General features: G+C 34.7%; 1 protein-coding gene across 2 annotated transcripts; it reads right to left on the reverse strand.

Moving 5' to 3' along the window:
* Positions 1-16,067: 16,067 nt before the first annotated feature.
* brinp3a.1 (bone morphogenetic protein/retinoic acid inducible neural-specific 3a, tandem duplicate 1) lies at positions 16,068-80,456 on the reverse strand. Of its 2 annotated transcripts, none has more exons than XM_056460131.1 (8): positions 79,965-80,456; positions 78,414-78,685; positions 59,162-59,349; positions 55,459-55,643; positions 39,444-39,549; positions 38,647-38,883; positions 30,991-31,213; positions 16,068-17,936 (listed from the first exon to the last, which is right to left on the reverse strand). In XM_056460131.1, exons 2-8 carry the CDS (start codon positions 78,641-78,643, stop codon positions 16,820-16,822), a joined length of 2,286 nt encoding a protein of 761 aa, XP_056316106.1. In that variant the 5' UTR covers positions 78,644-78,685; positions 79,965-80,456; the 3' UTR covers positions 16,068-16,819. The 2 variants fall into 2 exon arrangements, with proteins under 2 accessions (XP_056316106.1, XP_056316105.1); XM_056460130.1 differs by having other exon boundaries at positions 78,414-78,688.
* Between the last annotated feature and the right edge of the window lie 63,723 nt (positions 80,457-144,179).

Genomic DNA, 144,179 nt, shown 5'->3' on the forward strand with positions numbered 1-144,179 from the left:
CGGAGAGAAGATTTTTTTCAACACGTTTCTAACCATAATAGTTTTAATAACTTATTATCTCATTATCACTATCAATATCTAAACTTGTTTGATCTTTGCCGTGATGACAGTCAATAATTTTACTAGATTTTTTTCAAGACACTTCTATAGAACCTAAAGTGACATTTAAACGCTTAACTAAATTAATTAGGTTAACCTAGGCGGGTTAGGCAAGTTATTGTATAATGATGGTTTGTTCTGTAGACAATTGAAAAAAATATATACCTTAAAGGGGCCAATCATTTTGACCTTAAAATGTTTTTTTTTTAATGAAAAACTGATTTTATTCTATATTTATGCCAAAATAAAACAAATAAGACTTTTTACAGAAGAAAAAATATTATCTGACATACTGTGAAAAATTTTCTTGCTCTGTTAAACATCATTTGGGAAATATTTAAAAAAATATATATAATTCTGACTTCAACTGTATAAGTGAACACATTTTTTTAATTTTTGAACACAACTTTTTAATTCATCAAGTTGCACTTTGGATTAAAAGGGATAATTTTATCAGAGAGACAAAAAATACAAATATGAAAATCTAGTGTTCTTTAAATTAATTAAATTAATCAGGTATTTGGCGTATAGTATATAAACAAATGACCTTGTTACATGTATCAACAATATTATTTTACAACTTATTTAACTGCTAGGTTTTTTTTACTTAATTTTCTATCTCTTTCTCTCTTCTTTCTTTTGTTAAAGGTATGACTCAATAATGATCAAATATAAACTCTCCCTGCAGTCCAATGTTGATCCAAATAATAGTGCTAGCCGACAATGATCCGCCATGTTTGCATTGCAAAATCAATGTACCTGCATCTGAAATCTAAGCTTAACGGCAAGAAAGAAAAAAAAAAATCAGGCATTCCACCTTAAACATTTTTCAGCTCCAAAGCCACAAATCCATTATTCCCCAGCAGAAGATGCCACAAACACACACCAACGTCTATTAATAAAGAGCCAGAAGGCGAGCGCTCTTTTAAATGCGCATTGCTCCAAAAAAGACAATGTGTTCCCCACAGGCTTGATGCTCCCTCAGGTGGGCTCTCCGTGGTCTCGGGTGTTTGTTATTATGCCATATTATTAGAAAGAGCATCACAGTGTTAAAACGTGGTATATGTGCCATAATGAACTATTCCCCAACTTCCCTCACATTAATCCACCTGCTCTGTCACGGCGCCACCGGTCCCTTCCCTCATTAGTGCTGGCAGGTATCAGAATGCAAATAATGAGCAACTGCCCGCCAGTCAAACTACATATATATATATGAGAGAGAAAGAAGGGGATTGGGAGTCCTGGAAGTGCCAGGAGTGAAAAGCAATCATAAATGAGAAAATGCCCAAGAGAGCACTCCTACATGCACTAACTGCAGGGGAGAACAGTGACAAGCCACGCACCTTCATTTTCAGTCCAAACGATGCCAGTTTTCCTTTCAGCGCAATCTGCCAATCAGTAGATATAAGGTCATTTGTTTTGTTGATGATTGGAATGAGATTGGAACAGAAGGTTTGAGTCAATGACATTTGACTTTCATCCTTATTCTATTTCATTCTGTTTACTGTATGGTGAGACTTTTATTTTAAATACTTTTTTAATGTAGTTTTGTTTGTTTTTTTGTGTTATTTAAACATTTTATTTTACTTTAAAATAAAATCAATGCAATTTAAAATAAAATAAATACATATAATAAAATAAAATGTCACCATACAGTAAAGTAAATTAAATTAAATAAAATACCAAATGCCAAATTCTTGAATATATATATATATATTGAATATATATTCTTACATTTAAATTATGTTAACCAGCAACATTTTATATATATCTTTTTATATATATATATAAGTTTTTTGTGTTTTTACTGTATTTGTAATTTTTTTTTTGTAATTTACTCTTAGTCATTTAACAACACTTTTGTCTAAAGCGACAATTACGAACCTTTTATTGAGGAAGTTCCATATATATATATATATATATATATATATATATATATATATATATATATATATATATATATATATATGAAAAATATCACACGAGTAGAAGTGCTTTATATCAGCACTTGAGAGAGATGTGCGTTGGCTCGAGGCCACAGGCCGAGCACTTTAGTGTCCCACCAGTGACGAAATACAGCTGTATTGCACTGCTACGATATATGGTATTGCATTTATACAACAGTATGATGGCATTAAATGCTTTTGAACGAGGAACTACTTTCTTCCGCCATTCATTTACATCTGCAGCTGACCATCAGAACAGCAGAAATCATTGCTTAAAAATACATCACTTTAGAGTTAGTACTTATGATTCTCTAGCGTAATATCTAAAGTGATGACAAAACAGGTGATTTTGCTCACATTTTAAGATTATAAGGCTGAACGGCATGCAGTCTACAGGGATTTCCCAGCATTTCTTTGTTGCAATCGGGAGATCACTCTAAATAACCCTGAAAAAGCCAAAGCAAAGCAAACACTAGAAGATTACTATAGTTTAAATACAGCACTACAACATACAAAAGAGAGAGAGATATGGATTTCGAACATCATTTACCTGTTTTATAATGATTTTATCAGCTGTAGTTTTGACATGCAAAAAGAAAACGCTGAGTTTTTCTCCCCTAAGGACTTGTTATGCAGTCTCTGTCACCATTTTGTGGCACAACCGTATTTGCTCTGCTCAGTCTGACAGGCTGATGGCTGCTGATTCGCTGAATCTCCGAAATTATAAATACTTAAATTAGGCATTATCCTTTTAAATAAACTGCGTAGTTGCAATCTAAAAAACTGCATTCTTGCTCAAAAAAGCCTTAGAAAAACATTACAGTATGTTGTCCAACAGCTGCAATATTTGTCAAACTGTAGTGAGTTTATTGATCTGCTGTCAATCTATGTGGGCGTAGTAATACAGAAGAGTGAAGAGGCTGTAAGAGTGCTGTTATTGCAAAATATAACACGACTATCAGATTTGAGAAAAAAAATGTTGTATATATATACATATATATATATATATATATATATATATATATATATATATATATATATATATATATATATTTATATTTAATGGATCTATGGATAAGGGTAATCCATGTACTTGAAGATGTTCCTTATATGTTGCTTATAGTTCCTTTAAAAACAAACAAACAACAAAAACAAAAACATCTTTTTTTTCTCAGCGTAATGTGCCATTTAGAGGAAATAATGCCACTCTTGTTGATTATCATAATAAGATGGGGGCGGGGTTGGTGGTGGGGGGTTGTTTCAACAACATCTCACATTCATCCTAATTCCCTTTCTATTTGTTTACTTTATTGTGAAATAGTTTTTGTTCTGTTTTTTTCTGTTTTATTAAAAAAAAAAAAAAAAAAAACTAAAAACTAAACAAATGAAATCTCACCATGCAGTAAAAAAATCTCATAAAATACCATAAAATTTAAATGCTAATGAAAGAGGTTTTCCATAACTGAATTTTTACTCTGTTTATGATAAAAATGTATGCATATTGGTGATTTCTTTCAAAAGTGTAACGTGCCAATCAGAGGATATGCGGCTCTTGTTAATTATCATAATGAGATTGCAACAAATGTTTGTCAACAATGTTTGACCTTCATCCTAATTCCCTTTCTATTTGTTTATTGTATGGTGAGATTGTTTGTTTTATTTTGTTTTATACAAAACACAAAACAATACAAATAAAGCTTCACCACACAGTAAACAAAATAAAATAAAACACAAACTTTTTGAAACATGTTTTAGGACTAATCATTTTAGAAATATAGTTTTTGAACGAAGGCTGCTTTCTTATTTGTGGCACGGTGGCTCAGTGGTTAGCACTAATACCTCACAGCAAGAAGGTCACTGGTTCGAGTCCCGCCTGGGTCAGATGGCATTTCTGTGTGGAGTTTGCATGTTCTCCTCGTATTAGCATGGGTTCTTTTAGGTGCTCCGGTTTCCCCCACAGTCCAAAGACATGTGTATAGGTGAACTGAATAAACTAAATTGGCCATAGTGTATGTGTGTGAATGCGTGTGTATGGATGTTTCCCAGTACTGGGTTGCAGCTGGAAGGGCATCCGCTGTGTAAAACATATGCTGGATAAGGTGGTGGTTATTCTGCTGTAGCGACGCCTGATGAATAAAGGGACTAAGTCGAAGGAAAATGAATGAATGATTGCTATCTTCTTTCAAAAACATTTAGTAAAATACGACAACATTCCTCTCAATGCAGTGTGCCAGCGGTTACAATGTCACTGTTGAGGATATTGGAATTAGATGAGCACAAATGACTGGATTTGAGGTTTATCAATAGCCTTCTTTAGAATTTCCTCTTATTTTGTTTACTGTACGGTGAGACAATGACATGCAGTACACACAATTATTTTTCCACCCTGTTGATTTCATCTGACACTTTCTCTCAGGAGGGAAAAAAGGCAATTTCCAGTATTTTTGAGGAAGCCATTGAGTGTCTCAGTTGTATGATTGTGCGTGATATCACTGTAATTTTCGCAAGTGGTATGTAAAGCTCAGCTGAAACTGTATATGCATTATAAACTTGTGGTTTTTGACAAACTTAGTGCAATGATGCTTTAAAGCAAATTACAAAGCACATCATAATGCCCTTTTTCCTTCAAATGACAGTTTTTGGCTCAGAAGGATGACTATTAAACTGCCATATAAAGGTTGCAAAGTGCAGAGTGCTGCTTTGAAGTGAATTAGATACTTGTGTATTTTCTAATTATTATTGCCTTCAGAATGAGCCACGCAACGCATAAGCTTTATTATTGCAGTACACATAAACCTTAAAGCCACAAAGTTAAATATGGCTCAGGAACGCGACTGGTTACAAATGAGGTGTGAGTGTAATTCCTTGCGCTCTTAAAAAGTTAATGGGGATTGTGCTCTTTAATTGCCTTCTCCTCACACCGTACAGAAATCTGACAGCAAAGCGAGAGTTGAGCTAATTACGTCCATAACACTTTTTTATTTTTAAATTCAGGTTTGTTACCTGTATATTTCATAGAAAGGTTGCTTACTTCTGCATCTGGAAAAACAAAATCAAACTGAATTTCGGTGTGATTAGGTTTATGAACAGGGCCTAAAATGAACATTCAACTAACATCAAAAGGTATTAGGTAAATAATTACACCAGTGTTTTCAGTACGTGAACAACATAAACCTAATTCTGTAACTGCTTGTTGCTTGTAATGTGCATCTGAAAGTGTAACGTACCAAATAATGATGTTAATGTTGTCTTGAATGATCCACCAACAATAAATAATAATAATAATAATAATAATAATAATAATAATAATAATAATAATAATAATAATAATAATAATAATAATATTATTATTATTATTATTATTATTATTATTATTATTATTATTATTATTATTATTATTATAATTATTATTATTATACTATATTTATTAGGTAACTATAGTAGTTACAGAAGTAAATAAATTATATTTATTATATTATATAATAAATTAGCTTTAAATGTATGTTTATAACATATAAAAAGTCAATAATGATAATAATAATAATAATAATAATAATAATAATAATAATAATAATAATAATAATAATAATAATAATAATAATAAATACCAGATGTATTTGCTAATTATAATAAATAAAGAAAATATATTTGTATTGGCTATAAATATTTTTAAATTATATAATAACATTTTTAAAATCATTCTATTTATTTGTTTATTTTAATTAATAATAATAATAATAATAATTACCATATTTCTAGTAAATGAATAAATAAATATTTACATTAGCTTTAAATGTATATTCATAAAATATAAAATATTTCAACCAATCATATAATAATAATAATAATAATAATAATAATAATAATAATAATAATAATAATAATAATATTAATAATAATAATAATAATTTTTTTTCTAATTGTGATAAATATATAAATAAACAAGTACATAAATAAATAAATAAATAAATAAATAAATAAATAAATAAATAAATAAATAAATAAATAAATATTTACATTCACTTTTTAATATATATTTGTAAAATATAAAATATATTAACCAATCATATGATAATAATAATAATAGCAAACCCTCTATATTCATTGCTATTCTATGTCACAAATACAGTATAGATCCACATTCACAGATCACTAAAGCAAGTTAAACAGCATATAGTAGACCATTATTTTTAGCCTCATTTGTTTTGTTTTACATTAATTAGTTCCAGTACAGAACCTAATAATCAGGAGATATTTATGGATATATATTACTGATATTGGAGGCCACCAGATCAATAACTCTTAACTTGCGACAAGGCTGAGCGATTTCCTCCAAAGCCTATATAAGCAGCATTAGCCACATCTCAATGCCCTGTTTCCAGTTCATTAAATATGCTGAAGCGCTTTCAGCACTGGGCCAAATCCCTGTCTTTCTTGATCCAAATGGAGCTGATGAGCTTTGATTGAAACTTGGATAATTCCTGCGAGACGCGCATTTATTTTTGGCGTGTAAAATCATTACTTTTTATGAGGCCCTTTCCTCAATTACATACTCTCCGTGTTAATATAACTTTCAAACAGAATTACTTCTTTATGCGCTCAGATGCTTGTAGTCCATTAATTTAGTTTTATTGCCACTAAATTAGTTTCACTTACACCCCTCAGGCAGCAAAATGTAATGTTCATAAATATCATTTACGCCCATAAACATTTGCACTACAAATGTGCAGCTCACACAAATGTCAATTACCTGCCAGGGCACTCTATTTCATATACTGTAAAATGAATGCACTTTAGACCAATTCAAGTTAGGGGTGGGAGTTATTTTCGTTAGAACTGACCCAACACTGCTAGGGCACCTTGTGCTAGATGAGATCAAATTACACAGAAAATCATTTTTTTATATATATTTTATTATTTTTTTGTGTTAGAGTGTCACCTTCACCTAAAAAATGTTCCTACGCTACTGCACTTTCATATTACCTTTTAGTGCAACCATTAGGTTTATATGGGAGCACATATTCGTTTTGGATCGGCTGGGGTTCAGGAAGGTGATGGTGTCACTTTGGGAGTTTTTCTTGATTGTGCTTGTGTGATCAACTATGAAGAGCACTGAATGAGCTTGCAAAAATTGCTCTTCTGGGGAACATTGAGTTTTCAATAGGACGAGTAAAAACAAACAGTATAAACAGTTCACGGATTGTAGAGTTTTGTGGCATAGATGTGATAGGAACCATATAATCAGAGCTTGACATTGAAATTCTTTTTTTTTTTTTTTGCTCACCAGCCACTTGCCTCGTGGTTTTCCAAAGCTACTTGACATTTTAACTGGCTGAATTTGTGTTGTAGTGTACGTAAATACGTAAATAATAAATAAATAAAATAATAAAGAATAATAAAAATAAATAAATAAGTACAGGTACATATTGGAACTTTAAAGGTATAATTTTGTACTCTTAAAGTTGCCATGAAACAGAAGTTAACATTGTCCTTTTTTCACGTACATGTGTTTGAAACAGTCCTAAAATGAGAAGAAATTAAGGGTGGTGCATGATTTCGTCTTTTGGGAAACAAACGGGTTATTGGACGATGGGTGTTGCTAATAAACTAAAAGAAAGTTGACGAACTAATGAAGGCAGAGAAGAAAAGAGATTATGGTCTAAAAGATTATGGGCCCTATCATACACCCGGCGCAATGCGGCGCAAGGTGTGACGCAATTGTTGTTTGCTAATTTCAGCTTGGCGCAAGAGTCATTTTGACATTTTGCACCACGCTGTTTAAATAGCAAATGTATTTGCGCTCATATGTGCGCCCATAGGCGTTCTGGTCTAAAAAAGGAGGCGTGTTAAGGCGCATTGCTGGAGCGTTGCTATTTTGAGAAACTTAAATAGTCTGTTCAATAGACAAGATCAAAGCTGGTCTGTAGTCCAGCGCATATGGGGCATATCATGTGTATTTGGATATAACGCAGTTGTTTGAACACACTTCGTTATTATTGTTCATTTATTCGTTTGCTGGAAATTAGAACTGAATTTAGAAATAGTTTTGAAACAAATCTTTGCGCTTAATAAACGAAAATAATTATTTATAGGCTAATAGATATCTGTGCGTACAAGAAGTTTCCCTATCCACGAGAGTGAAAGCGAAAGTAAATAATGAGGAGGCTCATCTCTCATTCTCACGCTGTAGATGCGCTGTTTAACTGTTTTATTACTAGTGAAGCGCTCAGTTTTTCCACTTACAAAGTCCACCATGTAAATAGCAAATGCACCATGGCACGACGCAACTGACTCTTGAAGGGAATGGGAGGTGAGACTCTAATTTGGTTTATTCTCAAAACACATCTATAACTCATTAAGAGATTAAGCTCAACCCTGTTAGACCATGCGCCACAGCGCAAAGAGGATTTTTCCCTCCTTAAAATAGCAAAAGTGGATTCTGACACGCCCTTAATGCGTTTGTACCCTGCGCTTTGCACTTTGCGCATGGATCGTCAAAATAGAGCCCTATGAGGGCAAATTAATTTTTACAAAATAATGAAGTGTACAGATACATCATTTATAACAAGCACTACTGTTTACAGTTGAAGTCAGACTTATTAAATACAATTAAGTCAACTCAATATGTTGATATATACCGTTTAGTGGACCTTTTGAAAAGGTGCCACCCTAGTGGCAGGGTGGCACCCATTCAGAATGTTCAGAATAAGAGAAAATATCCAGTAAGGTAGAGTTCATATGGGTGAAAAATATTTTGTTGATGGTCAGAGGAAAATATGCAGTGTGGTTGCTGACCGTGTCCATTCCTTCATGCCCACATCCTGCAGAATAGCGAGCAATGTCACAAAGCTCAGATCATCTCAAACTGGCTTCTTGAACATGACAATTAGTTGACTATACTCGAATAGCCTCAACAGTCACCAGATCTAAACCCAGCAAAGCACTTTCTAGGCATTGATATATACCGTTTAGGTTTAAATGTGGACCTTTTGAAAAGGTGCCACCCTGGTGGCAGGGTTTGTACCTGTATTTCCGAGAGTATATGTGTGTTTGAATCTTAATTTCTGACAGTGATCATTGTTCTATTGAAAGGGCAGCTTTTCTTACATGGTAATTGTGAATTTTACACCAGTTTGCATTAGAAATGAAGTAGCAAGTCTGACCCTTTGTTCTGACCCCTTTTTAAATGTGCTCATGCAACCAGCTCTAATAAAACGTAATAATAGTGGCATTAGTAAAAGTTGCAAATAACAACTATAAAACACACAAGGAAGAAGACTTTGAAAGTGCAGTTCACTACAAAATAAATGTCATTCCGGACTAGTTTGACTTTCTGCCTTGGAACACAAAAGATAAAATCACAGAATGTCAGAATGTCTTTGCATTTTTATTTAAAGTAAATGAGAACTAGAACTGTCAAACTCCAAAATGGCAAAAAACCTCCCTAAAAGTATCATAAATCGACCCATGACTCATGTACTTTAAAGTATAACTTTGAATGAGGAACAAACCAAAATTTGAGTCGTTATTCATAGATAATCTTCCACCCTGGTGGGCTGTTCACTACTGTGATCGGATCATTGAGCTTTAGTTCCCATTCACTGTAATTGCACCAGAGCATTATTCAGACTTTCGTCTATTGTGCTATATAGTTCATACAAGTTTTCAATGACATGAGGTGATTAAATGGTGACAGAATTGTCATCTGTGGGTGAACTAATCTTTCAAGAACCAATTAAATAACAGATTTGGGAGCCATTGCTTTTATGAAAGTCATACCAGGCAATCAAGAACGCCATTGATCGGATTCCCATTGAAATTAATTAAAGCTGTAGAGAAGTAAAACACACACATCACACATCTTTTTAATGAGAGCCAATCATTGCAGTACACTTGAGTATTTATGCTGGAAACAGCAGTTATGATGAAAAAATCCAGTGATTTGCTGGAAGTCAGACACTTAGTCTACAATGTGCCATATATTGTGAGTTAGAAATACATTTAGCAACTCTTTGTTGGTTCAAATATCTAATGGGTCAATGGCAGCAATTGAATGCATTTATGCAAGTATATGAGGTCAAGACAGTCTACTAAAATTCAAACCAAGCATCCAAATGGGGAAGTAATGTGATTTAAGTGTATATTCACACCTGTCAGATCTGCTTCAAAAGAGGCTCTAGTACAATTTGTTAACAAGATGCAAAGTATTTTGTTTACCTTTAAAGGGCTGTGGGAAAAATATACCGGTATATACCAAACCATTCAGGTTTATTAAATATTAACTTTGCAAATATTAGCAACATTAAATTTGCCATGGGTAATTTCCTAACTAGTTAGGTAATCTTTATAAAAAAACTAGAAAATGTTGCTTTAAATCATATTAACTAATGCAGTATCATTTGAAACATTTAATAACTTATTACAGTAAAAACATAAATCCCATTTATAACATAATGGAGTTTGATGCAAAAAAACACTAGTCGAGCTGCTCCTGCCTTTACCTTGATTTGCTTGCAGATATCCTATGCATTGTCCTCTATCTGTCAAGTGACAGCATTTACATTTAAAAGTCTGATTTATTTACAACATTTAATTAAATCATTTAATTTCAGTTGGCTATTTTTATAGCTCAGCAATAAAACAAATAAACAAAAGGTTAGGTTAATTTCGAAATGTTGGTCTCTGTCAGAGGAATTCATCCCAACCACCTTCCCATCATGCTCCCTTTCTTTTCAGATGGGATGGCGGGTCAAATCAAAGGTTATCATTTGCCAACTTTGGCCCGCGGGCTCTACTTTTGGCATCTCTGCTCTAGAATCTGTCCCTAAATTTCATCTCAAACTACCCATCAGATTATTTATTATATTCTCTTAAATTGTAGAATTTTAGCTGTTTTGCACATGTGCCTTTACATTGCTTGTGTCTTCCTGTGCCAGGAACTTTACAAATGGTTATATGATGTAGTTACTGCAGTTTATTCAGCCTTTCTGCATAATGATGAATAAGCCACACACAATGCTGTAACTTAATAATAAACATGATTTAACGTCCACAAACTGGATGTTGTATCTTGTTGTGTGAATGAAGCTTCCTCGTTTAGTTCTGTACTGACAGGTACTAAATTCCTGTGGTGTTGAATTACATAGCGATTTTACTGTCTTTTATTTATTAAAAACATGCACTGTTTTTAAAATGTTTATAATTGTAAAACTTCTTCGAGATACAGCTGTATCAAAAAAAGTTAGAACAGATATTTTAATCCCAGTTTCTTTGCAAACCCTGTTTTGTGGATATGCACCTGTCAGTCAATATCAGTGGGCAGGAATAACCGGACTGCTTTGTCACATGCGGTTGGCCTCATAACCTAGCTGTAGTTAGTTTTGATACAAATGCATATACATATATATATATATATATATATATATGGAGAGAGAGAGAGAGAGAGAGAGTTGAAGTCAGAATTATTAGCCCAAATGAGTATTTCCCAAATGATGAAATTGCTTAACAGAACAAGGAAATTTTCACAGTATGTCTGATAATATTTTTTCTTCTGGAGAAAAAGTCTTACTTCCTTTATTTTGACTAGAGTAAAAGCAGTTTTAATTTTTTTAAAAGCCATTAAAATGTCAAAATTATTAGCCCCATTAAGCTCAGATCCCTCAACTGGGTATGGTGAAGATGTGGTCAATGGTGGGTAATTCCTTGGGTAATTCCTGTATTTAAACCCTGATGGTGTCAATGGTGGATCTCTCTCTTCCTTTGTTAATGCTCTTCTCGCTCACATCAGAATTGGTCTCCAACTATTTTTGGCTACATTCAATATATAATATAAAATTTCTTTTGTAGCCTGAATTACCTTATATGCTTGGATAATTCATACTTCAGATTGTTTTGCCATTTTGTTTATTGTTTGTTTCAGGTAAGGGATTGTTCCTCCATCACGGTTTGTTATTTTTTTAATTTAGAGAGGAAAGCAGTGGCTCAGAAGACTCAACAGTGATATTATTTACATGGGGGAGATATAGGTATGATCAGGTGTAGTCGGGGTTGTTTTGTTCCTTAGCTGCTCTACCAGTTTACTGTTATGTACTTTGTTTGTTAATTATTCATTCCTTAAATCATTTTCTTTTCGGCTTAGTCTCTTTATTAATCTGGGGTTGCCACAGCGGAATGAACTGTCAACTTATCCAGCACATGTTTTACGTAGTGGATGCCCTTCCAGTCGCAACCCATCACTGGGAAACATCCATTGGCTTACAAATTAGCTTACCCAATTCACCTTTACCACATGTCTTTGAACTTGTGGGGGAAACCGGAGCACCCGGAGGAAACCCATGCAAACACGGGGAGAACATGCAAACCCCGCCAACTGACCCAGTCGAGGCTCGAACCAGCGACCTTCTTGCTGTGAGCAACATGCTGCCCACTGCGCCAACGCGTCGCCTGTTTGTTAATTAGTTTTCCTTTTTTTGTTTCATGTGTTTGTGCTATTTTGATTTACACACTTGAAAAAAAAACTGTCAAACTGTCTGTACGCATGACTTTGTGAGCCAGTTTTGCCTTTTAGACAATTTTAGGATATAAGAAAATATGCTTTGCAGAGTTTCACTGTTCTGCATTTGTCTGAGGTAACTAGTATTGTATACCGTAATAACTGAAATATTTATAATACATATTTCACAACTACATTGCTCTCTATTTGTACTTGTCTACATTTGATATAAAGAATTTGTGCAAGCCACAGATGCAATATGTGAACGGTCCCTCAGAGCTATAGCAAGAGTTCAGCAGTGGTGGTTCAACTGGGTTTTTTTTTCACACACATTCATCTCTAAGGTTTACAGAGAATGTTCAGAATAAGAGGAAAATATCCAGTAAGCTGCGGTTTCTATGGGTGAAAATATCTTGTTGATGCCAGAGGTCAGAGGAAAATAGGCAGTGTGGTTGCTGACCATGTCCATTTCTTCATGCCCACATAGCTACTTTCTGCAGAATAATGAGCAATGTCACAAAGCTCAGATCACCTCAAACTGGCTTCTTGAACATGACAATCAGTTGACAAAACTTAAATAGCCTCAACAGTCACCAGATCTAAACCCAACCAAGCACCTTTGGGATGTGCTGAAACAGAAACAAATTTGCTTTCACGTCTGTATGGACCAAAATTTCTGGAGAATATTTCAAGAATCTTGTTAATATTTTTCATTAACCCTCATGTACTGTTGGTGATGTTTTCATCCACTCTGGTGTAATTTTGAGGCTTAATTTGGCTAAAAATTCTCTCTGTTTCAGCAAATGGAATGCTTTTTGGTGACAAATCTTATTTTGACACATATTTTGGGAAAATACTTAAGTAATTATTATTTTTTTAAACTTGACAATACAATCTGGGCAAATTTACAACCCTTTCGTTATGTTAGTGACTGTTATACCCATTGACTTCCAGTATAACAACATTTTTTGATTGCAAAGCCAGTCCACCATATAATCATCCATTCTTTATTGATGGTTGTTTTCTTTGTCAGGATATTCAATTTAATTAAATTTTACGGTTGATAATCAGTTAATGTGCCAAAAAAAAAAAAAAGTTTCTGGCTTTTATAGAGTATAGTGTGTGTCTGTCCGTTTGTGTCTGAGAGAGATGAGCGAGAGAATGTGTAAGAGCATAAGATAGACGTTTGCACACTTACCTTGATATGTTTGAGAAAATAAAAAATAAGAACTTCAGCTCTCAGAACATTTAAACAAACTATTGTATTTATGCACACTATAATTAGCTGTTTTACTCCATACAACTCCATTTAAAAGGCAGAAACCTTTTTTGCACAGGTTTATCTAAAGGGTTAATGGTGCCAACTGATCATCAACAGTAACCATGACAAAACTGACCTCTTCTCAACAAGGAAAACCACCAACATTCAAGATTTCATGATTATATGGTGTCAAGGCTTTGCAATAAAAAAGTCATTATAATGGATGTTAATGAGGCAAAAACAGCCACTGAAAGATCGTCAATTTCAACAATACTCAAGGATTAAGATGATTGAAGACAGTTATGAAGTCAAAAGTAGGTCCAAAGGCCCAACCTAGTAAATCAATAATATGAAATAAATAATAAAGTGTCCAGTGTATATATCAGATTGCAGACTTTCAGATTGATAGTGCGTAATTTAATGTAACATGTCTGTTATGCATTTGTTTTCTTTTCTTAATACTTTGTAAAATAGAATTTCGGTATTTGGCTTTGTAGAAATATCATTGTGGAACTGGCTGTGTAGAAAACAAAGTCTTTCCAATGGGTCTGATGTGCAGTATGTTCTATTTGTTTATCACCAATATTAAGTCATCATATCTGAAAACTTTATCCCTGGTAATTGCTTCCCCTAATGCCTCATTAGTCTGCCCCTTCTGCCGCCCCTTTAAATGGATGTTTTTGCTGGGCCCTTTCTTCAGACATATTACAGATGACCAATCAATAACTCATTTAACTTTTGCTTATCTGTTAGAGTGAAAAAGTTGTCTGACTTTTCTCTTTTGTGGCAGTTTCCCTATGTGTTCCCTAATGATGCAGCTTACTTTATCTCAAGGTTATCCTGAAGAATGTTGAGGAACTAGTCATTAGTTGCTTATGCCAAAAACCACTCTTACATAGCGTCTTTTTTTTCTCACATGCAAGTTGTCAAAGCTTTTCTGGTAGATGAATTGGCTCGCTCAAGGAATCATTGCTCAGAGGCTTGCCTGGCAGCTTTTTAAAAGCACACTGAATAGGTTCATCTGATGAAATGTAGGGAGTATACGTTAACTGTAATTTAATATACAGTAACATACTTATATATGTTAAATTATAGTGAAATTATATTCATATTAAGAAATAAATATTTTTTTTTTTACAATTAAATTCATTTTAAACCTACATATGGTCGATAATTAATACAGATAGTACATATACTGTAATTTCTCTATTTCTGCAATTAAAATTTGTTTCCATTCTACCAAATTGTATTTAAAGGGCATCTATTTTACCCCCTTTTCAAGATTTACGCTAAGTGTTTTCTGTTTCCAGAATGTGTCTGTAAAGGTTCAGCTCAAAACACCCATCAGATTATTTATTATACATTTCAGAACATTGGAATTTTCTGCTCTGAACACATTGTAGATGTTTTTGTTGCCTGTGTCTCTCCGCCTCGTCTGCGTCAGATAAATAGCATAGTGACAGACATGAAGGAAGCAGATCTCTTGTAACGTTTGTGAGAAATACTACAGTAAGAACTTTCCCAATGATTTGTTTGATGTTTTTGTTGAGGAGTTATTTCAAGCCTTTTTGCAATGATGAGTCACACACAGTGTCGTTACAAAGTTCACGCACAAACACACACAACATTGCACTGTTTTTGCACTGCAAATGTGACTCGATACACATTAATATACGCTGCTGTACAGATTATCAAAATAAACCTGATTTAACGTCCACAAACCGGGATTTAAGCATCTTCTTTTATCATTTTACTGCCATGCAGCTGTGGTGATAAAGACAGTAAAATGTCTGTAATTCATTTTAAATATGCACTGTTTTAAAAACTGTAAACTGTAAAATTCATACTTGATCACATTTGATGATGATTGATGATCACAGCGAGCTGAACAGATCTTTTAATCCCAGTTGCTTTGTGCGCTCCCTGTCTTGTTGATATGATTATACACGTAACTATGGAGACCGTGTTTATACGCAGCTGTCAATCAATTCGGTGGGCGGGGAAACCACACTCCTACGTCACATTGTGGTGGGCCTCAAAACGGGAGGGATTTAAATCCTATTTTAACATCAGGAATTAAAAAAAAGAGAGATTTATTGTCTTTATACCACCCCAATATGACTATGGACACACTATAGCTACATACAGTTCTGTCCAAACAGCTTACAAAAGATGATTTTCATTATAGGTGCCCTTTAAAACAGCAAATGGAGCCTCTAAATATAATGTTAGGAGTTGTGTGCAATTCAAGCAATGTGAGATATTTACAGACGGCACATAAAAATGACCTTTATTTAGAGTATTAACAAATTCATGTTCTATACATTGTATGGACATTACCTTTGTAACTTCTCACAAATAATAGATTTTATAAAAATAAATGTACATGAAACGGCATATATTAAGTACCTTGCTTATGATGTGTGATATTTTTTAAAACAGATTTCCTCCTACATTCATATTCCAACAAATACCGTAAAAATAGTTTTAAGCATCAACTTCTATTGTTGATTAGGATACTGATATTTTTGAGAGTTACAGTGTTGACAGACAGCATAAAAAAAGAAAGAAAGAAAAAAAAATCTGCCCAGACACAGTAGGAACACCTGATTACACTAACAAGGCTTGGCTCATAATGCGTTTACGGCCTCAATTAAAAGAGGTGAAAATAAAAAAACACTTTAAAAATTAGGAGACTGTTTCCGGACAAGTCCTACTGCACCCGTTGTTTATCAAGTCTGGGGGCCGACGCTAAATTCTGCAGTGTGCCATGAAACTGAAATGAGGTCATCACACTATTGTAAATCATCTCCGCAGTTAAGAAAAGAAAAGGCAAAGGTTTGGCCATTCTTCTGAACTGGCCCATTACATCAGTAGTTCAAACAAACACCAGAACTGTGGCATCACCATCAACACTGTATCCCAGCATGTGTCCGATGTGTTTTTTCCGAAAGTATACCAGGTCATTTAACTACAGTTACTGAAATAGCTACAAATATTCTGCTACCTCGCAGTGCCTTATTAGCTACATAGTTTGGTAGTTTCATACTCCATTGAGTTGGGCTGCTTGGCGCTAAAGGCCTGAAGAGCAGTTTGGATTCGAACCACATCAGTGGTAGAGAGTTTGAGACGGTGGCGCAATAAGCAGGCAAACAGATCCAGAGGTTGTTGACCTGGCGGAGAGAGACGGTTGACCCGGTCTCGGATCTCCAGCAGCTGGAGCAAGGCTGAGTCCTGCGAGCCCTGCGTGTACGGATAGTCCAGCTGCAGGATCAAGTCCTGGATGGCGTCTGGATCAAAGTGCATACTGTATCCAAACACCTGCATACTGTTGATTTTCATGTAGCCTAGATTGCGGGATGAGTCCATGTATTCCAGTGGCTCAAAGTGGACAGTGCCATTCCCCTGAGGGGATGCTGTTTTGACACGGCTCCTCAGGTAAATGTGGACAGTCTCAAAAAAGGTCTTCCACTTGTTTCCCAGAGTCAGGGTCCAGTTATAACAGTCAAGCGGGATGTCTAACTTGGTCCTTTCCCAGTCAGGGTAATTGTTCTGGTCAATGGGCATGATCCAGCTCTCAGAATGACTCCCTCCAAATGGGTTGATGTAGACGGACAGCATTGGTTCCAGGGTGCTGTTTTTAGTAAGGCAAATCTGCAGGGAGATCCCTAGGAGCATGTGGACGTGGCTGGACTTGAACTTGTTGCTCTTCAGCGTCAGCAGCATCCTCTTTCTCCAGCTGGGATCGAACCAGTTGTTGAGTCTGACGTCATTGCTTATGAACATGGCGTGAATGCTGATCCGCCCGTCCATCTTTTGCAGCAGGTAGCGGAGTTCCAGATCCTGGAGGTCTGTCTCGAAACCAATGTAGTTGTCAGTAGAATCTGGTATGGTATTCCGACATGTTCCTTGGCTCAGCATGTATCCGGGATTGCAGCTGGCACAGCGTGAGCGGTTCTCGTAGGAGCATGAGGCGCAGTGAGGGCCGTCACCCACCGAGCATGGGATGACACCTTGGCAGGATGGGTGCTCATAATGACAGGAGCAGGTCCGTGTTTCCTCCATGTAGGACCCGATCTGATTGTTCTCGCTGCAGTACATGATGGAAAGGATGTACCTCAGCCAGTAGCTCAGAGGCCTATTGTAAAGGAATGAATATGATAAGTTATTTTGTATTTTATTATAGGAAGAGTTCCAATGCAAAAGTCTCTAAGTGCCATTTGAAATTTTCCTCTAAAATGAGCATTTAGCTCAGGCTTTATAGCTAGGATTTCAATTTTATGACAAAGAATAGGTTATTTTCATTGCTCTTAAAGTGAAATAACTGAACATGAACGTAATACTTATTTTAGAAGAAAATTTCAGACAGCACTTAAAGGTTTTTGCATCTGAACTCTACATATATTAAATAAACAGAGCTTAAAGGAGCTGCTGCACAGTGGACAAGATGTAGAGCACAATGCCACACCATTTCTTTAATGTTCTAGCTTTAAAATAGAAGACAATTTCCCACTGTTGGGTCAGAGCTAACAAGGGGCCGGACAAGGCCAACAGCCTCAGACCATGAGCAATGAGGGCATAAGTAAGCAGTGTTTCCATTTGTGGGATGGTGCAACTTTAAAAACACACTTCCATGATAAATCATTGTAAAACAGCAATTTCAGTAGCAAGATGAAACCAAAGTAGATCAACAGAGGGATCTCACAGACTTAAAACCAGAGTTATTAATGCTATGCAAGTTAACTTTACAATGTAATATATAATGGAGAACTTCAGCATTAACAGATGTTTGATTAAATATGGAACCAATTAAGTGTATGATTAAAATATTATGACTTTGTTCAATTTCTTAGAATAGTCTCTGCCATAGGTATAAGAACAAAATTTTAAAAAATGGCCCTTGGCCATAAGAAAGCCCAGACAAGGCCTGGTCATCCTCTGAAAGTGACACAAAATGCAATTGGCCCCGGCATGTAATACCATGCTTGCATTTGTCCAACAGTAGAAACATGGCTTTGGTTTCTAGTGCATCACATCACCAACACCAGTTAACCTCTGTTTACAATGCCATGATTTACAATTTCTGTTCACCATTTAAAATCCTTTATAGTTTTAATGATATTTAATTATCATTAAATATAGATCTATGTTTTATTCTTATTTAAACAACAAACTCAAAACACACAATTAGTCAAAATAAAAATGATGTCATATTTGGTAAGTGAATTGTCTGTTTTGTACAGCATTTTTGAATTGAAAATGGCATGATGTGGCATGAATTGCACTAAATAATGATTTGCATGGTATAGGTCAGGGGTGTCCAAACTTGGTCCTGGAGGGCCGGTATCCAGCAGATTTTAGCTCCAACTTGCCTCAACTCACCTGCACGAATGTTTATAGAAAGCCTAGAAAGAGCTTGATTAGCTAGCCCAGGTGTGTCTGATTGGGGTTGGAACTACATTTTGCATGACACCGGCCCTCCAGGACTGAGTTTGGACACCCTGGTATAGGTATATATTAAGTATTTATTCATGTATAAACAGTGCTTAACAAATGCAATAAAACTTGGGGGTGGGGGGGGGGGGGGGGGGGGGGTGGGGGGGGGGGCTGGGCTGGGGGGGGGGCATGGGCTTGAGCAGCACACCTATTTCTGAATCCTAAAGTTTATTTAAAAAAATGTGCAATACACTGTACTTTTATTATTATTACTGTACTTTTTAAAAAATACCACAATAATTGATTCCTTCAGGGATATAGTTAGTTTGTGTGTGTGTGTGTGTGTGTGTGTGTGTGTGTGTGTGTGTGTGTGTGTGTGTGTGTGTGTGTGTGTGTGTGTGTTGAGCGTGGCTGATCATAAGCAAAGTCTTTTTGGCTTCACATACCAAGTAAAATGCCCCAAGCAAGAAATGTAAGTATTTTACTCTTAGAAAAGCACATAGGGTATTTTATCTTCATAATAGATGACTTAACCCAAGTAGAAAATTCGTGAAGATCAATACTTAAAAATAATAACACTAGTCACCAAATTATTTCCAAATAATTTCATCTATTTTACGAGCATGAAAAATGCCATCCTGCAAAAATTTCCATAACATGCATATTCAGACACTGTAATGATTCTCTCTGCTGCCACTGGCAAATGAACTCAGTGGAGTGGATCAGCACGATCTGTCACATGGAGTCAAACTGTAAACATCAGCTAAAAACTGACTTGTTTCCCATTTTCAATTTCACTTTTTTTCCCCCAACACAATAACAGAGTAATATCTCATCCAATATGATTTAAAATAGCAAGTGACGTGTCTACCCATGCACCGCATTTGTCAAATATTTGAATGTCATTTTCAAGACAAATTAAAGTCACTGTTGAACAGTCTCGACTGAAATTATCAAATCATAATCAAACTGAATAGACTGATGTTTCTTCATATTTGTTGAGTTTAAGATTAGACACTGCAGGCAGAAACACTATATTTGTGTGAATTTAGCAATTTGGAGATTTCCCTGCAGGCACTGGACATCAACATGACGTCATATTGACGTTGTACCCTAACATACCCCAATGTCATAGGGACGTTGGATTTTGTTTGGAAATAAAAATCAGGTTCACTCAGAACCCAACCTCAGGTCGACATCAATGAGTAATGTTAAACCTAAAATCAACCTAAAATCAACCAAATACCAACGTATAATCATGTTACAACTTGACATTGTGTGGACGTTACCACTATGACATCTATCAGACATTGTATTTTGGTCACTTTCCAACACAACCTAAACTCAACCAAATATCAATGTAATTTGACATTGGCTAGGTATTGAATTTTGGTCACCTGACGTCATGACCTAAATCTAACCTAATGTTAACGTCTTATGATGTTGTGTGCCTGCTGGGTTGTTTTTATTTTTCTAAAAACAAGTTTTGTTTCTCCTTCAGTGAGCCATAAATTTACACTTCCACATATAATTTGAAAATGGCTCAATTTGACTGATTATATTCAGCATTTTTTACAAAAATTATGCAAATTTAGTAGCATTTTCTGAATAATGGAAGGCTAAAAAGAGATTAATAAATCCCCCCAAAAATTAAAACAATAATTCTGACCTTGACTTTATCCACTGATAAGACATTTTTGTGCAAGACCTGTATGCAAATTTAACTAAACGATGCCTCATTTGCATATTTAAACACAATATTGTAGAAAACTCGTTAAACCAAATATTTGTGCTATTTTCTTAATGTGAAAAATCAACTGGCAATAACTCAAGTTATTTTATTTTTTTACTTTACTCACCCGCAGTATCTTAATTTTAAATATAGTGTCTTAATTTTAAATAAGTCATAAAATAAGTAATAAATAATAAGTAAAATTATTAATAATAATAAATAAAATAAAATTAGATAAAATAAATGTTTTATCTGTTTTATATACATTAATAAAAAAATGTTAATTTTCCTCTGAAACTAGCTTATATTAACGATTAGCAATTCCATATTTCCAAAACGTTCATACCATATGCAAACCTTTCTTTTCATAGTGTAAAAATCTATTTCAGCGATTACTCAGATCCTTTATTATGCTATCCAGAGAGATAGCCGAAGATTTCCACCGCCATGCAATTTCCACTTGCGCAGGGAAAAACAGTTTACCCTGGATTAAAACATAAGTGATGGCAACAGAATGTATAAATATTCATGGCACCAGGCTGCCTGAGAGACAGTCAGTATGCAGGTGGTTGGCGATGGAGGAAATCTCAGCAGCCTGTCAGCATATTTCACTGACGGCGAAACGGAAATTCACACCAGAGACAAAACATGCTCATGCACATTTATTCCAGCAGAAAACAATTTCTTGCAAATTTCCATATTTTTAGACTGTTTAAAAAAAATGCATCTGATGGAAGAACAACAATAGCTTAAAGAGGCATTTTTCTCCTTATAAACATTATGCCTATAAAGGAGAATGCACTTGTCCAGTTGCAGAAGGTTAATGTAATTCATTTGATTTGTTTTTGTTTTTAGCATTTTCTATTTACACTGCAAGTGAACAAGGCAAAAAAATGATAAATCGTTATTAAGATACTTCCCCAGTTGATTGATTACTTTAAGCATGGCAAACATTTCTTAAATTACAAGTTACTAAAATGTCATTAAATATGCAAATTAGACATTTCATTAACTATGCAATATTTTGCATAAATTTCTTGCACAAAAATCAATCTAAAACTTGGAAGTCATGTTCAAATTTATTTTCTCTCGTTTTTTCTTATCTTTTAGCATATAAAGTCAAAGTCAAGTCATTACAAGTTACTGAAATGTCATTAAATATGCAAATTAGGTATAATTTAATTAAATGTGCAATGTTTTGCATAAAATCCTTCTACAAAAATCAGTCTGAACATTGGATGAAGTCAGGTCCAAAATTCTTGTTTCTCTCTTCTTTGCTTTGACATATTAAAGTCAAAAGTTTATTAATGCAGAAAGAATTCTTAAAATACTGCAAAAGCGAGAACATAAATGAAATTTCAGAATATGTTGTGTATAATCAGGCAAATTATTTATGAACTTATGCCTTCAGAATATGAAATGAATAAAACTGAAAACTGTTGTGTACGTGCATCTGAAGTAGAAATATAATAATAATAATAATAATAATAATAATAATAATAATAATAATAATAATAATAATAATAATAATAATAATAATAATAATAAAATATATTTTTGTGTTTTGAATTGTATTTTGAGATATTTTCTTTACATTGGACTAATTAAACACTATAAAAAGCTTCAAAAAGTCGAAAAATTAAATAATACAGTAAAAATAATAATGTTTCTCACACGCTGTATTTATAATAATAATAATAATAATAATAATATTAATGTTATTATTATAAATAAAAATAATAATAAAAATGTATTTTTGTATTTTATATTGTATTTTGGGATATTTTCTTTACATTGGACTAATTAAACACTATAAAAAGATTCAAAATGTCCAAAAATATATTAAAATAAAAAAAATAACGTTTCTCACATGGTGTATTAATAATAATAATAATAATAATAATAATAATAATAATAATAATAATAAAACGTATTTTGTATTGTATTTTGGGATATTTTCTTTAAATTGGACTAATTAAACACTATAAAAAGCTTCAAAAGTCAAAAAAATATAATAAAGGCAAAACAATAATGTTTCTCACATGGTGTATTAATAATAATAATAATAATAATAATAATAATAATAATAATAATAATAATACGTATTTTGTATTGTATTTAGGGATATTTTCTTCACATTGGACTAATTAAACACTATAAAAAGCTTCAAAAAGTCAAAAAATATAATAAAGTCAAAACAATAATGTTTCTCACATGCTGTATTTATAATAATAATAATAATAATAATAATAATAATAATAATAATAATAATAATAATAATTAATAATTAATAATAATAATAAAATGTATTATTGTCTTTTGGGAAGTTTTCGTTACACTGGACTAATTAAACACTTTATAAAAAGCTTTAAAAAGTCTCAAAACTAATAGGTGCATGAAAAAAAATGTACCTCATCTTAATGCCTTTGTTTTTGTCTTGTTTTTTTAGAAGCCAGATTTTCTATAAAGGCTATAATACGACATGATATGCGAACAAGCATAAGGCGTAACAAACATTCAACTATATACAGTTTGGGAATGCTTTTTATGAACAAATGTGTCAAGCTGTTGATAAATTCTACTTGACAAAAGGAATGAAAAACGTCATTTAAAGAAAGCGCGGAAATCAAATAAATCAAGTGTGAATGATGAAATGACAGAGAAAACAAAACAGTAAATCAGGGACTCAAAAGGAGTCTAATAAAATGTCTGTTCTATTTGTCTGCCTGTTTTTTTTCTTTCTCTTTTGCCTGAAACTTGAATCATATATTATCAAAGCAGAAGGAAGCTCTTGAAGATTGATCAAGGCAGATTGCAGAAACATTTCAAGCACATGCTGTTATTGTTCTCATGCCCTACAGTAGACTCCTCGGTCCTGAGATGATGAGCATTTTGGGAAGTATTATTGTATTGTACATTTGGACTTGAGACATGATGGAATTCTCAGATAGATCTGTTTTCAGAAGTGCTGTAAGAGAAAGTGCAGAACTTCCTCAGTGTTTACTTTGGATTTTTAATTAACAGGTTTATAAGATAAAATAATGTTGAAGTAAGCATCATTCAATGTTGCTAAATATCCTAATTAATCATGTAAATTAGTTTCTAAGGCATCTCACATTATTAGGGCTTTATATGTTCAATAAAATGGTAAAATATAAAAATTCCAAGCATCTGCATATTGGACAAATGTTATGTCTTAAAAAAACAAACAAATATTATTTGTTTTATTTTTGCATAACAGTAATATTGACTAACACAACATTAGATTTAATAATTGAATTTTTGTAATTTAATAATAATAATAACAACAACAATAATAATAATAATAATAATAATAATAATAATAATAATAATAATAATAATAATAATAATAATAATAATAATAATAATGCAAGAGTTATAAGATAAAATATATTTTTTAATATAAATAATTAAATAAATAATTATTAAAATAAATAATAAAATAAAATAATTAATTGCAGCCACAAAAAGTATCAAAATACTGTACTTTGTATTTTGAAAATACTACAAATACCTTTACAAGGGATCATGACATTTCTTCCCAAACCATCATTCAATAGGCATGTTTTATCAGTCCCTTTACCATTAAACTGACTCTCTCTTTCATTTTAGCATTCATCATGTACAAATTTCATACAGAAAGTCCTGTCTTGAAGATGATCTCTTTAATCACTGTAAAAACCATCTAATGCAGATAATGAGTTGGAATATAGTGCTAAATCTCTTCATTGTGTTTCTATCCATTGCGTGGCCAGTGAAATCTCTTAACAGTTTTATATTTTAAAAGGGTAATATATGAAGAGCTTATTTTATTTATATTTTTATTCAATAAATGTAGGTTTTTTTGCAATTGAAATCTTCAATACTTAATGTAAAATAATGATTTCTTAAAACTATTAAAATCTCCAGTTTTAGTCATTTCCATGAATCATATTTTTGAAATTGTACTCTTCAATGCATATTGAACATAAAGCATGATATCTCTAAAAAAATAGAGTTATCTCTTTTTGCAAATAAACTCTTCATATAGTTCCTGCTGCTGCCATGTTACGAGAGTCTGGAGTTTTTGACCAGTCTGTATAGACTGGAGTATTATTAAATATTTGTGTCTCATCTACTGTAGTGTGCCATTTTGTCATCTTTTCATTAATTGTAAACAGCATTTACAGATCAGCTACTGACATTTGAAACAGCCAATGACGTACTGTAGGAATTGCCACTGTAGGACTTATTTGTATGTTGTTTGTCTAATTGTCTTGGCATCTATATCAGCAATCCAAAACTATACTTTGTACAGTATACTCATTCTCTTAAGATTTTTCAGTTCTTCTTTTCAGTTGTTTAGTTAGTGAACACCAGTACACAGTCTCTAGGCGTTTTATATTTCAGAACATCTTCTGCATTTCCAACTGCAGCACTGAGACTGAGAATGATTATGTGCTGAAGACTCCATATCCTGTTCTTAAGGACTAATATTTTATTTCATCTCATTTCTTGAGTAAAGATGGTGATGCCAAATACATTATACTTCCATTATATATTACTGGTCTTAGCATTGTGCAGTATACTATTTTCAATGATTGTTGACTTTGTTGCTATTTATCTGTAATTTCTTTATATATGTCACATTAATTTCCATCCATGCTCATAGCATTGACCATCTTCTTAATCAATTTTCTGTTCTGATCTCAAGCTTTCATGATGTCATCATTTAGACTTCTTACAAAGTATTTTACAGTATTTTAAAAATACAAAAGTACAAGACACTAAAGTATTTTGATACAAAATATTAACCCCATTTTTATGAACCCCATCAAATACAAATTACAAAACACTATTTCGTATTTGAAATTAGGGTTGCATGGTTTACCGGTACTATGGTAGTATCGTGATACTATGGCTCCAAAATACGATGCCACTGTAGTTTGTAAACGGTAGTATCATCATTAACGGTCTATCTACAATACATAATGTTGCATGTGGAATTAAAATGCTCACACGTTTGTGTAACAATAGACCATTTTATTTGAATAGTCTGTGGAACCCTTTAAGGTTGCAAAACTATGTAGAATTCAGGCCTTTTATGGTAGCCTATTATCTGATTTTTCAGTTCGAACGCACATCTGAATTTCTGAATTCAGTTCCTGTCAATATGATTTAGCAGCTACAACAACCGCAACAATCTCTTAAAAAGACGACTCACAAAGTACATTTTTGAATACCTGATAGGACAAAAAAAAAAAAAGAAAGAAAAAAACAATAGATTGAAAAACCCAAAAGAGCAACAGGAAGCATTGAACATTTTTTTGACCATTTCATGTAGCCTAATTTTGTTGAAAAAAATATTCTTTTTGTAACGAATTTCGTTGGGTATAATTTGTATCTTTATTTTAATATATTTTTTGTTGGTCAGTATTTCTGACAATTGTCTTTATTTCATAGATTTGAGTTATGAATTACAGTATCGCAATACTACTTGGTATCACGATACTTCAGCTGGTATAGTATTGTAACGTGAATTAATGTTATCGCGACAACCCTATTTAAAATACAGTACGTATTTGAAATACATGTATCATAAATACTGCCCATCCCTGCCTGTAATGACAAATTATTCATGCGTATTTAATGCAGATACAGTATATAGTCAAGAAATAAGCCAGGAACTCAAAAGCAGTCTAATAAATGCCATTTTTATTTTGTCGGCATTAATTTTTCTAGTGGCAACTAAAATCTGCCATTTCATGTTTTTACAGCAATAATAACATTACTTTCATTTATTTATTTATTTATTATATTATTCTATTTTATTTATTTATTATTTTATTTATTTACTTTTTATTTATGTTTGTTTTATATTTTGTTGTATTGTGTTATTTATAAACTGCATAACAGCTGCCATATAGTATTCTGAGAAAACATCACACAAATGTTCCAATAAATATTAGATGTTTGGAAGCAAGACACATTTCTACAGCTGACAGTCCTTTCCAAGCAATAAAGTATATCACTTTCATTGGCATCTGTATGTCACAGCATCTGCAACATCTGCACTGCCAGATCCCCCTGCGAGCTTAAGTGATAATGTGAGTATAACCGAATATAGCATGTCTCTGAGAAGTCAATATGAATATTAATGAAGCAGGAACTTTCAACTGTGAAGCTGATCATCGCTTTAGGCTCTGCTTTCACCTCATCTGACTTGAGTAGTTTCCACTTGACTTGCCAGTCTGCGTGGTTTGCATAATTCTCATTTTTGACCCTCTACCATCTTTGAACACTCGCTTTCAGCCCTCGGTAGTGAACTTTTTCCTTACCAAAGGCACTGCATTATCATTCTAGTGCAGAGCCCATAAATTACCTGTTTCTCGTGTCTTCCATTAAAACACAACCTGCACTTTAGCCTATAGATGGGAAGATAAAACCTATTCATCCACTAACTCTTGAAATGATTAGATGGGACAGTCTCTATCATTTCAGAGAGCCTGGGCCATCAGCCAAGATAGTGGACTTAACACAATTATGCTTGCCACAATTGCCCTCAGATGTGGACGGAGTAGTGTGTTAAAGGCATTTCTTAATTAATTAGTTCGGAAGACATGCATTTTAAGTCGGCTGTTAGTTCATCCATTTGGAAACAGATCAAGTGTGGAGATTAAGCGCAAGCATGCGACGTTGTTAGAAATACTGGTGTTATAGCAGAATTTGGAGATGCTATTCTGTGATTGTCAAAAGAAAAATTATGTACACTGTAAAAAAATTCAACTTGAAAAAAGTTTCAATTGTTTTTATTTATTTATTTTTTTTGTTGGTTTGGCAAAAATCTGTACAAATGTCTGTACAACTACATTTAACACGTTTACTTAGCCTAAATCTAAATTTGCTTCTTTAAGTTAAAAAGATTAGTTTTGTGAGCAAAACTTTGCAAGTTCACCCAAAAAAGCTTCTGCCAACTTGTTAGTTTAAGTTGAGTTAATCTCAGATCTCCTCACTTGAAAAAATAAAGGTTGCAACCCTAACAACAATGACAAAAATAATAGAAACACCAATATTAATAGTAATTATTATTAATATTAATATTATTAATATATTATTAATAGGCATTATTATTAACAACAACACCAACAACAACAAAATACTATTGCAATAATGCTAACGTAATTTGTTTTAGTTTGCTCTACATTAAAAAATGCTTAGCGCATGTGCACTGTTAATTTCTATTTGTTTTGTATATATATGGAGGTTTTTTCCTAACAAAATAAAACTCAAAATTCAAAAGCCTAAAAAAATCAAATAACAAATCGAACTTTTAAAACAACTACCCAAATGATAAATCAAACGCTCAAACGATCAAACAATGAATCAAAATGCATTCTCAAATGAGAAATCAAATGTATTTGATATTTAATTTTCATGACCAACTGTAATAATTAAATGACAAATCAAATGCTCAAACTATCATTCAAAAGGAGGAACCAGTTCTGGTCCTGTTTACACACACACAGCTGGAAGCTTATGATGGATTGATTACTAGGACTATAAAGACACTTCATTTACACAGATTCTTTGCTGAGTTTTTTTTCCAGTCTTTTGTGAAGCATTACAAGTGGTTTTCCCTGTTCCTCCTGCCATGTTTTGATCCTTGTCTTGCTTACCGTTATTGTTGTTTTACATCCTGTGCTGTTTCTAAGGGTGCTTTCACACCTAGACTTTCGTTTCGGAATCTGGCGCGTTTCTCCAGTTTTCGCAGTTCGTTTGGCAAATGTGAATCCAGCAATCGCGCTCAGATCCACGCCAAGACAATCGGTCCGAGATCGCCTGAATGAGGTAGTCTTGGCTCGATTGAAACGAACTCTGGAGCGGATCGATTGCAGTTAGAAAGCAGTACGATCCGAACCAGTATATATCACAGTGTATTATGGATATGTAATAGGCTTATATGGCTATATGAAGAGAGAATTATGAGTAGGTTGGGATGTCATTCCTACTAGTAAAGGTGGTTTTCATGTCAAATACTAATATGAAAGTATGTTAACTAATAATGAGAGTTATTTATCCGTTAGGAAAAATTGACCGAACAGCAGTCTGGCTTTATCTGTTTTTTTTCTCTATATAATATAAAGCCTATAATGCATAAGCCAACTGCTATGTATGAGAAAATATTACTTCTGATTTATATTTGGTGACGATGTCTGTGGGTGTCACCATTCAAAATGAAAGTGCAGCTTTTCGCTTATAATGTCTTAATACTCATCGGTAGGGCCAGACGAAATCTGCGGACATTTTTTGCTATTTCTGCGCAGGAATGATTTTGGGAGTATCATAACTAAAACCTTAATATATGGAATAAAAAGTAATACCTTTTTAACTTGTATTTAATGTTTACAATGCAAATCCAATTAGATCCACTTTATTTGGTAAAGAAAGCAAGTTTCTCATATAATATTTCTACTAAAAGACAGAAAATATTACTTTACAAACTATATTGTAAATAAATCATATAAATATATTTTTATTAGTCAATAATATTACTGAAATTAATGTAAAAAATAATTTATTTAATTAATTGTGAATTTACACGCATTTACAAAAGTAAATAAACGTAATCAATGATGGGCTAAAAATCTGCGGAATTCTGCGCACGTTTGGGCCTACTCATCGGCATAAATTAAAATAAGGACGCATGACAGCTGAGCGGGACTCTGCAAAATAGACTGTGAATCTCTGACTAAAGTGACGAGAGTTTACTTGCACGTGGCTTGTTTTAGCTATTTTGGTCCATTTAGAAACTTTGCCGTGTGAAAGCGAACCGCACCAAGAACAAAGTGCAACATTATAACAATTTGAATCCCTGTTTCGGAAGAAAAGAATCAATCCACAGGTGTGAAAGCACCCTAGTTCTGTGTCCCATAAATGTTTTGTTAACATTTGTCTCTGTTTTAGTTTTGTTTTGTTTTTTCATTGAACTATGTTTGTTTGTTCTGATAATGTATTATTTCTTAGTACCAATTTCCAAGAGTTTTTTTGTTCAGTCAACTTCAGACATTTTAGGTCAGTGCAACTGATGTTTTCAAAAGTTGAGTAAACAAGAAAAAGGCATTATAGTTCTGCAGACAAAAAAAAAAATGTTCAGTTGGCACAACTTAAAAAGTTTTGTTACAGAGTACTTCACCTCTCCAGAAAACTAATAATCTTATGTTAACCCAACTGAAGGTTTTTTGTATTACTGACAAATATTTTTAGGTCAGTGCAGCTTATGTTTTCAAAAGTTGACTGAACAAGAAAAAGTGAAAGGAAATAAGGATTGTTGTTGTACTGGCTTAAAAAGTTTTACAGTGTAATGCATTAGACTAAGCTAAGCAATTATTTTTACACTTTATTTTACATTTTTTTTTTGTTTAAAAAAATGCTATTTCTTATTTAGAACTTGATTATTGTTATTATTATTATTATTAGTAGTAGTAGTAGTAGTAGTAGTAGCAGTAGTAGTAGTAATTGTATGCATATTTTCTTAGCAGCTCTCTGGAATACTTGATTCTGATGAATCAAAAAAAAAACTAGAAGCTAAAGAAAATTCTATAAGAAATACCAAATAAATGTGGAAGTAAACAGTAGTAAGCTGAAGACAATTTGTATAATGTTAGCCAACATTTAAAGTAGAACAAAATATCTTTTCCTAAGACAAGAATTGGTGTTGTTGAACAGTTTAAGGTATTGATCCACTTCAAATGTTGACTATATACTGTATAATCAAACATGAGGAGAGAAAAAATAAATTTGTCATATCCCTACAAATCCCCTACTTAAATCATTCATTCATAATACCCATTTATCTGATGTTAACAGACATAATCCTCTTCTAAAAAAAAAAAAATCAGTTTCATCATCCCTGAACCCTTTAGCAAGCAACGGCACACTATTTTTACCCCTCAACATTATACAATCAATTATAAATACAGACATTTCCATTTCTAACCCATTAGGCATATGGAGTACATCTTACCTCTCCCTGAGCACAGATATTTTGGGTTGAGTCCGACACCTTTTGCTGAGTTTGAAGAGTTTGCCGACAATCCGCTGTGCTTTGCTGAGCAGCTGTTGAGTGTTGGTCTCCAAAAGCTGAAAGCGCTGCTGAACGCCAGAGTCCATCTTCCAAAAGTACTGCACGGCAGATGTGTTCAGAGCATAGAAGGTTGGTAATCTCCTCACAAAATTCTGGAAGTCCTCTAGAAAGGCAGACAAGTGTTGAGAATAAATTACTGGAATGACTTTGCCTCATGTCTGGGAAAAGGAAATCAGTCATGTTTGATAAAAATGAGTCAACAGTGAAACTGGGGGGTGGAAAGGGAGCAGGTGGAACGTTATTTTCATTCCTTTGATGAAAATTGAAAATTGTCCTGTGTGATTGAACACTGATAGACGAGGACAGCGAGGTATTTTCAATGAATTGCTAAGAAACGCTAAGCTATTTCTAAGAAGGACAGGCTGATTTTGAAGAAGCACATGTGCTTCGACTCCCATAACAACAAGAGTAAAGAAAAAGAGAGTGAAACATTAAGTTCTAACAGGATGGCAAGTTGTTAAAGCAAAGCAGGCCACACAAATGTCTTTTAAGTAAAGGTGAGGGTTAAATTAGGGTTAGGGGTTATTTCATTTCATAAATTTACCTTCCGTCTCTAGAATTTCTAATAATTTATCATCAAAATAAAGTGTGAGCAGATATAAGCCCACTGATAGTGACTGTTGTAATGTTACTTATAATCAACAGACTGTCTACAACATCAAAATGCTTAAAAATCTACTGCTAACTTTGACATTTCAAGACATATTTCTCCTCCAAAGTATATGAATGCAGTGCTTCCCACAAAGCCCCCTCACACAGTGATACCAGTAAATATCCAGAAAATTTCCGGAATGACTTTACCAGTAAATTCAAAAAAGCGCTGTTCACACAGGCACGGACGTTACAGAATTTTTCCAGAAAAGACCATTCACACATCCATTCCAAAATACCGGTAAATTCTGACATCATTAACTAGAAATGACCTCTAAACGGATGTGCTTGTATTTGTAAACATTTGACTACATTACAAACTCTGTGGAGTATTGTAAACAACTTCGATGACAACATACAGTATGGAGGAACACTTTCGCATGTCGATATGTACATAATATGTGTTTGTGCTGGCGCTTACCGGCTGCTTCACGTGCGTCAGAGCTTGGAGGTAAACAAACAGCGATTTATCATAAGCGTTTTATCGATAATTTTTTACACAGTTGGCATTAAGAAGGAACATAGAAATGTTATCTGACTAACATCTAGCAGCTAAATGTGTCTGAAAAAAAAAATATCCAAAGGCTTTTATTTTTATAAACAGCGTGGATGTGAATGCGTCTGAATGTTCTGATTGGCTAAAGTAGATGTCTCACGTCAGTGCGTTCTAGACGTGAACGCGCTCTTTCCGGCAATCTTCCTTCTGCATTCACACCCATAGATATATACACTAGATATCGCATAGGGACCCTGATCATGCGTCAATAGAGCCGCCACATTTGTATAGGGCTCCCAGGGCAAAAGTCATTTAACCGCACTAGTCAAGACAGTGTTACTATGTGAAGATGCTGGACTTTAGTGCAGTCTACGGGTGTAGTAATGAGCTAACAAAGAATACAAAGCACAAAGGCTGTACATTTCATAGGTAAGATTTATTTTTTTACGTTTTTGTATGTTATGAACTTTTGTGCTAAGCAGGTAACGTTATTGATGATAATACAGTCACTTACTCCATTCCATACGCGGCTTATGCTAGTTTTGTTGAATAAAATCAGCAAACAATGTAAATGAAATATGACAACGAGATGCTGCGGTGCCAGAAACGTGTATTATTGTCGGCTAAGTGAACGAGTCGTTCATAATGGGGATTCATTCACAAACGAATCGCTTCCTCCGTCAGTATGAGAAGTGAAAGTGGGAGAGGGTGTGTGTTTTAGGACACGCATTAGATCAAATTTAACAGGAAGGGAGGACAGTATATTTCCATACACACAAACAAAGACTTTTTGTCTGGAATGCCTGTGCGATCCCTTATCCATCATTGTAGAAAAGTGATGCAAAATTATAATTTTCATAATTAAAAAAAAATTGCATACTGACCTCCGGGAAAACTTCCAATCATAGATATATGTGTATGTGTGTATATATATCTGGCTTTGGATGGCCACAGTCCTCCACTGCAGCTTGGTCCCACATTCATTTCAAAGGAGCGCTACCCTGTACTAAAATGGCGGCTCTATTGACGCATTCCTTCTAATAGACAACAGGGCAGGCGACATCTAATGTTTATATCTTTGATTCACACCAATGACTGTATAACATAATATCTGTACACACAGCGCAGCATTCAGGCAAATTACCGGTAATATTACAAATTCTCTTTCCGGAAAATAGCCGGAACGAATTTACCGGTATTTTCAAAGCGGCCTATTCATACATGCAGACCTTTCCGGAAAATTGCCAGTAATTTTCTGGAAAGGTCTGTAGGCCTATGTGTGAAAGGGGCTTTTATAACTTTATTGACTTTATTGATTATTCATCAAAATAAAGTGTGGGCAGATATTATCCTACTGATACTCTATTGACTGCTAGTTGACTGTTTGTTGCAAAGTTACTTCAACAGAACTTCAACAGTCAATAGTCTCTACAACATCCAAATACTGCTAATAAATCTACTGCTAAGACATATTTCTCCTCCAAATTATATGAAAGCATCCTTAAAACGAGAAAAAAAGATGTATACATATTATTTTATATATGATTTCGAAAGATCCCATTTGGTTTGAATCCAATAACAACAAAAAGAGTAAAAAAAGAGCCAAACATTAAGTTCTAACATGATGGCAAGTCAATAAAGCAAAAGCAGAATCCTTTCAGCCACACAAATGTCTTCCAAGAGAAGGGTGAGAGTTAGGGGTTATTTCATTTTCATTAAGGTACTTAATGTCCGTAGAATTTCTAATGATTTACCATCAATAAAAAGCATGGGCAGATATTGCATCAAAATGCAGGATAAATCTACTGCAAACTTTATATTTCAAAACATATTTCTGCTCCAAGTTCTATGAATGTATCCTTAAACCAAGAATTTTTTTTATAATTTATGATTTTGAATGAGCACATGTGATTTGACTCCAATAACAACAAAATGAGCAAAAAATAAAAAATAAATAAAAAAGAGCAAAACATCAAGTTTTAACACGATGGCAATTCGTTAAAGCAAAAGCAGAATCCTTTCGGCCACACAAATGTCTTCCAAGCGAAGGGAGGTTCATTTTCATTTGTGGCTTGAAAAATCGATAGCTGTGTTATGGCGCTCAACGCCCCAATCAATGCTAACATCTGACAAGAAATGATCTCAGTAGCTATAATTAACAACACAGATCTTCATCATAGCCTGACAATCCCAGTCTATGCCGAATTGGATTTCTCATGCAATCAAACATCAGGTAATTGAAAATATTACAGTTCCATTTTTAGACAGCCATTGATCTGCACAAGTCGGCAAGTTTTGTTTTTTATTACGAATATCATTATGAAACAAAAACTGTGTTGCCCCCGACCGAATAGAGGAGCCGCACTGGTAGATGATCTGGCTCCAGCAGATGATTGTTGTTTATTTATCTGGTTTACAGTCATTAGGCAGTGGTTTTTCACTCCCTGCTGTTGCTGCAGGAGGTAGAGCTCCAACATGGCTGTGATGCACACAAAAACCTGCTCCATGTTGGCTCTGTGCCTCGCTTAGGGACAAGTAAGCCTGCCAAGTCCAAAACGCTGCTTTACAATGACAATGACACTATATCCCAGGAAGCACTTCCCACTATTTCCTTGTCAACCATCAAATGTAACAAGTGATAACAATCGCTGTTTAATGACAGTCTGCTACACTGTGTGTCGTGGATTTTAAACTAATTAAGAGGCATTACATGGTGCTGGCGTTACATGGGTTGCTTAGAATTAGCTAATTTACCACAAAAAGGTTCCATTTTATTCTGATACACCCTTTAGGCATTCTGTTGACTATTAATAACTCCTATTAGAGTATTAAAGGCTTAGGGCCCTATCATACACCCGGCACAATAGGGAGCAAGATGTGTTTGGCACGATTTGTTGCTATTTCCAGACCAGTGCAACCCTAATTTTCATGTTTTGGACCACATCATTTAAATAGCAAATCCATTTGCGCCACTTTGTGGACTCATGGGCATGCTTGTCTATAAAGGAGGTGTGTTAAGGCGCATTGTTGACGTGTTGCTATTTTGAGGAACTGTAATAGGGCGTGCCATTGACCAACTGAGAGAAGTCCAGTACAGACCAAGTTATGTGCTTATGCAGGACGAAACGCTTAGACATTGCTTATACACACAGGATGTACAACAATACACAAATATCTTTACATATGAATTTTTTTTTAAAACCACTCCTTTATGCCTGCATGTCAGGGGGGTGGGGTTGGGGGGTGCTTTTTTCAGTTTATTCATGACAATTTGCATTTGTATATTGTTATTATTATTAATGTGCATATTTAAATTTGTTTTAAAGAGCCCCTATTATACATAAAATAGGGTCATATTTTGGTTGTAAGGGTCTCCAACAACAGTCTAATATGCATGCAAGGTCAAAAAACACTTTCATGGTCTTATAATCTGCATTTATTTTTACCTAATTATCCCAGCGACTCCCATTTGAATCATTCAGCAATTCATTTGTTCCCAAACCCCTCCTTAGCGCGAAGCTAATCTGCACTGATTGGACCGATGACAGCCTGTTGCGATTGGTCGAAACTGACACCCTTCAGCGCGAGACAGAGTGAAATGCCCAGCAGCTAATCAACAATATAAAAGTAGTCAGAGTGCACACACGCATCATAGTGTAAGGCGTGGATTTTGGCTGCCAGTGGGTGAATGTAAATACAGACAATGGACTTGAAAATACAGACGACTATTTTATTAAGCAAAAACTCCAAGAACTGGTGAGGCGCGGATATAACTGCTGAGGACGCGGGTGGTGAGGGAGGTGTCGCGGACGCCACCCTCTCTATTCTGCTGCCCTTGGCGGCCGCCTAGGTCGCCTCTATGGACGTGCCGGCCCTGCACACACATTACCCTCACCGTTCGCCAAGAGCACCTGTTCAGCTTGCTGGGTGCAATTTAGACACCTCACCTCAAACCTGAGCTGAATTATTTTGAAACTTGACCGTTGCATGCATGTAGGAACAGCTGACGATCCGTAAACAAATCGGCACTCGTCGCGTTTTCAACGTGGCTTTGCACGCGATATGAGAATATAAAGAGCTAACCTGATACAGTACACGTGGTTACAAGTAACAAAACACAACTAAATACATAATTTGCAACCTGGAGTAAACGAGGCAACAATTTTAATCGCACGTACTTACACTTGTGAAATGGGGGAAGAAACTGATCCATAATGCACTGATCCATGTTCTGACAGTCTTTACTGATCCTTCCTTTAACAAACAGCCGATGAAGTCTTCTTTGTAAGCATGTAGTTTTCAGAAGCACTTGAACTGCTCATGGCTGGGCTATATTGCTGAGGTTTCATCTTTGGGTAGAGACTGTCAGTAATATCCATCTGCACAGCGTGACTTCATTTGACCGGTGTCTGTGTGTGTGGCTTTTTTTTTCCTGTGTTAGTAGGCGGGGCCACAGGTTTCAAATGTCCCGGGTTTGCGCGCGCAACTACTTGTGTTTCGTAGTCGCGTCATCACGAAACACCTAATGACTCGTTATCAAGACGACTCGTTCGAAGCACTATGAGTCGACTCCTTTATAGATGAATCAATAGTTTTAAACAGAAATTTCACTTCACTGATATTTCACTTCAGCTGTGTTACACACTACATGGAAGGGCATTTTCAAAAACCCATAATAGGGGCTCTTTAATAAAAACAAGTTTAGATTTGTCCACCTGTTGGGATTTGGAGACGTATGCATCACCATGGGGCATAAGAATAGGACGTGTGTTTGGATAACGAACCACACTTCGTTATTATTGTTCATTTATTTGTTTGCTGGAAATTAGAACTGAATTTAGAAATAGTTTTGAAAGAAATCTTGTGCTTAACAAATGAAATTAAATATGTAGGCTAATAGATGTCTTCAGTGGGGTGTGTACAACACCATATCATTATCCACGAAAGAAAAGGTGTAAAGTAAAGAGTAAAAGTAAAGTTAAGAGAAAGTAAAGTGGCCGAATTATGTTTAATTATTTTCTCACTAGTAAAGCATTCAGTTTTTCCACTTACAAAGTCTGCCATGTAATTAGCAATTTCATCATGGTGCGACACAAATGACTCTTATAGGGAATGAGAGATGAAACTCTAATTGGTTTTATGCACATTATGCTCAAAACACACTCATAGCTTATTAAGAGAATAAGCACAACCCTGTTAAACCATGCGCTGAGGTGCAGAGCATATTTTTTGGTCTAAAAATAGCAAATGGGGATTCAGACACACCCTTAATGCTTTTGCGCCATGCATTTCAGACTTTGCATATAGATCATCAAAATAGAGCCCTTAATGTTCATTTAACTAATGAAAATACATTAACAGATATCAAGAATTATGTTTTTGATATCAACTATTTAACTTCTTAATTAATAATATTTGTATTATAAAAGATTCCATTTTTGATACCAACAATTGCATTTTTATATCAACAATTTTGTTTATATCAAGAATGTTTGATATTCAAGATACTGTGTATATGTGCTAGTGTATGTTTATAAGTTGAGAACTTGTGAAGAGCTTCTCACATGTCTAGAGAAAGGTTTCTAACATTAGCCAATGATATTGTATTTGGAAGATAGTAAGTGATGCCTCCAATGGTTAATGCCTTTGAGAATGTCTTGGCTCCTAAGTTCAGAATAATAAGTGGATTCAGATCTAGTCTCTGAGAGATTTTGTGCTGCTAAATGCAGTGACATGTTCCAAAAGCACTGTCCTTTTCTATATTTACTTTGTGTGAAGGACTGTGGTTTAAGGCTCCTTAATTTTAAGTAAACTTTTTCAAGGTATTTTGTAAATCACTTGCAAATAGTTTTAAAGCACACTCTGTGCTGTTTTTGGTTTGTTCTCATGTCTTTAATTTACACTGTACTCATATATTACAAAAACTGCACCAGGGTCTCATTCTGCTTGTTTGGCACTATGGCTCAGAGGGCAAGGTTCACCTGTATTCAAATGAACCGCATTAACAGAACAGTTACAAGAGTTTGTTCATAACATTAAACCTGCCAAATACGAACACACCCTTATAAACAACAAAGGCTGAAGGGGACTGGATTGGATTTGGGTAGGATGATTGGATAAATTGCAGTCATTAGTCACTGACACTATTAAGAACAATCAAGAACTATAGCAGACATGAATCTTAAAATCATTTTGTTTTTATGAACTGGATGCATCAAGCTAATTATTTCTTCACAAACTGTTCATGAATAATTTCAATAAATACTGTTCAATTTAAAATTCTACTGTCAGGCTTTAAAATACTTTTGTCTTTTTAGAGCCTGGAAATATTTAGTCTTCCAACTCAAAATCCCTGGTACAGATGAATAACTATTCCTGTAAAATCTTACCAGACTCTTCAAACTCTTGGTTGGCTTGCGTCCATGATTCTCTGATGAGTTTCAGACTGTCCTGCATAGCCTTCAGGTCTTCACTGGGACAGTTGCACTGGGAATAATCCACACTACATTTGCACCAGCAGTCGTTATCCCGACACACAAACTCGCCCTCAGAGTGACAGCCAATATAGCTGAGAGCTGCCTCCACAAATCGACTCCTTAGGTATTCTGGCAGAATAGCCTGAAGACCTAAAATAATACAGAATTGTTTACATATATACATGCAATGAATATAAAAACCACAATCCACTACTTTCCAAAAGTTTGGGGTGAGTTGATGGATAGTTTTATTGATTGATTTTAATATAAGCATTGAAGAAATGTTTCAGGTGGTTCATTCCGCTGTGGCGACCCTGGATTAATAAAGGGACTAAACCAAAAAGACAATGAATAAAAGTTTCATGTATATTAAAATACTATTGCTAAAGATCAAGTGAAACTGAACACTAGAATAATTTAAAAAGTAACTATTGAAATAGAATATAGAGTATAGTGTTTATGTCTAAATAAAATATATTATCATACATTTTATAACCTGCTATCTTAGATATTTCCTTGAAATCTTTGCAGACAGAATGGAATATTGCTTTTTTTTTTGGAGTGTGCTTTCACAACAAAATATGTCTGTTGAATATATCTGCGAACACACTGCTGCCTCTTTTAATATCAACATAAAAGAACAAAATTAAAAGAATGATAATATCACTGCATCCCAAGTCTGTGATATAGTTAAATAATGAATGCGCTACCTTGTAGATGAATCTTGTTCTCTGGACTCTGAACCAAAACGGAACTGACAGAATCGAGGTTGTCATAGTTACTGCATCCAAGAGGGCCTGTCCTTGTTTCGGTCACCTTAAGGGAAGACAAGAGAAAGCACATGACAATACTCTGTGCAAAACAGAGACAGGCAGAGCAGGCAGACGACTGCCCAGTGAAATCAGAGTAACACAGATGTCTCCAGTGTTTCTACAAGCTCCAAACAGGTATATTTAAGAGAGACTGATGTTGGTATACAGGAACTGAACTGTGCAATGAAAATGCTGCATGACTAGATTGTAAAAAGCCCAAAAAATTATTGTGATTCTGCCATTACACCAAGGTCATGACTGCTTTTGAGAAAGCTATCATTAGGACCAAATTCAGCAATGTAGTGAAGGGCAATATTTTACTTTGATTGTAATGTACTTTCACTGTACGTAAATTGTGAAGGTTAATGGACCAGTTGTGGAAGTAAATTGCAGAAAGTGACTTGAATTTCATAATCAATTTGGTATATCAACAAAGATATTTCAAATCCAACACAGCATTAAAAGGCTATGTGTTTGCAGGCCACTTTGTTAGGCACACAATGCTAGTACTGGGTTTGACACCTTCTTAATTCTTCATTGCATTGATTCAGCAAGGTCCTGGAAGCATTCCTTAGAGGTTTTGGTCCATATTGGCACGACATATCATCATGTTATTGCAGCAGATTTGTCGGCTGCACATGATGTGAATCTCCTGCTTCAGCACATCCCCAAGGTGCTTTATTGCACTGAGATCTGGTAACTGTGAAGGCCGTTTGAGCATAGTGAACTCACTGACATGTCCAAGAAACCGGTGTGAGAAGAGCTTTGTGACATGGCTTATTATCCTGCTGGAAGTACCCATCACAAGACGGTTACATTGTGGTCATAAAGAGATGGACATGGCCTGCAACAATACTCAGGTAGGCTGTGGTGTTGAAACAATGTTAAGTTAGTACTGTAAGGCACAGAGTGTGCCAGGAAAATTTCTCCTACACCATTACACCACCAGCAGCCTGAACAAGCAGGAACTTTCTCACAGGGTAGTTACAGAATTTCAGTTATAAAGACTAGTCAGCAGACCTGGTTCACCAAGAGCTATTATACTCCAAACCAGTTTCCTCAATGCATTTGCACTGTCACAAGGAACATGGAAGTGATGCAAACTGGTCAATGGTGACATAAAGTGTTCTATTCAACAAAATCACAACTGTTGGACGACACCTTGATTAAAGCTATGTTTTCATTGTGTTTATTGTAACATTAGGGGTATGAGGAGCTTATGAGGCTCTGGAGAAGTAATGGTGTGCCTTATAATTTTTACTTTTTTTCTATTTCATATAAATTAGTCTAGCATGACACTGTATTCAGCACAAAATAGGCTACAATAATATGGAAGCAGTATGTATTTTTTGAGAGAAAAAGGAATATGCATAGTTATTAAAAGTGTGCTTTTTCAATTAACTGAAATAAGGCTAAAAACAGATTTTCATCACAAACTGATGCAACATAGACTTATAACTAGGACAATTCAGAATGTGTGTGTGCAGAAATCCACAGAATTCCGCAGATTTTTAGCCCATCATTGAGTCTATTTATTTACTTGTCTAAATGTGTGTACATTTATATTTATTCAGTTTTTTTATTAATTTCAGTAATAATATTGTTTAATATAATAAAATATTCATATGACTTATTTACATTACAGTTTGTAAAGTAATATTTTCTGTCTTTTAGTGGATATATGGTAGATTTATTACATGAGAGACTTGCTTTGTTTACCAAATATGTGGATCTACTTGGATTTGCATTTTAAACATTAAATATAAGTAAAAAAAAAAATTATTTTAATATTTTCTATTTTATATATTACGTTTTTAGTTAAGATCATCCGAATAAATATGCAGATTTTTTTTTTACAAAATTCTGGCAGAAATAGCAAAAAAATGTCAGCAGATTCTTTCTGGTCCTACTTATAAGATCTATGACAGCTTGTGTGCTACATATCATCAAGGCCACAGACATAGACAACAATTGAATTTCACAAACATTAGTTATCCTTATCTGTATGTCTTAAAATACTTTAAACTACTGTGCTGTTGTTTTGTATTGCATTTGTTCAGGTTGATCAGCATACACTTTTATCATTGTAGTCCTTTTTATCTTGGATTAGCTTTTTTTTAGGACCTGTTCTGTAGTAGGAGCCAATTTATTTCCCCCATGAAAATAAAATCATTCCTAGGACTTAACATGCCAAATGTGGAAATACCCTCTATAATTTTTAAACAAATTTTTATCCTAGCATCTAAATAGCGGAGCACAAATCAAGACTCATCAGAACATGAAAGCTTTTTTCCATTCTTGGTGAGCCTGTGAAAAATGTGCCCTTAAACACCTGTTCTTAGCTGATAAGAGTGGTGTCTGATGTGCTCTTTTGCTGCTGTAGCCCATCTGCTTCAAGGTTTGAGCATACAGAGGTGCTCTTATGCACATGTCATTTAAAATGAGAGGTTATGGTACTCTCATTCGCATTTCTATGTGCTCAAAAGCTAAGCCATTAGCAAGGTATTTATACCCACATAATACCACATACTTGATGTTTATTTTTGACTATCATCTGTAAACCCTAGGGATGACCCTGGTAAAACTGCAGTTTATTAAATACTCGGACCAGCTTATCTAACACCAACAACCATACTACATTCAAAGTCTTTTAAATCCCCCTTCTTCCCCCTTCCCATTTACAGCAAACTTTGGACTTCAGCTCATTGTCTTGACCACATCTGCGTGCTTGTAATTCAACAGCAGTTGATAATAAAGTACATAATAAAGTGGCAACAAGTGAGCGAATGGTATATTGGAATATTGGAAGATGCAGTTTAAACTGAATGAAACGCAACAAACGGTTAGAAGAAGTCAATCAATATTCCAGAGCAGACATAATAGTAGAACATATTACCGACACCTTACTGACAAAACTATTGACACAGAATCTTTGTTCCCATCCACGAGTTGAAAATGGCGCACAATCGCAGCTCAATCATTCCTGACAAAAGCTTCATTTTTTTCCCTGACAAAAGTCACTGTAAATCAAGGTTCGACTGACACATGGGAAGAAAACTCACTGCCTGTGGGCAAATATATCTCCCTACCTGTCACTTACAAATTGTTCTCTGTTCTACATTGTCTTCTTTAATATTTCCCCCGGTGAATGAATAAAAGTCTCCATGTCGTGTTTGTAGATTAATGGTGACCCAAGATTTCTGTCAGGCGAAACTAACTTTTCTTCTTCTGCGCTGGAAGAAAAGTTGCCTTTGTTCGGCATCTGCTCAAGGGTCACCGGATAAACAGTGAAGCAGATAAAACGAGACAAAGTCAACACTGTAGTGAACCTTCCAAGCAGAACGCAGTTGTTGTCATGCAAGTGAACCACTGAAAATGACTGAGGACCTGGAAAATCCAAGGAAGCATTTCTAATGTGTTACACAAGCAGCAAATCCCCATTATCGAGAGCTGCTTTATTTAATTTCCATTCAGCGTGCTGAAATAACTTTCAAGCCAGTGAGAGTCCTGAAAGCCGAATCAGGAGGAAAAGCACAAGTTCAGCAAGCCTACCGCTGGCATTTCCATTCCTCTTATTGACGCTTCCACGCAATTAATTAAAAATCCAAGGAGCCTCTACAGGGATCAGCAGATTAATTTCTAACAAAGACAGATGTCCAACCTAAAGCGAAAATTGACCAATTGGAAGCATAAAGATGGGTTTTTCTATGCATAGCAATGAGCCAGCCTGCAACAAGGGCCTGACGGAGCGGAGCATGTGCAGAACTTTGCCTTTCTATAATGAAATGGTGAAAAATAGAGAACTGTTGCTGCGGCTAGTGCATCTGAATTGGAGATTTGATATTCACCTGAGTGTGCACTTTGCGCCATCCATTACAGATGCTGAGTACAAACCATGTGGACCGAAAACAGTGTATTTTTTTCAAATTATCTGCAGTGTTTTATTTGTGCTGACTCCATCAGAACTCCAGCAGCGGCGGGCTTTAATGAGATCAGTAACCAGCAGAAGGGTTGCTTCAGTGTGCCCGGGATGAATTCAAGGAAATGGGTCAGTTGTGACTTGTAACGTTCACTCTCAATCACCCAGAAGTTCATAAGACTGTCCCCTCTATCTTTATTAAAGAAGACCTGGCACTCGTGATCCTTGATGTGTCATTCTAAACATAGTTATTGCGTCATTCTTTTGTCTCTTACTGCCATGCTGAGAGACTAAAACACTGCACTGAGAAAAGAATGGGTAAAAATGATAATAATAGCCCACAGCCGGCCTCCGTTTTTAAAGGAATTAATCACTTAAAATAAAATCTCATTATTTACACATCTTCATGAGTTAAAGAAAACAAGAATCTTTACAAATAAGTTTGTGTTACACATAAAAATAATACAAAAACACTATAAACGATACTCTATTTCAAATAAATAAATTCTTAACCTGATTATGTCTAATAAGCCAACAATACTGGTGTTCAAGTGATTTTTTTTATTTTCTTTGCCGTAAGTTCATAAATTGCTTAGGTTAATAAAGATGTTTGTCCTTTATACTAAATTCACCTAGCATTTAAACACATTAAGCTGCTTTTTGTTGGTTTATTCAGGTGGACATATAATGTAAGTGATGTGTCTTTACTATAGATTTAAGCCCATCTGGACAAAGCAAACATTTAACAATACTGGATTTGGAAATATAACGTAAACACACGCTTCCTTGACCAGATAATTATAATACTGTGCTCTTATATTGTACAGCAGGAGTGTAATTGCTACAGTCAAAATGCTGCATCTTGAGAGTTTATAAGCAAATACACTCACCGGCTACTTTATTAGGCACAACTGTCCAAACGATTGTTAACACAAATTTCTAATCAGCCAATCACATCGAAGCAACTCAATGCATTTATGCATGTAGACATGGTCAAGACGATCTGCTGCAGTTCAAACTGAGCATTAGAATAGGGAAAAAAGGTGATTTAAGTGACTGAACTTGGCATGGTTGTTGGTGCCAGGCGGGCTGGTCTGAATATTTCAGAAACTCCTTATCTGCTGGGATTTTCATGCACAACCATCTCTAGTGTTTACAGAGAATGGTCAGAAAAAATGAAAGTATCCAGTGAGCGGCAGTTCTGTGGGTGCAACTGCCTTGTTGATGCCAGAGGTCAGAGGAGAATGGCCAGACTGGGTTGAGCTGAAAGAAAGGCAACAGTAACACAAATAACCACTCAGTACAACTGAGGTATGCAGAAGAGCATCTCTAAACACACAACGCGTCGAACCTTGAGGCAAATGAACTATAGCAGTAGAAGACCACATGAAGTGCCACTCCTGTCAGCTAAGAACAAGAAACAGAGGCTACAATTCGCAGAGGCTCAGCAAAATTAGAAAATAGAAGATTGGAAAAACGTTGCCTGGTCTGCTGAGTCTTGATTTCTGCTGCGACATTCGGATGGCAGGGTTTGGCGTCAACAACATGAAAGCATGGATCCATCCTGCATTGTATCAACAATTCAGGCTGGTGCTGGTGGTGTAATGGGTTGGGGATAATTCCTTGGCACACTTTACACCCATTAATACCAATTGAGCATTGTGTCAACGCCACAGCCTACTTAAGTATTGTTGCTGTCCATCCTTTTATGACCACAGTGTACCTATCTTCTGATGTCATTTCCAGCAGGATAACGTGCCGTGTCATAAAGCGTGAATCATCTCTGACTGGTTTCTTGCTCAATAAATGTCAGTGGGAAATGTACAATCACTGGCTACTTTATTATGTACACCTTACTAGTACCAGCGTCATGAGAAATCGAGTCCCTCCTGACAATTGGGTCCACCTAGGAGCCTATTGGTTCACTGGAGTTGTAAGTGGTATGGTTTGTAGCGCCTGATTAAAATATAAATATATATAAATATGCAGTGAAATCTTGTTTAAATGTATGTAATTTAAAAGAGCGTTATAATGATATAAAACTATTTTAAATTATGTATTTCGTATACTGATCTACAAGTAATGGCATCTGTAAAGCCTTTATTTTAGATAGCTTACGACGTGCTACCACTTATGTAAATATATTTATACATAAAAACATCAAAAAGACATTTAATGTTTACAAACGTTTAAATTATTTTAACTATGCTTATCTTTACCTTGTAGTTATCGATAATAATGTTAATAATATGATTAGTGTTAAAATGTCAAGACTGAGAATAGACTATTAAAAAGCACCTAATATGATTGTAATTGCACTGTGGAGAAGTACAAAAGTTTTTGATTTCGGGGGGACCCGATTTCTCATGACACCGAGTTGGACCCCCTTTTGCCTTCAGAACTCCCAAAATCCTTTGTAGCATAGATTCAACAAGGTATTGGAAATATTCTTTAGTGATTTTGGTCCATATTGACATGATAGCATCACACAGTTGCTGCAGATTTGTCAGCTGCACATTCGTGATTGCGAATCTCCCGTTCCACCACATCCCAAATGTGCTCTATTGGATTGAGATCTTGTGACTGTGGAGACCGGTTGAGTACAGTGAACTCATTGTCATACTCCAATTTCGATACGCAGAATATAATTATCTTTTAAACTTGGTTTACGTACATTGCTGAGATTTTGGTTTGATTTTACTGTAAACTAGGACACTGAGTTATTTCAATAAGAGTTTTGTTGTTGTTGTTGCTGTTGTTAGCATATTAGTGAGTATTTAATCAATAAATGAAATCTGAAATGTATAAAGTAACAAAATTATCTGCAATATCTGATCCAAAATTCCATGGGAATGTAAGATCCATTAAAACCCTAGTATCAACTTATATTCAAAATTTCTTTGTCAGAATTTATTTGTATTTTATTTTTTTTTTCTCGTGTATTGATTAAGATGATGCAATGGCGCAGTAGGTAGTGCTGTCACCTCACAGCAAGAAGGTCGCTGGTTCGAGCCTCGGCTGGGTCAGATGGCATTTCTGTGTTGAGTTTGCATGTTCTCCCTGCGTTCATGTGGGTTTTCTCCGGGTGCTCCGGTTTCCCCCACAGTCAAAAGGCAGTACAGGTGAATTTGGTAGGCTAAATTGTCTGTAGTGTATGAGTGTGAATGAGTGTGTATGGATGTTTCCCAGAGATGGGTTGCAGCTGGAAGGGCATCCGCTGCGTAAAACATATGCTGGATAAGTTGGCGGTTCATTCCGCTGTGGCGACCCGGATTAATAAAGGGACCGAAAAGAAAATGAATGAATGAATGAATGAATGTATTAAAATGAAGCATCGTATCACATTTGGGACTAGAGTAATGTATTTTCATATTTCACAACATTACTATTGCATTACTTTTAAAATACTTGTATTTTACAGTCTATTTATGGCAGATCTCCTTAAAAAAATACTTATTTACACACCTCAATGGGAAAAGAACGAGAAAAGATTAAACAGGAAAAAATCTAAATAAAATGACAGTAAGACAATATAAATCCTTTAAAAGTGACTAAAATTATTTGCTAAATATGCATCAGCCATCCATTGCATTTCACTCAGAGTAGCCTAAATGAGGAAAAAAACAGACAGTTTTGTAATTCCCACCTGTGATTAATCCGACAAAGACTCTGGAAAATATCACTGAGTAGGCCCGCAAAACCACATATTTGAATAATAATGAATTTTAAGATGCCGATCCCAGCTATTCTGATATGCTAGGAATGTCATTAATGTTTCATAAGCACCGGCACTTATTATACAATTGCTTTACACGAGTCGCAGATAGAATGGGGTCTGTATTTAATCAGCAAGCTTTAGTCAATAGGCGCTTTCGTATTTGCATCATGCTTTTTACCCTGCATTGAAACAATCTTTAAGATATTCAAGCAGCTGTTTTCATAAAAAAAATTTCTTTCCGGTGGGTTAGCGTACCCTTCGTTTTAGTGCACGCAATGGGGGAAGCTTATCATTGGAGGAAAGCGTGCATTAGAATGGAATTATACCCTTCTCTGCGGAAAATAGGACTTTATTGAAAGCAGCAGGGAATCCTCGGCGAGGCTAGTAGTGGTTAATGCTCTCAGCTTCAGCTTGTGAAATCTTCCAATGAAACACAAAGGCGTGCGCTCTACAAGAGAGCTTCATCTGCGTGCATTAGCTGGAAATTCGTTTTGATTTTTCGAGCGTTCTTTCCTCACAGCCGGATTCGGAAGTGCTCGCTCTGGTTTGTCGAGAGGTGCTGGCAGGGCTTTTTTATGCCTCCCAGCTTGTGCTCGGGATGCTTGACTGATGACCCGGGCAAACGTCAAAGCACCACCGGTGGCAAAATGCCCAACTCTTTCTCTGAATCGTAATCTTTCATAAAGTTTTCCACAGATCATATACTCCAACGGTGAGACGGTGAGAGAATTCGCAGCATGTAAAATGTTTTCCATTGCTTAACAGAGATGAACAAATGGGGAATACGACAGAAAAGAGATTGCTATTAGTGAGTATTATGAAAAATATGTATTTTGTGATACATCTGGTTTAATTAAATAGACAGTCTAGCTCCACAAGGAAAATTAAAATTTTAAAACCTGCCCAACTTTCATCTGTTGAATATAAATATTATATCTAGAAAAGTTCTATAAGAAATAAATTTTAAAGATGGTTAATTGAACAAATAATACAAATAATTAAATGAAAAAACATCACACTTTACAATAAGGCTTCATTAGTTAAAAATGCAGTAGGTGATTGTCTTTAGAAACATTTTTTGTTGTGCTGGTTGAAAGTCTCTTCACATTCTAATAGTTATGATTAAAGTAAATTATTTTCTTTTTGTATGTATTTTTATATTCTGGGAAAAGCATTGGACAAAAAATGTTCATCCTAGACTAGATTATATATATATATATATATATATATATATATATATATATATATATATATATATATATATATATATATATATAAAAATTAAAGTAAAGTCTGTTGGCATTCCAATAGTACTGACTAAAGTAAATTATCTACATTTGTTTGTATGTATTTTTATATTCTGAGGAAAGCATAAGACAAAAAAACTGTTCATCCAATTAAATATTGCCGGGCCGACAATTCCCATAATTCTGATAAGTAGCCCAAACTGTCTGTCAACAAATGTAGATTTGTACAACTGCGCATCTCTGTTCAAGCAGAACTGCCATTTGTGCGATCACATGCATGTGTACCTGAGACGAGAGAGAGAGCAAGAGCTGTAAAAACAAAAGCTGAATCAATTTTTTTTTTAATCCTGAATCAATATTGGTGTTACTTTTGCACGCTGGAGGAAGGATGACACCATGGCTGAAATATTTCTTTTAGACAGGTGATGTTATGTTTTAAAACTCTTTTAGCAACACAAAGCTTATGTAGATTTTGTTGTTACAAATTCAGTGTTGTTGCACTGAAATCTTCTGGCAAAAGATTAATGTGACTATTTTCAATTTCATAAGTTACGTTTTACAGCATCAATAATGTAGATTTTTATTTAGTCTAACAACAAAACATTACTAAATAGCGCAATTTCGCCTAGCCTGCTTTACTGAGGTGCAATTGGTTTTATATTCACATTGGTTCATTTTTAAGCAATAATAACCTGTGACACGCTCACTATATTGTTTACCATGCTACTCTAAATATTCGGTCTGAAATAGCATGTAAATATGGCTTAGCAATAAGTGTAATTCCTGCACACCGTCGGCCAAGCACTAAGCATACTGTAGTTGCTTTAGGACAAAGCGCGTTAAGAGTGAGACGGCCGATGCTTGCGAGCATTAAATAATGCACATTATGACAAGTTTTGCTTGCTAACTACACAACTGCAAACATGCTAGATACAATCCAGATGTTCGTTTGGAATTGTAGTATTATAAAAGACTGTAAAGTTTTCAGACATCAACTAGTGGGTTGTCTGCTGTCATCTTTAAGGTGCGCGCATTTATGTTTCAGGAGGCGTGGCTTGGATGGTAGGGGAGGGACTGTGTTTTAAAGATATTATGCATTATTATGAGGTAAGCATTCTGGCAGATTACCTACTGCACCTTTACTAACATGAACAGCATTACTAATCATGAACAGTACTTGTACAGCCTTCATTATTTATAGTTCAACATTTACAAATGCATAATTAACAGTCAAATTCATGTTTGTTAACGTGGCACCGTATTTGAATGTTATCACTCGAATGTTATCATCATGGTTAATTAGCTACAGACCACATATGGCTGCGCCTGGAATTAACAAGAATTATTAATATTAATTGTTCAATTTCCCATTATTTGTATTTTATTAACATCTACCCCTACCCCAACCCTAAACCCAACCTTCACAATAATGTAAAAACATATCTGGATCTGGAGTCTTCTCTATTAGTATACCTGATTAACCATGGATGGATATTAACAGCCTTCTGAGCCTACCAGTTGGCACAGAAGACCCCTACTAGCCAATATCTATCAGTTAATAACCACTGATAACGCCCATTCAATCGAGTGATAACTTTAGAATCGTAGTTAACGCACCATGACCTAACATCATCTATCAATGAACAACTCTATTTTCATTAACTAACATTAAATAACATGAGCAAGTACTGTAATTATGTGTATTGTTAGTAAATGCATTAACTAACATTAGCTAATACAACCTTATTGCAAAGTCTTACCATAAATAAAAATATCAATAAGCTATTAATGGCTATTTCAGTTTGCAATTTCACTGTCTTAACCGACCATATCTGTATTATTAGATCCCTGACAGATTGCAATACATAAAAATGGGTGATGAGTGAAGATGAAGATGGGTGATAAGCAAGTATTGCCAAAAATACAGACTTTCTACAACATCATTTATTTTCAATGAGAGGACAGTCACAAACAGTCACAACATTTAGAGCAGACTCAAACCTGCAAAGCTGATGTGAATGAGGAATTGCAAGTCTAAGGCTGCCAGGAGGAACACAGAAACATCTGCCAGAGGAATCAATCAATACAGAATTGTTCAAATGAAGATCATGAATAATCAGAAAATTGATATTTTTACTGAGTCCCTTTCATTAGAAAATCAAAGACCTAATGACTCCTCGACCCATCGCCTACTATTCTTTCAAGCCTACTCAGAGCAATAAATTCTGGCCACTTAGCATGATGGCTTGCAAGTATATCACAGTGACGGCAAGATACATGTCAGGCTACATCACATTAAAATGCGAAGCCTTTTTCCTTTTGTATCCAAACATGCCCTGACTGTTATGAACCTCAACTAACACTCCTCCCTCCTTGTAAATCAAAATAAAATGCGGTTACTGATGTCAACTGGCACTCACTGCATCTCCTGTCCACTGTCGCGTCTATAGAGGTTAAAGATTCATTTATTATTGGTGGTGCAGAAAATCCTCCTCATAAGTCCCTTATTCATTAGAGCCTGACACCTCACTTATATTCAAAACGGCTGACAAATGGGCCGAGCTCTCAAAGAAATAATTGAAATGGAACAGATAATTTGTCACACTGATGCATAATTCCACCAGCACCTTCATATTTATTTATTTATCTGTACATTCCCTCCCCCATGAAGAGATCTCTTCCATTTTCTCTCAAACGCTGTATGTTTGCCACCGAGAGAATCGCCAATTTGGTCTGGAGAGCCTTTGTATTCACATCCGTCTTCATCCACATGAGGTAAAAATCCATGGGCTGAATTAAAGACTGCTGATCCTGAGAATATTTCGCATCAATCACCTGAAATGCCAGACAAATAAAGGCATCTAAAAGGACCTCCATTTACTCATTTCCATCAAGAGAGCTTATAAGCTCTTAAGCTGAGACACTTCCTGTCAGGAGGCAATGTGTCTTGCTCGCTACAAATCATCTAATATGAAGTAAGGTTGGGAACGAAGTCCATTTTAAATACCAGACTAAATGATGAAGTGTGTTCTTTCACAAATTTAACTAAATACTATATTAACAGTGCTTACCAGACTACAAACAGCACTACCAACTCAGCTATATATAGGAAATCACCACTCAGGTTTTTGATCTGAATGGGTTTTGAATGCAACTTCTGAAAGAAACTGGCAAAGATTCAAATGCAAGCCAATGCTGAATTCCGCATTGAAGCCTTATGCATAGTTTCCACCAAATGTGCCGCATGCCTCCTTTTGAGTGACGCTCAAAGTGATTTCTGTGTTATTTTATCATGATAGAATGAGTTGTTCAGCAGTAAACTATACTTTCTTACCTACAGGATCTGACGGATCACTGTTTACTGGTTAAATGTGGGCTTCTGTTTGCTGATACACGCCGAAGGTTATCATGTCAGGGAAAACAGGTGATCGTTATCTAGCTAGTAATTATTTATAGGTCTGAAATAATAATTAGAAAGGCAAAACTAATGTTAACCTACCTCCACATCGATCTTCTGTAACGTTATTCGAACTTGATTTAAAGGACATCTCTGAGTTTTATTTTCAGTTTCGGCATGTTATCAATTCCATCTACTGAATTTGCTCTTTCAAAAATATTACACATTCTAGAAAGAGAATATTATATAACAAATAAAGCTGTAAATGTTATATATTATTTATATACATCATTTACCATTGGCTTTTTATTTTAAAACACCTAAAATTAAAATTTAATGTAAATTCCTCTTAAGGCATCGAATAAACCAAATGAAAACGGGGGCAAAGAAAAAATAATAAACACTATACAAGCGATGTTGCAGCAGCTGATAGACATCAATTTGATGTATTAATACTGCAAAATTAATTGTACAAATTGATAAGGATTATTTTATATAGTGTAAGAGTGTGTAAATATCCTGTTGATATTTAGAAATATTGCTGTATCTTTTGCTGATATAAATGCACAATTTTTCCTACATGGCAAATGGCTGTCCACGATGTGTATATTTTGGATCCTGTTAATTGTTAATTAAAAATAAAAACCTTTTTAAAAATGTATTGGGCGCTTACTGTTATAAAATTATGTTTGTAGTTTGCAAAATACCAAAAATTATATAAAAGTTGATTGAATTCCAATATTACTGTTCACATTCCAAAACATCTGATCTGCAATGGATTTAAAACCACCTATGAAAGTGGCACAAGTCAGAATGGGAAAAATCTGATTCCATTTAGATTGTGCTGTTTACACTGCCATGGGAAAAACAGATATGAGCCTTATTTGGGTACATTTGCCTACAGCGTGAGCATACTTTTTTAGATTTGATACTTAAGTTCCTTTATTGCTACAGGTATTGTGCACATATGTAATTTTCATGTTAACTGTGTACTTAAGAATAAAAAATACAAACTCACTGCAGGCACATTGCAAATCAGAGGCGTTTTACATTCCATTTCTGAGTGGCAGTAGAGTTTGCTGCTGCAGTGTTGCCAATATTATTATATTTTTATACTCAAGGCTCTATCGTTCACATCCTTTTAAACGTGCATTCTTGTCCATTTTTGTAATAGAGGGCCATGTTGAACAGTGCTCTTGTGAGGGGATTAAAATACACCAAATGCTTTACACGGAAGCAAGGTAATCTGTCTGATGACTGACAGTTTTTTGAAGGACACCAGAAAACAGCCTCTGATTGACAATACGTGCTGTCAAACGCAGAGATACAGTGCTGTTTTAGCCTTGTGGTGTCCAGTGCTTATGTTTTAAATGATTTTGTTTCTGTAAGCTATAAAGTATGTAGGAGACTGAATCGACACAGGACTTCATAATATTATATTGTAATATATATCAGTAAACGTGTTGAATTTTATATAGCATTACAGTAAAGTTGACATAAAGTTTTGCTATGAATAGTTGCTAAAGTAAACTAATAATAAAAGATGATGCCCTGTCAAATACTATTTATTCAATTTTGAGTGTAACCAGTCTTTACATTATCTTGAGATCAGATTGTACAGCTCATATAAACACTGATAAATAAGCCTTAAGTTTTTCAAATAGCAACAGAATTTTGTGTATTTTGACACAGACTGCAAATTATTTGTCCATGTATTTGAGTGTAAATTATAGCAGTAACATGGTGTATGTACTGTATGTTTGTAAAACACTGTGAAACCATGCTGAGTATATATTTGTTATGTTTAAAAATGAAATGCTGCATGTATTTGTGCAAAGCCTTGATGCTTATTTAACAGCCACTCCACAGTTTTACCATGCCCACTTCTGCAACATTTTTTTTCCTGACTGTGCTTAAACTGGGCTTTAAAAGCTCTTTAAAAATAGTAAAATAATCTGATGAAACCATTATGGAATAATTAAAGAGGTGGTCTAATGCTATTTAGTAGTTTCAAAAAATTATTTGGATGTAAATAACTGAGTATTTCTTAAACTAACTGAATAAAATTCTGGATCGTAACTAGTTTCACAAATTATTTTTTGAGCCTAGCTTTTAGTTACTTAATCAAAGATGGATATGCTTTTATGGTTGCTTCATCTGGAAAAGCATGTGTGTGACCTGTGCAAATGCACAGCTATGACCCCACAAGTGCTACACAAGATTTGCCTGAGCATGGGTCCCAAATGCTGAAAAATCCTGTTTAACCTTAATTATTTTAACATTTTCACATGTAAGTTTTACATACTTTAGCTGACCCCCCTTCATGACATATTTAGTATGCCTCACTTTTAAATTTCCATGCCAACGTGTCTGGTTTATGAAATGACACAGCAGCCCCATGCACTGCAATAGAGATTCACACTGCTGGATTTACAACATGTCAATTCATCAACTTCTCCTAAGCTACATGGATGTAAGTAACTGTTAAACTGGGAGAAGAATAAAGTAAATGTTCTAGTTACCTAAACAGTATTCATCTGTCATGAATAGCACACATTGTAATAGCATATGCAAAAGGATCAGCGTTCATTTTCCAAATCACTTTTTTTTGTTTTGTTAGTAAATATGTATATTAAAATGACTGCAATTTAAGCAAAAGGTATTTCATTGAAAGTACTGATTAGTTCTGATGTTTGTGTTTCTCTCTTTGTCTCCATCCATTATAGGAGTGCAGATTTGACATTAGTAGCTGATCAATGATGTACTGAACATTCTAATCACACCAGTGTGATCATATGCTCTAGAGACCAGTCGAGAATGATCAGTAAAATGGTTAGATTAACAAAGTTGCCTTGTTTTATTTACAGTGATATATCACGAGGTGTAATGCCTCAAAGTGCTCTTTTTTCCAGAAAGAATCAAAAAGCTATAACTTTGTCATAAAACTATAAAAAATTAATGACTTTTTGGATAACAAATGAATGCAGAACTATTATGGGTACTCAAGATTACTTTTAAATTGGGCAAAGTGAGCATGATGTATCCCCTTTAAGAGAAATCTGACATCTGAAGGATTTAAATATTTACAATTCTCATCCTTATAATGAATTCAACACAATGCATACTAAACCATCCCCTATTTTTTAAACCACCACTTCTACCTTAACTTCAACAACAAACATTTAGCTCCATTGTAAACACTCCTGCATCATGCACAAGGTATTTAACTCATTTAATGCAGAGTATGTGGGTTACTGTTTCAAGCGCAATCACTGACCTGAAACATATTGCTTGCTACGGCTAGCTCGCTATGGATTAACTGATGTATGATGTGTCACAGAGCTGAATGCTGCATATGAGTGACTTTCAAACACAATTTAACTCAAACAATCACAGCACATCATTTTGTTCAAACCTACGACTCATTAACACCTCCCCACAACCAAAGAATGAAATTAAAGGGAAAACTGCTGTGCTTCTCAAACAATTAACCCACTTTTTTTAATCTCCACATGATGCAGCTGCAAAAACAATAGAAACAGCAAAGCTCAAGTCAAACTCCTTTCCCAAAATAAGCACTCAAATGTGGGGTCAGGTCCCCAGGTCTGTGCGCATCTAGGCCACAGGGTTACCTTGATGGCAGTGGAGGCGATCTGGAGGTGGTGCAGTTTTCGCAGAGTACTCTCTCTGTCTATAAAATAGGAGGCAGCCAGCTGGTGCAGGGCCTCCAGAGTCACCGCCGTGCCATTTGAGTCAGTCAGGTCCGCCGGCCGGCTAAGCCTCCTCTTGTCCACAAATATAGTCAAAGCCTCCTCACCTGCAATGGGGGCAAAGCAACATAAAAGAGTGAGGCACGCTGGGGAAAATGGCTTCATAAAAAATGTTCTTTGTGTTTATGTTGTAGTGAAGCAAGGGAATTTTATATACAGCTAGTTTCTGGAGTACAGACTAGAAGATGGAGATTTCTATTCTTATACATTAAATATTCTGACATTTGTAAATAATGAAAAATCTAAATATCATTTAAAAATAGTAACATTTTATTTAATGCTTAACAGATTCGTAGTTTATGTAAATTAATATAAGTATATAAGTCAATGATTAAAAATTCAAATAAAATATACATACAGTTGAAGTCAAAATTATTAACCCCCTTTTTCTTTTTATTATTTCTCAAATTATGTTTAACAGAGCAAGGAAATTTTCACAGTATGTCTGATAATATTTTTTTCTTCTGGAGAAAGTTATATTTGTTTGATTTCAGCTAGAATAAATACAGTTTTTAATTTTTTACAAACCATTTTAAGGTCAAAATGATTATCCCTTTTAAGCTATATTTGTTTTCGATAGTCTACAGAACAAACCATCGTTATACAATAATCTGCCTAATTACCCTAACCTGCCTAGTTAACCTTTTTAACCTAGTTAAGCCTTTAAATGTCACTTTAAGCTGTATAGAAGTGTCTTGAAAAATATCTAGTAAAATATTATTTACTGTCATCATGGCAAAGATAAAATAAATCAGTTATTAGAAATGAGTTATTAAAACTATTATGTTTAGAAACGTGTTGAAAAAAATCTTCTCTCTGTTAAACAGAAATTGGGGAAAAAATAAACAGGGGGGCTAATAATTCAGGGGACTTCAACAGTATATAAAGAAATGATAATATATAATACTGTCAATTAAAGATAGAGTTTCATGCATATGTCTTTAATCAGATCATATTAATACAACAGTTTATTAAAATAATTAGTTAAAATAAATCTTTTAAAATTAAAATAAGACAGTTTGTGTGTTTGAAGACTGAAAAAAATAGTCATAAATATAGAGGGGAAATAAAGTATGAAAGTATATTAGTTAAATATACTTCACGGTAACATATTTAATTAAATCTAATAAATATGGATGGGATTTAATGAAAATGTTTAATTGCAAAATTTATGGAACTTAATTCACATATAAGCATGTACGAAATCAATTTAAGCTTAATGTGACCATTTGATTAAGAATCATATTAATATGACTGCCAATCAATTCATATTTTTAATAGCAATTAATGTTTATCAGAAGCAGATTTATGGAACAGATGCCATTATAAGTCTATATTACAGCATATTTATTAAATATAAAGTTTCAGGGTAAAGTGTTTAATGAAATTGTTTTATGCATAATTTAAAAGTTAAAAATATTTAATTGCCAATATTGTATAATTATTGAGTTCAGATAACAGAGGATGAACACAGAAGAAACTATATATATATATCAGGATGCTAAAAAGTACATATACAGTTAGCTCCATAAATATTGGGACATCGACACAATTCGTCAACACAAAGGATTTGAAATGAAACAAATAACATGTGCTTTAACTGCAGACTGTCAGCTTTAATTTGAGGGTATTTACATCCAAATCTGGTGAACGCTGTAGGAATTGCAACAGTTTGCTGATGTGCCTCCCATTTGTTAAGGGTCCAAAAGTAATTGGACAGATTAATAATCATAAATCAAACTTTCACTTTTTAATACTTGGTTGCAAATCCTTTGCAGTCAATTACAGCCTGAAGTCTGGAATGCATAGGCATCACTAGACGCTGGGTTTCATCGCTGGTGATGCTCTGCCCCTCCTCTACAGCAACTGTCTTCAGTTCTTGCTTGTTCTTGGGGCATTTTCCCTTCAGTTTTGTCTTCAGCAAGTGAAATAAATGCTCAATCGGATTCAGATCAGGTGATTGACTCTGCCATTGCATAACATTCCACTTCTTTCCCTTCAAAAGTATGCTTTGGGTCATTCTCCATCTGCACCGTGAAGCGCCATTTAATGAGTTCTGAAGCATTTGTCTTAATATGAGCAGAAAATATTGCCGGAAACACTTCAGAATTCATTCCAGCTGCTTTTGTCAGCAGTCACATCATCAATAAATACAAGAGAACCAGTTCCATTGACAGCCATACATGCCCACGCCATGACACAACCACGACCATGCTTCACTGCTTAAGATCATGAGCAGTTCCTTTCCTTCTCCATACTCTTCTCTTCCCATCACTCTGGTACAAGTTGATCTTGGTTTCATCTGTCCATAGGATGTTGTTCCAGCACTGTGAAGGATTTTTTTAGAACTCTAATCTGGCCTTCCTGTTTTTGAGGTTCACCAATGGTTTACATCTTGTGGTGAACCCACTGTATTTACTCTGGTGTAGTCTTCTTTTGATTGTTGACTCTGACACACATACACCTACTTTCTGGAAAGTGTTTTCTTCATCAGGGAAATAATTCTTTTGTCGTCCACCGCAATTGTTTCCGGGGTCTTCAGGGTCTTTTGGTGTAGCTCACTGGTGCGTTCTTACTTTTTAAGAATGTTCCAAACAGTTGTTTTGGCCATGCCTAATGTTTTTGCTATCTCTCTGATGGGTATGTTTCGTTTTTTTTCAGCTTAATGATGGCTTGCTTGAATGATAGTGACAGCTTTTTGGATCTCAACTTAAGAGTTGACAGTAACAGATTCCAAATGCAAATAGAACACTGAAAATTAATTCTGGACCTTTAATCTGCTCATTGTAATTGGAATAATGAGGGAATAACACACACTTGGCCATGGAACAGCTGAGAAACCAGTTGTCCATTTACTTTTGGACCATTAACAAGTGGGAGGCACATATGCAAACTGTTCTATTTCCTACACCGTTCACCTGATTTGGACGTAAATACCCTCAAATTAATGCTGACATTTCTAATAACTGATTTATTTTATCCTTGCCATGATGACAGTAAATAATATCTTACTAGATATTTTTCAAGACACTTCTATACAGCTTAAAGTGATATTTAAAGGCTTAACTACGATGGGTTAATTAGGTAAACTAGGCAAGTTAGGGTAATTAGGCAAGTTATTGTATAACGATGGTTTGATCTGTAGACTATGGAAAAAATATATAGCTCAAACGGGCTAATAATTTTGATATTAAAATGGTGTTTAATAAATTGCTCTTATTCTAGCCAAAATAAAACATATAAGACTTTCTCCAGAAGAAAAAATATTATCAGACATACTGTCAAAATTTCCTTGCCCTATTAAACATCATTTGGGAAATATATTTATATGTGGAATATGTTTTCAAAAGTTAGCATTTTCAGCTACCCAAAATACAAATTTGCCATGAAAATTAAAACCAAATTGTAATTTAACTAATACTTTAAACTATTATCATATTCAGGCCTTGTTTTAGCACACTAGCATCTCATGTCACAATATACCAAGATGCATCTCAAGATTACTTATGTTTGCTATTGAAAAAAGACATTTTATAGAAGCGAACTGCCGTCTTTGTTCCAGTACCTCCAAGCGTAGCTGAAAGCAGAAAGTGTGTGCCATATTTCCTAATGATGTTCTCAGTAATGGCAGCGACGGAGGGTCTGCGGCCCAACTGTCTGATGGTCTGCATGAACTCTGGATCGAGGGGTAGAGCCACTCCATTGTCCTCTCTCTCCAGAGCCAGGCTGTTCACCTTCCAGCGCCCAAACTCTCTGCAAGGTCACACAAAACACACACACACATTCTATTTGGAAATGTCCTTCAATTGAGCCACAATGGACACAGGAGGGTGATATCCTGAACATTATTTTTTTTCAACAGCTGGGAGAGTTTGTTTTAGTATCTGGTTCAGTGTTTGCCACTGTAGTTTAAGGTCTTCTGAAATTGGCGCTCTGTATATTCCCCAAACAAAAAAATGCAGGCTATGAATGAGGCAAAAAAAAGAAAATGTTCACATTAATATGGCAAAAAGTACATTTATTTAATATATTCCATTTGAATGTATTTATTATTTACTGATTTAATAATTTATTTAATATTGAATAAATTTTTAAAGATGATCTTGCATTTCAACTTGAAAATTTAATTTAATTCTTTCATTCATTTTCTTTTCGGCTCAGTCCTTTTATTAATCTGGGGTCGCCACAGCGGAGTGAACCCCCAACTTATCCAGCATATGTTTTACGCAGCAGATGCCCTTATAGCCGCAACCCATCAATGGGAAACCCATACACACTCATTCGCACACGTACATACACTATGGACAATTTAGCCTACCCAATTCACCTTTACCGCATGTCTTTGGACCGGGGGGAAGGGAAACCGGAGCACCCGGAGGAAACACACGCAAACGCAGGGAGAACATGCAAACTCCAAACAGAAACGCCAACTGACCCAGCCGAGGCTCGAACCAGTGACCTTCTTGCTGTGAGGCGACAGCACTACCTACTGCGCCACTGCGATGCCTTTATTTTATTTTATTTTATATTATTTTATAATCCTGGTTTATTTATGGTAAAATCCAGAACTTTTTTTTTTTTTATTTGCAACAGCTGGGACAGATGGTTTTAGTATCTGATTCAGTGTTTACCTCTGTACAGTTTAAGTTCCTCAGAAATTGCTGTTCCAAATGTAAAAAAAAAAAGGAACAGTTTAAAGAGAGGTCTGTGAAACCTTCACGCAGCTTGAGTACGACGCATATTCAGTTAAGACCTGCTGAGGAGAAAATACGATGACTGCATGACCCCTGTGCTTGCGATTCAAATCATATTATGCATTCAATTTATTATTTTTTTTTCCAACTGGAGGCCAGTTTTTAGGAATTGCTCTGGCCAGCTTTAAAAGCAGTTGTCCTCTACATAATAGTGCAATTTGTCGTATTATTATTTTTTTCTCTCTGACATTTGCTCTGAATAAGGGCTGACTGGAAGTAATCAGCAACAATGGCAAGCATCTTTCTTTCACAGATAAAAGGATAGAGGAGTCAGTTAGATGAGAACAGCTGGAATTTCATTTGTGAAAATCAGCAGCCACTGTCCTTTTTCTGTCTCAGGAACAGCTACTTGGCAGAATTCATTGAAATGTCCTGCATATAGCATTTATCTCTATAACAAGTTTGCTTAAAAATCTATATAATAATAATAATAATAATAATAATAATAATAATTATTATTATTATTATTATTATTATTATCATTATTATTATTATAAATAATATTAATAAATAATAAATAAATAAATAAATAAATAAATAAATAAATAAATAAATAAATAAATAAATAAATAAAAAGTGTGTAGCAAGATATAATGTAGTGCAAGACTGTCACGATCCGATAAGGGGAAAAAGGGAGCGAGGACTCATATGCAAAAACAAGATGATTTATTAATAAAAAAATAAAACAAAACAACAAAAACCACCCTGAGGGGGAAAACACTGAATAATCAAGCAAAAACAAACTAGACTGGGTTGGCTGGACAAGGTAGGGCTGGGCACAACAGGACAGGGAAATATCGACGACGAACTGGCACAGGACAGCAGACATGAGGAGAATATAAGCAGGAGAAATTAATACACAAACAGATGAACATAATTAACTGATAATGGGTTAACAAGGAGGGTGGGACTAGACAATAGACGGGAGAGCACCTGACCAAAGGAGACAACACAAGCCAGGTGCTCACATTAAACAAGACTAGAACAGGCAGCCAATGAGAGAACTCATTAACCGCGTGTTCGTATGACAAGACACAAAGCACACAACAAAAGCACGCGACCCATGTAAACACAGAGCCACGTGCTTTGACAACAGACGCAAGACACGAGCACACGATAAGTGAACACCTTACCGTGCGCTCACATAAATGCAACGCGCATGTTTCATCTCAGCGCCAACCAAAACCGAAACCAACAAGACGGAGACGCTGAGAATGAAACAGCGCGATGCTGACGAAACAAAACACAAACACGAGTACAAGAGCGCGCGTCCCAAGGACGCGCAGACCCCGCGCGCCCGCGTCAAGCGGAAGCGCGCACGGTCCGCGCGCACCATTGATGACGCGCACCCAGACAATGACAAAACAAGTGCTCGACCCAAGAAAACTCGAGCCGAGCACTACAGGACAAGACAAAACAGAGCTAGTGTCCGGACTCTGCCACCAAAACAAGAATTTACAAGACCAGAGTGGCAGAACCCTGACAAAGACAACAATATTACTTTTTAATGCAATTAATGGCGTGTTTTCACATTCTTATATGCAACAATGAGTAGTGTATTTCACAATTACTTTTTGATACAGCATTTTTAATACAGTACAGTATGTGAAAAGGTGCAATAACACTTCAAACAACTGAGGTGTTTTTTTATAGCAGTATTCCATTTAAATCTTAACTTAAGCATTAATATAATCAAATTAAATCTAAAACCAAAGCTATTTGCCACTGTTAGGGCATTTTTTGTTAATTAAGTGATCATTGCATCAGTGGTTCTCAGTTCCTGCATTTTGTAATGTCACAGTTATAAAGCATAATGCATCAGTATCAGTATATCACGATCACCAGTGATCTAGGCCTTGCAGATCGCTAGAAAACATCACCCGGACTACAAATCTCTCACTGGTATGAACTACAAATCCCATCATGCACCTCAAACACACCAATTCCTGTTTTCTCCATGATTGCACACACACACACACAGCTCATCAATGACTGATTAGTAGAGCCAGACAGAATCTGCGAACATTTTTGCAATTTCTGCGCAGAATCAGCAGATTTATGTGGAACTATTTTGGGAGTATTATAAATAAAAGCTTAATACATGAAGTAAAAAATAATACCTTTTTAATTTTTATTTAATGTTTACAATGCAAATGCAACTAGATTCATTTAATTGGTAAACAAAGCAAGTCTTTCATATAGCTATTAAAAGACAAAAATATTACTTTACAAACTGTATTGTAAATAAATCATATGAGCATTTTTATATTTGTAAATAATATCACTAAAATTAATTTCCAAACTGAATAAATTTAAATTTACACACATTTACACAACTAAATAAATAGACTCAACGATGGGCTAAAAATCTGCAGATATCTATGAATTTCTGCGCGGCAGATTCTATGTGGGCTTACTAATTACTAGGACTATAAAGACAACTCATACATAAACACTCTTTTCTGAGTTTTGTTTACCTGTAATATTACAAAGCGTTATCCTCGTCTAGTCTTGTTGTTCCTTTAGATTCTTGCCTTGCTTCTTGTTTATGCTGTTTGCCGTCTGCACCGACTTCTTTATACTTGTCTAGTCTTGCCGTGCCTTTTGATCCTTGCCTTGCTTTTTGCTTATGCTGTTTGCCACCTGCACCGACCTCTTTGCCTGTGACCATGACTACTCTCTGGATTACCCTCATGCTAATGTTTGACCATTGCCTACCTGACTAAGCTTTCAATAAACTGCACATGAATCCTCAACTTTTGCCCAGCGTCCTAATGTTACCCAGTACTCTGTCTCAGCTGATTCACATGACAAGAAATCAGTACTCAGTATTGGCTGAAAATCCTGATCGTGTCATTCTAGTATCATTAGTATTAATCACCACAATGTTAACATTCTTTTGCTATGGTGAAATAAAATACACAATCCATTAAAGGTGATATCTAAAAAAATGCATTTTAAGTATTTAGGTATTTAAATTAGTTTAGACATTAAAAAATTACCTGTAATATAAATTGTCTGCTGAAACAAGTCAAAATCCAGTTTCATTTTGTACCCGATGTACCTAGATTTGTAAAACATTTACATAATGCCCGGCCTATGCTCTTCATTGGCTGCCGGTGAACAACTACTTTGTCCTGCCTCGAGCACAGTAGCTGGTTTGTGTTGCCAGAATCATGCTGAGAATATTTATTGTTGAAAAAAACACACACAAAAAATACTGTTTTTGTCACTGAAGCTGTTAAATGAATCTACTACTTGCATCATATCTGAACTTTGTTGTTTATGAGAGAATTTGCAAGTTTAAGGAGCTATGCTGGGCTTAAATCAAACTTCGCTCACACATACAATACACACAAGAGACATTTCTGCATTTTCAAACTAGCACATGAAATGCTTTCACACAAAAATATATATATGTATATATGTATATATATATATATATATGTAAATGTGTATGTATATATATGTATGTATATATATATATATATATATATATATATATATATATATATATATATATATATATATATATATATATATATATATATATATATATGTATGTATGTATATATGTATGTATGTATATATGTATGTATATTATATGTATGTATATACTGTGTATATATATATATATATATATATATATATATATATATATATATATATATATATATATATATATATATATATATATATAATACTATGTATGTATGTATGTATGTATGTATGTATATATATATATATATATATATATATATATATATATATATATATATATATATATATATATATATATATATGTTTTCCATGTTATTTTTTTTACAGTGTGGCTTAAATTAGCTTGCAATCTTGGAAACAGGCCTTAAAATATAGATATACACACATTTTTTATATATATATATATATATATATATATATATATATATATATATATATATATATATATATATATATATATATATATGTATATATATATATGTATAATAAATTATAAAGGGGCATTTGGCACAATAAATTATAAAATTTGCCACTTTAACAAAAAACTGTTGTGTTTATTTATACAACGAAGACTCCATGCTGTGTCATTTATACTGTTAAACTCCACCAAAAACCATAAGGTGCTGTATATTTTATTTTTATCGTTGTTCTATTGTTTTCATACATGCTTTAATTTGTTTATTATATATTTTTGGATCATTTTGTATATTTTATGCTGATGCACTCACCTACAAAGGCTCGGTCAAAGTCAAACTCCCAATCAAAGTTAATTGTTGTCTTCTTTCAAAATAGAGTTACTAAAGTTATCTTGTGACATTATATTCATATTGCAATATAAATGGGAGAAAACTTTGTTTTTGTCCTATATTTTGCAACCTTATTATGTTATTAAAAATATGTAAATGGAATGTGTTTTCTTTTCCTTGTTAACCTATTACAGGATGCCGACTAAACAAAAGCTTTAATATAGCACAAAGGTTGACTCTCTTAACCAGTGTGTTTTTAATAAGGAGTATACATTAAAATAATATGACAAGAAATAACACTTTTTACTACCTAGCAACAAAATGAACTGTACAATTAGAAATGAATGAAAGCGTATTAGATCAAAAGCCAAACAAATCAAATTCAACAATGGTGCAACTGCTATTATGCGACAAAACAAGGTGGATAAAAGGAGAAGAAGATGCTCCAATGTTGGGTGGGTGACGCACGAGAACCCTGTCTGTTCGAGCACTTCACATTCACATCGTAGACTCAATGTTTCCTAGTATTTGATGTTCTCCCTTCTAACAAATCACAAATTTGCATATTTTTGTTTCATCTTACTGACAGACCAGACACAAAAAATCTATAATCCCTAATTTTTTTTTTGACTCTTCTACACTTGCATACAAACAAATACATATATGCTTGACTCTTTACGTAATGGACTGAAATTATGGAAGTTTTAAAAAACAATGCATGTTTAGCGATTGCTTCAAATATTCACATATACAGGATTGTTTTACCCAATATTATCTTGTAGTGGAACGATCTTGTCCAAGTAATGGTTTAAGATGACCTCTAACTTTGTGACTGATTGGTTGGTTGGTTGGTTGGTTTGTTGATTGATGGGTTGATTGGATGGTTGGTTGGTGGGTTGATGGGTTGTGTGGTTGGTTGGTTGATTGAGATTATTGTGACTTTTAACATTATGGTTCTTCGGTTATTTGGTTAGTTGATTGATGGGTTGATTGGTTGGTTGGATGGTTGTTTAGTTGATGAGTTGGCTGATAGTTGGTTGATAGTTTGATTGGATGGTTGGTTGGTTGGTTGGTTGGCTAGTTGGTTGATTAGTTGGTTGATGGTTTGGATGATGGGTTGGTTGGTTGATTGATTGATTGATTGAGTTTACTTTGACTTTTAACATTACAATTTCATTATTATTAAAAACTAAATCAAAGATTTTTTTTTAGAATTAGGTGCATCTTTGTTCACTTAACCCAAGTAAAAATGTCTGGAAAAAAAATTGAAACTAAGAATTTTATAATATCGTGAATTTAAAGTTGTTGTTTTTTTTAATTGTTTGATTGTTTGTATTTGTTCTAATGTAAATAAATTATTAGTCATTCAGAAGTAGTGAATAAAAACTAAGTGGATGGATGGATGGATGGATGGATGGATGGACGGACAGACGAATAGATCCATTAAAATAATGTGACATATATATCATATATATCACATATATTTTATGTCACATGTCAAAATTCAGGACAGCATTACCCAGGTGCTCCTCATTCATTATACCCTATATATAAATATATTGCACAATATTTCTTGCTAAACATATAAACTGTAACAGCTTATTGACAGCAGAATGGAAGAGCAGCAAAGACAATGAGACAGAGAAAGACAAATGAAGGGGAAAAGGGACAGAAAGCGAGGAGCCAGGGAGAGAAAGTATGATCGACACAGTGTCAGAACAAAAGTTTCTGATGGACAGTTATGGATGGAGCTGGAGGCTAATCCAGCACTGGGCCCACGCTAGAGCTGCACAGCAGGGGAAAGCATATTGAAGAACTACCTGCCAGGCTTTCCCACTGAGACCCACAGCTACACGGAGTCAACGGTGAGACGAACAAGCTCCAGAGGAAGCAGACTGAAGCCGAAGAGAGACCACCGATGTCACAGTATAAGCAAATGAGACCGGCTCGTTATACTGTCTAAGGCAAGGCTATGTTTGACTACTGCATTCAAGTGACTGCTGTATTCAGTCTTCATTATTAGGAATGAGTTCGATTTATGCAACGTTTTTGCAATAGTATGCAACGCACTCTAAAATGAGATTTATGGATAACAGGAAAAGGGGGTTGTGTTAGGATAAATTGCATTCAATTATTAAACTAATTACGTTCAGGTTCGGCTGCAAGTTTAATGTGATTAATAATTTTTAATGTGATTAAAAAATAAAATGAGTGGAAAAAAAACGAAATCTGTGCAATCAATCATGCTGTGCAATGCAGGATTATCCAAGCATTTGATCAATTCTGGTTGGAAATAGTGTACTGCTTTTGTGGTAGAGCTGCAGGAGTTAATTGTTTATTGTGATCTTGATTTAAACACTTTGCAATCTTATTCCCAAAGAACAGTGATTTGTTTGCCTTTAAGTAAAGACATTCAAATTGTGTTTGCAATTTGAAAAACTAAGAGAATATAGAATACTCTATACTGTATGCTATGCATCGATGGATTTGCTCTTCAGTGTTTGGACTTTCAGCAGTGAAATTTAAACCACTAAACTGAACTAAACTGAACTTCAACTCTGAAAACTGGACTGACAGTTTCAATTTACTAGAAATTCTATATTAAGCTACTTTGACACAATCTACATTGTAAAAGCATTCTATAAAAAAACATGAATTGATTTGAATTGAGTACTCATCAGTAGGGCCAGACAGAATCTGCGGGCATTTTTTGCTATTTCTGCTGAGAATTTTGTAAAAAGCTGCAGATTTATGTGGAATTGTTTTGGGAGTAACGTAACTAAAAACATAATATATGAAATCTTTTTTTTTTAAGTTTTATTTAATGTTTACAATGCAAAACCATCTAGATCCATTATTTGATAAACAAAGCAAGTCTATCATATAATATAGCTACTAAAAGACAGAAAATATTACTTTACAAACTGTATTGTAAATAAATCATATGAACACTTTCATATTAGTCAATATTATTACTGAAATTAATAAAAAAACTGAATATATATAAATTTACACATGTTTACACAAGTAAATAAATAGACTCAATGATGGGCTAAAAATCTCCGGAAATCTGCGAATTTCTGCATGCACAGATTCCGTGTGGGCCTACTCATCATGTGTTTATCATAAATGAGTACACCCCTCACAGTTCTCTGTTTTAAAATGGATATTTTCTATAGGATGCTTTACAATAACATATTTGTTCATATACACTAGATTAAATCAGTACGATAGCCAGAATCAGAACTAATCTGACAAATTTTTTTAGATCAGATTCCAAAAATAAGTACACCCAAATTAGTATACTGGGGAAAATATTAAATACAATGTTAATAAACAGGAAAAATAAAGAAAAACATATAAAAAATATAAAATTTTGTGGTTTGCCATTTTTATTTTGCAATAACTAGTTTGTACTTAAATATACTATGTTTCTATTTCTAAAAATGTTAGTCTAGTCCAAAGACTTTTCAATGGATATTGACATTTTTTGCGCATCGATGGATTTGCTCTTCAGTGTTTGGACTCTCAGTAGTGATTATTAAACCACACTGAACTGAGATAAACTAAACTGAACTGAACTTAAACTCTGAAAACTGAACTACACTGTTTCAATTTACCATGATCTTTTATGTGAAGCTGCTTTGACACAACCTACATTGTCAAAGCGCTATACAAATAAAGCTGAATTAAATTGAATTGAATATAACTGTTAACTGTTATTGGTTATATTTACTAATAAATGAATACAAATATTCAACCTCAGTCTTTAGTATTTTAAGTAATACGGTATCATTATTTCTACTTCTGTAAAACTCGATAAGTTAAGGTAACTCAAACCATTTGAGGAAACCGATTGAAACAAACAATTTAAGTTCAAAAACTAATCCTAATGAGCACTGTGAACTTAATCCATTTGTGTAAACGAAGCAATTTGAGCACAGTGAAACTCAATAAATGAAGAGATCTCAAACCAACTGAGTACTGTAAAACCCAATAAGTTAAGGCAACTCAAACCATTTGAGGAAACCGATTGTAACAAACCATTTGAGTTAAAAAAAACTAATCTATATGAGTACTGTGAACTTACTCCATTTAAGTTGAAGTAATGGGGTATTTAATTACCACATTACTTTCAACACTGAATTCAAAATTCTTTTCAAATGAGTAGAATTAACTTTCAGTAAAATTTTGAGTTAAGCACACTCATTTCATTTGATAAAGTTGACTGTTGGGTTTTCAGTGTACTATTTCTATACTTTTTTCTTTTGTGGTATTTACAGACAGAAGTCCATGTTGTGTTTTTATTAGGTGTACAGCACTAGCTTTAAATGATGCATCCGATTTCTGTTCATCTCCACATTATACAGCTGATTTTATGATTTTGTAAACATGTCCCCTAGTTCTCACAAATGCTTTTCATATTCATAAGTACATACAGCAAAATGCACATACTGTTCAAAAGTTTCAGGTCAGTAAGATGTAAAAAAAACTTTGATTCAACAAGGATTATATTCAATCAATGTTGAATTATGTTTATTATGTTGAATTATGATTATCAGCAAGCATTAAATGTTGTTACTACAATTTTCAAACAAAAGTTAATTTGAACCCTTAAATAACCCATTGAAATGTGTCACAATTGTGTTTACATTGGTAAAAATTATTTAAAAATCCTTATTGAGCAGCAAATCAACATATTACTGGATTAATGATGCAGAAAACTCTGATTTGCCAAGACAGGGATCCCTGAATATTTCACCTTATATATATTTTCTTGTTTTGTTTTTACTGTATTTTGAAAACCCCTAAATAAAGTAATCCCTGACATTAATATGTAATATCTTTCAAAAGCATTTTAACTTGCTGACCGCAAACTTTTGAGAATGTAATATTCTGTAAGCTCACAATACATTACACAGATCACTAAACCCATTCCATTTGCATTTGTGCTCTGCATTGAAAATGTATTTGCATGTTCTTTTGCATTTTTAATAACTTTCGAGAGTTGTTATTCCACTATGTTGACCCCAAACGTACCTTAAGTGCTTTTATTTGTTAACACACTCACAGTAAGGATTGATGATGGTATTTATGTCCAACAGTATCTGTGCCAGGCTGCAATTCAAACAGTCTATAAATCTAGAAAGTCTCATGTAATAAACGTTTGCTGCACCAAAACATGTCAAAAGCTTTCAGTCAGAATGAAAGCCAGGTGTTTTGTCAGCATCCATGGAGGAAGCCATGTTGATGCACTCTTTACACACATAGCTATGCATGACACTGATGGAGGTTGTGGATGAGAATCATAAAAAAAGCACATGCAAAACTAAATTGTGTCCTAAAACTAAATGCATCAAAAATTAGACCAAAATTTCTGGATGCACTTGGCTGAAAACTGAAACCATAAGTGCATTGTAATAATTTTGTATTGTTTTATTAAATAATGTGGATCTATTAACAATGAATGAGTCGAGAGATTTTAGTTTACCAGCATTGTCAACACAGCATGGCAGGAACAAGTATACACAGAAATGCCCTTACTTTGCTTATCAGGTGAATATGTGGTATTCATACATACAAATACATACATGTGTTCATAAATGGAATATCCACACTCCACAGAGAAGAATATTGCACTATTTTGAACAACAAACAGGCCTTTGTATGGTACAATGAGATAAATGGGTTTCATAGTGCAGTGCTTTCCATGTCTAGTGTGAAAGCCAGTCAATATTTTCAGATGTTTTCTCTTTCGCATATTGGATGCAATTCCTAACAATAATGTGTTCAGATGCTTGCACATGACCAGTCTTTTGCTTCACAAGATCTCGATATATCATCAGTATGAACAGGTATTAATTTTATGTTTTTGTTTTGTTTATGTACTTGCAATTCATGAATATCCACGGACCACATTTTCAGCTAAAAATATGTAATATTCCAATAAAGATAAACAAAACGCAGCTAAAATGCGAATTGAATTAATGGAACTGGAATATCGCATAAAAGATATGCAAATAAAGAAGTGTTTCCATCCAACAAGTGAAAGAGAACAAAATCATCACTTCCTGATTAACTGATGCCAAATATCAACAGTAAAATCTAAATCTGCTGCAGTTGGAGAAGCTGCGTGAATCTTTTCTTTATTTAATAAATGACTTTCACCTCATGGTGTTTAAAGCCATGAGACGCAGAGCGCAGACACTCTTGACAGTCCTGGAGGTAATTACTAATATATTAACACTAATACTGAAATGGTTAAGGCGTTTTAGAATGTGCATACTGGAATTTGTTTTGTAAAAGTGTTTCCATCATAGTTTATGCGCATCTTAGCATTTCCATTAACCGATTTTTTTATGCACATATCCAAAATGCGCATAAAAATAGGTGGATGAAAACGTAGCTACTGACAGATTTTCTCTTAAAATAAGTGTTTAGATATTTCATGACCCTCGTTGCATGGGATGCTGATAAAACATTTGATTTTTAAGATTATTGGCAGCTCTAATTTCAAGAATTATCTTTAACTATTATTTTTCCCTTTGCCCTTTATTACCAAGTACCAGCTGTGTTTATACTGCTGTCCTAACTTGATTTTCAATTGAAGTCTAACCTGAGGCAAATTGAGAGCTGAGGCTACACCTCATTAGTTGTGTTTATCAAACACTTCTTCATGCTAACATTAATCTGATGTAAACATGCTCATTAAGCCCTCACTCACTCCTGCCGTTTAGGACTTTGGGAAACTTTCTGGACCTAAAATTAGAGCTAATTGCTCAACAAAGGACGTTTGCTGTTTATTCAAAGAGTATTTCTTCATACTGAAATATTAAGTCATCAAAGCCTCAGTCATCATTGCTCCTGTCAGTTGTGAGATATGACTTAACATATACACCTCTGTGTGTTTCCATCATTCAACTCCCATAAGGGAAGACCAACAGCTCATCTCTCTCAGTCGAGCTCTGGCCCTGATAAACTGAACTAGCAAAACAATCTACCATAGCAATGACCGAGCAGCCAGTAGGTGTTTTGTCCTTGATTGTGTTTCCAATGCAAGTGCAAGCATACTCAGGGGATATGCATGTCTTGAAACATAAATAATGAGACGATTAGCTAGGGCCTGACGCTACTAGCCTGATCTCTCTCTTTCTTTCCCTCTCTCTCTTTTGCTCTCTCTCTCTCTTTCTTTCTCTCTCTCTCTCAATCTTACATAGGATGAATTAGAGTATTATGGGATGCCTCATCTCTCTTGTGTACACTGCTTGCTCTGTTATGTTAGCTACAGTATAGCGTATTGTGTTGGGTAGCTGGGCTGTCATCTGGGAAAATCTAATATGTTTGTACAGTATAAATCAGAGATGTGATTTTGATTAAATATATATTTCTGTAACATGAAAATATTGTGCGGTCCCATAATCAATCAACATGCAGATTAATGACATTACTATTAATATGTGCCTCAGCCTACATTTCTGCTAAATGTAAAATATGTTGTTTCAGGTACGTTTCGTTGCTTATTTCAGATGACAAATCCTCTAGAGGGCACTGTCTACATTTGTGTGAATCTGAAATACGCTATTTGAGGTACATTTTGTTAAGAAGTTGTCCATATGGAGATAGACAGGTAAGGATGTGAGCAATCCTATGTAAATTTCAACCTAGCCATTGTAAAAAAGAAATGTAGTTTTCACTAAAATAGCTAAATCCTTTAATCCTAGTTTTTTTGTGTAGGCTTGTATTTTACAGGACTGCAAAAATACTCAAATATGTCTCTGTCATTGATTTCAAACAATTATATTTGTTTTACCAAAATCACACAAGTGCCAATTTCACCTGTGTTACATCTATAATGAAGATTTTTCCTCATAAATGCAAAAATGTTCAATAAAATAAAATCAGTAATTTTAGTTCTATAGTGAGCCGACTCTTGTCCTTTTGATTAGTATTGTTTCTTTTGGGTTATGCAGTTTAAGTCACACAATTTCTGCAAAGTATGTTGTAGACTGTAAACTCACTAACTTTTTGTTCACATCCATAACGCATGCTGTGTTGTTTTTACTTGCATTTTCACTTTTGAAATTGGTGATCACACACTATGTGTATACAGGCCATGGTGGTACTGAACACTGAAAGTAAAATGGTACTATGACTGAACAACATGCAACACCTACTACTGTATATAGACTAAAATCACAAATTGGGCTTATACGTTTTTAATTTGCATCTGCATTATTAGTCAATGAAAAAAAATTGTATAACACAATATCAGACTTAAAATATAACTGGTGAAAGCAACATAAACCTTTCTGATGTAACAGAAAAATGATGCCATTTTAAAGTTAGATGTATTACACAGCTCTTTTATTATTTGTTTCTGATTGGTTATTCACAACATTCCAAGGTATGTTATATTAGGGATAAAGTGCATCCAGGAGGTTGTTGTCGCAGAATAAAGCTTAATAGGTTCATCATTGTATAAGACTGAATGACTTTATTCTTAAAAAAAACAACAGGATGTAATTTATCCCACTAACGACATGGCTACCTGCCACAAAATATGAAAACATCACAAAACATTGTTCTCAGCTGAATAGTTACTGATTCTTTAATTCAAAACAAAACTGAGAGAAATGAAAACAGATGATGGAGAATACACTACTCAGTCCCAAGATGGCACCAAACAGTCAAAAACAGTGGCATGAAAGACAAGCAGATACATGTGAGTGCGGATGTAAGTATATGGATTTGAATGTATTCACTGATGGTCTAGGTTATTTGAAGTTTCCGGATGAGCCTGTGTTATTTAGCAGTTGTTATCTCGGGATAACATTACTTTAAATGTTGTGACTGATCAAAATCAAATTTTCCATACAGCCACCACTGAAACTAATAACACAGGCTCATCCCAGTTCTTCAAATCATCGTGACTGTTATAAAATACATTAATATCCATATTTATTTCTTGAATATTTGGCACCATTTTGCGACTGAATATTAAGTAGGTTAGCATACACTGCTTTGGGCCATTTTTGTTTGTGTAAGCTTTGTTTAAAAAAAGAGTACATTTTTACAGCCCAGAGTGTTTCGTTTTGTGGGAAGTAACTGTGTAATAAGCAGGGTTATATACATCTAGGCGGTTGTTTTCGCAGAATAAAGCCCTTCAGTTTTATACCACTTTGCGTTGATGTAAGACTGATGGCTTTTGCTCTGTTAGTACAACCTCCTTGTTGTATATTATCCCATACATGGCATTTGAGATCAGCATAAAACAACTTTAATTAAAGTATCAATCTATTTGAGTATTAGATTTATATTAGACTTTTACTATTTAGGTGATTTAGTTAAACTGGTAATTTTTTAATTGATAAAACTGTGACTCTATGATTGTAATTATAAAAACCAATTAAGATGTTTTTTGTGTGTGTGTGTGTGGCTAAGATTGTTGTCTAACTGTGAGTTATTTCAGTGAATAAATAAGATCTAGATTAAATAACATTTGTATAAAAGCAAATATCTTGCTGTTGAGTTTAAAAATAGGTATAACCTATAGCTGGTTTGAGAAAATATTACAAAGGCAAAATAAATCCTACAGTAATGAAAAGGTGTGCAATGCAACCTTTTCATTCCATGAATGAAAAAGCTTGTCAAATATGCCATACCAGAGGGCCTTCATGTGTTTAATTTGAAATTCCACACCGGTGAACATCACAGTCTTTGCTCCGATTCGATTTCCAGGACAACACCGAGATATATTCGTTTGATAAGAGCAGTTCAAAGAATTTATGCAGAACCCAGCTGTCAGTAATGTCCTGTACACAGTACACACACGAATGCATTAGTTAAATATCCCACTAAAATAGCACAAAGTAGAGCCACTAATTGAGCAATCAATGATCTGAGGCTTTTATGGAAAATCTTCAGACATTACTGTCGTTAAGCTAAACATTTTCCGTCTAAAGCTATTTGAATGTGGAAGAGGCCAGAGGCTAATAGACCTCTAATGCTTCAGGCATTAATAACGCTTATGACTTGTACATTTTTTAAGAATGTATAATAATTCAATTATATTTATTCCACTTAAACCCTTTCTGAAGCTTTTTTAATTGGAATTCTTGATTAATTCATCACCATCCTCATTCCCTGGGCTAGAAAAAACAACTGTGTCTGAGTTTATGGTATAGTTAAATACGTTTTTAATTTTAGGATTTTACAGTCTCCCATTTAATGTAGATTAATCATAAAATGTGAGCCTTAGCAGATTTTACAGTTTAACCGCATATTCCTTTGGTTTTTTTTACCTTTTTTTATTTGTTGCCTTTTATTTTTTCTATTATTTGAACTCATTTCTGAAGGTTGCATCCTTTTCTGTTTAATAATGTGAAGCTGGCGTTAATACATAAACGATACTGTATACTGATTAATCTGTATACATTAATGTTTCAAATAACATTTGTTATAATACAGAGTCAAAATATGGGAGAAATAAGAATGCTAAACATCATATTTTTTAGTCACGACTCTAATGTACTAAGAAAAAAGGATGGGCCATTTAACATCCTTAAAAAAACAGCAAATAGTTTAAACAACCACACATAACAAGGCAGCATATCTATGTGTTTAAATGCCCTTAACACTTTTAATTCCAGTAAAAGACAAAGTACACATGTCCTGTTTAATTCTGATGCGCAAAGCACTCTGTCGACTTTAAACATCAAGTCCCATTCCAGAGTGGAGGAAAACTTGAGCAAGACAGTGTTTGCGTGGGAGAATTACTGCTTATCCTCATTGTTGCTCACACAGCTCTGGCTAAGCCGACAATTGCTGTCACCTTGTGCTCAGGGAGCTTGGCTATTAGCATCTACGGGAGGAACAAGTGAGCACGTATATGCTCCGGCAACCTTTTCCACTGCCATCGGCTTGTCCGCCTCACCCACCCATCCTCCCGTGCAGAGCCTCCCATCATACACTTGTCAGGCAGCATATGTCTGGTGTTTTATGAGATCCCTTTCATGCATCTGACAGGAGGGATAGACACTACCAAGTCTTTACTATACCCTTGGGCTCTGTTCAACCTTTGGCGGAAGGTAAATGGGGAGAATGAGAATATAACATCTGACACAAATTTACATTCGATCTGTGTCACCCCACACCAACTAGATACCTTTGTACTTATGAGTTTGTATTGACCTAAGTTAATTTACGCAAACACAAACTAAAAAAGCAGATGCTGACGTTACAGAACTTTCGAATTTGCTTTTCTAAAAAAGTTTTAAGTTGACTTATGACTTGTAAATTATGTTCAAGTCTTTATTATTATTATTATTATTATTATTATTATTATTATTATTATTATTATTATTATTATTATTATTATTATTATTAATAATAATTTTGGAAAATGCTCCAGACTTAATTTCTAATGTCTGAATTTCACGTTTGACATTTTAAAAACCAAGTTTACATGAGAAACACAAATATTTATTGTCCTTTAATTGGATTATTAAACATTCATGTGGGACTATAGCTCAAGTATTTATTATGGTTTTAGCTATGGTAACCATGTAATAAAGTTTGAGTGGTTAATTATAAAAGGTTCTTGTAAATAACTCATTTATATTACATATATAGCTTTAAATAAACAAAGTGTACTAAAAATTAGAATTCCTTTCTGTTTAAAGATCTCACATCTAATCCGATGTGACTTGCTGTTTCTGCTTCTCACCAAATTCCATTTCCACACTATTTTATTTTGTGTGCGTGAAGAAACCAATACCACACGTACTTCAGTTTTCAAAGAACTCTATAAAAAGACCAAAGAAGAGATGATAGAATGTCTGCCACGTGCACACGCTCATATAAAACTGTTCCAATGTCACACATCATTATCTTTCCTCAAATGTCTCATACAAGGCAAAGAGTGTTAAGAGGCCAGGAAGCAGAATTGATTCTCTCTCAACTCAGATCTGTAGCAGATGCAAACCTGTCCCTCTCTGTAGTGCCAGTGTGAGAACAAGGTACTTAAAAGTCATTCAGGCACAAGGGATGTTGGGATAGCAGCCCTGCCTAGCATGTAAAGTAAAGCCATACACCCAGGCAGGCGGACGCACACACATGCACACTCTAGCTGCTGCTTTCCACCAGCAGGGGGAGATCTGACATTGAGAAAGCACAACTGTACTTTTGTTGACTCCTAAAGTCTGTCTCTAGCAAAAAATAAAATTCAAATCAAGCCAGCGGAGCATTCACAGATACACACGTATGTTGAGGAGAGCGCAACTGACTAACCCCAATGTTGCCATCTCCATCTGCGCCTGGCAGAGTTGTCCAATCGCTCTGCCAAATGAGCGTGTCAGTCAGGTTCAGTTCAGCCAACGCTTTTCCCGCTTTTTTTCCTCCTCCCCTTTTGGGCTGTTTATCACTTCATCTAATCCTCAGCTCTAACTCAGCACAACTTCCCTCAACACCTCACCTCACATCAGTTGCGACTAATAATCTGGCATTAAAAAGTTTCGACCTACACTTTGAAGTTGGACAGCTGTCTGGCACTTAGAAAAATCTCCTAGAGAAACTCTGCTACTCATTTCACATCAAAAAAAGGAATTGTAGAATATTATAATAAAATATTACATATATAAATGTTTAAATATTATTTTGTTGTGTGTTACTTAAATCCCCTGTCCATGTTGTCCATATACAAGTATACCATAGGGAAACATATACTATGCTCAGCATATATAAGTAAACCCCTCACAAATCTATCCTTTAAATTCATATTTTTGATAGGAAGATATACAATATTATATTTGTGCATACATATTAGATTAGTCAGTACTGAAACTAAATGTGGAGCTTATCTTAACTTACAATAACAATCTAAAAACTAGTACAGCCAAATTTATGTTATAGAAAAATATTAAATACACATTTAAAAAAGAGGAAAAATCAAAAGAAGCAAAAAAAAATTGTTTTTGAAATATTTTGCTTGAATTTAATTGTATTATCTTTAATTTCTAAATATGTTTGGTGACTAAAATATTATTTTAATAAATATATCTGTTTATTAAATCTGTTTTGTTTAACTGCACCAAAATACATTGCCTATATTCACTGAGAAATGGATCAAAATACTCATTTTCATAATGGGGTGTACTCAATTATGCTGAGCACTGTATAAATCATGTAAAATATTCAACTTTTCTATTTCTTTATTTTATTTACAGTGTGTACAAAATGTATAATGTAATATGTTCAGTTAGTATACATGTAATACTGGTCTGTACTTCTTTCTGGTCCATATAAAAGTACAATATATTACTGTGATATCTATATCTATAGATGGAGGTTTTTTAGACACTATTTATTTACTTACAGTAAATGTAGAATTGCATTTTTTACAAAATATAAAATACAATACAACATATTCAAACTGTATTTTTTACAAAAATATATTTTTTAATATTTTATATGCAATATATTTGTTTTAATATTCTATTATTATATTTGTATTGCTTTATTTGCGCAGTTTCATGACAACATTTTCTCCATTCTTCAGTCCAGCCTAGTGGCAGTGTTCTGCTCTGTTCTACTCTATTTGACTGTTTTATGTGCAAATCTGCTCTGAAGATAAATGAATAAATAAATAAACGAGCCAGCCTCCATAAAGTTCCTCGTCAACCTCTTGGTAAACGATAATAAACGATAATATGTGTACAAGCCAATGAAAAAGCGCCATATATTCTGCATATCCCAAAACAAGTCCAACACATTCTACCCGTCCCTGGCAATAAATAGCAGACATCATTATCCAACTCACCTGTAAATCTTGTATTTGGTTGTGAAGCCCTGTTGATAACGCTCCACAAATTCAGCAAATTCCTGCGAGTGATGAAAAGGCCCTTTATCTGAAAGGAGCCACCCAAATGGACCAGCGGCATCATGGGAGGCTGCCACAGGGGCGAGAACCCAGCAGTGAAGGCTTAGTACAACACACACCCATAGACTCATCAGATACGCCAGTCTAAAATCAGTACACTGGCAGCTCATGCTTCACCCTGCGACTCGACATTCTCTCCAAACTTTCCTCGCCTTCTGAAACAACAAAGACAATACATTGAATCCAAGTGTGAATAACTGCTCCCTGACACATCTTTTTTCTTTCTAACACAGCCGTGAGTACAGTGAAAGTCAGGATTTTCAATCTGATGTCTTTATAGGAGGTCTGTAGAGACACCATATCATACATATAGGAAACATTTCATATTATACTACTATTCATAATAGTTTAGATGCAAAAAACCTTTAAGTGCTGTCTAAAATTTCTGCTAAAATTAGCATTTTTCTCAGGTTGTTGTGTGTTGTTTCAGTAATTTTACTCTTTACTCAAAGAATAGGTTATTTTAATTGCCTTCAAAGCGAAATAACTGAACATAAACATAAGAGGTTAAGAAAAATGCTAATTTTAGAGGAAATTTTCAGACGGCACTTAAAGGTTTTTGCATCTGAACTCTTCATAATTTAATTGTTTTGTCATGCATATTACTAGCATATTGGCTGTTTATTAATACTTATAAAGCACATATTCATTTATTGTTTTGCATTGCCTTATTGACCCAAACCCATTCCTAAACATTAGCTCTTACAACTATCTTACAACCGATATGCAATAATTATCGATTAGCAAAATATTGAGGGGAGTCCCCTAATCTAAATCTAACTAGGATTCTATGAAAATTGAAACTTTAAACATTTTGTTTTGTTTGGCATTTTCTAATTATGAGTTGATTAAAATTTGAATAATGTATTATCTGAAAAATCTAGCTTGGTGGTCTCTGGGTTGTCTGAGAGTCTGGTATGGGGTCCATGAGTTTTTAAAGATTGAAAACCCCTGGTTTAAAGTAAAAAAAAAAAAAACAGACTTAAACTATTCGAATATATATATATTTGTATCCACTCTTTCAAAAAATAAAGGGTCTTTAGTGGCATCGATGGTTTCATGAAGTACTCCACTAAACGGTTTCATCCCAGAAATGGTTGTTTACAGTGGAAAAAAAAATTTCTTTATATTGTCAAAATGTTCTTCACACTATAAAATGATTTAAGAACTTTTGCCAACAAGGTTCTTGAGAGAAGCCAACAAGGTTCTTATATGGCATCCCTGAAAAAACCCTTTCTGGTTCTTTCTGGTACCCTTTTTAACCTCTTAGTACATACATATGCATACATATATATGATTATGCTTGTAATTATTATAATTAGTATTTTAGTATCATTATTAAAACGTTATTTTACTTAATATATTCTAATTCGAATTATTGTAATTGTACGTGTATTTTAATTTAAATTAAATATAGGTAAAATAAATTACCTTCTCCAGGTGTCCGATGTTTTAATCACTGAAGTCAAAAAAACCCTCTAGAGTTTTACAATTAAAGGCAACTGATTGTAAACGCAACGCATAGGCAGATTGCTGAGGGTGACCTTTGAAGATTTGGCTCAGTTCAACTTGTTTTAAACACCATGGCAAAGCGAGAAGAGCCCTGGAAACACAGCATCCAACTCTCCGCTTCCACTATCGAGTATATTTCCAACGTCTTGTGCTGTATAATCCGGGTAAGGAGAGGAAAAAACTATCGCGGGGAGCAGCAGCGGCTCTGCCTTCACTCTTCTTTCTCCAGGTAGATAGGTCTCTTATGGATTGGAAGTTACGGTGAAGCAATCCCATAACCATTAACGGCTGACGCGATTAAAGTCTACTGTCTCCCCTCGGTCGGCATATTAACTTAACCCGGTGTCCATGAAGCACTAAATAAATGTAGACTCCGGAGGTCCACTCTGTGCAACTGCGCGTATGTCGGATGCTCAGACTCGACGCTTCGCATACACACCATGAAAATATCCAATTTATTTCAGAGACAAGCCTCCTCTACTCCTCATTGGCTGTTCCCGCGCGGGAAGGGAGGGGTTTCAGGGCTCAGAGAAACACTTTGTCAGGGTCACAGGGAGTTTCAACGTTGTGTGCTTGCTATCATATAATACTTATTTATGAATGGGGTGTTTGTGATACAAAATAATGGCTTCAAGAGTTTCCTAACTGAACATGTATTTAACTGGATTTACATTTTATTTATTTCATAAATAAATTAAAAAAAAATATATATATATATATTATATAATTTCGGTTTATTCTACAAATAAAAAAAATTTCTTCTAAATTTAACACACACATACTTTTTTTATTTGAAATTTGGAATAAATGTTCTCAGACCTTTATGGAACAAAACACCTACTAACATTTTATTTAAACTCATGTCTATAATAAATTAATATAGAGATTAAAAAATGCAATCTTGTATTTCATTCATTCATTCAATTTTTTTTAGCTTAGTCCCTTCATTTATCAGGGATTGGCTCAGCGGAATGAACCACCGACTTATCCAGCATATGTTTTATGCACAGCGGATGCCCTTCCAGCTGCAACCCAGTACTGGGAAACTGGCCCAATTTGTTTATTCAATTCACCTATGCCACATGTCTTTGGACTGTAACCCGGAGCACCCGGAGGAAACCTACGCCAACATGGGGAGAACATGCAAACTCCACACAGAAATGCCAAATGACCCAGCTGGGACTCGAACCAGTGACCTTCTTGCTGTGAGGCGACAGTGCTAACCACTGAGCCACCACGTCACCCTCTTCTATTTCAATAATTGTTTATTTAAATACTACAACAAGCTGACAATTCACTTCTATGTTCACTTTATTGTAATAAAATTTAAAAATATGATTTCAATAAAACTTTATAGGTTTATAGGGTATATTAAAACAAATATCAAGGGCACATGAAATTATACTACAAAACACAAAATCATGCAATGATGTATTTTGGTGTTTTGTGTACAGTTATGCACAAATAAACATTTATGAGATAAATAATTGCATTTTGATTTTCCACAACTGACTGTAGAATTAAATTTAAAAAAATGTAAAAAAAAAAATGTGCAGTATATTTTACATGACTAAAATATTTAATTATTAAAAATAATATTTTACATAAAAATAAATGTGAGAATGTTTTAAAAAAACAAAGCCACACAAATTTAACAAACTCTAAAATAAGAATCAAGATTTTGAATCAAATATTATCACAAAATAAGAAAATAAATAAATACATATTATGAATAATAAACTATATTTTTGTAAACTAAATATTATCATAATCAAATAAATTGTTAACATTTTTTTTTATTTACACAATATTTAGCTGTAATATGAACTGTATTTTACTGTAAGATAGTTATGCAGTATGTTACTGTATTTTAAAGAAAATTACTGTATATTTTACAGTAAAGATGTACAATACTGAAAATACATATACAGCAATACAAATGGTGCTGTAGATGTACACTACCTGACAAAAGTCTTGTCATCAATCCCAGTTGTAAGAGCAACAAATAATGATATGACTTCTAGTTGATCATTTGGAAAAGTGGCAGAAGGTAGATTTTTCCAATGAATCATCTGTTGAACTGCATCTCAATCATTACAAATACTGCAGAAGACCTATTGGAACCCGCATGGACCCAAGATTCTCCCAGATATAAGTCAAGTTTGGGGAAGGAAAAAACATGGTTTGGGAATACATTCAGTTCGAGGGCATGCAAGAGATCTGCAGAGTGAATGGCAGCATCAACAGCCTGAGGTATCAAGACATTTGTGCTGCCCATTACATTACAAACTACAGGAGAGGGCAGATTCTTCAGCAGGATAGCACTCCTTCTCATACTTCAGCCTCCACATCAAAGTTCCTGAAAGCAAAGAAAGTCAAGGTGCTCCAGGATTGGCCAGCCTAGTCACCAGATATCAACATTATCAAGCATGTCTGGGGTTATTAATAAGTTATTTGAGTCATTGCAGAGATGTAAGGATGCAGTCGTCCAAGGTCATGGGAGTCATACTGTACACAATATTAATTCTTTTTCTACTGCACCATGACTTTATATTTTATACTGTACATTATTTCTGTTAAGTAAAAAGACTATTGTCTAAACAAAGCCAGACTTTACTGTCCTATGTAAATTATTAAAAATCAAGGCATGATCATATTTTATTCTGGTAAAATAAACGTGATCTAGAGGCCTTTACCTTTCATTTAAGCTACTTCTGATACCAAATGATCAACTAGAAGTCAAGTTATTATTTGTTGTTCCTAAAACTTGAATAGGCGACAAGACTTTTGTCAGGTGGTGTAAATACAGTATTTTTGCTGTATTGCTGATGTTACCTTAAAAATTATTTCAAATTGTTAATATTGTATTATAAATAATATTATCTTCTTTCACATATAGTGGTAATAATTATCTTCTTAATAAGCTAGAAATAAACTATTAAAACATCTAATCAAACAAGGGTGCTGGACTGACCATGCTAACATCTGTTTTAAACACAAGAATGAGCAAAAACAGTCAGACATTGGCTTCCAATTGATTCACGGTGATCGACCATGTGAGGAAATGAGCAATCTTGAGAGAAAAGGAAGGGGAAGAAATCAAAGACGAAATCAAATCAAGCCCTCGCAGAAAGAGAGCGAGCGAAATATCAGCACTGTTTCTGCAAAGATGTTTTTAGATGATGCAGATACTGAATAGGCATCCAGTGGATTGTGCGGAAAACAGCTGTTTGACAAAGCTGAGACAGCAGTCTTTAAAGCCAGCGTGTTTTAGTGTGTGAAATCTCAACACAGAGACTTTTATCAATGCATAGACAGGAAGCCATTACAATAGGTAAATATTCACTTCAGATGCAGCCTTGATGGTGTCTGTGAAGTGTTGTCTTGATGAAGGGCAATCAAGGAAGCAAAGTAAAGATAATATTTTAATTATCCACCATCTTGACAGCTGAGGCAAGGCATTTTTGCATATTGCATCGAATGCATTATGCTTATTCACTTTTCCCCCTTATTCCTCTCTCTCTCTTCCTCCTGTAAATAGGATGGACTGTGAAAACATGAGAATCTTTGGACAATGTAATTGAAAAATTTACTCCAGCAAACACTGTGCACTTGCCTGCATAATTAGCTTGAAGATGCCCATTACAAATTAAAGTAAAAGTACATCCAAGCAAAATAAAAACTCTGCCATGATTTACTCATCCTCCGCTTGTTCCAAACCTTTCTTCAGTTCAACACAAACATTTTTAGAATTATTGTGGAAACAGGTAGACATTTAGTGTGGTTACATGGACAACAGATTATAGGGAAACTTTTTTGGGTGACACTTTACTTGAAGGGGTGTTCATAAGATTGCATTAAACCTTTATAATCATGACATGATGCATGTCATGAATGTGAATGAGAGTTTATGCATGCTTATGACAATGATTGATGATGGTCTTGCAGGCATTATAAATATGTCATGAGTTTTATAACACCATCATTGATATATATTTTTTTGACCTCAACTGCAGTGGTACAAGCTAAATTTGTCATAAAAATGCTATTAAATATTAATGATGCTGTTATAAATTATTTAACAGAGTAATGACCCTTTTAATAAGACACTTTACAAATACAGTTTGTTCTGCTAAAACATGATCAGAAAAATTTTTATAACACAATTATAATGGCTTCATGACAATCATGTTTATGACAGACTTATGACAATTTTTGTTGTCTTGGTAATTTAAAGTTGTCATGACAAAGACAAAAACAGGTTGTGATGAATTTATGTCAAGATGTCATAACAAACAATGTCATCTTTGCATTTAAAATGACATAACTGTGCAAATGACCCTTTATAACAATTGTGCAAAAAATCTCATTCACATTCATGACATGTCAAGTCATGATTATAAAGGTTTCATGACAGTCTTATGAACACTCCTTCAAGTAAAGTGTTACCACTTTTTAAAAAATAGACAGAATTTACAGCTCTCCAAGTGTTAAAGAGTTGAGTTTTACTATTTTTGAAACCATTCAGCTGATCTCCGTGTCTGATAGGAGCACTTTTAGCTTAGCATAAATTATTGAATTAGATTAGACCATTAGCATCTTGCTCAAAGCTACCAAATTTCACTATTAACTAGTGGCTTATTATCTGCCTGTACTGTGCATCCGGAAAGTATTCAAAGCGCTTCACTTTTTCCACATTGCTTATGTTACAGCCTTATTCCAAAATGGAGGAATAACGCAAGTCTTTTTGAATATGACGCCACAAGCTTGGCACACCAGTCTTTGGGAATTTTTTCCATTCCTCTTAGCAGTACCTTTCAAGCTCTATCAGGTTGGATGGGAAGTGACAGTGTACAGCCATTTTAAGATCTTTCCAGAGATGTTCAATAGGATATAGATCTGGGCTCTGGCTGGGCCACTCAAGGACATTCATTGAGTTGTTGTGAAGCCACTCCATTTATATTATGGTGGTGTGGGTCATTGTCCTGCTGGAAGATGAACCGTCACCCCAGTCTGAGGTCCAGAGCACTCTGAAGCAGGTTTTTATTCAGGATGTCTCTGTACATTGCTGCATTCATCTTTCCCTCTATCCTGACTAGTCTACCAGTTCCTGCTGCTGAAAAACATCCCCACAGCAGGATGCTGCCACCACCATGCTTTACTGTAGGGATGGTATTAGCCTGGTGATGAGCGGTGCCTGGTTTTCTCCAAACGTAAGGCCTGGCATTCACTCCAAACAGTTCAATTTTAGTCTCATCAGACCAGAGAAGTTTGTTTCTTATGGTCTGAGAAGTCTTTAGATGCCTTTTAGCAAATTCCAGGAGGGGAGTGGCTTTTGTTTGGCCACCCTACCATACAGGCCTGATTGGTGGATTGCTGCACAGATGGTTGTCCTTCTGTAAGGTTCTCCTCTCTCCACAGAAGAAAGCTGGAGCTCAAACAGAGTGACCCCGATGGTCACTCTGTTTGAGCTTCAGCTTTCTTTTGTGGAGAGAGGAGAACCTTACAGTCCTTACAGTTATTGATCACCTCCCTAACTAAGGCCCCTTTCCCCCGATCACTCAGCTCTAGGAAGAGTCCTAGTGGTTCCAAACATCTTCCATTTACGGATGATGGAGGCCACTGTGCTCATTGAAACTTTCAGAGCAGCAGAAATTTTTCTGTAACCTTCACCAGCCTTGAGCCTCAAGACAATCCTGTCTCGGAGGTCTACAGACAATTTTTTTGTCTTCATGCTTGGTTTGTGCTTTGACATGCACTGTCAACCTCGGGACCTTATATAGACAGGTGTATGCCTTTTCAAATCATGTCCAATCAACTGAATTTACCAAAGGTGAACTCCAATTAAGCTGCTGAAACATCTCAAGAATGATCACAACAATACTTCTGTACATGTGATTTTTCAGGTTTTTTTTATTTTAATAAATTTGCAACAATTTTTTTCACATTGTCATTATGGGGTATTGTGTGTGGAATTTTGAGGAAATTAATGAATTTAATACATTTTGGAATAAGGCTGTAACATAAACAATGTGGAAAAAGTGAAGCGCTATAAATACTTTCCGAATGCACCGGATACTTTCCGGCTGTATACTTGTATGTAAAGTACACATTCTGCATCATCTTATTCTACTTTCTTAATCCTACCCAGTACATAAACCCAACTATGACCTTAATAATTATTCATATTTTTTTTTTTTATAATTATTCATATTATAGCAGCACATTAGTAGTTTACTGAGCTAAAACTCATAGTTGTGTTTATAGTGAGAATTATACCTAAAATAAAATTATATCATAATGGCATGCCATTAATCAATAAATCTATGCATTTTAACATATATAATGGGAACATGAAAGGAATATTTCAAAAACAACTAATGTAAACACCTTAATATTTTTTTTCTTCAGATTAAGGTAAATAATCAGATCATTACTAATATCCCACTGATTTCCATAATTTATTTTTCTACTGTAAATATCATTGGCTATCAGTTTGTAACATTCTTCAAAATGTCTTCTTTTTTGTTCAGAAAAAGTAAACATTTGGAACAATTTGAGGTGGGGGGACTATCCCTTTATCTAACTAGGTAACAGTGATGTTTATCAGTGTAGCGTGAGACTATTAATTGTTCTAAGTAGTATGTGAAGCTTTAGTCTGAGCAGCTGAAGTGTCAGACTCGGTTCTGCCTGTATGAATCACCCGAATAGTGATGAGGCCAAGCCAGTGTCATGCTCTCCTTCTCTAATGACTCTGACATATGAGCTTTGTTCCACAGTAACAAGCACTATTGCAACAGCTAGAAATGTCTAATGATGATGTCTGAAAAAACATTAACCCTCCCTTCGTAGTGCCACGTGGTCACTGTGCAGGCACATAAATCAATTCACGAAGCTGTGAGTTTGTAAGTGGCTTTGTTTAACAGCAAGCTTGCAAGCATTAGATGCATATAAAGATACAATGGCTTTTTAAATGTGTATGATCTTTAGACAAAGGAGAAAATGTGGCATATTTTAGTTTCATGGAGTTCATACAAGTTAATTGGCTTTACAGTGAGAAGGACTATTCTTTGTTTTAGTAGGTTTTTAAATTGCCAGCTTTCTGACCTGCAATTTTGATGTTAATCTAATGTTCACATACTGTATGTAAACTGAACAAATGTGAATGATTTCTTCATGATTTTTGATTTGCCCTGATTTTCATGTTTGATTCCATTTCATTTATATATTTATGTCCCATACTTTAATATATATGCCTTGAAAAGTATACAACAGTTCTCTCTGGTTCTCGAATCTGATTGGCTGAAAGCCATGCAGCATTCTGAAATATTATAACTACTGCCTCCTCACCTTTCTGTATTACTGCGCCCACATACAGTAGAGTGACAGCAGATCAATAAACTCACTACAGTTTGAGAAATATTGCAGCTGTTGGACAACATAATGTACTTTTGGGGCTTTTAAGGCAAAAAGGTAGTTGTTTAGATAGAGACTATGCAGTTTATTTATAAGGATAGTGCCTATTTTAAATATTTTTAGTTTCTGAGATACAGCGCATCGGCATCCATCAGCCTGTCATACTGAGCAGAGCAAAGATGTTGACGTTCCGCCACAAGATGGCAACAGAGTCTGCATAATAACCCTTTAGAGAAGAAAAATTCATTCATTTCAAGCTACAGCTGATCAAATCATTATAAGGGGGGTAAGTGACTTTCTAAGTTGATGTCTCTCTTTTGTATGCTGAAGTGCTGTTTTCATACTATAGTCTGGTAGTGTTTCTGGTAGTGTTTGCTTTGGCTTTTTCGGGGTCAATTATTGTTATATCCCAATTGCAACAGAGAAATACTGGGATATGTCACTAGACTGATGGCATTTCATGTCGTTCAGCCTTATAATTTTAAAATGTGAGCAAAATAATCATTCAAATACTAGCTCTTAAGTGATGTTTGTGAAGTAGCAATGGTTTCTGCTGTTCTGACGTCAGCTGCAGATGGGAATGAATGGTGGAAGAAAATAGTTCTTCACACAAAAGGATTTTTAGACTCTCTGCGTTTATTTTTCTTTTTTATATACGCCATCAAAATGTTGTATAAACGCAATATTACACTTGTAGCAGTGCGATATGGCTGAATATAGTCACTGGTGGGATACTAAGGCGTTCGGCCTGCAGCCTTGTGTCAACGCATGCCCCTCCCACCAGTGTATATATATATATATATATATATATATATATATATATATATATATATATATATATATATATATATATATATATATATATATATAATTGTACTAAAATATATCCATGCATAAATTCTATCATGCCATCATTTGTTTGTCCAAATTTTTTAAAAATCCATTAGCTACAGGTTGTGGTTATTATTAATAAAATGTTAACAATTCTAATAAAAATGTAGATACTTGTCAATTTATATACACAATACAGTTAAATAATAAATCATTGTTTATTTTTTTCAATTTCATGCAAAAATATTCACATTTTAAATGAGGAAAACATGTTATCAGTGGAACAGAATACAAGAAAAAACATTTATTCATTAATTTTTCTTTGGCTTAAAATACCTTTATTTATTAGGGGTCACCACAGCGGAATGAACCGCCAACTTATCCAGCATATGTTTTAAGCAGCGTTGTTTGTTCACATCTATCTGGGAGATGCTTGAAAAAGGTTATTCAATAGAAAGCAATATTATTAAATGAAACTTTTTGATATAACAAGCCGACCTATTGTTGGGGAAAATAAATAAATATATAAAATGAAATACATAAAAGAAGGGGGAGTACTGTCATTGCAATCCTCAGGTCATTTGCTAATGGCATTTTTTTAAATAAACCACTGAAGAGATGCATTATTTGTGTGATGTTCTGCCCTCAAAATAGATCCATCTTGATATTAGATTCTGTCATGGTCGAGAGGCAACACAATTTTCCCATCTTAGCTGTGGCGTGACTTTTTGCTTGAATAAGGTGGACTTAAAAGGACTTGGTGGCATTTGTCTGAGGAATGAACGGATTGTACAGGTCATTGATAGAAAATGGCATATCACAGCACAATGAATTGTAGTAGTTGCTTGATGAATGGCACAGTCTAAGGGGTGAGTCTGGTGGACATCAGTCTGCAAATATCAGATAGCTCAAGAGTTTCCTTTTTATTTTATCTGTACTCTTTGTTCATGCTAGCTCCATTATTAGCATGGCAATAGAAAGACTATAAATACAATTCATATGGCTGAACATGTAGCACAGTGTATGCAAACAATATTCATTTGGTGAGTCAGAGTGTAAAGATGGGAAACTGTCATTAAACGCAAATACTGAAGTGATAATCGCAACTAACCATACATGTGGATGGTTTTTGATAGTCTTAAAAACTGATTTATACTTGAGTTCTGACAACTTACACATACTAGCTATTAAATTACACTACCTGAGTCTTGTCGCCTATACAAGTTTTAGGAACAAATAATAACTTGACTTCTAGTTGATCATTTTGTCTCAAGGATGAGATGTAAACGGATCCAATTGCAAGTAAAAGTTTATTAGCTGAAGTGCTCAGTACAATATACAAGGAACAAAGGCTGACGGTAACTTTGGTAGCATTGGACACAAGATAACTCGCAAATCTTTGGGGACAGCAGAACAAGCCCTGAAACACAGGAAAAAACATGAATGACTGAATGCCGAAAGGTGAGAAACAGAGTCTTAATAATAGGTTGCAGGTGGCCCCACTGATTAGTCAGCTGACTGGAACACACGCTGTCAAGGAAAGGTAAACAAACACAGCCATGCGACAGACATAACAAAAAAAAGGAGAACACGGATATATGAATCATGACACATTTGGTTTTCAGAAGTGGCTTATCTGAAAGGCAAATACCTCTAGATTACACTTATTTTACCAGATTTAAATATGATCATGCCTTGATTTTTAATTATTTAATTAGGACAGTAAGGTCTGACAAAAGTGGCCTGCTTAGACAAAAGTCTTTTCACTTTACATAATGTACAGTATAACATATAAAGTCATGGTGCAGTAGAATAAAAAATAATATTTTGTATGACTCCCATCCATACATCTCTCCAATGACTCAAATAACTTATTAATAAAGTCATCTGGAATGGAATAGAAAGCATTCTTGCAGGACTTCCAGAGTTCGTCAAGATTCTTTTGATTCATCTTCAATGCCTCCTCCTTCATCTTACCCCAGACATGCTCAATAATGTTCATACCTGGTCACTGGGCTGGCCAATCCTGGAGCATCTTGACCCTCTTGGCTTTCAGGAACTTTGATGTGGGGCAAAAGTATGAGAAGGAGTGATGTCCTACTGAAGAATCTGCCATCTCCTGTGGTTTGTAATGTAATGGGCAGCACAAATGTCTTGATACATCAGGCTGTTGATGTTGCCATTCACTCTGCAGATCTCTTGAATGCCCCTATACTGAATGTAACCCCAAACCATGATTTTTCCTTCACCGAACTTGACTGATTTCTATGAGAGTCTTGGGTTCATGCAGGATCATACAGGTCTTCTGCAGTATTTGTGATGATTGAGATGCAGTTCAGTAGATGATTCATCAGTAAAATCTACCTTGTGCCACTTTTCCAAATGATCAACTAGAAGTTATTATTTGTTGCTCTTACAACTGGAATCAACGACAAGACTTTTGTCAGGTAGTGTAGTATACTAGCATTACAAAGAATTTGTTGAAGTTGTGCTAACTAATGTGACCTTTGCTGAAATTCAAAATTCATATTTACATCATCATATTTACTTGTTTTTTTTTTTTAAATATGCAAACCGACTGAATTTGTTACTCCTACCAAATAAATTGTCATCCAGCCAATAACAGCACATCTTCACATAGCCTATTTTTTTGAGTACAAAATCTATAGTATACAAATAGTTACTTGATTTGTTCAGTACAAATTAAATAAATGTTGGACATTGTCTACTAAAAAAGGTATTATAATATATTGTGATAAACAATACTAAATAACTGCCAGTTCATCCATAGTGTACAATCTAAATCTTTCAACATTGCATCGAAAAAACTGCCTCATTTTATAAACATAATTATTTTGTTATTTGCATATTTGTTTATCTCAACTTATAGATGCAGACAGATATTTTAGTAAGCTCTGGAAACAATTATGACATCTAATAACATGATAGATGTGACATAATTACCGCGATTACTGCTTAAATAGCTGATTAAATGTTTCTCTTGGAATAAAGATCACAATAATAAGACCGTAATCTTTTCAAACAATCCTTAAATCTTGCCAAAAGAGAGGCTTAGATATTAAAGGACCATTTAATAAAGATCTCGGTTTCAACATCGTCTTTTTTGCCATCTGTCTTTAAGTAATCTCTGTCAATGAAAAGGCTGGCAGTGTGCTCGGTTTGGCTTGCCATCCTTTACCATGCAGCCAAAAAATAAAAATGAGAAAAACAATCGAGTCCTTAACAGACTAGCACTACACATATTGCAATTAGAGAACACACATATTGCACCAGTGATCTGCTGGTTCTCTAGTACACCGAGCCTTATTAGAAAGCAGTTCTTTAAAATAAAATGCTTCATTAGTCAAATCAATAACATAGGGATGGTAGGAGGTGTAGGGGTACAGACTAGCTTCATTAAACAGTAACAGTTGTTAAGCTTAGTCTTTATGGAGTATAATGATTATAGAGTTTTCACAATTACATCAGTCAACATCTGCCTTTCTGCAGTTCAGTGTACCCATTAAGAAATGAGATGATTATGAAAATATATGCAAATTACATATGGCATACAAGTTTATATTTGGATTTCACATAATATATGTCATAATATATGCAGCATATATTTCAAAATATTGCAAAAATGGTTGCTAACATTTTTTATTTACGAATATGAACACATAAAATTATAACTGATATATTTTAACATGGTGGCACAGTGGCTCAGTGGTTTGCACTGTCGCCTCCTAGCACAATGGTCACTGGTTCGAATTGGCAGTTATGTGTGGAGTTTGTATGTTCTCCCTGTGTTCGCGTGGGTTTCCTCTGGGTGCTCTGGTTTCCCCACCATCCAAAGACATGCGCTATAGGAGAATTGCTACCCTACATCACACATGACGTCACACAGGTTCAACCATGCATACTGGTTGCAAAAAAAGACCGGTTGCAATAGTAAACATGTCGTGTTTCTGCGGTAGGATGCCTAATTCGAAAGTCCAAAAATAGAAAACTTACATTTTACCGTACACCACATTGCTTTTAATGCCAACCTCAGACGACTTTGTCTAACAGCCATCATAAGAACTCAATGGAGTGGGGACCTAATTAAAAATGCTTGACTCTAGTTCTCATTTCATATCAGGTAAGTTCACACTATGCTGAATCATACACATTACTCGTTTTTCATTGCAACAATGATTTCAGCAAAAACAGTTAAATATGGCTAATTAAACCGCAGACACTGAATGCATAGAATGAAACGTAAAAATGTAAGTTCACATACCCTGCCATACAGGTGCAGTTCGCTTTCAGAATGCAGTTGTTTTGCTTGTTGATGACTACCCAGGCCTTGTACAGTTCAGTCTTCTTTCCTTGTCTTTAGCTAGGCAGTATCTCAGTTTTTAGCGCTACATATTTTTGAATCTGGTAATCACGGAACATTATTTCACAAAATTTTAGGCATGCAAAGACTTGTAGACCTTTAACTAGGCCTTTAACTCTGTGAAATATAGTTGTAATTCGGGCTGGATGCTTGGCCATTTCATCTTATCCAATATCCATTGGGAGGGTGCTATCGCAAATAGACCTGTCAGATGAATGCCACTCACTTTAACGTTAATTTTGGTGAATAACTGTGCTTATCACTGGGTGACAAGCTGTTATAATACACTGAAAGCATTATGTAAATTATATATCTATATATATATATATATATATATATATATATATATATATATATATATATATATATATATATATATATATATATATATATATATCTTCTATACAACAACAAACTCTGAATTGCATCGGATGTCATTCCCTCACTGTAAATGCTAGCGCTCACGTTTTTTCTGCAACCTTGCTGCGCATGCATCCTGAACGTTTACAAACCGGTAATTCGTCTAAAGGTCAATTGAATAAACTAAATCGGCCATAGTGTATGAGTGTGTGTGTGAGTGAATGAGTGTGCATGGGTGTTTCCCAGTACTAGGTTGTGGCTGGAAGGGCATCCGCTGCATAAAACATATGCCAGAACAGTTAGCGGTTCATTACGCTGTGGCGACCTCTGAAAAAGAAACTAAGCTGGAGGAAAATGAATGAATGATATTTTAGTATCGATGTACATATTTGTAATTCCAATGCTTGAGATTAGATATTGGTTGCATTTATGACTAATTTAAATGTGTGAATTCCAAATATTAACAACAACATGTATGTTATATATGCAATTGACATATATTGCCATTTATCAGATTCCATGAGGATATTGGTAGGTCAGCCATTAATTATGCTTCTTTTATTTATTTATCTTTGCTTTCAGAATTGTGTGATTACCTCATTTGTCAATCATGCTTGTGGTTTATATGCAAACATATCTACAAATTTTATGATTAGATGCTTTCAGAACTTCTATTGTTTCTTTGTTTGTTGTGTATTAATTTCACAGGCTCATTCACAAGCGTGGACCACATCACACTTTGAGCTAGATCTTTTGTAGGGATGTAGAGATGAAAGGGATGGTAAGGGAACAGTGGGTTAAAGGGGAAGGGAAGTAAGAGGATAAACAGTGACCAGATAGGTAGTATTAGGCATCCTACGATGATGTCCAAAGACTCAGAGTGGGGGTACTGTCTCTGTAATATTTTGGTAAAGTGATTGGATCCCCCCGATTCAACCTAGGAGGGAACAAAGAGGGAACAAAGAGTTATAAGGATTGTTAACAGGAAGCAAGGAAGTGAAGGTAGGGTGGGTTCGAGAGAACAAGAAGAACAGTGCTAGAGAGCTGGTCTGCCTTAAATAAGTTTTAGGAAGTAGGTGATTGATTAAGGAGACAAAGTGAGGCGTGGTTCCACTGCCAAACCTTTGTGAACAAGTTAACTCCAATTAGGAAAACATATTGTGGTGTACATACTTAAGAACTGACAAATTTGTGCTCACGGGTACATATTGCTGAATTTTACGTGTAATACGAACGCTATGGGGTGGTACCCCTGACTACTTTCCTAGCTCATTTACAAAAGCTGTTGATTGTGCTTAACTTGTATTGAATCTGTAATATTCCTTCAATTCAGAGACTGGACCTCAAGTAAACTATAATGGCTTCTGCTACATAACTCCTTATCTTGCATGCAGATTAGTGTTATCAAAAGGCAGCCTTTAACAATTTGCTGTCATTGATATTTTGATTTATTAAAACAGGAAATGACTACTAATTACTCTAGGAGAAGAGGCCATTTATCTCTAGGTCATTTATTCATCCAGCATATCCGTTTTGTTTTTGAAGAAGTAATTTCAAATGTTTACACCAGCTCAAGGCAGTCTATACTCTTGAAGTTCTGTTAACTCTTCCTTAATCGAATGGTTGATCTCACTTACGTCCAGAGATATGGGAGTAATTGAATGGCAGTGAGGACAGCAGTGGGGATTTGATTCACTCGAGGGGAATAGCCAAGGCAGAGTCAACAAGGAAGTGTTCAAATGACTTACTGAAACAGGGCCAAGGTCTTGCTGCCCATCAAATGGTTTGTTTACTTATTACTTGTTTCAGTCCCATATGGTTAAAAAAAATCACCATCATATATATTTTTAAACATTTAATTTAAACATATTTCAAAATATGCAAGAAATTGACTAATATATACACACACACATATATATATATATATATATATATATATATATATATATATATATATATATATATATATATATATATATGTCTCCAAGTCGTTTGACTTTGAGTATCTGCCAATGCCGAAACCCAATCTGATATTTCTATAATACTTAAAAAGGGATAAAGAATCGCAAAGAAACATCCAGGATGTTCCTTATTTTTTATTTAATTCACCTTATATTAACATTCAACAACTCTGTTTGGAAACAGAGCACTTCTGTGAGGTACTGTGAACAATCAAGTTATAAACAATAGAAATTATTCACTTCTGGACTTTAGTGCAACAGTAAATATAAAAAAAAACTAAATAAAATCTAATATAAAAACCAATAGTACCTCAACTTAAAATACCCGGCAGGAAATCCCAAGTTTACATATCGCACAGTATGCTACTATTGTTTACTATTGTCATCATCAATTTTATAATACCTCCGCAGACATACTCGCGCTTTCCGCTTCAAGCTGCTTCTACTTTGTCGGCCTCACCTCACTTGCCACACCAGCATTTAACCAATGGCATCTCTGCAACAAAGTGATGTCATGCCGCACACTATGCCATTTCTGTGTGAAGTCAAAAAAGAGGTCTAACTCTGCCACCGCATAATTATAGATGTGTTAAAAAACAATGAGTAAATATATATATATATATATATATATATATATATATATATATATATATATATATATATGTATATATGTACAGTTGAAGTCAGAATTATTAGCCCCCCTTTGATTTTTTTTTCTTTTTTAAATATTACCTAAATTATGTTCTATTTTGGCTTAAATAAAAGCATTTTTAAATTTTTTAAAAGCCATTTTAGGGTCAAAATTATTAGCTCCTTTAAGCTATATTTTTTCGATAGTCTACAGAACAAACAATCGTCATACAATTACTTGCCTAATTACCCTAACCTGCCTAGGTAACCTAATTAACCTAGTTAAGGCTTTAATGTCACTTTAGGCTGTATTGAAGTCTCTTGAAAATATCTAGTCAAATATTATTTACTGTCATCAAGGCAAAGATAAATCAGTTATTAGAAATGAGTTATTAAAACTATTATGTTTAGAAATATTGAAAAAAAAAATCTTCTCTCCATTAAACAGAAGTTGGGGAAAAAAAATAAAAAGGGGGGCTAATAATTCTGACTTCAACTGTATGTGTATATATATATATATATATATATATATATATATATATATATATATTCGAGTCGTGATTGGGAGATAACGTTGGATTCCAATCAATTCCAATTTCCATTATGTTGCATTGTTTTTGCAAGTGTTGTGAGAAAATGCAGTGCATTTTTGTTAATTGTTTGCGTTGTGGGAAAATGCAGAGTGTTTTTTTTAAAAGTGTTTGCGTTGTGAAGATTTGCAACACGTTCTGTCAAATGGATGAACATCTTTTCTTAATTTGCTGGCGTTTTTTGTAATTGCAAGTGTTTTCTTAAAATGCAGCACGTTAAGCTATAGGCATGGGCTGGTATTAGTTTCTGACCATATGATAACTTTGGATAAAAATATCACGGTTTCACAGTATTAATTACTACTCTAAAATATATTATTTTTAGATGTCTGGGTAAATAATAAAAACTTTTTTCCCCTTTGCACACAATGTATTTTATTCTGAGAAACATTTAAAATATTTTGGAACGGTAAACACCCCAGCAAGCACAGGGTGTCAACATGACGTCAGATTGGGGTTGTACCCCAACGTCAAGGAGATGTTGCCTTTTTTTTTGGAAATGAAAATTGAGTTGACATCAGAACCCAACGTCAGGCCGATGTCAATGTCCAACCTAAAGTCAACCAAATATCAACGTCTAATGATGTTACAAAAAAAAAAGTAAATTAAAATCTTACACATACCTTAGGAACGGTAAAGCAGAAAATGTTGGCGGTTTTAAAACCTTGACTTTTCCAAACCACGTTATAGCTTGAACATGGTAATCGTCCCATGTCTACGTTAAGCTCTCTTGGCCAACGCACTTTGACCTCCATCCAGAGTGTATTGTAAGGTTGAAAATGTATTTTGTTGACCCTGATATACATTTCGAAATACATTTTGGTCACACTTTACAATAAGGTTCATTAGTTAATGTTAATTAATGCATTTACTAACATGAACAAACTATGAACAATACATTTACTACCGTATTTGTTCATGTTAGTTAACATTAGTTAATGAAAATACAGATGTTCATTGTTAGTTCATGTTAACTCATAATGCATTAACTAATGTTAACAAGCATGGACTTGGATGTTAATAATGCATTAGTAAATGTTCAATTATGATTGATAAATGATGTACAAATGTTGTTCATGATTAGTTCAAGTTAGTAAATGCATTAACTAATAATTCTTATTGTAAAGTGTTACCTATATTTATGTATATGAACCTTAAAATTAAACATATATTTGATTACAAAAATATGCATTTCATAGACCATCATATCACCAAATGTATTTAGCATATATTTAAATTGTATTTATTTATTTACTTATTTGTTTATATTTACTTATTTATTTTATTTTATTTATATTATTTCTATTTCTATTTATTTTGGTATGTTTTATTTTGGTGTGTATTTTGCTAAATAAAAACAACTGGCTTTCTAAATATCGTCAGCTCAATCACAGCTATTTAACTAGGTATAGTGTCTGTGGCAGCATCAAGGACAGGAGTCAAGGCTGCTGATTTAAATTAAGCTTTTATCTAATGTGCCCATCACCTTTGGCAAAAGGAGAAGTCTTATAGGACATACTTCATCCACTGAACGATGGCGCAGTAAATTAACCAAATCCCACCGCTGAAGTGTCAGGTAATGATTTCCCTAATTACTCTTTAATTCAATTTCAGAATATATTGACACCCTTCAGTGGCTTTTGCATCTCTTTTTCTCCTGCGCTCTATCTCTGTTTCGCACACACACTCACAAACATACAACTCCCATTCTTTCTCTGGAGAGACACTAGACTCCTTTCATGCATGACTTGTGACTGTTATAACTCTCTTTATTTCTTTTATGGTTTGTGACCCCTTGCCAGATCATTGCTGCAGTGATACAATATATTTATTGCAACAAATTTGGAAGTCATGTCCACACTGGAAAGAAGAAGAATCTTTTTTTGCCTCTGTGTTTTATATACAGTTGAAGTCAAAATTATTAGCCTTCCTGTGATTTCTTTTTATTTTTGAAGTATTTCCCAGATGATGTATTTCCTACAATATTTTTTTTCTTCTGAAAGTCTTGTTTTATTTCAGCTAAAATGACAATTTTAACAATTTTAAGGTCAATGTCATTAGCCCGCTTAAGCAATATTTTGTTTCAATTACAGAACAAACCATTATTATACAATGATTTACCTATTAACCCTAACATGCCTAATTAACCTAATGAACCTAGTTAAGCCTTTAAATGTCACTTTATGCTGAATATTAATATGCTGAAGAAGATCTACAAAAAATGTATGCACTGTCATCATGGCAAAGACAGAAAATCAGTTGTTAGGGAATATGTTTAGAAATGTGTTGAAAAAAATCTTCTCGTCTTTAAAAAATATATACTGCGGTAGCAAATAATTCAGAAGGGTAATAATTCTGACTTCAGCTGTATACTGTATATGTCAACCCAGGCTCATTCTGAAAACGTACCTCCACGGACATTTCTGGAGACTGCAAAATACGTCCCGGCGGCACGTTTTTCTGCAGTTTTTGTTTTTCGTGAATCCGCCAGAGGTTGCCGTGTGCGCTTTTCGAGATCTCAAATTTCCCTCGCAAGTGTCATTCGCACCTGCTGTTCTCGCGTAAACCCACCAGAGGCCGCTGTCGACTCACTTTTGGACAGACTTTCTGACTGACTGAGCGAACGATCGGCTGACCCACCCTCCCCCTTCCCTAAACCCAACCAATTTTATCGATTGACCCGCCCACCCACTTCCCTAAACCCAACCAACACGTTTCAATAGCAAAAAAACAAAAGCCCTCGTCTGACTTTTTTTTTTTTACCACATCCTCACCCTGCTATTCACTTGTTTGTTTTATGTTTTGGATTCTGTTTTTGTCTTATCTGCTTTCTGGAACCGCTCTTCACCGGACTCGAACCCTCGTCTTCGTGGTCAACTCCTCTCTGCATCTCAAATCCGCCGACGGACGTGGTGCGCTAACGTGGCAAACTGGTTACAGCCAGAATGCCGTCCATACGGAGGTAAGCGGTCAGCTGATAAACGCGAAAAAGAATGGCGTCACACCGCCCTGTAGCGTTCGTTTAAAGAAATGAAATGCAGCCATACGTACCTCCGCCTACGTAATTCGCGGTCTCCAGAAACGTCCGCTGGGCTACGTTTTCACAATGAGCCTGTGTTGGTATATGCGCATGAAGGGATTGGTTGCCATGGGGATTAGGCAAAATTAAGCATTCAATAAATTTAGGAATTGACTTATTTTCATTGGATTAGAAAGTGAATTGAATTGCTCAGAGTGGTCGGCGCCAATAGCCTTGTGGTTAGTGCATTGACATGTAGCACACAGGTGCTTGCGGTGACCTGAGTTCGATTCCTGGCTTGAGGTCCTTTTCCAATCCTTCCCCTCTCTCTGCTCCCCATACTTTCCTGTCTGTAAATCTCCACTGTCCTGTCAATAAAGGTGAAAACCCCAAAAAAATAATTATAAAAAAAATTGGTCAGAGTGAGCTGTGAGAGAAAGAAAAAAATGTAATTCAACATTGTACAAAAGGTTATTAGTTGATGGAATTATATTGCATTCATTTTGATTAAATGTGCAGATCTAAAATGCAGATTTTATTCTCTAATTAGTAAAAGAGTTTTCTGAATATTATGTTGGAATATTATGTTGCCATATTCAAGTAAAATTTTCAAAACAAAAATGTTTCAACAAATAACAATTTAAGATGAAGGCAAAGAAATTCATATCGTAAGTATGTTCCTTCCTTCCTACATTTTACAGTGTAAGACAAGTTAAAACTTATATCCAGCGAATTGTAAACTAAATTGTTTGTAGTAAATTAATATGTGTGTTAATGTGAGGGTGTATGGGTACTTCCCAGTATATGGTTGCGACTGGAAGGGCATCCACTGCATAAAACATATGTCAGAGTAGTTGGCGGTTCATTCCGATGTGGTGGCCAAAGGATAGTGAGTAAGTGTTTCTGTGTTTACCTAGCTGGCATGGTTTATTAATTTGTTAACATGTTTAGTGGGCGACACAGTGGCGCAGTAGGTAGTGCTGTCGCCTCACAGCAAGAAGGTCACTGGTTCGAGCACTGGTTTTGCATATCTGTGTGAAGTTTGCATGTTCTCTCTGCGTTTGCGTGTGTTTCCTCCGGATGCTCTGGTTTCCCCCACAGTCCAAAGACATGTGGTACAGGTGAATTGGGAAGGCTTAATTGTCCATAGTGTGTGAGTGGATGTTTCCCAAAGATGGGTTGCGGCTGGAAGGGCATCTGCTGCGTAAAACATGTGCTGGATAAGTTGGCGGTTTATTCCACTGTGGCGACCCTGGATTAATAAAGGGACTAAGCTGAAAAGGAAATGAATGAATGAATGATTCTTGTTTATTTTCACATTCAGCTCAGTTGACTGTTGCTTATTTATTATTGTTATTATTGAGTGTGATTTGAATATGGTGTACTGGGTTTTTATAAATTAAATATTATGTTTGAGTCAGTTGTGTTTCCATCACCAGTATGTAATTATGGGGGTTGTATTTATTTATTTTTGACAATAGTATATACACACAGAGTATACAAGTTCGCATCATGGGTTTATATTAAAGAGTTTAGGAATTGTGAATGTAGCGTCAGCCTTTGTGAACTTTTAGTTTAATTGTATCAAGTCTGAAAAGCCTGAAATGGGAAATGATGCATAATAACTGAATGAAATTTGAAGCAGAATTTCAAAGCTGTCCACTAAAAACTACATTTGCTGCAGGAATTTCTTTGAATTCCATTATATGCTGCTGCTACTTTCACACGAACGAACATGAATTATTATGCACCCTGTTCACTACCTCGATTCAAATTCAGGAACTGAAAAGGGCATTCTCAATTGAATTCTTCATGGTGCACAATGCTGATGATACCTTCCCTGATTAGGAACAAATGTCCCTGCAAGGAACACCACACAACGGGGGAAGTTGCAGTTCGACGCAGGGTGCATTAGCATGGAAGTGAGACAGAGAGAAGGAAGTCATTGTTAGGATACCACGAAATATGTTTTCTTCACCTAAACTATTGTGGGGTAAATTAGCATAATGCTAGCCTGGCGAGGATTTTTCTAAAAAGGGGGGGGGATGGCGCTGCAGTGAGAAGGAACAGAGGCACAGATCAGGACTTAGAGCTGGAACAGGTGCAAATGCGCAGCACAAAGAAGGCAAACAGAGGAGTCAGTGTTCAGCTCTGTCAGAGGAGTGAAATATTTAAGGGATTTGGAAACAGTGAGCGTTCTTAGGCCCCCCCAGCCATCACTGTAGACTGCTGTGCTTGGCCAGAAAAAAAAAGAGCTACTGAGGGAATGGCGAAGTCTGTGTGATTCTGTGTCCCTCCTAGACCTTAATGCCCCCAAAACCAACCCACATGATTGAACTTTCGTGTGTTTGCAAGTAAGTTGTTATCTTTTCATGCAGGGTGAGATGAAATGTCAAATTCTTTCAGACAGGTTCATGTAAAATGCATTTGCTTAACATCACTGCTTTAGAAGCATTGTTGTCTTCTCACGAGCCGTCTTGTATCCCCTGATTGTGCAGAGCATTAAAAAGCTTTACCCCTAAAGAAATATCCATTTAATACTCACATGAGAAGCTGCTCTGATCATTTCAGTGGCATAACCCAGGCTCATTCTGAAAACGTAGTCCCGTGGACGTTCTGGAGGACCGCGAAATACGTCTCAGGAGGTATGTATTTTTGCAGTTTTTGTTTTCGCGAATCCACGAGAGGCCGTTGGGTGCGCTTTTTCATATCTTAAATTTCTCTCGCGAGTGCCGTTCACGCCTGCTGTTCTCGCGTAAACCCACCAGAGGCCGCTGTCGACTGAACGTCTGTCTGACTGACTGAATGACTGGATGACTGACTGGTCGGCCGACCAATCGATTGACCCACCCTCCTCCTTCCCTAAACCCAACCAATTTTATCGATTGACCCACCCACCCACTTACTTCCCTAAACCCAACTAACGATTTACAAAAGCCAACCAGAAAAAGAAAAGCCCTCGTCTGATTTTTACCACATTTTCGGATTTAACTACATTCTCACCCTGTTATTCACTTGTTCATTAATTTTTGGCTTCTGTTTTTGTCTTACTTGATTTCTGGACCTGCTCTTCCCCAGACTCGAACCCCATAGTTGTCATGGTCATCTCCTCTCTGCGTCTCTAGTACGTCGACTTACACAACGAGCTAACTGGACAAACTGGTTGCAGCGGGATAGCCCTCCGCAAGGGGTTAGCGGTCAGCCAGTAAGCATGAAAAGGAATGGCGTCATACCGCCCCGTAGCATTCGTTTAAAAAAAAAATGAAATGCAGCCATACGTACCGCCGGGCTACATAATTCGCGGTCTCCAGAAATGACCACGTGACTACGTTTTCAAAATGAACCTGTGTTGCATAATACGAGTGCTGAACATTTTCTTTGTAAATCATAATGTTGGGCTTTTTACTCCACTATTTCTCATTAAAAACATCATTCTTCAAGAATTTGAACTGGAGAAAACTGTTACATCTTCATTTATATTAATTTAGACGAAAGCATCTGCTAAATGTAAATGTATATCAGTTTTCATTAATCTGACTGCAGCTGTTCTAAAGTCAGGAGCTCATTAATTAAGTTTACATGAAAGTTCTTAACCTTATTAAGCTGACAATGTATATGGAGAAGTTAATGAGTTAACCTATTTTCCTTTATCAGAGTAAGGTCATCAACAGCTTTTTTCTAAACCAATCATCATAGATTTTTACTCTGTAAACACATTTACTTGCTTGATGTTGGTTTATTGAAGTGTGTATGTGTGAAATGTGACAGGGGCATTACTTGTTGAGGATCCAGAAAGAGTAAAGATTTTGCAGTGTGAAAGGAGGAAAATTATTTATATGCACCAATCTTATTTTTCACCCTAAAAATTATACAAATGTGCTTCGATGTTAGCAGAAGCAGAAGTGGTACAAAAATTAGTCATCTTGAGATGATAAAATATGGGCTGCAACTTTCCATCTGTTGTGTTGCAATCAACAGAGACTCATTGGGGATATGTGCCCAGGGCTACATTTTTGGAAACCTCAAAATATGTCCCCAGGGTTTGATTACATTTGTGTTTAAGCAGTATGCTATGGGGTGGTATGATGCAGCCAACATCTTCTGTTCCTACTGCTGACCACTTACCCCAGTATGAAGAGTTTTACTGGCATGATCATTTTGCTCAGTAGCTTGACTAGTACAGCAGCGAACTTAGGACACTGAGCGGACCGGAAAAAAAATGGCACGATGGCTTTTCTCAACCCATTCCCATGATGTACTCCTATATATATTTTCGGAGAGAGCAAAAACGTCCCAGGAGCCACGTTTTCATGAATCCACCAGAGGTCGCTGTGTATGCTTTTCAGATCTCAAATTTCTCTCATGTGAGCCATTCACGCCTGCTCTTCTAGTGTAAATTCACCAGAGGCTGCTGTCGACTGACTGAATGACTGACTGACTGACCAACTGACTGATCCCCCACCCTCCCCCTTCCCTAAACCCTTAAATAGTATTTTGAAAATAACCGATTGACACGCCTACCCCCTTTCCTAAATCCAACCTCAGTGTTTTGAAAAACCAATCTAGAAAAAGAAAAGCCCTCACCTGATTTTTACCATATTTTCAGGTTTTGCCACAGTCTCACCCTGTTATTTACTGTTTATTTTATTTTTGGTCTCTGTTTTTGTCTTACCTGCTTTCTGGATCCATTCTTCACCCGACTCTAACCCTGTCATCGTGGTCAACTCCGTTCTGCATCTCAAGTCTGCTGACCTACATGTCGAGCTACCTTACAAACTGGTAACAGCAGAAAAGCCGACCACATGGATGTAAGAAGTCAGCTGGTAAGCAAGAAAGGGAACGGCATCATATCGACCCATAGTGTTCGTTTTAAAGACAAAATGCAGCCATACATAGTTCTGGTTACATAATTGGTGACCTCCACAAACGTACATAATGGGTACATTTTCAAAATGAGCCTATGTTGGCTTTTCTCTTCTAGTTGGCTTTTAAAAACACAATTGGTTGGGTCAAGCCGGCCAAATTTATGGATGCGCAGGATGTTGAGATTTGCAGAAATGTATACAGCGGGCTTTGGTGGATTTACAAGAAATAGAACAAATGTGGGTTGATTGCATTACTCTTATTTGGTTTAATGTGGTTTATTTAAAGATCTAGTTCACCCCTAAAAAACTAAATCTGTCAACATTTACTTACCCTTGACTCTTCTAAACCAGACTAAGTTTTGTTGGTCTTTTGAACACAAATTCCTATTGATGCCAATGATTTTCAGCATTTACCTTTGGTAAACTGCTTTGGAATAAGTCAAGGGTAAGTATATAAATTGTTAAAAAAAATCATTTTTGTGTTAACAATACCTTTAACATAGCAACCAACATAACAAACATATTGCTATCAGGTATCAAAAATAATAAAGTATTATAAATGAGGTTACTTGCATTGCCAGGTAATTAGGTCACATGTAAATTGCAGGCTACATTGAAATTATTTCAATAACCTGATTTTTGTAATCAGCTCAGTGGTGTGCTTGTAAATGTTTATGTTGTTGCAAATGGACTCCTGTTACAGTTTTTCTCAATTACTTTTGTGCATTTCTCACAACACTATTTACATTTGCACAACAGTTAATGCATTTCTCAAAATAATTTGTCATTTGTGCACATCATAGTAGCAGTTTCTCATTCCTTCCAACAAATTGCAAATGCTTTTGTACAAGCATCAATTGCTTTCATACAACTCTGCTGTTTTATAACATTATCATTTGCTTATGGCATGTCAGTCAAAATTAACTAAACTTGTGAATGCAGAATAGTTATTCTATATAAAACGAATTCCTCATTTCATTACTTGAGTCATTACATACAAAAATGTTGAACTAGTTGTCAAAATCAAAAATTTTTTTTGCCTGAAAATGTCTTCTAAATTGAACAATTTGATGAATGATTTACAGACCTGTGTGTGTTGTAGGTTCAGTTCCAATATGTACTGCAATATTGTTTACAGTTGTGCACAGCTCTACCCAAGGGAAGTATTTGTTGTAAATAAGGGTGTATTTATTCTTTTGCACAATGCTGTGAATAAATTAGAACTGCAAAAAGCATATGCAGTAAAAATGTGAAACATATTCAGTGTCTTGTACTCAGATACCTCACTAAATGAAGTAATGTCTAAATTTACTGTAGTTTTCAAATGGCTGTGCAAATAGCATGTAGTGCTGTCTTGAGCATTTTCAGGAAGTGTCACCAAAATGTGACTTTTTTGCATTGGAAAAAATGTACAGAGTAAACGGTCACAATGAAAACATGACAAAGCCATTTTGACTATCTTGTTAATGAACAATGATGTCAGGACTATTTATCTTGATGACACTGACACTTTCATTGACATGAATACTTGCTTTGAGGAATGAGCTATCCATTTTGAGCAAGTGACACGCTTTTGCAGGTTATCAACTAGGTTTTGCAGTTTGTACTAATTGTTTGAGAAATGCATTAACTGATGTGCAAATGTAAATAGTGTTGTGAGAAATGCACCAAAGCGACTGAGAAAAACTGTAACAAATCACTGAATTTACAAATCTGCCAAATTTGTAAGTGTGAGCGCAATTAATGGTGAAAAGTAAGCAAGGCTACTAATGCTGAATCTTATCATGTAGAACTATAAAAGGCTAAGCTTGTTAACTTACTGTATGAAAGGTTGTCAAAATAATTCAAATTAAAATTGATGCATCTTCTCTGCTACATGTCATATCACATACATATTCAATGCACTTCACTTGTATTTGTACACTACTCTTCATAATTAGTATAACTCAAAAGAAGCTTGAAAGTGTGTGTTTTCTTTATTGTCAAGGTAACGTGTTTTCCTTGACTGTAGAGTTGTCATGGAGATCATGTAATTATGCAGTTCAAAACATCAGGTGTGTAATATAAATTGTCATTTTGTATATTGATTAAGAGTTTGTGCCATTCTCAAGGTGCTTGCAGGGTCTGGCATCATCTCTGCACAGGTGTGGGGGTCAGCTGAAATCTTCATGAGGCTGGATCCAAACTGGAGCTGGCGGGATCTCTAGTTGCTCTTGTAATATTCAAGTAAAGAGTAATTAGTGTAGCTGTTGCTTGTACGAATTGCAACCAAACAATGTGCAGATGTGCATGCATTATGTATACGCTTGGTTGGAGAGATGTGTTATTAATCTTGATTAAACTAAAAGTGTGTGTCTGATATTCCAGAGGTGAAAATGCTGTTCCTCATTTGAGTGACTTTAGTATGGATTGTGAAAGAAGACAGGCATATAGGACCTACCCCATTTATAAGGTTTTAAGTTTTTTTTTTTAATATAATAAACACGTAACATAATAGGTAGCCAGTGAAATGAGGGCAATATTGTGAATTTTTTTAAATTTAGCAGCCTGATCTCACGAGAAAACGTAAGTATTTTCCATTTTGTCAGTTTAGTGGCTAATTCGTACAATTTTTTTTAAAAAAAGGAGGCATGGCACCTAACCCCGCCCCTAAACCCAACCGTCATTGGGGGATGAGCAAATCGTACTGAATTGTATGAATTAGATCGTACAAATTCGTACGAATTAGCCACTAAATCAAAAACTTACGAATTGCCGTGAGATTGTGTTGAATCTAGTGAGAACTTAGCTGCATTTTGAACAATCTGTAGCATGTTTATTGAAGATGCAAGCCCACCACCTTCATTACGATCATCCAGTCAAGAGGTCAAGAATGCATGAACAAGCTTGTTTCTTAGCTTGCCAGAAAAAAATCTTTGACTGGAAGATTTAAAGAAACAGTACACAGTACATCAAGCGCATGTTGTGTTCTGAAAGGTTTTTGGTTCAGTTTTTTTCATGTTATAACAAATTTTATAAAATATATGGGGTTTTTTTTTCATTCTTTAACAAACTAGGTAGGTAGATAGATATGTACATAGTAAGAGGATGGATGGATGGATGGATGGATGGATTATATACAATTTAAAAAATCTCAATCGCATTCCCATTTATCTCAATAGCTGTTATTCTACTGGCTGGACTATGAGAACATTTACTTAATGATCTTCATCTATTCACTGAGCACATATGTAATATAATCCTTAGAATGATATCTACATAATTAATGGAAATCGATTTTGTAACTAAAAGATTTCACTGGGGCACAGCAGATATTATGTCAAGCAATGCCCCTGTGAGAAGTACAGTATTTTATATTAATTTTTTTAACGTAATAAAATAATCTTTGTCTCATTTACCGCTTTGAAAAAGATTCAGTGCAGTATTCTCCACTAGTGCTACAGTTTTTTCCCAAGTCAGATGTAAAGCTTCCTTCTTTCATTGACCATGTTTTGTATATTAACTGTTGTAAATTCCATGTATAAATGTATATAATAGGCCAGAGAAAAGTGTTATTCTCTTTTAGAAATCTCAGTGGAGAACAATGAAATGCTTGAATAATTGTATTACATGCATTCCAGAATGGAAGTGACTTTAAAACAAATCTACATTAGGTAATTTGAAGTGGTAACATGTTACATTTTACATGCATAGTCATATATTTTGTTATTTGCCATTAAAAACTATTACAAAATATGTGATAATACAGTAAATATAGTGAAAAATCTGTTAGTTATTGTGGCTTATTCGATCTAAAGATGAATGAGTCCATTACATTCTCTTCTCACACACTGCGACATTGTTTAGTGCACTGACACCCTTTACTAGTCTCCTTCAGCACTGTGATTGTGCTTTAAGCTGGTCTGTGTGGCAAAATGATCTCATATGCTTACCAGACACTGCTTTCTCAATTCAGCTTGGGATGATTTAACACTGGCAGCTTCGTGTTGCAATGAATTTAGAACTTGCTGTAATGTTCCAAATCTCCTCTACTGTTTTTATAAAAAAGTTATATTTTTTTACAGTTTTTTCAGAAATATTTCATGTGAGATTTTGAGTTCTTGGCAACATATTGTAGCCATAACCATAAACCAGCAAGTTGTATTATTTCAGCCTTCAGACTTAATTAAAGTTGTATGCATGCATTGTGTTCACCGAACCCTCAATCACGGTGCCAGCACCAAGTTTGCTTGTAATTGAGGGAGGAGGGGAGACACAAATGTTAGGTTTTCTGTTTGTCTCATAAAATTTGACATAAAGCAGTTGTAACATGCTCATGGAATAATCATGGCTGTATGGCAAGTCATTTGAACTTTTACGACTTACTAGCATCAAATGATTTAAAACTAGAATAAATGCAACAGGTGTCTATGAATATGTACCAACATCTAATAATAAGAGCTAGCATTTTGTAATAAATAAAAATATTTGTCAAACGTAAAAAACATGCTCATCATTGTATAAATTATTTTATTTAATAATGTTTAATAATATCTTTATCTTTAATCATTAATAATCATTAATAATCAATAATATTAATGTATCAGTAATAAGTTAGTTTAACTTATGATTTTTTAAATTCACTTTGACTCAATATAAAGAGTTACAGTGAATGGATTATATTAAGCAGAACTAAAAACTATGAGTTATGAATCAATCAATTATACTTTTGTGTTACCTTAACTCTAAAACTAGAAGCAATACCAAACCATTGAGTAGCTATATAGTTGTTATTGAACTTATAGCAATTTGATATCTGAACTTAAAATGTTTAAGTACTAATACTCTAAAAGTTTGACAACACAACTTATCAACAAATAAAATATGTGTATATGACTCTATATAGTCATAGTCATATAGTTTACAGTACTCAAACCATATTATTTTAAGACTTAAATGGTTTGCTTAATCGGTTTCCTCAAACAGTTTAAGTTAACTTTTCTTATTGGGTTTTACATTGTTGCGATGTGACTTGCGGATACACTCATTGCGATTGTTGATGCTCAAATTATATATTAAATAATTAATATACTGTTATACTGTAAATAATATATATATATATATTATATATTATATATATATATATATATATTATATATTATTATATATATAATATTATATATATATATATAGATATATAATAATATATATATAGATATATAATATTATATATTATAATATATATATATATATATAGTTGAAGTCAGAATTATTAGCCCCGTTACTTTTTTCCCCAATTCCTATTTAATGGACAGAAGATTTTCTCAACACATTTCTAAACATAACAATTTCAAGACACTTCTATACAGCTTAAAGTGACATTTAAAGGCTTAACCAGGTTACTTAGGTTAACTAGGCAGATTAGGGTGGTTAGGCAAGTTATTGTATAGCGATTGTTTGTTCTGTAGACTATCGAAAAAAATATATAGCTCAAAGGGGCTAATAATTTTGACCTTAAAATGTTTTTAATCTAAAACTGCTTTTATTCTAGCCGAAATAAAACAAATAAGACTTTCTCCAGAAAAAAAAAATATTATCAGACATACTGTGAAATTTTCCTTGCTCTGTTAAACATCATTTAGGAAATATTTCAACTATATATATGCTAATACTGTATAGAAGTACTAGCATCAAATAGTAATAGGGTATATTCGAAAGTATGCAGAAGGACATTTAATTTTCAATAACCTGGATCAAAAGTTTCCGATGCAGTTACAAATATGCTTGTTTAAGGTTTTTTTCTTTAAAAATCAGCGATCTTCACTGCCTGATTGATATACATATAACTTATGTCTCAGAATGTACAAAAGCACTGCATCAAATTAAATTTTTCCACACCATGTCTTTAAAAAATTAACATTTATTTTACCTCTATTTTTTCATTGGCGTTTCTGTGCTAGCCTGCTGATCCTGATGGCCTTTGCGTGTAAGACTTTTTATCTCATTTTACACTGAACAATTAAATGAATGCTGGATTCTATTAAACTGATTGTATTTTAATTACATTAAAACATCAATGCTGTAAAAGGAACCATATAAAAGGAAAAAAAAAGTCACATTAATCGTTCACCAGAAGTTTATTGGTATGGGAAGAAACACTACCTGTATTTACCCTATTACTTGTTTCTATTGAATCGGTATATTATTCAATGAATGAAAAAATATAAGTTTAACTTGCAACTTGGTTTTTAACAGGTCAGTACAATCAAATCAGTTGCTAAAAACCTTTTACACTAAATGCCTTTGTGCCTTTCATAAAATGCTATATATAGATACGCACATATATTTATTGAAGAGCCTTGCGTTCCTTGTGTTTACCATGATCTAGAATATATAATACATGAAGAGACAGTGTGAATTTAATAAGAGCGGTGTTTAGAATCATATACTCACTTTGAGCCGGCAAACCTAATGAAATTCTGGACTTTATTGTCCAAATTGATCCAAATTATGTCTAATTTTAAGGGTTTGACTGCTATTTAAAATTCTCTTTAGCATTTGTTCTGTCCTTAGGTTTGTTTGTCAAGCTGCATGCTTGTGTTAAATGATGATGAGAAAAATGCCCGAGGTTGCTGTGTTGTTTGGATGGTGAGGCTCATTGAGTTCCTTCATAAATTTCTGCTGTTGACTGGCAAAAGTCAAAATTTCTTTTAGGTTTTAAATAATAATAATAATAATAATAATAATAATAATAATAATAATAATATAATAATAATAATATTATTATTATTATTTATTTCTGGAAGGGTGCCGTCTACTGTCCTGCTGTTGGCTAGAGTACAAACAGATGACCTCTTAAGTAGTGATTTTGTTCTCCAGACACCATTTACTGTTTGACAACATGAATGGCAACACTGTACATTGTCTCCAGAAAATGAATACACTGTGTGATTTGAGTTGCCGTGATTATAATGAGTATTTCACATATATTTCACAGAAATATTAAGGTAACATTTTACAATAAGGTTGTATTATATATTGATTATATATTGATTAAATTTAGTTGTAATACTTAGCATAATGTTTTGACATTAGTTGATTCAGTTACACTTTAATATGAGGACTAATTCTCACTTTGAACTATTAGTTTGCGTATTTTCTGTTCATTGGTGCTTAGAATTGTAATCTGTTTATTAGCACTTGTTCTGAACACATATACTATTATTAAATTGCTTAATTGTATACCTAAACTTAACCACTACAACAACATCACTAACTATTAATAAGCAACACATTAGTAATCTATTGAGGCAATACTCACATATTGAGTATTATAATATAATGAGTCTTCCTCATACGAAAGTACAGTTAATTTAAAATATGAATATATTTTTACAGCATTTTTGAATCTTTGTTAATGTTAGTTAATGAGAAGTCAGTTGTTTATTGTTTGTTTATGCTACAAATGTAAACAGAATGTTAACAGATTGAAAGTTAGTCATTTTAGTACAAATTGCACAAATAACTGTCACTGAGTGTTATCTTTTCAAAAGGTACACATTTGTAACTAAGGTACTTATTAATAACTCAAGGGTACATGTTAGTACAAAAAATGTTTTTCAGTGTAGTTAACTAATGTTAACAATTAAAATGTTACAGTTAAAGTTAATGTTGCTTAACTACACACACAAACATCTACAACTACTCTCATAGGAAACCTGTGCAACATTTTTATATAAGATTGCCATTAAGTAGTTTTTTAAGCATTTTGAAATACAAGAACTTAAAGCACATCCTCATGAACTACCTCAATGTTAATCATATATTATGTCATATCAATGTATACAAAGTTCAAACCCATGTCATTCTATACATTTTGTAAACCACAACAACCTGTATGCTCAGGCACACACACCACACACACACCACGCACGCACACGCACACACACACACACGCGCACACACACACACACACACGCACACACCATAACTTATACTTTTACTCAAATAAATTTAACTCTAAGTGATACTTATTAATATAGTAAGGTAATAGTAGGATATGGATGTATAAGATCATACTTTATAAGTACTAATTAAACAGCCAATATCTTCATCCCAGGCTCATTCCGATTACTAATCTCTATATACATTTCTGGAGAGGAGCAAAATTTGTCCCAGGAGGTACATTTTTTTGGAGTTTTTGTTTATGCTGTAAACACTTTTTTTCAGATCTCGGATTTCTCTCAGGAGTGCCATTCGCGCCTGCTGTTCTCGCGTTAAATTCACACACAGGCCGCTTTTGACTAACTGACTGGCTGACTGGACCAACCGACCGACTCCACCCCCCTCCCCCCCACCCTCGTTCTTCCCTAAACCCAACCAATAGTATTTTTAAAAGAACCAATTGACCCGTCCACCCACTTACCTAAACGCAACCCAGTGTTTTGAAAAATAATCCAGAAAAGAGAAGCCTTCGCCTGATTTTTACCACATTTTCAGATTTTACCACATTCTTACCCTGTTGTTTACTTATTTATTTTATTTTTTTGCCTTCTGATTTTTGTCTTACCTGCTTTCTGGAACTGTTTTTCACCAGACTCGAACCTATATACAAATAAGTTTGTTAAAATGCAGAGTTAAATATTCAACATGGAAATGCAGGAATCTTTTAAACGGAACCCTCATAAATCATCCTAAATACAGTTTTGCTGATTTGCCACCAAGTCTAAACTCCTGTCATTCATTTAACATATCCCTCACCTCATTTGTGTTCATTTGTTAAATATTTTGGGAAGTTTTTGCATCCATTTAACACATTTTACCGTCTTATGAAATTCAGTCAGCCCACAGAATTCAGCCCAGAAAATGCAAAGTAAGGCAGTAGATTTCCTCTGAGCCCACTAATAGCTCTCTCTTGCATTTAAATGCAAACATTATGTACAAGTACGCACGCAGCTTGTTCCGATGCTTTGCTCTTTTGTGATTGCCTATATTCTGTATTAGAATGAATAAAACGCACTAGTGGATCGCTACTGGGACCGTTGTAGTTATTTACTTAGACATGCGGTGTGAAACGATGAGTACATTATGCACTGCCTTTTAAAATCTGCTGCCTTGCTGCCCAAACCTGATCTACCCCCTCTTTCTCTTTCCTATTCCTCCTCCTTTTGGCTGTGGGTTTCAGGGAGAAGCCGGTGAACGGGATGCAGCTCTTGGATGCAGTTATCTTTGCGGAGCAGGTTTCATTTTTGATGTGAGTTGCTGTGATGAAGTACTCCTGAAGAGGTTGTTCATCTGTTCTCTTCATTATTAGTTATGTCAGACAGTCGTTTAGGACATCATTTGCCATGCTTGGCATTTGCTTATCTATGTTTTAGCATTCCAGTGGTGGAGGGCCTATTGTCATTGAATGGCATAGGGACATTGCAGGGGAATGAGCAGTTTGGAGAGTGCAAAGAACATCATTTGAGTAACCAAAAAAAGTCTTTGGTGCAAAACAGATTGATTGTATGTATTATCAAATGTCTTTGAGTTTCTTAAAACAGAAACATGTACACAATTCCTATGGAGGAGAGGCTCATGCTCCATGGATAATAGCTTTTTTTTCATTTTCTCTCTCATTAGGTTAGTGTTATGCACATTGAGGTGTTTAAAGGGCACCTACAGTATGATGAAAATCATCTTCTGGACGCTTATTGGACAGAACTGTGTGTTGATTATAGTGTTGTCTACAGTCATATTGGGGTGATAGAAACACAATAAGTCTCTGTTTTATTTCCTGACATTAAAATAGGATACAAACTCCTCCCATTTTGAGGCGCACCACAACGTGATGTAGGAGTGCAGTTTCCCTGCATATCGAATTGACTGACAGACACGTATTAACATCTCTCTGTAGTAACACGTATAATCATATCCATGAGACAGGATGTGCGCAGGGCAAAAGATTAAAAGATCTGTTCAGCTCATTGTGATCATTAATCATTATCAAATGTGATCAAGAATGAGTTTTACAAGTTTAAAAATATTTTTAAAACAGTGCATGTTTGTAATAACAACAGTAAAATTGCTATGGAATTCATCACCAAAGCCGCATAATGTCAGTACAATTATAACGGATGTCCATACAGAAGTGGATATTTATGTGTATGTGTGTTTGTGGTGTGTGTGTGTGTGTGTGTGATGTGTGATGGTGTGTGTGTGTGTGTGTGTGTGTGTTGTGTGTGCGTGCGTGCGTGCGTGCGTGCGTGCGTGCGTGCGTGCGTGCGTGTGTGTGTGGTGTGTGTGTGTGTGTGTGTGTGTGCGTGTGTGTGTGTGTGTGTGTGTGTAACGACATTGTGTGCTCTAAAAACTCTGCAACAAATATAACAAATAACCACTGATACAGTTCTTACTGTAGCAAGAGAGTTCTGCTTCATTCTTGTCTGTCACTGTGCTGTTTATCTACATGAAGCCTACAGCTCTGACACATAGGAAGGGTGGGCAGAGAAAACCAGCTTTAAAGCCACAGTCTACAAAAACAGCTACAATTCCATAACAGTTCAAATTTCCCAGATTTAAAAAGGTAAAATAAATAATCTGATGGGTATTTTGAGCTGAAACTTTACGGACACATTCTGGAGACACAAAAGATTTATATTAAATCTTGAAAAAGGGTTCAAATAGGTGTATTTAAAGTAATCATAAGCCACCCAGTATGGCTAAATGATATCAGAGGTGCTAAATAATGTCTGGTGCTAATATTAACATTATGACTGAGCAGAAAAATGTAAATAAAATAAAATAAATACTTGTTCTAGGCACGGAATATCGAAAGCAGAAAGGTGATGGTGACTTTTTTTGGGAATGTGTTCATTATTGTTTAATGATTTTTAAAAACTTTTTACTCATTTACGACTCTCAATTAAAATGTTCTACTTGGAATTGTGGATTTACATGGAATTGTGGATTTTGGGCTTTTTTCATACATAATGTTGAAGTTTCTATTCTGTGGGAACAACAAATTCCGAAAACAAAGTAATAATTGTGCAGAACTCTGAATTTACTCATAATTATGAGAGGAAAAGTCAGAACTGTAAGATCAAAACCCAAATTATTGTGTAAACATAATTCCATACAAAACAGTAGTTGCTTCAACAAACATTATACTGTGCCTAGCTCTCTTTTTTCATCTGAGGTCCTTTTCTAAATCATTACAGTGAGAGAACATACAGTGGGAGAATAAGTATGGAACACGTCATGTTTTTTTCTGGTAATAATATTTCTAAATGAGTTGTTGACATGAAATTGAACCAGATGCTGCTGAAAAATCCCAAACAATACAAATATGAAAATAAACAAAAACATAAAAACAATGAAGGCACAAGGAGAAAGTACTGAACTACTGATATGTATTTAATACTTTATATAAAGACTTTTTTAGTTATGGCAGCTTAAAGACGTCTCTCATTTCTCAGGTGTGAGTTTCTCACAGATTTTAACAGAGTGTAAGAATGTTGGTTCTGTCGGTCTCGTCTAACAAATCTGATCTTTATTTTGTACTGTCTATTGGATTCAAATCAGATGAATGGCTGGGCCATTCTACAGCTTGATTTTCTTTCTCTGAAAGCATTTGAGAGTTTCCTTGGCTGTGTTTTTTATCATTGTCTTGCAAAAATGTCCACCCTGGTTTCATTTTCATCCTCCTGGTAATGTAGATGTTGAAACTGAAGCAGCTAATGCTAATTTACAATAATGAAGGGCAGAGGGTTGCTGAATAACTATTAAGAGATTACAGCGGCTGTCTGGGCTTTCACTGTCTTTCTACACTTCCCTTTCTTCATCTGTTTCATACTTTTCCCTGTGTCATGTTTTTTTACACATAACTTAATTTGTAAACTAATTAGTTTTGTTTTCTTTGCATAAATAAATTTATTTAATTGTTACCAACATCTGGTGAAAATTCAATACATATTTCCCCCACCGTACATAAATATAGACATTTACAAGAAAACATAATGATAAATATAGTTGTTGTTAGAAACTCTAGCTTCAGTCTGCAATGTTGCAGTCATGGGATGACATGGTGCCGAGTGATTATATTTTCATATACTATGGTATTAATAGAAATAAAGACAGGTTACCAGAATTTGACCCCTGTTTCACCAGGTCTTTCTCTGGATGCTTTTGAGACAGGAGAAACAATATTGAATATCACTGTTATTATGTTGCAGCCTGGTGGTATTATATTGGGGACAGATTTCCAATTTTTTTTCTACAGTGGAAAGGTAATAAACTACTGTTGTTATTGTAGTGTTATGACCCCTGTCCTCTCACAAAACCTCTATAGCATTTTATTATCTATATCTATTTATCAGCTGAAAGAAAATGTCAAACTTGCAGCAAACTTCTGAATTAGCCACTCTGAACTTTTACTGACAGAGTCTTTTAAAGAGACCCAGATTTGAAAAAAATATATATATATATGTTTTTTCACATTTTGCTTATGTTAAATATACGGAGTCATATTTAATGTTTGGATTAAGGTTTATTGAGGTTTATTGTCATTTTATACAAATGAATGATCTCAAATACAATATTCTTGTTTGAAATGTTTAAGAAATGTTATTGGTAGTTTATATAATAAAATGCAAACTAACTTTTTACTTAAAACATACAGATTTGCAAAAAAAAATGCTTTTCTTACTTGGGATTTTTGTCTTGTTTCTAGTCCAAATATTTTATTCAGCATTTTCTAGCCAAGTAAAAACACTGTTTTGTTTTAAATAATAAAACATAAGAAATAAGAAGCCAAAATGAAGGGATTTTTGTTCATTGAAACAAGCTAAATAATTTGCCAATGCTATAAGCAAATATTCTCTATATTGTATTAACAAAAAACAAGATTATTTTGCTTACCCACTGACAGATTATTTGTCTTCAAGTGATTGTTTTAACCAAAACTCAGAACAAATTTTTTTTCGTTTATATTTAATTTTTCTCAGAGCCTTATAATGTGGAAATGGACTTGATAGTAGTAGTAGTAAGAAGAAATAAAAAAAAAACGTAAATTAGCAGTTGTCCATGTTTTGTGATTCATGTTTTTATTTTATTTTTCTCGTTCATTCATGATTTGAATTGCATTATGAGATGTTGATTTTTCTTCGGACAACTTTTAACTTATAAACATTGGAAAAAGTGGCTTTAATAAACATTTATTAATAGTTTTTTATAGTTTAAAATTATATATTGTCTGGGTTTATGTTGTATACAGCACAAAAACCTTGTAATAAGCTGGCAGTACATTTTAAATGAAATGTAGCCATACGTACTTCTGGCTACATAATTCGCGATCTCCAGAAATGTATACAGGGCTACGTTTTATTTATATATTATTTCCTATACGTTATATTATTTCAAACTATTAAAATGTCAATAAAAGTCCCTTGTTGAGTTGAATTTTCAACATCAAAAGTTGACAGCAGAGATCAGAATGCAATTCACAAATGTAAATAAACAGAAAACACAAAATCTGGTAACTGTTAATTAACATTTTTTTTACAACTGTAGTAATAATAATAATAGATTTAAAGTATCACAATTAGAATTTAAAGTTTAATGTATAATATAGCTGCTGTAAAGTGTTTCATCATTCTGCTTTTTTTACACACATAGCACACTATCTATCATACAAACTAATAAAATCGATGTTGATTTTTACTGATGAAAAGAAATACTGAGAAGTCACAACCTTCCTCTCCCTCTCCTCCCACAGTGACATTGAAATTATCATTTGACTCACCTTCCTTGAAAAGATGTCCATGATTTCTGGACACTGAGTAGTCGTGCACATGCAGCAACATCTCTGAAGGCTATGAACCTGAGACCAGCGAGCTTCATTCAGATGATGCATGAACATATAGTTCAGGGTGACTGGCCTTGCCTCGGAGCTTGCCAATGGCCAATCCCTACAGTAAATCCCCAACACTCCATTTCCTCACTTCACCATTTGCCTCCATGGAAACAAGGCAGCGGCATGTAGGCAAAGTGTATTCTGCTGATGTGTAATTACCCTGAAGGTAAGTTGTCTATTTTTCATCCAACCTTACCCCAATCAGCCCTGATGAGCCAATTTAGCTACGAGCATTTCACCAGCCAGCCACAACAAAAGAATATTTTAAAGATGGATGATAAAACAAGGTGTCCTGATGAAATAATTATCAGATGGGTACGATTAATTTCTGCACGCTGTAGTGATGAATAGAGCATCACTGTAATTTCAAGAGCATCTTAGCATATCTGTTAAAACATGCATGCTTTTGCTGTTTGGGTTTTTCATTAATGTTCTGCTGTACGCTCATAATTAATGCCTCCCTTATTGAGCTGTTTATTTTCTCCCACTGTAAGGGTGAATCATCTTAACAGAGTGTTGCACCACATGTGTTTGTGCAATATCTACTGAAGAGCATGTTTAGCAAGGTGGAAAAACGACAGAATGTATTGAGTTGGTTTATGTAAGGTTTGAATTTTAAAGAAATGTCTATTTTTTTATATCTTTTTTTTTTTGTGATGATAAAGAATATGTAAGTTCAACCTTAATAAGCTGTATCCTTCTATCTCTCCTTTGTGTGATAGATGCATATATAATATATTCTGGTCCTGGTCAAATATTCTGGTCCTGTCCTGAAGTATCTGAATTTTGGAAAAGTATCTTCTGACTTTATTCCCAGGCTTTTGAAATGGACATTAAAATTGTTGTAGAATTAGTATTGTTTGGATGTTCAGATCATGCTCTAACTTAAACATCAACAACTCTCTATGTTTGGCATGGTGCTGGCCAAGAGAGTAATTCCGAATATTTTAAAATGGTTTAGCTGAAATGGTTTCTGCCCTCAAGCTGGAAAGATTACGTTTCTCCAGATTTGGCAGACAGAAGTTGTATGACTAAATATGGGGCCCCTTCCTTTAGATGTATAGGTCATTAATGTCTCTGTAATTATTATTTTTTTAATTATTCTTTTTACATGTCATTCTATTTTGTTTCTTATTCCATTAGTCTGGTTGAGTTTTTTTATTGGATTTGTGTTGTATATTACTGCACAAAAAACTAGTAATAAGCTGCTAGTACATTTTCTATTATTTTACTAATGTATTTTATTCAACACAGGCTCATTCTGAAAACATACCGCTATATACATTTCTGGAGAGCACCAAAAAGGTCCCAGGAGCAACGTTTTTTTGGTAATTTTTTTTTTTGCAAATCCACTAGAGCCCGCTGACCAATTGACTGACTGACCCTCCTTCCCTAAACCCAATCAATAGTGTTTTCAAAAGTACTGACTGACCCGCTCACCCACTCCCATAAACACAATTGACAGTTTTATCCTCCAGAGGTCGAAGACCGCGTATACGCGTTTTGATGTGTCTTCTCCTCATAACGCCGAAAAGAACTTAAATTACACTTTCAGTTTTGATTGTACAGATAAGATCAATACATCAATCGAATCTGTTAGGTGTCTAGTTTTATTGTGTACAATGACAACAAACGTGTGTGCTTTTGCAAAATAAGTATAATAAACAGTGTAGGCATTCTCTCTTTTCTCTCTCCGCAAACTGTTTTTAGAAACGCGTCAGGAAAATGCACTGAAACTCAGCGAAATGAAAACACAAAGACATAAGACATATATCTATAGAAAACTTGAGTGCATGTTGGAAACAAATATTGTTTGATGAAGTAATCAGTATGAAACCAACGCCATGTCAAGTTTCTCAGTCTGAGCTCATTAGAGTTAATGCTACCACACCCACGAGGCTTTGTTATTACAATCGTCTGCAAGAGACGCACGCAACATGTACAAAAAAAACACGTCATTAAAATGAACGGAAACTCAGCAAGTACTCAACAAAGAGACATGGGAGATATATCAATAGAAAGCTTGATATGTCTATTTTTGCATTAACCAATTCAAGTCGAAAATAAATAATCTCTTTTCGTGTAATCCAAACAAAAGTAAGGACTGGTACGGATTCTCCTGTATTGCCTTATTACAGCTAACGTGATCCCGCCTCTCAGTGAGCGTGTCCTATAACATCCCATAACATATAAAACAGAGTTTTACTTATATTTTTAGTAAATCACCATAAGTGAGTGTTGGCTAACAGTAAGGTACCCATTCATGACCTACATACTTTTACCCTGGGTCTAGTGATCCAAATAATATAAATGTGTAAGGGTACCCCCTTATGCCATATTGGTGTATGGCAATTAAAAATGTGTTTTTATTAATGTTCTTAATAAAAAATGAGCCAAGGCCAATGAGTCTAAGATGAAAAAAATGTGATATCAGTTTTATTTTGATGCAAATACAAAAAGGTTTATACCAGGGTTAAAGCAAACAAATTCAGTATAAATGGAAGTCAGTGGTGAGCTCATGATCCAAACTGAAATCAAAAGAACAAAAAGATGAAGTTTTTTCCTTGCCGCTGTCGCCACTGGCTTGCATGGTTCGGGATCTGTAGAGCTGCGCATCGATGGATTCGCTCTTCAGTGTTTGGACTCTCAGTAGTGATTATTAAACCACACTGAACTGAGCTAAACTGAGCTGAACTTAAACACGGAAAACTGAACTAACACAGATTTAATTTACTAAGATCTTTCATGTGAAGCTGCTTTGACACAATCTACATTGTAAAAGAGCTACAGTATACAAATAAAAAAAAAGTATGGTTTGTGAATTGTGAACAGTTTTATTTCTGCTCTTTTCAGTTTTGGTGTTAAAAATTCAATTCTGCAGCTTTAACAAAGTGTCTTTTATTGACATTTTAGTAGTTTGAGACATTAATATTGTTTAGGAAATAATATATAGCTAATTAAGTCAGTCAGTCAGTCAAGTCAAGTACTTTATTGTCATACACATGTTTGTATACACAAAACGAAATTTTGTAGCAATTTCTCCACACTTCCAATAGAAATAACCCTAAACAATAAAGTGCAAATCACAATAGTAGTTGAAGGTGATCCATTTTATTTTCTAGGGACCATTCCTTGGAGAGAAAGAATTGGGGTTTTGTTGGGTTTAGATTTTAACTTAGCTGTTAGCCCCCCACAAATGCTACGCTTCCTTCAACCTGTCACACCGACTTTGCTTTACCTGTCGGCCAGTCAGCGAATCCGCTCCTTCGTGGACCACTGGATCTAGCCAGCGTAGCACTCCCAGACTCTGTGTACATTCCATTATAGTCCTGTCGACACTGCCAAAGTCACTGGAGGATCGAAGAGCAAGCAGCTGATCACGATCGTACACTAACATGCTGTGATCTTTGTCCGTTTTATTCCAAATTCTAATACAAGTGAAAAATAATAAAATAAACTATTAAAACTGTTCATGAGCCAATGCAGCCGCAGCCAAACAGGGCGCCGCCATCTTCCTCCTCCTTAAATTAAGTCTGTAAAATAACAGAAAATGTACTGGCAGCATATTACCAGGTTTTTGTAACATACAATTTTATTTTTTGTAACATCAACCCAGACAATATATCACTTTAAACTAATAAAAATGTCAATAAAAGTCCCTTTTACAAACTTTTCAACAAAATTTTCAACATCACAAGCTTTTGGAGGAAAGTTCAACGTTCCATAATACAATTCAAAAGAATTATTAAGTAGGAAATACACATGAATCACTAGATTCAGTACAGACAACTGTCAATTTACAGATATTTTTTACTGTGTATGACCTCCAAAATATTAATCTGAGCACACCTAATATTCATTTCTAAACATAAACACTGCGTTCACACTGTGCTCACAGAGAGTTCAGCAGCAGGTCCATATTGCAGCTAATAAAACACATAATTTAGCACAAAAAAACATTGTTATATATACTTTTAATTTCCTTGGGGATATTTGAGGTGCTCTATTTATAGGATAAAATATTAAGTATAGTGTTCGTTTTAGCACAATTTAGACACAAAAATAAAATTCTGTGCCACATTATGAATGCAAATCTTAAACAGTACTTTAATTATTAATAAATGAATAAAAATATTCATCTTCATAATACTATTGGGTGTTGTTTCATCTTTTTAATACTGCTGGCTGATTTTTTATCAGTGATTTGTCAACAGTTACTTAGTCTTTTTTTTATTATTATTAAGAAGTGATGGATCATGAATAATGATAACAGGGCCCCCATACAGACTTTGCATAGGGTCCTAGAATCTGGGCTACACCCCTGCGTGACACTATGTTGTTTTCTGGCATACTGCGAAGACAAAAAAAACTGCAGCACGTCGCTGGAGATCTGCCGGTCCTGCTTCTTTCAAGCAGAAAGCTCTGCTGATGTTTTTGCATAATGATGCATGAAATAATGTGCAATTTATCTCTTCTGCAATTTTCCTATCTGCATCTTTTTAAATGTGTAAAGTTATCAATGTGTTGCAAATTAAAGCCATAGTTCATTCTAAAATGAACCTTCTTTCACTATCATTAATGTACCTTTGTAAACCTGTATGATTTTCTCCTATGTGATTTTTATTTTTTATTTTTTAGAAATATCTTGGCTGCTATTTTAATATAATTAAAGTTAATGAGGACTGGGGCTCTCAATCTCCAAAATGACATACAAGTTGTATAACAATATCCCAAAAGGCTTGTGTGCTATTTTCTGAGTCTTGTGAAGCCATGGTGAAATTTGTGTCATAAACAGACTGAAATCAATACTTCAAATCTTGATATCCACACTAGGTCTTCTTGGCTTGTTTGTAAGGGTTCAAATGAGAAATAAGTATCCTTCTCAGTTTACAAAACCAGTTTTACATGAATCTCACAGAGCAGATTGTCTTCCTTTCAACTTTAGTTTCAGTCGTTTAAAGTATATAATTAGAGGGAATATTACTAGCAGATAAAAAATGTTGTGGTCTGTGTTGTCATATAAATTATACTTTTTGATAAAAACCCTTTGAGTTTGATGCCTGAAAGATTCTCTATTTATTGTAAAGAGCATCCAGTAGGCCTAAATTATTCAACCTTTCACAGAAGATGTAGGTAAAATCTGGAAGAGCATAATGACATGTCTTTTATTTTTACTCCTTAAAAATGATTATTATCTGTAAATTAATCTGTTTGATGATGCTTTGATTAACTGTAAATTAACAATGTAATTGTTTACAATTTATGTGAATTTAAATATGAAAATAAAATAAAATGTACAGACAAGACACTTAATACAGCAGTCGCCATACTGTGATCAAATAAATGACAAAAAATACAAAAGAAGTCTAAATATTTTTATCTATTGCCTTTCAAATTAATTGAAATATTCACTTCATTCTTTAATTTTAAAATGAATTAATTTGAAATTAAAGTCTTCGTTTGTCTTTCAGGTTCATAGTTTCTTTTATTGCTTCCAGGCACAGTATGTCTTTTTCAGTCACTGGCTCGGATTTAATACTTATTCAAGACATGTAAAATTAAGAAAAATTAATATTAAAGAACAAGATCCACAAGGTCAAACTTCATTCAATCTGAGTCTTCATAAATGTGTAATACAACTTCTATCAGAGCAGAATAAAAAATAGATAGATCTTGTCAGGCATATTTAGAACAGGAATAATTTGATAGCTGTCTGGAATCTGGAAGTACAGTTCACATCACTGGATTTGATCTTACTCTGCCACTTTTATCGAAGATGCACCAAGATGTGACCTGAATTTACTATGGACAGGTATCCCAGAATGCATCCTGAGGAAACTAATGAGCATTACTAATGTAAACTAATGTAACTAATGTAAACTGTGAAAAATGTTCACAACATGTAATTTTAGTTTCTCAGGTGAGAAATTAGTTTACAGCATTTTTTTTGGTATATTTCTAAAAGCATATACAATAGCACCTGTTTGAAAAGTTTCTTCAAAATATTTGGAGTCATTGGTGAGATGAGAATGTTGAAAACTGGCTCAAAGCAGCCTTACCTTGGCCAGTGCTTCTGGCATACCATTGAATTAGATCAGAGTTGTTTTGGTTATTAATTTGCATGGTCTGAACTACCATGGGGGCAAATCTAAACTTTGCATACTTGTTATTAAGGAATGCCTTCTGTGTGTTCAAAATTCCACACTGGCCAATGAGCGCTATTGTTGTATTTGAACATCAGGTGTAAAAAAAGGTGAGAATTAATATGAATATGCATATATGAATAAATGAAATGCACACATACTGCATCCTTCATGTTGTTATTCATTTACTCCCATTCATAAATCTTCCCCATTGCTTTATAGGACAGTAAGTGTTTACTGAATATGCTTTTAGAGTAGGTCATCTGGGCACTTTTTACCTTTATTACCTTAATTATGAATGCAATGAATTCAGAGATTTTGAACATACTACTCGGCTTGCATTTTTCAAATCCCATACAGTAACATTGTACAGTATGAGATTTCTGGATGATGTTCATATTTTTGAGTTTGTCAGATCAGAGTGTTTGTCAGATTGTCTTCTTCTGTGAGTTGTATGATCCTTTTGCTCACTTCTGTTTCCTGTCTAGTAGGGATTGCCATTGGTTAGTTGCTCCAGGCTGTGTTTGTGATATTTTTCCCTTTTTTTAACTCAAGATGATATGGAATCTGCTTTACTGGACCCTCTGTCTGCAGTGTTTGATTTATTCATGCAGGTTTTTTTATGTCTTGTCTGTTCTGTGATTTTGCACCAAAAGTGCAGCTCCAAAATATTAATTAGCTGACATTTGAAACTTTTACACTTTGCCACTATCCTTCATACCACTAGGTGTTTTATCAATCTAAGTGTTGGGGAAAGTTACTTTTGAATACATTACATTACAATATTGAGTTGCTTCCTCAAAAAGTAACTAGTTGCGTTACTTAGTTACTTTTTATGGTCAGTAATGCGTTGTAACTTTTTAGTTACATTTGCGATACTTTTTATTACCTTGCTGAGGCCTCGCTTTCAGAACTTCTTTTGTTTTTATTAATTTATTTTTTAAAGGAGCTCTGCAATTAACAACACACTGTAAAACCAACGCAATCTCACGGCAATTCGTAACTTTTTGATTTAGTGGCTAATTCGTATGAATTCATACAATGTAATTCGTAAAATTTTGTATGATTTGCTCATCACCCAATGACGGTTTGGGTTAGGGGTGGGGTTAGGTGCCACGCCTCCTTTTTAAAATCATACATTTTCATACGACTGAACTTGTACGAATTTGTATGAATTAGCCACTAAACTGACAAAACGTAAAATACTTACGTTTCTGCATGAGATCAGGCTGGTATAACCTACACCTACATTTACCTTTAGAAAACGCATCAAATATATATGTCAGGATAATGTTATCTGAGAACTTCCTGACCACAGAGCTATACTGTACATGCCATATATGCAGATTATTGAAAGTTTAAAGCAATGTGTTTGCTACTTTTGTACTATTTGTCTTAAGTAAAATCACTGCCCATTGAGACAATCCCCTTTCCCTTCTCTTTGATTTGTTCAAAATAATGAACACATTATTTTATTGACTGCATGATTCATTCTGACTACTTTAATTTTAATTTAGCAATTTATTTTTTGAAAGCTAATTAATAAACTAAAAAGTAACTCATCTTACATGTTCAAGCAAGTAACTCAAATATTACTTATTTTTACTCATTACTCAGAAAAGTAATATTACAAAACTAGCGTTACTTGTAGTGTGTTACCCCCAACACTGAATCTGAAAGAATCTGTACATCATTTGAAAGATGAGAAAATAAGCTTTTTAATAGGTTTAGATTTGTTAAGCTACAACTATTTGAAAATCTGACATCTGAGGGTTTTGGAAATCAACATATTGAGAAAATATTGTACAAAGTTTTTAGCAATGCATTTCACTAAACTGGTGAAGCAGTAGGTTGTGCTGTCGCCTCACAACAAGAAGGTCACTGGTTTGAGCCTCAGTTGGGTCAGTTGGCATTTCTGTTTGGAGTTTGTTCTCCCTGCGTGGGTTTCTTCCGGGTGCTCCTGTGCTCCAGTCCAAAGACATAAAGGCTAAATTGTCCGTAGTGTATGAGTGTGAGTGAGTGTGTATGGATGTTTCCCAGAGATGGGTTGCGGCCGGAAGGGCATCCACTGCGTAAAACATGCGCTGGATAAGTTGGCGGTTCATTCCGTTGTGGTGACCCTGGATTAATAAAGGGACTAAGCTGAAAAGAAAATGAATGAATGAATATCACTTAACCAAATGTAAGCTTTTTTTATATTTTACAGTAGGATGTTCACAAAATATGTTAATGGAAAATGATTTGTACTTAACATACACTTTTTTTTTTTTTTTTTTTGCTAAACTCAAACAGTAAATGTATTTTTGGCTATTGCCACAGATTTATTCATACAAAAAAACAAAAAGATTTTGTGGCCCAGTGTCACATTTTTCAGCTAGATATTTTAAACCAATCCAAATTTTGTGACATTTATCCCTTATTGTTGTATATATTTTAATAAATACAGGCATGATTAAGTATATCTTATTTAATTTTACATAAACGTGTTACACTAAATGACAAAGAAATATTATTACACCTAGCATTTGACAATTTCACCAAAGTTATTTGAAGTTTACATTTTGCTTCCATATATTTATCTGTACTTAATAATAATAATCAATAATTCATTACATTTATATAGCACTTTTATGGACACTAAAAGCCCTTTACACATTTTTTTTCATCCACCACCACTGTGCAGCATCCACCGGGATGACGTGACAGCAGCAAATATTGTGCCAGACCACACACCAGCTGATTGGTGGAGAGGAGACAGAGCGATGAAGCCAATTATGAAATGAAGTTGGTTAGGAGGCCATGATAGACAGAGGCCAGGATGGCAGAGTTAAACCCCCAATCTGCTGGGATTTTTAACAACCACAGAGAGTCAGGACCTCGGTTTAATGTCTCATCTGAAAGAAGGCGTTCACTGAGCAGTACAGAGTCCCCATCAACTGGAGCACTGGGGCGTTAGGACCCACACAGACCGCAGGTTGAGTGCCCTCTGCTGGCCTCACTAACACCACCTCCGGCAGCAACCTAGCTTTCCCATGTGGTCTCCCATCCAGGTACTGACTGGGCGCCACACTGTTTAGGTTCAGTGGATGACCATGTAAGAGCTGCAGAGAGCTAGCTGCCGACTTGCTAAATGTTCAGCAAAACTTTTAAAGTGTATGGCAAGATATAAGATATCTATTTTTTTATTCAGTCGGCTTTGGAGACATCCAGTGATTTACAATATGTGGAGAAATGTTTATCCTGTTCTCTAATCAGCGTTTCATCATTTTCTGGATACAGAATGTTATTTCAGCCAATTACAAATTCAACAGGATGATGAGATGCAGTTTTATAAAGACTTTGCTCAGGCAATTCATCTTCAATTGACAAGGGTAAAGTGTTTTTTCTGTCCGAGCAGCCAAATTTCTCACTATTATTGCCCGCTTCTGTGTCTTACATGTTTTTTAGTATATCACAACCAGCGCCGACAAATTGGATTTCAGCAATAACCCCAGTCCTTCTGAGAAAGCCTGTAAATATAATGATTACTCACTAAAGCACTTGCATCAGTGCTGTCCGTCTCTCGCCACTTAACCTCACAAAATATATTCACTTCATCAGGATATTTTATATACAACAGTACACCCTGACATCATTCATTTTGCCCAGAGAGAGTAATTATTTCCAGTGTCCACAGCAAGCTACAGATCTGTGACATTTTGCTCCATTATCATAGAAAGCTAATGTCAACACACCCACACACACACTAGTCTAGGAGAAAACTAATATCGAGCCAATTTTGACATAATTACCTGCAAGGGAAGGAAACAATTTAGTAGTGGGGCTTATCTATTTGCATGGCGTGCAGGAAGATGTAACTGGGGTAAACGCCATTAAAAAGGCAGTTTTGTTATTTTCTTTCATCGTTCTCTTAAAACCTTCATTATTCTTCACCCAGAGTAACTCTGCGACTGTTATTACTGGTAATAATTCAGCAAGGGTACAATTTAGTGGAATCTATGCTCTGCGGATTATTAAAAGGTTTGCTTGCATTGCAAATCTACCAGCAAACTGGGCAGCAGCTGGCCTTTTAAGATTTTTTTTACTTTAAAAGAAGGCATGTTGAGTTCAGAAATGTGTTTTAAAAATGCTCACGAGAAAAACTGTAGCAGTTCTAAATTCACATAGCTTGTAAATCCACTGATGATAGGCTCATTTTGATGTGCAAAATTCATCTCTGATTGGCCTTCTCACAGTTAGTCACTAATGCGAAAACCAATTTGCATCAAACATCATTTGCATGGTGTGAATATAATTATGAGTCATAGAATTGTCAGACCACAGCATCCTTCACTGCAGAAAACACCCACTGAAGCCTAGCACAGGTTTGATCCCAAGTTCATCAGAATTATGCCATACTGATATTGCATTTGCTCTCATTGTTTTGACACTGCTCATCTCCTGACTTATTGTAATGTGTTAAGCTTGAAAAAAAAAGCTACATGAATATGAATGGGAAAGCAATCAGGCTGTCAGGCGTTGTCCATCGGGAGGATGTGGGAGAAAGGTGCAAATGAACTGTGATGGCTTTGGAATATGTAAATACTGCTTACAGTTGAATGGCTTTATTGTGTTTGTCTTCTTAAACTATAACAAACTGCTAGACTGTAATGGTGTAATTATATTTAAACTGTCCTTGGTTTAGTTTGTACAACACATACCAAGGTGTAGGTATCAGATTGCAAAAAATCTGGGTCCATGTATAGTCATGAATTATTTTCCATGAGCATCTGCAGGATTTCAAATAAGAGCACATAAAGAAACCTGTCTAGGCACAGACATTTACATTTATTGGGTGCAGGGTTACCAGAAAAAAAATAAAAAGATGGGAAAATGCACTTTTTTAGACATCAGTTGAGATCAGAATTATTAGACCCCCTGAATTATTACCCCCCCTGTTTATTTTTTTTTCCTTATTTCTGTTTAATAGAGAGACGATTTCAAAACATTTATAAACATAATAGTGTTAATAACTAATTTCTAATAACTGATTTCTTTTATCTTTGCCATGATGACAGTACACAATATTTTACTAGATATTTTTCAAGACACTTCTATACAGATTTATACAAATTAGGTTATCTAGGTAGGTTAGGGTTGTTAGGCAAATCATTGTATAACAATGGTTTGTTCTGTAGACAATTGAAAAAAAAAGCTTAAAGGGGCTAATATTCTTTACCTTAAAATGGCTTTTAAAAAATGAAAAACTGCTATTATTCTAGACAAAAACAAATAAGACTTTCTCCAGAAGAAAAAAAATATATTATTGGAAATACTGTGAAAATGTCCTTGCTCTGTTAGACATCATTTAGGAAATATTTAATAAATTAAAAATAAAAATAAAAGAGGGGCTAATAATTATGACTTCAGCTGTAGTTCATATTTTGTATTGCGTTGAGTGGCTTATTGTGTTATTAACTAAAATTAAAGACTGATATATTTGATTATATAATTTAACAGTCAGATTCTTGAAGTAAATAATTCATTTTCTCTATAGTGAAACTGATTTATGACAACTACTTTTAAAACTTTAAAACTACCTACTGAGTTCTTATTTTTAAAATCATCAAGTTTAATAGCATAACTTGTAGGTGAAAATTACATTACCCACCACCTGATCTGAAAACTCAATTCTCCTAAGTTCCCAAACTACTCTCAAACATTTTTTTGTTTATGAATCCATGTTTAGCATTCAAATTAAATCACGTTGTTTTGCTGGTAGAACCAACAGATCTACATGAAAGTTTTGTATTTCTCTGTTGGTTCTACATTTATTGTGTTATCAGCATTGTTTTAATAAATTGTATGTCTTTTCTGTATTAAAGCCATCAAGTACATAGTCCTGTTTCTTTGTTTGTTTGTTTATTTATTTATTTATTTTTGTCTAATTTTAATATACTTTGTTTTACATCAACGTTTGTAATGTTAAAATATTTGTAACTGGCTTGGTTCATTGTTTATAATGCTTTAATTTATCTCTATAGGAAAACAAATTGTCAGTAACCATTGCCACTTAAACAGGCACTACTCTAATGCTTATATTTAGATCCATCCACTACCATAAATAACATCACATGATTATGTAAAAAAGCATGCTTGCTAAACTTAACTTTGAATTGTTTTAATTATTATTATTAGGAGTAGTAATAGTGGTGGTGTGGTAATACTAGTAGTATTTTTTGTCGTTTTGTCCAATTTCCAGATTTTAGATATTCAAAAGTTCAAATATTAAGGAATTATTCATAAAAGATAAGTCAAATAATAGAAAAATTATTATTTTTTTAAATGTCAGCAGCACTTTCATTACAGTATGTGACTCTTTCTCAATCCTGTATACAGCACAATCCAAAGGTCATGACTGTGGTGGCCATTTGAGCACTGCGAACTCATTGTTCTGTTCAAGAAACCAGTTTGAGATGATGTGAGCTTTGTGTTATGGCTCATTATCCTGCAGAAAGTAGCCATCACAAGATGGGTAAACTGTGGTCATAAAGGGATGGACCTGGTCAGCAACAATGCTGTGCTGTTTGAATGATGCTGAATTGGTACTAAGGGGCCCAACGTTTGCTAATAAAATATCCTCCACACCATTACATAACCAGCAGCAGCCTGACCATTAATGCAAGACAGGATGGATCCAAACTTTCATATTGTTTATGTAAAATTCTGACTCGTCCATCCAATTGTCAAAACAGAAATCCATATTGCAGGCAAACATTTTCCAGTTTTCTATTTTCAAAATTTGGGGAACCTATGTGAATTGTATCTTCAGATTACTGTTTTTAACTGACAGGAGGGACACCATTTTGCTCTTCTGCTGCTATATTCAAGGTTTAATGCGCTGAATGTTGGTCTTCTGCATACATTGTTTTTAATGAGAAGTATCTGTTGTTCTGCCACTGGTACCCACAGAATTGCTACTAACAGGATTTTTTAACAGTTCTCTGTAAACCCTTGCTATGATTGTGCAAGAAAATCATAGTAGGCCTAGCTCAGAAGTTTCTGAAATACTCAGATCAACCTGTTCGACACTAATAACTGTGCCATGTTCAAAGTAATTCAAATCACATTTCCTCCTCATTCCAATTCTCGGTTTGAACTTCAGCAGATTATCCTGACTACATCTGTATGCCTAAATGAACAATCTGCTGCCATGTGATTGGTTGATTAGATAGTTGCATTAAAAGAGCAGTTAAAGGTATATACCTGGTGAATTAACAGGTAAATGCGTGTTCTAATACCATTTTAATGACTGGAAAAAGATTCAACATAATTCAGAAAAAAATAAGCTAAATTGTACTTGGTCACAAATAAATAGAAATAAAACAGTTTTTGGAAATTTCCAAATAAGAACTGACTCAAAGTTCTAATCATCCCATGGGCTACGCACATCGGTATTTATTGACCGAACACCATTGTACACGGAACACCACAAAAATGTGACTGCTGAGAGCATGCCTTGAACGCAGTGCCAATAAGCTTAGGGTGTAAGTTTATTATTTACAATAGAGGTGTGCGACTTGTTGTGCAAGTGGCGCACAAGTGACGTGAGCTCATTTTCCAGGCGCACCTAGTTGTAAACATCAAAATTTTTCTAAATTTCAGTAATAACGGCAGACTATTAACCTCAGAAAAACACTGCAGTGCTTTTCACTTTTCTTTATAAACTTGTATCGGTGCTGCAGCAATAGTTTGTCCAATTGTCATCCTCTGAGGAAACTGTTGATGGTCGCCTAGTCACGAGAGATGGCAGGGAGTGCGAGTGCAAAGCGCTTTGAAGATGGTAAAGGAAACCACGCATAAACGCTTGTAACTTCAAGAGTTCACACTTAGAAATAAAGCCATTGATAATAAAGCCATTGATTATAAAGCATGTTTGGCATGCTGTCCCGGGAGAGAGCCTTGAGCTCAGAATTTCCTTGAGCCCAGGGCTCCCTCCCTTTTGAAGGGCAAGAGGAGAGTTTGAGCTCAGGTGAGTCTCGAGAACTTCCCTACTGTGAACTGCTTAGATATATCTGACTAAGAGTTGCTTTAGGATGCTATTTGAAGTAGTCAATGTACTTTTAGTGTTTGTTTTTGGATGGTGGGATGAAACCGCAGAACCTGGGGAAAACCCATGCGAAACACGGGGGAGAACATGCAAACTCCGCACAGAAACGCCGACTGGCCCGGAAAGGGCCGAACCAGCAGAGTTCTTGCTGAGAGGCAACAGTGCTACCCACTGGGCTACTGTGCCACCCTATCAGAGAAGGGGAGGAGTAGGGGTGGAAGGGGGGATTCTTCAAGACAAAGATGACTGGAGTAGGAAGCTCTGGTAATTTATAGTGTGTCATCTGATTACAGCAAATATGTGGAGCTAATGCGGTACCAGCTGTGTTCAATCATAAGCACATGATCCTCTCGAAATTAGTTTATAAATAAACCACACTTTAGGTAAGAAAAACAACATGCATGAAAACGAGTGTGGTGGCTAGCAGCAGTGATGAAATTGTAAATAAAAAATGATGTAAAGATGTCGCCACAGTGGCTTTTTGGTTTCATTTGTTGTGCATCTAGCCACTAGAACCCCATCTTAAAGAGTTTTCAGCATAGAGTAATAAAGTCATTCAACTTCACAATTTGCAATGTATGTATTGCGGTATGTATTAGAAAAATGATGGCTGGTTCCAGATATGATTATAATTTCTTTTGTTTCCAGAGTTTGAGGTTTACTGTATCATTATTATTCACACCTTAAAGTATGCTTTGATTGTTCAGCATTTGCACTTTACCATTCCACACACTTTGTAACATTTTATTTATCAAGTTTAAGAGTCTCTTTAACACTAATATTTGACGTATTATAAAGAGATCAGACATTTTGTTTAAATATTTTTGTTTTTGACTATTAAAACTATTTGTCCTAGTAATGCTGGTAAATTAAAATAAAGTATTTAAAAAATCCTAATAGTCCTAATTGTCTTGATAAAACATTTTCAATAGTTATCGATAATGAATGATATATGAAACATGATATTGTGAAAATTATTTTTGCGATAATGCCAGCCCCAAGTACGAATAGGCGTTATTGATTTTGTACAGTATTATGCATATTCTGCTAAATGTATGTGCTATTGAAATTCATGTCCTACTTTGATATCTCACTGTGTGTCTGTCTTCTTATCAGTTAATTGTGCGGCAGCTATCTTATATTGGAAGTAAGACTTCTTAACACTTTTATCCTTTTGCTTGTCTCTCAAAAAGTAGGAAATATATCTGACTTCTATCTATTGGTCTATCTCTGTGAATATCACTGAATTACTTGGATACTTACTCAAACTTTTGCTTGTCTGCCAACCCTCAAAAACTGCTGAAACTGAGAAGAAAATTGTAAAAGAGGCTGAATCGCTTTTTTTTTTCATGGACTTTAGTTGGAGGAGACCGTCTGTTTCCAGCACACACAAAAAATCTCATTATATTTTACAACAGAGATTTGACAGTTCTATGCATGGAGGAGAGACAATACAATGCATTAGACAAGGCCTCGTGAAGCTCAGCCATTATACAGACATATGAAGCTAACTATCAGTGCACCATTGTATTAAGTAAAGGGAGAGTTATGGCACACAATAATAATCATATTTGACACTGTCCTTGTATTATCCACCGTGAAGGTTGGTAAAGATGTGTCTGTTCGGCACACTATGGAAGCATAGCGTCTTAGCGCAGTGACCCAGTTAGGGATAGAGACACTGGCAAATATATCTGCGAGGATTTGCCAAAGGGCACAGGAGATAAGTGACAAAATGGAAAATGCTTTAATGATGATCATAAAGGTCTTGTATGGTAGAGTGTCGGGGGCACAGTTTCAGTTTTCCTCCCCCTGTTAGCTGTTCACGCAGCCTGCGGGAGGAAATTTCTCTTCTCCTACCCATCGAGCAATAAATAACCTTACTGGGCCCGAGCTTCTGCATAGGGAAATAGGCACCCTTTGAATAACAGATGGGCTGTGCATTGTTAATTTGTCAACTCAACATAATAGCCATCAAATTCTCAAAAGCAAAAACACTAAATCACTAAACAAAGATCCGATGAGTGCAGATGCTAAGAGATTATTTCAATGGTAAAATCGTTAATTGGGTATTTGAACATCAGCTGAATAACTGTATTTATTTTTTTCTGTTAATTAGCAACTGTGAAGGTAGAGATACAATGCCGTTTGGCTTGCACTTACATCTGTATATGATTTACCTACTGAAACACTGAACATAAAACACTCAAAATAAAAGCTCAGGGTTCCTACGCTTTCACGAACAGCAGATTCAGGGACTTTTTAACGCAGCAATAATTATAAATCAAGCACATTTTTAATTCATACCCCAGCATATGTAACACCACAAAAAATGATCGTTTTAAAACATCATGTTCAAAGAACTTTAATAAAATTTGTTGAATTCAATACTTGTGATATTCAAATGCGGTGTCTGAAATATTGGTAAAATGTGCAGTATTTGTCAGTGTTTTTACAGTATATAAGAATTAAATGTAAGATTTTTAAGAATAAAAGAATTTTCAGAATTTCTCAGTTTTTCATTGAGTGCAATTGTCCATATGAACAAAATTAATTTCTAATTTAATTCAAGCACTTTTATGGACACATATTTGTTTTTTAAGTACTTTCCAGGCCTTGAATCCATATGTCTAAAATTCAAGTAGGCTACTTTTAATTACTTTCCAGAAGTGTGGGAACCCTGAAAGCTTATTTGTGAGAGCAACTTTGAATTCAATCAGTTGGCATTTGTTTTTACATTAGAATATGTTTAATGCATCAATAATTGCTCACAATTTATCTTTGTTCTCATTGTTGCTGCTAATCAAGAATTGTTTATGTATGTGCTACAGCAGCCATTTTGTTATAGGCTGTCTGATCCATCTTAAAATGCAAATCAGGCAGATAACCAGATTATTTGGGTTTGTTGGGTGGGGCTATGCTACTTAATTCCAACGAAGACACGTCTTTCTATGGCATACAACAACAACAACCGAGAATTGTATGCTTAGGCCTACAACTTCGTGTGAAGAGTTTGAGGCAGCCACTTTCTGTTCCAGCATGTCAATGTGTCAGAGCACAAACGAGATCCGTACAGAATATTGATTTTTTTTTTCAACACAGAGCTGCTGGTGTCACTCGATACAACGTTGCATTTCTTCTGGCAAGTTCCCAGAGTCTTTCAGAGTCCGAATCAACATGTTCCAACCACCCGTTTAGACAATGAATCATTTGAATCGGATCTTTTAATAAACGGTTCAAACCTCAGTCTGAATCGTTCATTAATCAGCTCGAATCATTTGATTTACGAGCTAACAGCGTATTGTGCCTTCTGAAAAACAAGAACTCGAGCATTTTGATTACACGAAGGATGATGACAGCGCTAAATGAATGGAATATTACCTACAATCAATAGAAAGAATGTATCCATTCGTTTGACAGCGGTGAGGAAAGTTTGTTAAGTTCAACAGAGCCACGTGGAGCGTATGGTTGACACAGGTAAACAAATTAAACACTGCACGAAATCATTTACACATGTTTTCTTTTTCGGCGTGTGCTATGGCAATGACTGTAATCCTGGTGATACTTTGGACTGTTGGCCTGCAAATACCATGTTATTTATGTTAATACAGTAGTCACAAATGCCCCTTTGATGTTACTTTAAATAAAGCAACAGCTACCATGTAAGTTACAGCTGTCGTGTGGATGTGTTATTTTATACGTTATTCATAACTATGACCTGTCTTTAATAATTAACAGCTCACAATATCTGTTTTCTGTTATGCAATTTTAAGGAAAGTTATTGGTTTTACATATTGCTAATTACTATTTAGATTTGTTTTTAGTGGACAAAGTCATGTGGATTAGCAATACATTTTCTATATTGTTTTGCCTGATAATTCCTGATGTTTGTTGTATTTTGACTTAATTTTTGTTGTAGTTTTGGGATTAGATGAACTGTGTAAAAAGGGATCAACAAATGAGTTCTGTAGCACTTTTCTAGACATTTTTCTTCAGACAGATATATCTCTCATTTTATTTATTTATTTTTTTTTATCTTGTTGGCTTAATTTCAGGAATTCTTCATGATTTACCAGCACTTAGTGGGATGAAGAAAAGAAAACTGCATGTGTATATAGTATGGTAGGTTATAATCTTTACATTAGTTTGTTGTTTTTTAACACACAGTTGCTTTGTTTCAGACAAAGCGTACTCTCTTAAATAATCCTGACTTGTACATAACCAAGCATGCTGAAGAGACGTCCACTACATTTATTGTTACTTTCAAAATCAGTTAGCGTTCCCCCTCATGTCTTTTGACATAGACATTAGTACTTTGGTCTCCAAACCTTTAGCTCTGATTAATAAGCCATTATGCTTTTTACTGGTGTAAGTAGTAAATAAAGGAAGAGAGAATTATATCATGTTGAATCAAATGAGAAGAGAATTAAGTGGTGCTTTTCCAATTATAGCAAGAAATAATAAACAATTCAGCACCATTGAGTAAGTCATGAGACCAAACACTCACATTCCTCAGAGCCGCGCTGATGGTTATGCTTTGTGAATGGTAGTACATTGTGTACAAGCCTTGCTGTGTCTGTGAAAGCTTTTAGAGAGAATTAGACTATTACCATCAGTGTGTGAGTAACACCCCATGACACGATATTGATGCTGACATGGAATTATTTTCAGGCTTTAAAACTTGGAACAACAGAGGTGTAATATTCTCCATCCCTGACCCAAAAGGATATAGATTAGTACCCCCCTGCTTTGTTTTATTTCAATGTCTTGCCCTTGGCATTGTTTGCTTTTAAGAAAGCTTTGAGTATTTTTATTATTGACCATAATGATGTACATTAATTTCCTTCATGTACACATTCTGGGAGAAAGGAAAGTCTGAGGGATGAAATTGCTCTGTTTGGCAGAGGAAAGCTTTTTGTTCTGTGCTCCGTGTGCTTTTTGCAACTGCAACTAGGGAATTGGCAGCGCCGCCAAGATTAAAAAACGGCCAGAACCATTTTGAGCCAGTTTGTAATCTTCTCAAGCAGAGGCCTGACACACATTTTTTAATGCCACATAGTGAAGTATGATGACAACTAAGAGCCGCTATAGGATCAGGTCCGCTGGGTGAAGGTCAGGAGAATTGCTGATGGGCTGTTCAGGGTCAGTACTCTTAGCCCTGCAGTCTAACAGCCTTCGTGAGATGTGATGACTAGAGGAGACGGAAAAAAAAACAAACTACAAATCTGACATTGACACTTCAATCAACATATGTTTAGTATTTCAACTGTAATTTGTATCTGGACAAGTTTTAGATTGTTTTCATTTTAATCATCTTAACAAAAATCATCAAAATTAGGATTTAGTTACTTTTATTAGCTTGCGTCTAATCTATTACTAGCTTCAAAGTCACATTGTCCTGCCAATGATATGTTTTCAGTTAAGATTTAGAATTTTACAGATTAGTATATATATATTTTTTGCTATATATATTTTTTTTGTCATTTTGAACATAACATTTATATGGGCTGAATGAAAAAGGAAAGTGTCTGCTTTTAAATGATATAAATAGGCGGTTGTATTAATGTATCTCCTGCTGTTCATACATGCTTGTTAATTATATAATACTTTTACTCACATTCCTTTCCACTATTAGGCAGCAACAGCATGCAGATTATAAACATAATATTTGTAAAAAAAAAAAAAAAGAATTTTATTGGTTGAATTTCCTAATAAATTTAGACTGAATTGTAAAGCAATATTTTGGTAACCGTCGCTTTTTAATATGGCCCTGGAATATATTTGTAATTCTTCGAAAACAGCTGGTTGCAGCAGCGTATCACAAATGGTCTTTAGAATATCTCTCAATTTAATCCCAGTTTTATCCAGCAATAGCTTCTTGTGACATATGGTGCTTTTAATTCTCCTGGGAAGCTTGTATTTATTAGGTAGAAAGTAGTAATTATGATGTCAGATGAGCTAAAATCAGTGTGTCCAGAACAACATAAAAAACACAAACAAACAAACAAGCAAACAACAACAAAAAAAACTGTACAATCAAGGTTTTGCCATTGTGTTGATAAATACTGAATGTATGTCATTGTTATTACTTTGGGTAATGGTTAAGATTAGAGCAATATGCTGGTATTTAACTGCAACAGATTAGCGTCATCATATGGTAGTCATTGGGATAATTAGGTAAAAATAAATGCATATCATAAGACAATAGCTACATTTTTATCCACCTATTTTTATGTGCATTTTGGAGATTGGTTGCTGGCAACACCAATATGTGTGTAAATTTTGAAAATGCGCATAAAAAATGTATGAGCATAACTGAGTAGCATAAACTTTTTATTTGATAAGAAAAGATGCACATAAACTACGATGGAAACATTTTTACCGAGCCAATTCCAGTATGCGCATTAAAAAAGTCATGTGATTTTGTTATAAGAGATCATTTGAGGATACAAATGTGTGTGAATGGACAAACCAGCAGGCTGAGCACATTGTAAAACCGTTAACCGTTGTAAAGCCTTAACCATTTTAGTGTTAATGTTATTATATTATTAATTACCTCCAGAATAAGGAGCATCTGCGCTCTGCGTCTCATGCCTTCAAACTCCACCATGCGTTCATTGCGTGATCGGTGATTTCATTGAGTCTAATTGTGACATCATGTGCTATTCAAATCATTGTTAAAACAAAGCAAACAAACAAAAAGAAATTCCTCTGAATGGCCTCAAAAGTTGGCTGATTTTTACTTCTGTGGCCAGATCTGATCTCTGGTCAAGTAGGACGATGGACTCATTCTTAAGCCTTACTTTGCACTACATTGATGATGATTGGAAGCTGTGCCAGAGATGCCTTTAGACTGCATATAAAACTTGTCAGTGAACTATGAGGGCAAAAAAATTGAATAAATAAAATAATCGTTCATTAATTGTAATCAGGTTAAAATTTATATATTCAATTAATCGAGATTTTGATTTTAGGCCAAATCACCCAGCCCTACAAGAACATGTCGCCTTGCCTTGTTAAAATACTGTATAATTACACTTTTATAAATATCCATTTGTAGCATGCTTTATGCATTAAAAATTCAAATTAGTTCATATTTAACAGAAATTCCAGAAGCAAGCTATTTTGATAGCATGGTGTATATTTATTTGCTTGTCAGTCACCAGGGGCATACATTTTATTCAAAATTAAATATCTTCAATACATTTGAGCTTTAATATGATTTCTGCAAGAAAATGGCAAAAAATAAACCTTGTGTCCTCTGTGATTTGCTATTGTTTCTGACAACAAAGCACTTGAATGCAACAAGCTTGTAATCATGACTTTCTTAGTTTTAGATGGCACGTGGCAGCAATTTTTACTGATTCAAACCTGATCGTAAGCTCTACAAACTGCACAGTACTAGTCCCATTGACCCTATCTGTGTTCACAGTTGCTGCATTCATCCGTTAATTCCTCATTATACCAAATCAAACTAGTAGGTGTGCTCAATTTACAATGGGATTGGAGGCAGATCTTTCCTTAGGGACTGCAATATTTTTTTCTTAATCACAGGGACTGCAATATTTTTTTCTTAATCACAGCTTAAAAGTTTAATGCTGAGTGTTCACTGAATTTGGAGCCATGGCAAGGATTATCATAACTAATGTATTTTAATAATGAGAAGGTTTAAGAGTCAGCTGAGGTTGATTGTGGTGGCTGCAAATGCATGATTGTCAGCCTTAGGGTGAGGATCCCTAATGGGGATTTATTACATGCCAAAGAGAGTTCGCATGCCTTCATTAAAACATCTCCTTTACTGTCCAAATGCCCTGTTTTAATTAAAGGAAACAAACACAGAGCTACTCTTACGTTTAGTGTTCCACTGGCCATTCAGCGCTCGACATTTGTTCTGGTAGATAATGGGTGTAATTAAAATCTGGCTATTTGCCGTAAGAAACTTTAACCTGAGCACCACCATGAGGGGCATCAAAAAGGAGGAAATATGATTATCGCTGCTTCATGCTTATGCAGGTTTTTTTATCCTCGGAGCAAATCTGTTATGATGAATTTTTGTAGCATAATTTTTAATTAAGTAAAACTTGTAAAACTGATGTAGTCTTGACGACCCATTCACCCCTACTCATATTATAATGTTGCATATTATAAGTTGTAAATAAAGGAAGGTTATTGGAAAATGTTTTACAATAAAATCCTATTTCACAGTTTCAAAATTCAACTTCAAAATTTTATTCAGCATATTTATAGTCTAAAATAATATCATACTTGTTATGCTAGTGATGTGATAGCTGTAGGTAGGTATAAGATTCTGACAGTATGATAACCTTGGATAAAAATATCAAAAATATCATATATATATATATATATATATATATATATATATATATATATATATATATATATATATATATATATATATATATATATATATATATATATATATATATATATATATATACACACATACATACATGTGTATATGTGTGTGTGTGTGTGTGTATGTATGTGTTTATGTATATATACACACAATTTAATTTACATTTTTAGATGGAAACATTGCTTTTGAAAGAGTTTTTTGATCTTGCGTGGATATCAGCCTCTTGTTGGAGACCACCAAAACCAAAATATGACCTTACCATTCATAATAGGGGCTCTTCAATACAAAATTGTCAATCTTTCCAACAAGACTTTAACACACCAAGACTCTGTTGTTGTTGTTCTTTGTTTGACTATCCATATAGTATTTAATGTATTAATGTATTTAATGCTAAAACGGCTTGCCATAACAGTCTGACAGACAGCTTGCAAGAGAGGCATGATGTTTTCTGGTGACGTGAAGCCGATCCGCCAGTTACAACACATTAGGTTAGCTGACTAATCCGAGTCCTTAGAGGGCGGGCCTTATAGGTGGAACCAGGAAATATGATGGTCGTTTCCTAGAAGCTCAGTAGCTGTATAAAATGAAGGTGAGATATACGTACGAACAAATAACATGATTTTTTACAAATGAGTCACAAATGTAAAATACAGTTAAACACCCTATATCTGTTGAAATGCATCGATCTGATGGCGGTTGAGTTTGCAGATAGATATTATTGGGAGATCACTGACAGGAACAATGAACAGCTCCGCCAGAGTGCGTCTGAAGCTCCTATGCAAGTTTATTTTACATTCTACGGCAGAAACACTATTGAGCCATGCTCGATCCTCCAGTATGGACGCTCGTTCGTTATAAAACACCCACAGGACATTAATTTGGACAACTATGCGGATATATTAAATAGTTCACACTAAAATACAGATAGAGAGACGTTCACTTTCACTTCATGCATAGTTTGTGAATGAACAGACTTGCCTGTACTAGTTGCAGACGCGATCATGAGGCTGTTTTTGTGCAGAGTTTGAAGTAATCAATTACAGAACAGGAGAAATGCATTGCTTTGATCATAAAATAGCATATTAATAATGAAATCCAAAAATTATAGTATAATATTAAGAGTAATTTTAAGCTTTCTCGCAGCCCACCTGCTGAGGCCCACTAGTGGTTGAGAATCCCTGCTCTAAAATATATTCTTTTTAAATGTCCATTTGAACACAATGTATTTTATTTTTTCAGTTAACATGTCAGGCTAAATAATTCAAATGAATAATTGACTTCTGCTGTCTTCATTTATTTCAAAAACATAAATGTTTTACAATTTAAAATAGATTCTTTGGAACACATACCTTTGGAATGGTATAGCAGAAAATGTTAACGGTTTTAAAACCTTGACTTTTGCAAAGCGTGGTATACCTTGAAAACGGTTAGCGTCCCATGCTTAATAGCTATCAAGTTATTCACTTTGTAAAAAACAAACATGTCTTGAGTCCAAAGGCAGTTAGTTATAATTTTCTTTTAATTCATCATGAAAGCTAAAAGTAAGTAATGAAATAAATAAATTGCTGCTTTTTTATTAATTAAAAAACAAAATCACTCATTAAGACAGGGACTCTTTTCAATGTAATGCCATTTTTTTGTGTAATTTTATTCATCCTTGACAGGAAATCAGCCAAGAAACCAGCAAAATAACACACCCACCAAAATAGAGATTTTGGTAAGTGTAGAGATTAATTATGTAGAGAGATAGCCAATATTTCACACCTTTAGACATCTCAGTTTTTTTGGATCTAAATATCTAAAAAACCAAAATAGTTTGTTCACAGAATTTTGTGAGCACAGACTAAAAATACAGACTTTCAGATAAAAGATTACTGTCCTCAGATGTCATTTATTGACAGCTTTCAGTCACGTCCCCAGTGACTTTTATAAAGTCATACCCAAACCACAATAAGATACTAGAAAAATCGGCTTTGACCCTCCCAGAGGCAGCAGTGACCCATATTCTGTCATCCGATGACAGCTTTCAGAGGTTACGGTGGGACTCCATCCTAGTAACCATTTCACAGGTATGAAACCAAACACGCTCTCTAGTTTCAGTGAACCATTGAATCCATCTAATGGGCTCTCTGAAGGGTTCAGCATTCCCTGTGGGAGTACTCTGGTAGTAAGGGGTGACGTTAGGTGGGTTAGACACCGTAAAACCTTCATGCAGAGTCAAAAAAAAGAAACATTAGTCTCTCCTATGTACAGCTGTGGGCCCAACAGTGACTATGTGATGTGGTTCACAATGAATCTAAATGATGGGTTAACGCATTGAATATTTTAGCCACCAGACACAGCAAGAACATCCAAGAATTTGTCTTCACAGGGGAAATAGTGTTGTCGAGGAGAGCCCACTGTAGGGGGGAACTCATTAATCATTTCAAGCCATTGAACCGTGCAGTTCTTCTACCCCTCTCAAGCATCTCTGCTATAGAGAGGCACTCTCCTCTGCTAACGTTATTCCAATGCCCTTTCATTTATCACCCCAAATCAAATTGCATGTTTCTGCTTAATAATAGAAGCCTCCCAAAAAGCTCTCCTGATGTGTCTTGCAGGGTTCAGTGTGCACTGAGAAATGACTCTGCGAGTAAGTACAGCCTTTATACTATACGTAAGGCGATACGCAAAAGGCTGAGTGTCAGTTGTGCTGATGTGTTTGAGCATGGGGTGTTTTGTTATGACCTTGGAAATGCCTACAGTTGACACGGGTCGTCTAGAGTATGGCTTAAATATTTCAGTTGTAAGGGTAGTTACTTAACTGTTCGCTATGTTTTGTTGTTCTCCTATTTCCATACTCTGTCAGGTGAAGTGTTTGTTAAGGCGTTACACATTTTAAGAGTTGACATTTAGTGAGTTTTAGTTTTGGAAGTAAAGTACCTTATGCCGTCTTATGAAATATTTATAATCACTGCAGTGCACTTGTTTTCCTGGAAACCATTTTGCACTTTTTTTTTTGATGAAGTCTGAGAAAGCAAAATAGTAGAGGTGTGTAATAATTATCATCTTTAATAGGGGTGTCAAAATTAATTGTTTCTTTAACGCAGCACGATGCAGACGTGAATAATTCAGTATCGGTTCAGTAATATTCATAACCAGTTATTATGTACTGATGTAATTTATCACATGCATTATATAGCGATAGCTTACTATGGTAGAGGAGGAGACTGCGAGTTATTAAAGCACTCCACCTACTCAAAAAGCAGATAACTGTGCATTTGCTGGACAGTCTTTCATTGACAGGGAAGTACATTGGAATCTAGCTAGGAAAAAGGGAAAGCTGTAAAGTCTGTTTCTCTCTGTGGCCCCTTTGACCTGCTGGCGTGTTTGTGTGGTAACGTTATATCTCCTCACTTGGCTGTTACAACAATAACGTTACTTGTGGATCCAGACACGAATTTGTCTGCAGAGTGAGTTTTCTTGACCGCGTCACCGTCTATAAGGATCAGCTTATCACAGTGACCATTTAACATAAGTGTCCATGTCAGTGTTTGCTGAACAGCGTCAGAGCCACGCTGACCGTTAGAGCTGTCTTTTCTATTGAGCGCCTGATCAATCAT

This window comes from Danio aesculapii, chromosome 6 (genome assembly GCF_903798145.1).
Source record: "Danio aesculapii chromosome 6, fDanAes4.1, whole genome shotgun sequence".
Lineage (NCBI taxonomy): Eukaryota > Metazoa > Chordata > Actinopteri > Cypriniformes > Danionidae > Danio > Danio aesculapii.

What these genes read in the sequence shown, in the direction of transcription:
- brinp3a.1 (XM_056460131.1), bottom strand. Translation starts at nt 78,643, where the DNA reads ATGAGCTGCCAGTGTACTGATTTTAGACTGGCGTATCTGATGAGTCTA. An exon ending in ACCAAATACAAGATTTACAG is followed by an intron (nt 59,350 to 78,413) that starts GTGAGTTGGATA and finishes GTGACCTTGCAG; the next exon opens with AGAGTTTGGGCGCTGGAAGG. An exon ending in GCTTTCAGCTACGCTTGGAG is followed by an intron (nt 55,644 to 59,161) that starts GTACTGGAACAA and finishes CCCCCATTGCAG; the next exon opens with GTGAGGAGGCTTTGACTATA.